We start from the raw sequence: 118161 nt of genomic DNA, 5'->3' as shown, positions 1-118161 counted from the left end.
TATGTGTTTGGTGGTATGTTGTTCCAGGCATGCTACCAAGTACATTACAATAAATATGTGAGTATGCAAATACATACAAAATTGGTTTGATTTAAAATGCATCCTCACCATGCCATGACCTTCCACCTACAAGTACATTAAGTATATGAAGTACATTTATCAAATTTAATGTTTTCAAAAAGGCAATCAATAGTTCAGTAATATGTATATCAACAAAATAACTAACAACTGTGTACAAATTCCTCTAGACAAATTTGTCTTTGAACTTGTTGAATTTTAACTAGTAGATTTAAATGTCTGGGAATGGCGAATATTATGGTACTCACATGGATGTGAAAACACACCTGGGAAGTTTTGATGCAGATGTGGTTGTGTGTAATTGAGCTTTGGACTCATACATAAAATGGTGGTCACAAACATCTGTACTTCTGTTTTTACCAGCTGCTATGCAAGTATGCAGTTTGGAAAACAGCCGCTTGCATCATACCACAGTATTTCATTGATTATCTTTCAGCCTCACACTTATGCCTCTGGGCAAGGACAGGGAACACCAGGAAATGTGGCCACTGTTATTGGACTGTGCCTTAGGTCATCCTATCACAAGTAAGCAATACCCTGAGGATGAACCACCATGAAGCAGTATCTCAGGCTATATCCAGGCTAAATGATAAGCATCTTACACATACAGCATTTGTCTGCTGGGAAGGCTGTTGGTCTTACACAGGGGCTGAGATATGACTTATCTCCAAGTTACTGGGTTGCTATATGCTTATGCAACAGGTCTTGTTGAACAACTAAACCGATGTTGGCTAGCAAAGAAACAAGGGTGTTGGGACTTCCTTTAGCTAGAGGGGGTTGACCTAGTCATGTGTGGTGCCTAGCTCACCAACTCCATTTCAATCTGCTTGAGTTGACTTGATGTTTTGATTAATATATTTATCAGTTAAGTTTATCATTTCCCAATTCTAAGAGAAAGCATTAAGATATCTCTTTTGCAATTTTTTTTTAAATGGGGGAAATATAAGTTGGAACTTCCCAAAAAAGATAAATGTCATGGCCAGAGGCCCCTGGCTAAAGGATCATTCCGGTTTCAGGGTATTGTTCACAGTGTTGCATCAATGAGTGTATGGATGTCTAAATAGATTTCCAGACTCGTATGAGGCAATGTTTACTCAGACGACACCCCACACTGGTTTTTCTAGGATTGTAAAATTGTCATTTGCCCATGTGCTTTTGCAATGCCAGTTGGATATATGAATTCAGGGAGGTGGAGACAATTCCATAGCTGTGGTCTGTCATTTCCTCAAAGGCTTATGATGACAATGAAAATATTCAGTGCTTCAGAATGTGTTTCACACAATGTACTTTCTGCCTGTTTGTGCATGCATGATGATGGCTTGTATATGCTTGACCTATGTTCAAGAACGTCTCACCAATCCAGCAGCATCTCAAACAGCAACTGAGAGGTGCTTGTATTTCAGTCATAGCAGGATTAACTGTACAGGCAAGTGCCAAAGGCATACAGGTTAATTAGTCCTGCAGCATTAAGACCAACCTTCCTCCAGTATTCCCACAACAGGCCACTCAGAGGAGATGTCAAGAATGCGTTCCCTGTCAACAACACAAACCTGCCAATTGGTTACTCTCCAATGATGGAACCCTGTAGAATGCTAAGCATCAACTTAATGGACATAAAAGTAAGGGAGGCAATCCTTACCTGTTGGTTATACTGGATCCTGACTCCAAGTTGGTTAATATGCTCCCCTTGAGATCCAGTAAAACCCCTAAGATCACATCTCTCTTGACCGATGACATTGTCCTCAGATGGGGAACACCACACTATTGGCTGCCAGGGAGATAATCGGTTCACAAGGTGTTTGTTGCATCTGTGACACCTGGGGGGGGGGGGTTGCCACCACCAGACAAATCTCACAGTACACATTGAGTGGTGCATGAAGACGAGTAACTTCTTTATGTCAACCACACCACCCTTGGATGATTACCAGATTTTCTGTTAGTGCAGCCAGACGGATATGAAAGGCATGCTTCCCAGCAGAACTGGCCATGAGCAATAAACTGACCCCTTTGGCATCTGCTAGCTCCTGCCCCATCAACACCAGAATATAATATTGTTGAGCAACACTAAAGGCTGGCTCATACAGTGAGACAGAACATAGAGAAAGCTGAGGGTAAGTAACTTTGTAAGTTCTACAATGCTTGTCATTGTGATGTTTAGATAAAGGCAGGAGAAACAGTGGGGGCCATGGCTCATCCTCAGTCTGATTTTTTTTGGCCCTGAAATGGGTGGGGCCAGCCAAAAACTGTGCCCACCTAATTACAAAGTACAGGGTTGATGTTTCTATCATAGCTAACCTAAAACCATATTATGGTGTTTAATGCCATATTCTGGGCTAGGGGACTGTGCAGCTTTGCCACATATATTGAATTTTTGTGTCTGTACCTTTAAGCCTTACAACCACATAACTGTTTATTTTGTCTATATAAATGCTACAGTGATGTACACAGTGTTGAAATAATCCCGGTGCAGATTCTGGTTGATGGTTTATGGAGCTGTGGGGTATAGTGATGAACACCACAGTGCAGTGTTTCTGGACTTTTTGAGTGCTTGGTTATGTTGGAGTTGGTATCTGGCATATGAGTGCGTGTCAATCTGTTTGGTGCAAATACTCCACCTGTCTAAAGCAGACAGAACAGTCTGATCTTAGCCCTGCTGCCAGCACAGACACTCACTATCATAACATCTTGGTAGAAATAATCTGGCTCACATTGTGAGATAAGCATCACTAAGTAATTTTGCAAGAATCAGGGCATGCCTGAAGCCTTATCCGTCAATCATTTGTTAAGGTTGTGTTTTGATTCAAATAAACTTAAGTTATACCTCCTTACCAATGTCAATTGAGTGTGGCTAATACTGTACTGTGAGGCAGGGGAGTAACACTGCTAACCTTCACTTCAGGCCAACAAGCTTACACTGGACTTGGTTTGTACAGTTGCTCTGGGAAGTAATAATGATCTACTGTTAGTTATGTTGTAATGTCTTGTATGTATGTATGAGTGTATGTATGTCTTACAGCAACTGGTTTTCTCATGGAAGACTCCTGGTAGGATTTTCAGTACCACTTTAAAGTGAAGTGACCATCATTGCAAAACCAGAGCAAAAACAATGGCTACAATGGTACTGAGCCAACACCTCAACGGAGGTCCCTGCCTACAAACCTCGACTCTGCAGACCTAAAGCAAGGATTAACCTTAGTCCTGGGCAGTGACTTCATTGTTACCTGACATCTATCAGTATCATTCCAACAGAATTACCTTTACATGCATATCTTCCAGTTACATATAATTATAGTGAGTAAAGACTCACTATAACCCCCTTAAATTCAGTAATGTTGCGAGTATAATTGTGCTCCGACTTCATGGGAAAAATTCAGGACAGAATTATCCTTAGTCCATGAAACCTCACCACGCTCATGGGTGCCTAAGTACATTTAACGCTTTGGCCCTCACTTACTGCACCCAATGCCTCCCCAGCCACAGAGACTGCTGGGAGCAGACTGTAGGAAGACGCCTGTCCTCATGCACCCTCTCCCACTCGGACACAGTGACCTCTGCTGACCCCTCAGTGGAACTGTGCGTCAGACATATTCTTCATCGCTCCTACAGTGTGGCCTGACCCCCTTACTGTGTATTAGAAATCTGGACAGGATGAGTCTATGTTGTGATTTACAAGTCACAGAGCACAATGCAGAGAAGCCTGGATGTACTACAGACCACTGGACTGATCTCAGAATGGACAGCACCAAAGAAGGGAAAAAAAATGGTGGGGTCTTCTTGAGGCTATTTCCAGCTACGGCTGACCTGACCCAAGAGAGTCCAGAGGGCGGGTTGAGAACGGCGCCTCCCGTGTCTGTCAGCGCGTGAGCGAGTGGGGGCACGAGCGAAGAATGCGCATACCTCTGACGTTCTCTTCCGTGAAGTCACAGTCTGCTGGAGCTCCAGCGGGTAACCGCCGACGAAAGAATCAGTGACAAGTACTGGGCTCTCCCATCAGGAGAAATCGCAGATGGACCCGCGAGCTGTGGTCCTGCTGGAAAAGGAAGAGGGGACTTCCGACGCGCTGTAGGCCCTGCGTGGGTGGGCGGAGTGCGGCCAGGATGGGAGTGCAGGGTCGCTGTTTTGTTTGACTTACTGGGTAGCGACTGATGAGCTCGTGGTTCACTGGCTGGAGGATACGACAGAATGTAGGAATAATGTCTCTTTTAGATAGAACTCAGGATTTAGGGATGTGGATTTTGGCCGACGTAGAAGGTGCTTCGTAAATCTGATAAATCTGAGCACAGAACACACAGGGAGACTGCTATTCTGGACCTCTTTGTCGGACTGATTCCAGCCAGAAAACACAAAAGGTCACACTACATTGTAGTTACTTCATAATTTCACCTAATGTTATGCATTTGCCGATTAAATGAATCACAAGTATGGGTCCAGCTTTACAGAACAACAGTGGAAATCTCCATATACTCATATGAATCACTGACATACATGGTAAGAGCTCCCTCAGATCACATAAAGCTATGCAAGAACGGTATTGTCACACTGCTTAATCTCCTTACTTCCGGTATTTGCATACAATGTTTGGTTATGAATTACCAGCCACCTACACAGCCAAGTCAGTCTGAAAAATCAAAGACTACTATTCCAACTTATTATAATTTAAAAAGGTAAAGCAGAAAACACTCCAGGCTGTGTAAATGTCTGCTCTCACAAGGGTATTTTAACGTGTGTACAAGTTCTTACTTCTAACCTGAACAGCTAACAGTACAAGCAGACATCAGCAGCCACTGCAGATGCCATGCTGTTAGAAGGCAGTGTTGCAGCCCTCTGTTTAGTTCATCGATTACTGGCAAACATGTAACCATTTCCAAGTGAGATGTTGGCAGGTCAGATTTTTAGATTCAAGCGTTTGGAAAGGAGCTTGCTTTCTCCCCCTGAAGTAAAAGCAGGGTGAGAGGGCGTCTGGGGTAACTAGAGCTGGACTGTGAAATTGTGATGGGTTTGAGGGGGTGGCAGAGGATACTGGAACAGGAGGTTTGTTTTTCCCTCTCCGAAGACGCCTGGCTGCACAGAGAGTTCCCAGCCATTGTGTTTACCCCGGCTTGGGGAAGAGGCGTTAATGGACTCGCGGTTCATCCGGTTTTGATGAGACGATAGTTGTTTTCTCTCTCGGGCAGGGAAATGGGCAGATTGCCGAGGAAGAGTCTCGGTTACTCAATTTGTACGGCATCCATTACAAGGTCATGAACGGTGAGATGTAGGGTACTGTAATTTTTTTCTCTAAATGATGGAATGACCATTCCGTGACTATTTGGAAACAGGAAGATGTCAGCTTGGTCCACTCAATGGAAAACAATATCAACAAACCCAATTCCTCCTGAATGGATGAAATTCAAACTGTACCATATGTGCATTTGAGTTGCACAAACTAAGCTTAGCATCACACGTAGCACACCCTTTACTCCCCTTTAAACCTGGAAGGAACTGGCAGCAGACAGGAAGATGTTTTGAAGGCAGTCTAATCCAAAGTGATCCTGTCCAACTCTAACCCTAACCCAAAATTAATTCATCATCCCCCTAGACACGATTACTTGGACAGGTTCTGTTATCTCCAGTCAACACTTGCTGTGTAAATCACTGTAGGTATTTAGTACTGGCAGGTGTGCCCAAAAGAGATGGTAAAATTCTGAAAACTGGGAGTGTGACCCACTGGCACTCTCTCATCCTTGTGATGTCCAGTCCTGCAATACAGCTGGAGGCCAGACTGGGGTCCTGGGCGCCATGCTTTTTCCAGCCAGGGCGTCCTGCTGGAAACCCTGCCGCTGGCTGCTCACCAGAGGATGGAAGCTGGCCTCTGGGGGGGGTTCTCTATTGAAGTGTCTTCTCTATTGGCAGAGTCCACTTGGTCAGAGCCGGCCCATTCTGGGAACAGGAGCTACAGAAATAAACAGCAGGACTGGAAGAGAGAGCAGAGCAGAGGAGGAACAGAGGGGGGACAGCATTCAACACGGATTTTTCTCTTCGGTCTGCACTGGGCAGAATGGGAGGTGGAAGCACACATTTATTAACACTGGAGCCATTCATCCCTCTGTCCATCCATCATCATCATTTACAAAATACTTCGAGACTGTTTAAATTCTCCTTTTACATAAATGCAAAATGTGGAGAAAATATGAAACGCTAACCATTCTTTCAAACCTGCTGTACAAGAAAATCCCCATTCAAAGTTGTCAGGCCCTGGGTGAAAAGAAACCACTGGGTAGGTAGGGCTGTTGCAAAAGTCTACATTGATGTCTACATTGGACAGCTGATGTCTGATGTCACTGAATGTCAGTGGTAAAGCAATTGTCTTGTTCAAAAGGGATCTTGGCACTTTAGCCTCGCCCTTTACCTTTTTCATGTGAAATCTGCCCAATTCCCTGTTTATATCAGTTTTCAAAAACAAGCTTTGTCTGAATAGAAACTGATAAGCACCTTTGACTACTGCGAGATGTTATACAAGCTTTGGTTGATTGGAGATGAATACATTGGAAACCACTTATAAATCACACATCAAGACAAACTGAAAAGAATACTATTGTTCAACTGTTTTTTGTCCTACAGTATTATGGAAAACAAATATGTAAACCATTACATTCAAATACCGTTAAACACATTAAAGCAAGTAACATTGAGACCACATCCTGATGTTCAATAGTCATGGAAAAAATTCTGCTACCCTACAAATTTCCACAGTTAGAGAACCTGTGCTTTAAATAAGTACCACGCAGTGCCCTACTCCACAGAGTTGATAAGCTGTAGCTCCATGTAGTGTGTGGCAGTAACAGCTGATGAGCTACGAAAAGGCAATAATCTTGTCTTTATGCATAATTGTCGAACATTCTCGATTTCTCATGAAATCATTGTTAAAAAAATGACCTCTTTTCTACTAGTAATATTATTTAATTTAACTTGATCTTTGCCATTTAAAAATTACAATATGCTAGAGTAACAGGATCAATTAATCACTCAAGTGTTCCACACAAAAGCTGACGATCACCAACGCTCAGGTTCAGGACCATTATCAGTTGAAAAGTATATTCTGTACCCCTGTATGATCAACAGAGTAAAATATGAATTACCGGATGGCCAAGAATACGGCGGGTAGAATATAAATGGCAAAATGGCTGTTGGAGGTGATGTTTTGACAGCATCACAGAGGATATGATTGGTGAAAAGCAGCCAAACCTTTATTCGTCATAAAACCGTACATTTCAAAGGAGTGCCTTTGAGGTTTCCCATGTCTGCTGCTTGTTTGGGTGAAGGGTGATTCACATTTCTCAGAAGAGTGGAAACACAGAAGGCACTGGACATGTTTAACTTCTGTCTCAACCTACCAAAAAATTTGAGACAAAGTATTTCAGTCAGACAGGGAAATACCTATGGTGATTATCATCAAAAATGTGTCTTTTCACTCCCTTGGGCAGTGACTTGAATACAATTGTATTACTTTCTGATCCAGGAAGACTTACATACCTTAAACTCAACACACAAAGAGTCATTTATACAGCTGGATTTTCACTGAACCATCTCAGATTCTGTGGTCAAGGATAGAACACAAGAGCCCTACCAGCAATCTGAACCTGTAATCTGCTTATCACAGGTATGGTTCCCTAGCCACCCCTGAATTATTTTATAGAAAACTGAGTTACTATGAAAGGGAGATAAAACAACGGGCTTAACCAGTGTTTGCCTGCAGGATCCTGAGAGCAGCACAGTGTTACATTAGCACAGAGGATGCTCTTATCTGGTGCAACTTGCATGGATTCATTTTCTTCTAAATGTCCATTCATACAGATTATTTAGTATGGTGATTTGACAAACCAGCACTTTGTCCAAGGGTGCCCTAACTGTGAATCGAGTCAGCAGCCTTCTGGGTCAGGAGCTATGCCCCTTACCTCTGCGCCGCAACACTGCCCCTCACTCACTGTCAGGCTGCCATGATGCGTAAGGCTGTCAGCATCTGCTCTACAGAGACAGAAAAAACAGACTGCTGAAGCCAGCACTGCCGCTGCACCGTGACCTTGGACAGAATGCTGGACAAATGTTTTTAATGGGGCTTGGCCTCCCCTTGCATTTGTGCACATCTCCCTTTATATGGAGGGGAAAATCCTCGGCGGGTGGCTCTTCGCGTCTCAGCGGGGCGCTGACCGCGGGCTTCCTCAGCTCCAGCCGCAGCCCTGCCAGGCAGGCTGGGCACCCTGCTGTCACCCGGTGCAGCCTGGCCCACAGAGCTGCTGCGGCTCAAGGGATGCTCCGTGTCCTCTGTCACGGCAGCGGCCTACTTTGCAGCCAAGAGCTACCATCGAGCCACTTGATCTGGGGCTTTTCAAAGACGAAGGGGGGAAAAAAAGAATAATAAGCAATACCAAAATAATGAGGTGCTCTGCTTGTTACTGCTTAAGCCCTGGCGCTGGAACTCGCTCGGCGTTTAATGAGGCATTGAGCCGAATCGGCTTTGGCATGTAAACGGCGGTGAAGTGAACACATGGCGCTGGCTGCTCTTGTGATTTCGTGGGGGAGAGAAGTAATGGTGCAGTTTTTTTTTCCCCCAAGGAGGCGACACATCAATAATGCTGAAGGTCAAGCCAGACTAACCTCTCCATGATGTCACTGCTGTTCTGACTGCCTGAACAGCCAGGGGGATGATCCAAAAACTGAAAGGGATACCATATTGAATCGAGTAGAGCAGACAAATAGTCACAGACAGTCAAACTGTTTATGTAACACAGTCTTGCTGTGAGCTGAAGGTGTTCTGATGCTGGTCAAAACAATACGACACCCTAATAGTAAAAAGAACATTAATATTAATCAGTTGGTGTGATGAAATTCAAATAATAAACTGTCAGCCTGCTTTTCCAGGCATAACACAAATGCCTCCCTGGGTTTGACAGTTATTATGATAAAAAGGCATGTTTTCAATCTGGCTATAAAATTTGGATAATTTAAATTTTCTGAAGGTTGTATATGCTCGTAATATAGCGCTCCAACTGTTGAATCACAGCGACAGAAGCATGCATCACAAAATTATATTGCAAATAAAAACTGTCAATTCAAATTTACACACCATAATTTATTGTAATTGCAGTCATTTGTCTTACCAATTACATGGATTACTGGAAATATGATGCTGATTATACGGAGTAAATTCAACAGTGTGATAAAAGGAGGCTGTTTTTCTAAAACAGTAACAATAAAAATCACCAGCATTTACTTTCAAAGGCTTATTTTAATGATTCCAGTACCACTATCATTCATTTAAACAAGGCTCTCTGAGGCATGTACAGCATTCATAGATTATGTACAGTATATATACAATTCACATCCCATTTTAAGGTCGAGTGTGTTCTTTTCCATAAGATGTATTTGGAAGACATTACAGAACCACCCTATAGAGAGAGATGAATAAATCAGGAATCTGGAACCACTACATTCTGATGGTGAGCATGTCTCACAGATATGACTTTGTGCTCGTCTTCATTAGAGAGATTGTTCGTGGTCTGGTCCAGTGTGTATCGCGTGGTTGTGTTACCTGTGAGCCCACAGTGTTCCGATGACACACAGACCCCACTGCGGAAAAGTGCTAGCTTGAAGTAGGTGGGGCTGTGATGGGCAGACTGCCACTCCATCACGTGGGTGGTGTGGTACCCTCTACTGAACAGGAGGGCTCTGTTCTCCTCTCTGTCTCTTCCCTGCGCCAAAACCATGACCCAGCAAACCGTGTTCCCTACTTTCACAGCTCACAAATTGGATGGATTTGCTAACGCAGCAAACTAAGTGAACACGTGACCAAGGGACCACAGGCTGTCACTGAAGCCTTGGATATTTAAAGAGAATTACATGCTTTCTAAAAAGACATGCTTTCAATTTCTGGTCGTTAAAGTCTGTGACCCCCTTGCAAAAAAGACAAAAAACCCACTACATGAAAAACGGATACATTTTTGATTCCCTACATAAACATACATCATAAATATAAAATGGTCTAATGACTATAACCTTTTGGATTGTTAATAATAATTACAACAAAGCCAACCTGGGAGGTAAGTCACTGTGAAAAATTACTGCTTATGTGTTGAACACAACAGGATTTAGGCATTGAATTACATTGTACAGATTTACAACATTTCTTGTGCACATCTTAATGTAAATGACTTATGGACTCTTTACAACTGACTAAACACTGTCAGACAGTGATTGGTAATCTGCAAAACCTTCAGAAGAAGAGGATTTGAGTGTTCCGGAATGTCTCAATGTGAGTCCGCTTTATGGTAGCTTGAATGTCCACCTACAAATGAATTGGACCACACTGTAAATGCCTGTCAGACAAACAGACTGAGGAATATTGTAATGTAAATAACTGGACCACTGGTAAGGATATGGTAACCTTTTCACCTAAGATACCCTAATTATAGTACCTTCGTTTCTAGTCTCGGAGAATGAATTCTGTGCCATTAACAAGAAAGGACACTTCACTGAATATTTACAATATAGCTACAGTATATACGTACAAATACACACACACACATACAAACACACAGTCATGATGAAAAAGACAAGGACATAATCACTTACAGGTGTTGTGATAGTGTGGAAAATAAAATAAATACTGCATCACCTGGTTTCCCATACACAGATGTCAGTGTCAAGTGAAAACATTTTGAATTGTAGCACTCAAGGAAACGGTGATTGGAACACAAGTCCGTGAACATTTTAAAAGAAAAAAGTTCTGGGTATGTTCTCCTTTTGTTGTTGTGTCTAAGGAAACATGATTAATAGTTAACTACATGGGTCCAGTCAACACAGCAAACAGCCAAACCAATGTAAACTTAATGGTGAGTGGGCAGAAGAAAATAAAGGGTCCTTCATCTTTCAGTGTGATACGTGTGTCACATTTGCAACGTTTCACAGACCTGAAATTACCCTTCAAACTGTGACAAGCACTGTGACTTCAAACCTTTTCAAACTTCTGTCTTGAATTGAAATTTCATTTGTAATTGAATTTAATTCCTATTTTCCTTTGTCATGGAGACATACACGTTAAAAAGCTAGTAATGCAGTAGACTATTAAAATCGATCAAAAATAATTTATTAAAAGCACATTATGACTAGTCTTGTCCTCTCAGAGGAGCATAGTCAAAGGTACTGGGGCCAGTGCTGTGATGATGCTCACTCCACGGCAGCCTTTGCCTGGACAGGTAGACAGCACAGCATCTGCTTGGCGCCCGCCAGACCTCTCTCGGTCCGCTGCCAAGTCCAGGGCCGGTGCCCTTTCTCACAGCTTCTGAGCATCATACGGCTGGAACCGGTTCAGCTTGTCTGGGTCGTTTGACGCCATCTGGGAGAAATCTCGGAAAATATCTTGATAGGTCTCGTCTCCTGCAACGGGGGAAGAACAAAAGCAATGGTATAACAACCGGACTGGGGAGTTTCACAATGTGACAGAACAAACCAGACTCATGCCTGCATGCAATGTGGGCATTTCGACCGCTGAAAGGCTCACTGCATTTTTCACTTCCGTATGTACTCTACATGTACATGCACACAGACAGAGTCACTCACGACGGGCTGAGGGTCCACAGACAAGAACACGAGGACAGATAGAGAAAGTGGTCCATACCTGAGAGTGCAGCAGTGGCTTGGCAGAAGGAAGCAGCGTTAAGCACGTTAGAGGAGGACACCCCGCAAGGGAGAAGAGCTGAACCCTGCGGTCAGCTTTACGGAGCCAGAGGTTACACCAACACTCACACCGTCAGCTCGCCACCTTGACAGAGTATGCATGAAGCATTTTGCTTTTGCGGAATGATTCTGGTGACACATCACTCTACGTGTGGTTAATGCTGACATGCTCATTGGGGTGGAGTGAATTCATGCAGTATGTCTCTGGCTGAGTAACAGTAATTCACCCACAGGGGTTTGCGCAGGATGTGAGAGGTGCAGAAAAGAAAGCCCAGGGAGATGTGCTTGATTAACAATCACGTTTGTATTTAAAGTGCAGGATTTATGTACAAAAATACAGTTGCATTGGCCTCGGCATCCTAAAGAAACCAGAGAACAGAAAAGGCACTAAAAATCCAGAGACCAGGGTGACATTTCAGGAAAAAAGAAAGAACTGAACAGGCAGGACAAGTGAGAACACAGGATGAGAGAAGAAGGGCAGACAAGAGAACATGAGGCTGGAAAACGTCAGATAAGAACATGGAAAAGGCCCTCGCTCACACCACCAGGCTTCATTTACACAGTCACGAACGCTCACAGCAAAACCCTTTGGTCTCATTCTGGTACACAAAAGCCTGTGATATTCTGCTTATTTAGAGATGCTCAAAACAAATTTAATAACTCACTCTTTCATTTCCCCACAGGGTTCTTTCAGTTTTTCACAAATTAAACTTCGTTCAACATGGATTATGGGCTGTCAAAATTTGATCCATTTTTGGTCAACCATCACATAAATTCAGAACAATCATCATAAGTTTTACTCCCACCCACTTTAGAAGCTAGTTGTGAGCTGCTGGTTTACACTTTTAAACAGTTGTAATACATTGTCTTATTCAGCACAATATTCAAAAAATAATACTGACTGCATTGTAGAGTAAATTTTCAATATGGTTTTAATGTAATGGGGTATGCTCTATAAACATCAATTTATGTTGCACTCGTAAGAACACCATTTGCCTCTATGCTATTATGTATATTGCATAACTCATCTATTGTATGCTCCTTACAGAAAGAGCGAATGGTTGAGAGAGAAGGGTTTATTATGTAAAATCTGCACGCGGTGCTGCGGCTGAGAGAGGATTAACACCGGGAAGACGGCCAGCACAGAAGAGGAGTGTGGCTGCGGCTCTTAGTGACTGAGCACATGCAGCATTGGTACTGTGACCAGGTTGACAAAGGCCTTCTCTCTGCTGATGTGGAATGAAACGGCTGCCAGTCATGACTGCCACACAGTCACAGAGACTGAGGGAACATCTTTCTGAGGCAGCCTTGCATAGAATACTACGCCCGACACTGTCAATGTATGAAGCGCTGCGTGCTATACTCCCTCCTGTGGTGGCCCTTGGTACTACATCCGGCTTCCCATTTGCTCTGGGATCTATGGTGTCTCTCTGCCCAAGTCCACAGCCCTTTTCAGCGATGACCACTCTGGATTTTCCAGCTTCTGCCACTTTAGGACAGAAGAAGCTGGTCTCAACATTACGGTACCTAAAACCAGAGGTGGAAAACTCCGGCTTCAGAAAGTAAAAGTCCTGCCACGTTTTTGTTCCACCCATGCACTACACCAGCTGAATTTAATTAGCACAACTCTTCGGCCAGGTAGAGGAGCTAATTAGTGAAATCACCTTGTTTAGTAAATGGCTAGAACAAATGCATGGTAGGACTTTTACTCTCTGAAGCCGGGGTTTTCCACCTCTGCCTAAAACGGACAGACATATTATCTGCCTGTAAGTGCCAGGACATTATATATATACAAGCGGCATGTGCTTGTAACACAGGTTTGTGGCTGACACACACTGATCTCTCCACTCCAGCAGGACCATGACTTGCATGATGTGAAGACCGGGTTACAGTCACACCAAAAGGCCCACCCTCTAATGCAATGTGTGGGAAGAGACAGCTTCCTTCTTTCAGCTACAATCTGTTAATGGATTGCGTGTTAAAAAGTGTATCTGCACCCTTGAATTTTCCCTTTGTGCCGTGCAGAATGCACAACCTTGTCCTAGATTCTCTGTTCCTGAGAAGCAAGAGAGTGACTGAGTCTGTGGGCAACCTCACCCAACGCACAAAGCCCTGCTTACCCAGTTCAATCAGGCACCTGGGTCTGTGCTGACAGCACAAAACCAAGAAAAAGTAACCAGTCAGACTGACCAGTCATTTTTCAAGTAGATGATGCCCACTATCCTGGGATAAACCAAGCCAACCCTAACCTATTCACACAAAAAACCTGTCTGGCTTTTTCTAGCTGTCCTGGCAAAACTTAAGCTTAAGACACAAGAGAGAAACATCCATGTTGAAAGATCTCAAAAAACATGAAGAAACCACAGAGTCTCAGTGAGTATAGGGAAGCATACTTATCAGGGATTAATACTGTTAGGGTGTTAAAGACACAATAACCCCTAAAACAAAACACCCACCCACACACATCCACACCCACACACACAAAATACATGTGGAAAAATCTCAATCTTTAACATTTCTGGAGAACTCCCTCTTGTGCAAAGTGCATCTAGACCACAGAGTGATTTAAAATACTGCATCAAAGCCTTTCCTTCTGTACTTTTCCCTGGACTCTGATATGAAAGACTTCTGCATATCAACACTGTTTAACACTTCATACAGAAATGCACACACACAAACTACCTGTACAACCATTACACCTGTATGGTTCCAGTTACAAATAAAATATGAATAGTTTTAAAATCATTTTCTAAAAAATGTAGTAATCTTTTAATATAAACGCCTCAAACTAAATTTACAAAGACCAGCAGTTCAACAATAAAAAGTTAAAATGAGTCTAACTTGCCAACAAAGTATTCAATTAGGACTCCGTATGTTAGAACCATACAAGTATGTAATGTGTGCAAATCTATGACAGTATGTGTATATTTCCACAATGCACTGCAACTGCAGTGTCTTCCCCATGCAGCAGGACAGAGCAACACTAACCACCCCACTGCAGCTCAATAATGCTTTATGGCTTTGGCCAGCACTTTCAGTTCTGCACTGATTTAAGGTGCAACTTCCTGTACAACCTGGCTGACATGGTCTATAAAAAAGTACATATATACATGGACATCACAAGAGCAGGTCTATACTTTAGTCTTTAGCCAGGCTACTGGTTCCTATGCTGTATTTTGCGGTTAAGACTCTTCCAGCTGCAGGCTTATGAACTCCTGTATGCACTTCCTGTACTGCATGTCAGTGTGGCTGTTGGTGTTGTATTGACCTGTCTGGCCATAGGGTCCCTCTGCTTCCCGCATCTCCTCGTTCATCTTGGCCAAGCGCAATCTGTTGTGGGGGCAGAGTGAAGAGAACAGCACGTTACTGGCTGATCCAGGTACAAACCTCCTTCACCTCGTTTGATCCTGTCTCCTCTACAGGGTCCCTTCTGGAACACCGCTTGCGGCAGGGACTAAGCTACCATAGCATTAAATCCTTTCATTTCCAAAAACTCCAGGACCGCGTTCAATCTGCCTGCGAAACACTTCCTTCTCTGAAGCGCTCTGCTACCATCCAGACAGCACTCTGTCATGACTCCAGGGGATGTCTCAGAATTCTCTCTGGCTTAAAGTGCTCTATCAGTCATTACATAAAGAAATAATATAACATCACAACCTTCCGTGCCTTGCAAGTAAAGTATTACAGAAATGACTTACTACGATGTGCTGGAGAGCGTCTGAAATTTCACATAAGAACAGTTTTTTATAATGTCAAAATTTTAATGTTACAGTTTGGGAAAAATAAACAGGCAATCAAAATATTATTTTAAAGGTATTTAGTACTGGATATTCAATTATTAACTTGTTGACATTATTGTGACGTTCTGAGGAAACAGTGACACCTGCTGGAAGCAGAAAATGCCTTTCCGTTTTCCTTCAGAATGAAATCCTATTGTCACTGATGTGGATGGAAATACTCATGGTAGAAATACTAGTACTACTAGTAAACCTCAACTGAACATTTTCATTATGCACATAGGGACACAGACAACTTACAGAGTGACAATGTCTGCATTGGCAGCCTCAACGGCGATTGATAGAGGGCTTTTCTCATCGACATCAACCGCATTCTGACTGGCCCCCCTCTTCAGGAATAAACACACTTGTCTGGTTCAGAGATGAAAGAGACAGAAGTCAGTACCTGACACATACCATCTCCACTGCAGTTAAAGAGACTGCCATGGCAAGTCTCTCCCCATTCATGACAATTAAGCCTCCTGATTCAATGAACGGATTTCCACTGTCAGATGCCAGGAAATGTTGGAGCTCATGAAGATTTCCATGTGCAAAACACATGGAACTCTTCATCAGGTCAGAATTAGTGCCAACACAGACACATGCGCAATGTACAGTAATGGTAGATTTGATATGAGTCACTTGCATTATTTGGCTGAGAGCACATAAGCGTGCATTTTCCATGGCGCTTGATAAAGGAAGCAGAGGAAAGGGAGGAAATGGCCTGTGTCTGAGCCAATCTCTGAGCCGACTCACCCGGTGTGGCCCAGGATGGTGGCGTGGTGCAGGGGGCCTCTGCCGTGGATGTCCTGCTGGTTCACATTGGCCGAGTTTTGGAGCAGAAACTCACATGTGACCAGGGAGCCCTGGAGCAGGCGAGAGGTCACACACAAACAGAACACTGTGAGCTGGGGCCTGGATGCTGCTTGAGAGAAACAGAGGCCACAGAGACAGCTCTGGATCTAAGAGACTCCCCCTGGTATGTAGTGACGACAATTCACTGACAACTGACAGGCAGATTTGGGGGGTGGCTTAGGGTTAGGGGTTAGGCGAGGGTCAAAAAAGGAACCTCCACACTGCCAAAAAAGATATCTTATTGGTTTAATTACTGCAGTGGTGGTGGAATTCTAGGCATTTAAATATAAAATTCAATGGTAAGAATACATCTACAAAAGCTCAGTTGAAAAGGCTCATATTCCTACTCCTATAACTCTCCATGTTCTGATACATTTTCCCTGGTAATACAGAGCCTTAGGCCTCCAGGCCCTTTTCCTGAGGCCCATGGGACACCCACCCCCTGCACGGCCATGATTAAGGGCGTCTTATTGTCGTCCTCTGTGTTGACCCAGTTGACCTCCGCACCGTGGGCCAGTGCCTCGGCCATATCGGGCAGGCTGCGGGCGTAGGATGCCCAGAACAGCTGCAGGCCAGGGGAGTACTCTTTGGGCTCAGAGAACACTGTGGAGTCACTCTTGGGATGGAACACTGGCAAAGTCGACTCTGAGGGCTCTGAGGGCTCTGAGGGGGAGAGAGAAATGTCAACCACAAAGCAGCACCTCTTTAGTGACAGAGTAACAATTATGGTTATGAAACAACCTTCTTACTATCAGAACAGTATTATGGAAACAACAAACTTTTACCGTTAGAGAAACATTATCGAAACTACACACCATTACTGTCAGTACATTACAGAAGCTCGACAGCTTTAGTGATTGAGAAACATTATGGCAAGCACCCGCTTTACAGACTAACAATCCAGAAATCACAAAGGTGCATTTAGTTTTCTAAGAAATTGTTTCCTTGTGCATCTGCTGAATAAGCTTAGAATTTCATATGCAATTTGATACTGAATGTAATATGATGCACAGATCACGTCACGCCGAGCAGCTCAATTCACAAGTGCATGCTTGTGTTTACTGCGGTGTTTCCTTCACTGGGATGTCTCACCTGCTTCACACAAGCTGTTGGTGGAGGGCGTGGTGGCCAGCATCTCCCTGCTCCCATCTGCGCTGTTCTGGATGCCGCTGTCTGCACTCTTTTCTGCAAAACAGGAGTGCTGTGGTCACTGACTGTGGCCACCCGCCCAGAGCATTCACTCTGAAAACGATGTGCCAGTCCTTTTTGTCAAGTGGACATAGGATGGGGGGTGGGGTGGGGGGTGTGCAGTACCAATCAACAAAGCCACAGCCGCAATGAAGGGGGACACACATCCACTACAGAAACAGAGAGAGTCCTCTCATGGGTGTTGGTGAGGAAAGACACTGAATGCAGTCAAGTGTGAGACACCCCTCGGGAATGTTTGGTACCACCCACTCCGAACCAAGCACGGATGAATCCACACAGCTGGATGGGGGGGTTGCTGAGTGAGAAGCAGCAGCTCCCGCACATAGATGACGGACAGATGAGAGCCCCAATGGGAAGGACTGTTACAGAGCAGTACTTACTACTCCGCAGCTTTGAAGAGTTGTCAAAGTAGGAGAAGAGTGAGTCAAGCTCATCGGGACAGAAGAGAGACTCTCGACGAGCCTCCTCCCGGCCGGCTGCCGCTACTCAGGGGTCAGTGGTTGGAGTACATGGGGCAGGGGGCAGGGGGCGGGGAGGAGTTAGTGAGGATGCATACAGCAGGTCAGAAACAGGGAGGGAAAGAGCAAAGGGTTTGAGCCACAGAAAAAGAAAGGACAGGATATAAGCAATGGGTGTTAGTTCTCTAGTTGCGCTTTGGAGAGCAAAGAGCTGAGAGAAACTGCTAGAACAAAGGGAAGCGATTACTTGTCAGCAATTACAAGTGTGGCCTGACAATATCAGCTGACTCTGTCTGGAGGAGGAGCTAACTGGAGGCAGGGGATCTTACCAGAAATGTTGGAAACGGGCCGCAGTTTGGGCGTGGGAGGGGGTGGTCTTGGGGGTAGGTGCTCCGAACTGCTGCTCAGCCTCTTCTCTTGCTTGCTCAAGGCTATGACCTTTGTCCTTTGCTCTGCGACTGTTGGCACCCGGACAAACTTCTTGTCAACATACTTAGCTCTGATGTAGGCCTCAATCTCTTGTCTGACAGGCAGAAAAAGACAGAGAGGGAGTCAGTCTATGATGGTCCATGTGGAAAGAACATTCAGAATGTACGCACATCATTACAAGCCTTTTACCCAGAAGACCTTGCTGTACCTTGGGTCTCCAGGCTGTGGCTTCCTGACTCCTAGTTCCTCTTGACGGGCTTCGTATATTTGGTTTATGACTCCGTTCCCCAGCTCACACATCAGCTGTACGGTGGACACAAATCCCACAATCATTAGGCTGTGCATTAGGCACAGACGCATTACATGATGTACAACAAAACAAAAAGAGACTTCACAGTGGAATACATCTGTATTTTTGTTGCAGGACTCCAGACAAGAGACTGCGATGAGTCTTCGCTGCCTGTCAGGGCTAGAGAGTCTGCTGAGCAAGGCCCGGCTCACACGCGGCAGGAGTGGAAGGACCAGATGAATATCGAGTGCTCTAATGAGCCATCTGTCATCTCTGGCACCGTCCCCGGCGTGAAGCTTCTCTGCGGCATTCGTCTTGCCGCACTCACCTTCAGCAGCTCCGGCTCCCACGTGTCCAGCGTCAGGGATCTGACCTTGGAGAAGTGCACGCCCAGACTCCTGCCAGCGAGACGGAGGGATGGAGCGTTAACACAACGGCAAAGACGTCAGACGCGGATCAAGCCAAAGAGGGGGCGCGATGACGGTGCGCTGCAGTCGAGCTGGGTTTTTCCAGGGATGTTAATGTTAAACTGGGAGTGACGCCGTAGGCCCGCCTCCTAAAGGAAATTGCGCATTAACGGGGCGGTGCCGAGTCTCTGACGGTACCTGTGGATGCCGGAGCACTCGATGCACAGCGTGATCCCCAGGTTGATGCTGGCCCAGCGGGGGTCGGCCAGGCCGCAGTCACAGCAGCTGCCGTTCCCTGCGATGGCCTGCACCTGCTGCAGCGCGCTGTCCCCCTTCAGCGACTTCTCCTTTGCCTCGCTGCCGGAGTCCAGGCTGCCCGTCGACGTGGACGACTTCCTGTCCAGCTTCTGCCAAAGCGGGCAGCCGGCAGAGAGGGAAGGTCGGAATCGTTACATTAGCTCGGCAGACCCTCTATTTCAGACTGACTCACATAACTTATAATGTTCTTCCTTTTCATTTCTTTAACTGGATACTGACCCAGGCAAGTACCTTCTCCAAGAGTACAACAGCAGGTGTCCACCCAGGAATCAAACTGGCAACCTTTGAGCCCTGAGCCTAGCTACTTTTAACTGAACGCCACAGTCTGCAAGGACGGAAAGACCGGCTTTTCCCCCCTTGCAGCACTGACCGCACTGACCTCCGCGTCCTCCCCTTTCTCCCGGAAGGCTGTGGCGATGCTGTTCTGGACAGCTTTGATCCAGGCCTGCCTGAGCTTCTCTGAGTCCGCCTGCATCATGCAGCTCCTGCGGAGAGGGGAATGAGCTCCGTCAGCGTGCTCCGCGGGACCCAGGTGGGCGGCGGCGTAGGTAGCGGTGGAGGTGGAGAGGTAACTCACTTGGTGGGGGACACAACCTCGAAGCAGAAACGCCGCTCGATGTCCTCGCAGTGCTTGACCGTGCACAGCCGCAGGTCGTCCACCACCACCGTGGGTTGGTCCTGGGGGGAAAAGGATGAAGATTCGGACACGGCTGTGAGGCCAACGCGCTCACACAGAGGACACAGAGCCCTGCAAGCTCCAAACATCACCGCAACTCAACAGAGCATGGAGCGTGCTGCCGATGGCACTTCAGCTCTCACACAGAAGGAAGCAAGACATTTTATAACATTTTTACTACTTATTACAGGCAAGGCCTACCAACTATGAGAGAGTGCTCAATGGTATCTTAAATGTAATATGTGTTGTAAGACTACACAAGTTGATTTTATAGATAAACATTATCTGAACTGCGGCAAAGGTTTATTAATTTGCTAGCCTGGTCTACAAAGTTTTCTACTGGCAGAAGCCCATTAAACAGGGCTATTTATTGTGGAAGATTTAGTGAGTCATTGCATTAAGTATGCAAGAGACATGTTTCAGCTGAATACACAATGCATGCATATTTCATTGTAGGGTCCAAAATACATTTGCTTACCTTGAATTTTTTCTGATAAACTAGCTGATTGTTTTGAATGGAGAACCACCGCCTAAGAAGACATGAACCACACATGAATACTGTGTTGCATGAACACTAAAATCACAGTGAGACAGTATTCAACATTTACAAATAAAGAAGTGGTTTAAAGTCAATACTACTATATATAGACATGCATGAAACTAACCAAAAGTGAAAGAAAAGGATGATTTTAGTTCGGTCTTAATGCTCCATAGGGCCAGCCCAGTGACAAGTAGTAGTCAGAGGGATACATGAGATCCTGCACAGACTGTTGGCCAATAGCAGTGTTACTGGACTTCACTGTTTCCAGGCTACCAGTGCCATGTCATCACTTCCTCTCTGCTTGCACAGACAGGACTGGTCATAGCCGTAACAGCTTGCCACCTCCATCTCCGTCTTCACTTCTATCTGTTTTATCTGTCTGTGTCTGTGTCCCTGAATGATCTTTCATCAACTGCTCCTGGTAACAGTGCATTTGCAGAAGAGACTGGAGGGTGGAGTGCCGACAGGACTGGTCTGATGATGTCCAATCAAGAAATCTAAAAACCACAGCCTGGGTAATGTTGCGGTTGCACTGCTAAAACACACTGCCAGCTGTGCGGTGATCACAGTGTGAGGGCGAGGGACATCGGGGAAGGGCAAAGCCTAGAGGCTGTGATGTACCTGCTGTGAACTGCCTTTTTTCTGTCATGAGACAAAGTGCAGGAAGGGCCAAAGCGTGAGGAAGGTTTAAACACACAAACGCACAAACACAAGACAGACAGAAAACAAACGTAAATGTGTGCACTAGCCAGCAGTGAGTGAGGAGCTGCAGAAATAAAGATATAAACACAGAGGCGAAATGAAAAATGCAGCTTGACCAAATAACCAAACGGCCAAATAAAACACATGCAGCCTTTGGTGCTCTCACAGTAACGACATAAAGGACACATTCAGCTTTCCCCGAACCTGCATCATTAACAAGAGCACAAATTCAAACAGGGGCAACCTGCCACTCATTCCATTTTTATGTGTACTGACTGGTAACCTGTGCCTGCTTTGGTACCTCAGGCACTCTTTTCTGGAATATTTTCAGGAAAAAAATTATATTTTCACATGCAGGGAGCCTTTTGTTTATGCAGTACATGCACATACATTAGTGCGGATACATTAAATCCTCCACTTGTACTGCAAGTAACTCAGAGCTACATCAAGTGCATAAGTAATTACTCACCTTCATTACAACTGGATTACAACCAATTTAGTGCATGTTAATTGTTTACTTATCGTGTGTTTCAAACAGCACGATAAAGTCTCAAGATTAGCTACATGCTACTAAAGCTTCTCCTAAGGTGCCTGTTAGCAGAACCTGCTGTTGTGTGGTAGTATTATCTTTGTGTACTTCACATAAAAGGATCTGACATTGACAAATCATATACAGAGATTTCTGTATGTTCATTCATTTTGGTTATAAAAAGGAAGTACTGCAGGTATAGTATATATGAGGTACAAACTTAAGACTGAGAAAGAGACCCAATCTCTTTCTTAGAGATGAGTTTAAATTTTCATGTGAAGCAGTTATGTGAGGGTAATGCAGCCACCACAACAGAGGCTGATACGTGATCCTTACGTACTTGGCATGTGTTAATCACGTAAACCAACAAAAAAAAACATTAAGTTAAAAAAATTCAGGTTCAGGAAATATAGTGGTTTAAAGCAATGCCTTCAGCCTCCCCGATTTTAAGATCACTGTCCCCACTGCAGTACACCGATGCTTGTTGTCTAATTCAGCAAGAGCATTTTACCAGCATGATGGTCAAAGGTCCAAGCACTAAAAGCGCTGCTAGTTCAGTGTGGCCCAGACCTATGGGAGATAAATGACTGTTCTTCCAAGCAGATGCCATCTTGGCACTATGTCTCAGAGCTCTGCTGACTCAGGACACATGTGACTGCCGGTCACTCTGTGAAGCCCTACTCAGCATTCTGCTCGGCCCTCCCACAGCCGCCAGTCGGCCTGCAGGAGCACGCCATTACAGGGTAGGATCAGCTTCCCGTGTTCAGTCTCAGGCCTCTCCTTAACAGCGGGACTGGGAGTCTTAGCGAGGCCCATTAGCATGCCTCAGTTTACAGCAGGTTGTTGCAACCGGGGGCTCTGTGAAATCTGGAGCAGACCGCATGGTGGTGGTCAGGGAGAACACACAGAGGTTTCAGTAGGGACAGAGCCTAGAAAGATGGGGGACAGCTGGACTCCTACCTGTTCCATGTTTTGAAGGCATTGCTGGCCCTCTTGAACAAGTACCCCTCCATGGCAATTCCATTGTCTGCATCCACATTGTACTCCAGCTTGGTGTCGTCATTCGAGAAGTCCTGGCAAGGTGGGAGGGAAAGAGAGAGAAAGAAAGAGATGAAGAGACGGAGAGGGAGAGAGAAAGAAAAAGAAAACGACAAGAAGACTTCACATGAAAACCCAAACGAAGGCCAGTGCTGGGTGTGCCACAAATGCAGAAATGGTGACATTAAATGAGCCTCACTGAGACTGCGGTCTCAGCGGCATTTACCGTTCTGCATTATGCAGGTTTTTGAGAACAATCCCTACTTCACTGTGTCTGTGCCTTCTCATCTTAAGCATTAAAGAAGGGGTGATACCATATAACAGGACTTTAAACTGGGCCAAGACAAAGTGGCATTAAGGGTCTGAGACAACTTAGCTTGACATTTGAAGAGCCACTGAATTTAATGTTCAGGTCACAATGTGGGATTTGGCATGGCTTAACATTCAGAGAACAGCAGCGATGCTCCACACAAGAGACAAGCACAGCCAGCGGGTGTGCCCTCTGCATGACTCAACAGAAAGAGTGCGCATTATACATTAGGATGCAGGCAGCGCAGAGCCGTCTGTCCGTACCCCACAGGCCACAGCCAACCATTAAGACACTTCCTTTCATAATGTTTATGTTGTGGTTACGTTCCTCTCGATGTAACATGACCCCGATTCTAGCGGGCACACAGAGGGCCAGTGACACCAGTGACACAGTGGGTGTCATGGGATCCAACCGTGTGCTACAGTTACCGCTGGGTTCTCGTGCGATGCCCGCGACATGGGACACCACTGACGGCTCACCTTACTGCAACCAACCAACTCCCCTGCGGGGAATCTGCAGCCCAGCGCATCATGTGACATCTGGTCCGTTAGTAACCGTAATGCAAAGTTGTCTCAACGTTTAGGGTAAACAGCAGCCCTGGAAATGCACAGCTGTGTCAGGCAGGCATCTGACAATGCTTCCAGTGCCAGTACATCGCTGCCATGTTTGCAGAATGCCTTCCCACAGGAACCCTGTCCAAACACTTCACTGTGCCTTTCCGCCTGGAATGAGGCTGCTACTTAACAGGATTACCCGACTGGAGGAACCTTACTGTGTTATCTATGTGGCTGTCGGGCACTCACTAACCTTCTGCATGTTCTGAAAGGCCCCGCAAGTCAAAATGACAGCGACTTTCAGAAAGCGTGAAAATATTTTCAAATGACCAGGTGCCACAAACAGAAAATCAAGATACAACATAGCCAGAAGAGCCAAAATAATCATACAGGACACCACTACAAATGTAAACATTAGGCTAATGCAAGCAAGGTTACTCTGGAGGTGTTATGTGACAGATACAATGGAGAAGGGGATGCTAGTGCACTGACTGCAACATGAGAGGCTCCTCTGCTGGCCTCAGTTACCAATCCAGGCCTTTGTTTACAGCTGGGGAAAGAACTGCCTCTCGGGTTCTGCTCTTACCCGGCCATGTCAATGTGCCAGTGTGGTGATCCCTTAGTTTTTTCCAGCGGGACACAGAGTGAGGGTAAAGTTCATTTTGGGGTGATGGGGTAAAGGTTCTGAATAACACTGCCAGGTCTGTTGTTGTGGTTGTGGAGATAATGAACAGATAGATGGTTGAGGGAAAGTTTCCCCTTGCATCCCCACATTAGAGGCACTTACGCTGTGCACCCACCATGCAGAGCTGACTCCAGGTCAGCTGCAGGGCAAAACAGCACTTCCCTTTGTGTAAGATTATTTTGCGCCATCTGAATTACTTCAGAGGGAACATCCCTTTCGGAGCGAGAGTTGGGGTTCCATTTCAATTCAGTAATTTCAGGAAATAAACTGCAATTCAATTCACTAATTGAAAAATCATCGTAGAACATGACAGGTGATTTTCAGTTCACAAACTGAATTTAAATTCACCCATGAGCTGACTGAACTGGGATGGAATTTACCCCAACTCTGGTCTCAATGTAGAGAAAGCCGGGGGAATGTATGTCTCCTGTCCAGGTCATTCTTCAATAATAAAATTAGACCGCCTCTTAAGATGGGAGTTACACACACACACACACACACACACACAGTAACTTCTGAGAGACAATACAAATATCTGTACTCAGAGAAAATTTCATGTCTGTCTTATCCAAAAAATATTAATAGTCTAACATTCATCTTCATAGAACACACTAAAAATGGACAGCCGTGATTCACAATAAAAACGAGACTTCAAACACAAATGAGTATGCCTGCATCATGAAAAAAGTGCATCTGTTAGTAACCCTACATGGATGCAAGCAGAGGCAGGAACAGTGGAATTATTCTGTTTTAGAGAGCCGGAGAATGGAGGTGAATTAGACGGGAGATGTTAAGACACAGATAAAAGCTACAGTACGTACAGAAGTGGACCTCCACGCACAAAAGCAGCGGACATCGGGCAACGTGTCACACTCTGTCACCTCCTGAAAGTCACACCGGAACAAGGAGAGTCTCACTGGGGGGCAAGCCACAGTCGCGCCTGACACAGCACTGCAGACGAGGCAGCTCGCAGGGCTGGACCGAGAGCCGGGCCGCTGGGCCGAGCCCCGCTACAAACGCACACCCACACATACTCTGCAGACACACCGCCTGTACTCCGCAGGTCCCCGCCGCACTTACCAGATACCACACGTAGTGGAACCTACTGAAGATCTTCATGGCTGCTGGTGTGCGGAGGCAGCTCTGTGCGTGCGCGCAGCGTCACCCCTGTCTGTCGTTACTTTGGAGCATCTCAGTGGCAGCTGCGTCTTTGCCAATTTCACCCCCCCCCCCTCCCCCGAGTGTGTGAACATGCGCACACGTGCAACACAAGATCAGGTTAGCGGCAGAAAACTCCAGAGGTCTGGCTGAGCAAAGGTCACCACTGTGCAGTCGCGCAGGTCCGTGCATGTTTAATGACAGCGCTGCCGTGCTGACAGCCGGCTGATACCCACCCACTCGGGCTCCGCCTAACACTGGGGGGTTTGAATATCACTCCCTGCGGAACATGACCGCTAATAAACACTTACACTTCCTCGCGCGTTTAAGGCAGTCCGCCCCTCACGGAACACATATCTGCACAGACTGTAATGTGATCGAATGCAACCTTTCCCTGCTCCTGCTGCTTCTGTGTAATGCAATGTCAAATCTGAATCCCTTTCAAGAAGCAGTACCTACAAAGAGACTAGAGACTTAATGCTGACCATCTGGCAGAATATTTGATCTTTACGTGCACAAATATGATGCGCAGAAAACATTTAGGAGGTGCCTGATCTGGCAATGAATGTGGAAGTTCATGCGAGGTGAACAGAAATCCATTTTGCAGCTGCTGACACGCGTATGATCCAGACTGTTGTTAGGCATTTTATCAAAGACCATACTCATTCTCACAAAAAATGGGATTCAGTCTGTCTGTACCCTGGGAGGAAAAATTCCAGGTATAGAACGGGCATACGATTTCTGGAACGCATCCCAGTCACTGCCCGCGCGCACATACACATACACACACACACACACACACACACACACACACACACACACACACTCCAATCCTTCTTAAAGCATGTATGGCATCTAACATGATTGTTCATCTCAGTGTAGGTCACCCTCAGCATACATAATTAAAAACCTACACCCCTTGACTCTGTGGAACTCAGTGTATGGAGAAGCCTCTGCAGGCACACTCAGAACAGCACACAGGCACAGGAGACACGAGAGTAAGGAAGTGGAAGAGGCTTACCTGCAGTGCTGCCTGACAGGAGTGGAGAGAGAGGAGAGAGGAGACCAGATTAGAAACTGCACATACAGACAGAGGAAGCGAGAGGGCGGTGGACAGAAAGGGAACACAAAAATAGCATCCTGCTCGAAGAGAGAGAGTCAGAGGGAGAGAGGAAAAGGGAGGGAGAGCGTGACAGAGAGCGAGAGAGAGAGAGAGAGAGCGCGAGAGAGGGGGACAGTGCTTGGTACACAAGGATGAGCGGATGCTGGCACGACCAGCCAGGAGCGCTGTGGGATGCTCTGTGGGGATACACACTGCTGTAATCTGCCCAGGCCTTGCACTCGCACATAAGAGCCAAGGGCAACACACCCCCTCCTCACTTTAACCCTATACACACAGTTGGCCAGAGCCAGTGACCCAGAGCACTCATGCATGAGCCACCACTTTATTAAGGCCTCTTCGGAGGACAGGGGCAAGCATCATGACGTTACACATCAGAGGCTCGTCTTTAAATGTTGGGGGTCGGTGCTGGTACCTGACACCCTGGTGTCTGAAAGACATCGCTGCTTCAGGGCTGAAATGGATCTGAGCTGCTCTGCAAGTGAGCTTCTTCTGCACTTTAATAATGCATGCAGATGACTACAACGTGCCGCTCTCAGATACAGTTACAATGCTCCCGTCTGTCTTTACAATGGGTGGTGAGTTTATTGCTCTGACCTTTGCTAATAAATGAACAAATGGATGAACACATGAATATGAGAGAGCCATCACAGACAGACACTCCTGCAACCAATGGCTTCAGGCATAGGCACAGTACTTAATAAAAAGTGAATTGTCATGATTATGGTTTATAAACGAATGAATACCGTGAGGGTCATCACAGATCTCCTCTGCTACAATGACTCTCTGCTACTGTAATCCAAGAGCTTCTGTAAAATGGAAGGAAAAATGCTATTCAACAAACAGGAGGAGCACTTTGATACAGAAATGTCTGAGTGAGTTACAAACACCCCGGGAGCTTGTAGATGATCATCCTGTGCAAGAACGCAGGAAAACAACAGTGGCTTTACTGCTAGAGGTGAGCTGGATACCCCACATAACCAGCGCTCAAGGGCAAACCTGCAGCTTAAGATGCTGGGCACAGAGAGAGACGGGAGGATGAAGGATGCAGAGAGCGGGTGAGCTTCAGACAGCAGCCGAGAGGGAAGCGGAGGGAGGGAGCTAATGAAAGGCAGATGCCGGAGAGGCAGTTTGAGGAGGACGTGCGGAGAAAGAAAAAGAGCAGCTTTACTCCACCGCCCCGGCCCCGGCCCAAGGGGACGCGTGCATGGCGGGGGGGTGGTTGGGAAGCTCTGGCTGAGCGCTGAGCAAAGACGGGCCAAATGCCTCTGTGCGGTGCGCTGCTGATGTGATTAACGGGCCGTTGGGCACAGGGAAAGTCACTGAATCACAGGCTATTCTTAGAGACCGGGCCCGCTGGCACGGCAGCATCAGCCTGCGCTAATGCGCTGTAAACGCGGCGGAGCGGCCTGGTGGCACCTCGGAGCTGTCTGCACGGGCCACCGCGTGTCCCCCGGCGGGGTGGAAGCCCGGGGAGGGGGAGGGGGGGACGGGAGGTGCCTCTGTACCTTCTGCTGGATGGTGGAGTGCTTCATTTCCATGTCTCGCTTCTCCTTGGCGGCATCAACCACCAGCTGGTCCAGCTGAAAGAGAACAGCATCGCAGCAGTCAAGTGGCTGGTCTAAATGAACCAGGCAGCCAGAGGGTGGGGGACCAGGTGTGCGACTCACCGCCTTCTGTTGCCTCTTCAGCTCGACACTGGCCTATAAAACTGTCCTGAAACGGTGCGGTGCAGGGGGACTGAAACTGCACTGCCGCGCTCGAGGCAGCACTCTTCTGTGCACTGACCCCTCTCCCAAACGGACTGCAGGCTGTTGCGTCTCATCAGGAGGTTTGCTACATGAATGTTTACCCCTTCAGCTTCATATTTACATGTATCTGTCCAAGTGATGGTGGACATAACTCACTACTCTTCCTGTTATGAATAAACAGAACTAGAAGCAGTGTAGAATAAGGGCACCTGCAATACATTTTGGAATGTGAAAATATGTAATATATATTATTTATAAAATTCTTTTATTCTTAATATAAAGGATAAAAACAATGGACCAAGAATAAATACATGTAGCTATAGAACAAAATGTGAAATGGAAGAACTTATCATTTAAGACATGCAGATTTAAAGACAGGTAACTTGATTTGGTAACTGTTACAACTGGCTGTAATGATACATTGCCTTTTATGCTTGTGATTTTAAATGTGGTCTGCACTACAAACAAACAATGCCTTGTAGGTTGCCCTGGACAAGGGGGCTGTGATAGACAATTCAATACCCTCTACTGTGCATAAATAAAGACCGGAAGATAGGTAAACAAACAGGTCTATCATCATAAATCTGGAGAATAAAGAATTCCATTGAAGCCACTGAGGCTTGAAGGCCTTTGTGCCCATAAACTGGGCCTTCCAAGCCTTCCACCTCCGCTTTATTGTGTGGGAAATGGGATTCTGTGCAGTTGGTATTGTGCTGTTAAGAGAAAGTTCACAGAACAAACAGAACAAAAGGGCTTTCCAGGCCAAAATTTCAGGAAATTCTGTGGAGGAACTTTACTCCTTTGGCTACATGTTTGGATGGACTGGAAACCACAGCTTTCAGGAGTGACAGATTCACTTAGCTCATGGCCATTTCAGTATTTCTGTGGGTTATTTTTGGGAACTAAAATCAGTCAATGTGATATTTACAAACCTTTCAGATAATCTGGCCAGTCTCCTAGACATTTCCAATGTAAATGTTTATGCCGAAAGCTGCATACTCGAATGCAGTTGTCAAACTAAGGATGTGACTTACGTCACTTCCCAAAACAACAGAAAACTACAATTAGCCTACCACAATTACAAAGTATATTTTATCCTAAAATGTTTATTTCCCAAAAATTTATACAGTAAACTGATGTCCAGACTAGTACATACACTGCATATGAACTGAGATTTCAGACTCTTTCTTATTAATTCAGAACCCATATTTAGTTGGTATTTTTTCAACAGCCAGGAAGCAGGCACTCAGCCAGGCAGGTGATAACATCAGAGTAAACTTGCACCACCTGCTGCACCACATGTGAAAGCAACAGCTCACACCAGGACAGCTGCTTTCATTAATAACCATGCGTGAAAATTCCCTCCGTCACTGCTTTTGAAAAGTTTTCATTGTAGTTACAGTCATCGGACATGTGACCCAGAAAGCTTCTGAAGTCACATGCAGGTGGCGCTTTCAGGATAAAAGGGGAGTTCCTTCAATGAGTAGCAGCTTCCAAAACCTTACAATGACTGTAATCCAACATAACTACATACTGTAGTTAAATGCAAGAACGAGCTACACAGCTTTTTATCACTGAAGTAGAACAACATGCGGAGTAGTCTACACCACATGTAAGAGACACCTACGGTTGGCTGATACTATGAGGAAATGAATCCTAGAAACAGGTACGATTGCATGTAGCAAGAATTTACGTTTACACATCTGCCCTGTCGAGCCCCCTGACTTAATGTGTAAGGTACGTACGCTCTTCCCCTGGCATTGACTTTCAGACACAACTACTTCATACTCGATGATAAAGAAATGATACACATCTCATTGGCACAACACTTACATATGTATACATGATGTACATGTATTACTATACACACTGACTCTATTGTAAAATAAACTGCGACAGTCTGAGATTGTCAACTAAGACAACAGCCATGGGAAGCATTCATCACCAAGCATGATCCAGAAATGCTGCTATATTTTTAAAATATGAAAGTATTTGTGGCTCTAAATGCCTTCCTCCACGTGATTATGAATAAGCATTATTCACAGACTCCTGCAAGGAAATGGACATGACGCACATTAAACTGAAGTCTATTTTCGAGGTCTGGACCATTAGTTATGAAAAAAGAAAAAATAAACCCACAAATAAGAAATAAACAACATACTCCCGGGCAGGGTTTTTTTTTTTTTATTTCAGACTACTGTGTATAATATTTCAAAATGAATGGTGTAATCCTTCAAAAACTATAAAGCATTTCAAATCAGGTACTTTCACACAGCAATGAGTGCTCATTATGTTAACCACACTTGGACTTCCGTTTGATCATACCTGCAGTCTAATCATGAATTTGTCTCCAATGTTGACCGCTTACAGAACCACAGCTCAGTCCTGAACCTGCCTTTCTGGCATGTTCGCCTCCAGAACATCCACATCAGTGACAGCTACAGTCTAGCGCTGACCCTCTCACCCTGTTTTCATTAAAGACAGCTACCTTCCAGGCCCCGATCCAGTCCCCCCGCCATGCTCTCCTCTGCTGTTTGCACATCACATCCCTGACCCACTCCCCTATTAGCAGGACGCTTTGGCCCTAGCCCTCCACTGTCCCCCTGTCCTCATCACTGGGGCAAGAGATGGACACTGACCTGTGGGCAGCTCCTCCACACCTGCCTGCACACCCGCCCCACTTTCTTCAGCCTCATGCTCAGTCTCTGTGTTGTAGATAAGTCGCCGGCTCGGTGTTCCACAGTGGCACCCGGCCTCTATTCGCCCGCCGATCTCCTTGTGGCCCCAGCCTTGGCTGGACTGCCTCTACATCCCTGCCTGGGAATTCCCTTCCGTCCCTCCCTCCCGCCCTGTGACGCTGGAACCCTGCTTCCTCTTTCCACTCCAGGCCAGTCACCAACACAGGCACATGAGCACTGGCCCTTAAAGACAGTCCCAGTGCCTGAGTGGAAGCCACAGCCTATCTCGTGGTGACAAATGCAGCTTGGAAAATGAAAGCACCTGGTGACTCCTGCCAGCTTTGTCAACCCCACCTATATTCAGAATGTAAACTAGGAGTGGCTTGTGTACTCCGAGAGAGGATGGGAGCCAATCTGTTTGTGCATAGGGGAGGTTCAATCTTTGCTGTTGAGGCTGTTGCTGTCAGAGAGTGGAAAGGAGGAAGCCCCTGTTATGAGTGCAGCAGGTTATCTTAGGCCTTTACCTAACACCAACCACTGAATGGCCAGCCCAAATTGTTCCTCTGTCGCTGAGGAGACACGTTGGAACTGACTGAGCTTGCCATGTTTGCCATCTCCTGTGTCCTACCCCTTTAAATCTGCTGACTGGAGCACCGCCACATGCCTTGACTGCATGCTGCCTGATAAATATGTCACCGCTTGCCTTGGGGCTTTCAGGACATGGGTTTTCAAGATTAACTGTGAAAATCCCTGGCAAGATGTCCACTTCCGCAGAAACACTGAAATAATTCTCATGTAATTCTCGTGTCTTGTAAATAAGTGAGGGGAAATTCATCAAGAAGGTGCTTTCCTAAGAGACACAGACTATTTTACAGGAAGAGTGAAAAAGAGTGGGCTGTATAAAAAATATTCTTTGCGAGCATAAGATATGGGAGCTATGCATTGTATGTATCAGATCCCACAGAGTCCCACAGAGTTACATGTCCTGAGAGCTTGACGGTAATTTCAAGTAAACAATGCATGCCATCCTCAATCTCGGAGACATGACAATAAGTCCAGACAAGGATTATCATTAGAGAGCAAACCACAGCATGGGGCAGATGATGGTCAGCTGTTTTGAGCCATTTCTGCTGCCTCAAGAAATGAGACAGAAATCAAAGCATTATGATTTGCAACAGATGTTACTTTTTTGTGTGAGCCATTATTTATGCCACAGAGTTCAGACTGCTCATCTGAGAACCCCAACAAAACACTTCAACCATTCTATATTTCTGTCACAATCATCACTGTGTCATGAACCACACCATGTATTATTTATTTGCCCAGCAAATGCTCTTATCCAAGAAAACTTCTGCAGCTGACAGTATATTTTAGCTACTGGCAAGGCTGGGTATGTACTGAGGCGATTCACACAAAGACCTTTCCCTGAGTGTACCACAGCAGAGGCAGACTTGGATTTACAATATGCAAACTTCAGGTTAAACAAACCCCCACCATCAGCGCACTACACTGCCAGTCCATTAGAATTATTACATTATTAATAGCTATGCTTGTGACAAATGGTGCCCAGGATAAATGGGGGTGAAGCTGAGAAAGCTTAATGAATTGCTCCCTAGGTCTGCCTGTGTGCAGCTTGATTGAGGGACCCAGCAGCTTACCTGGCCGCCGAGCTGCTTCATAAGCGGCTGCAGCTCGCTGAACAGGTCATATCCTTGGTGGAAGAAGGTCAGGTGGGCGTACATGAAGGACAGCATCTGAAAAGAGAGCGGCGCATTTCAGAGTCAGGTGACACATGCCTCTGCAGAACCGCCCAAGCCCGAACACCAGGCAACCCAAACCCCAAAATGCATCTTGCAATGCATTTTCTCTCTCACCTACCGATTTGAGGATTTCAGATCTTCTCTTGGATTGCAGGACATTGATCTGAGGGAAGACATCAAGTGTTCGGGTGAATGACTGTGAGATAGTGCCTGTCCATCTCATTATGGTTTCACGGATCACAGCTCCTACTTTTCTCCACCTGTGATACTGGAATTAGTTGTGATGTTTTGTGCTGCTCCGTTGAACAACATTTTGATAGTCCCCACAAGCCCAATGACAAAAAAAAAAAAACAAAAAATCCCAATGAGCTCTAGTTTTCATTCTCTACTGTATGATTAAAGCAAATTAAGGAGTTGTTTATTTCCTAATATTGACATCAATTGGTAGCTGAAAAGGAACAATATCTTGTTTTTGAAATTTTGGTAACATCCATCGTTAGTAAGACATGTTACAACAATATTAAAATGTGTTTACACAGGACTTCTGTGGCTCCCTCAAACAACAAAAGCATGTTATTAGGGTCATGAAAAGAGTATGTCCTTTTTTGCTAGCTTGTGTTGTGTTAGGCTAAACTAAAAACATTCCTGAAAATAAGTTTATACTGTCAAAACCCAACATTTACTAGAGACTTTCTACATTAAACTCAGAAGCACAAATTATAACAATGAATTCTGCTTTCATAAATCTCCTGCATTATGTACACAAACTGCAATTGTACAAAGCATTGTACATAATAGGTACACATTAGGCTCCACCACTCAGGAAATGCAAGTCCCTTCTCTGTCCACCAGAGGGCAAAAATATCCTACTCTTCTACAAAACCATAAACATGCTAAGTTCATGTTGTGATTATTGAGTAACTCTGCTGTATAACAGAGGACAACAAATTTGTTAAACTTTATGCAACGTGAGTTAATGATCACGCCTCCACTTTTATATGGTCATGGTACCACTATACAGCACGCAGCCTTATTTGCCAATCAGTGTGAATCAGATTCTTCACTGAGTACATTAATTGTGTTTAGCCTCACTGTATAATTTTAGTTATTTCTGAAACACAGCCCATGGCTACACTGGAAAAGGGCAGATAAAACAATTTTCTGAAACCACTTATGACACTCAGAGGTCAAGTGAGTTCGAAGAAAAACCCATTGCCATGACTGACTCTCTCCACCAGCTGCATTCTCTTTACCATGCTGTAACCATAGGCGGAGTTTGACATTTGCGCTGGGGGGGGGGGCATTTTTTAAGTGACGTCAGTACACAGTCTAACTATTGCGTGGCGTGTTACGCATATACATACAGTAACAGAAGACAGTAGTGCCAAGCTTGCCATAAAGCCAAACAACACCAACCACTTTGTACTATATCACACATAGACTTATATAGTGTATTTGTCTTTCACAGAGCGCACAACTGAAGTGCACTGGCAACCATAAAGTTAAAGTCTGTTAAAACTGAAATATCAATTTAGTGTACACATGAACTAATTTTGAAACTAAATTTCAAAACTAAACTTTCTGAACTAAATGGAAAACTACGAAATATGCATACTCACTCATATCCAACTTACAGTGCGCACATATGCACACAATTAGAAAATGCTCAGCAACAGTGTCGCCTGCTGTTACAGTAGGCTTGTAAAATATATATGAAATAACCAGTGTCCTCGCCGAATCACTGAATGCACAAAAGAGAGGGAACTCGCATCTAACGTCGCACGTCACAACCAGGGTCGGGGGAAGACAGGAATATGCCGCCCCCTACGTTAAAATTTCTAAGAGAAAGAAATGCCAATTTATCACATATTGACCCTTCTTTTTGACTTAAGACAGGTGTAATGAATTAATACCGTTGACTCACCATTTAAAAAAGGACCTTTCTTGCTTTGGCTGCTGCGAACTCTTCAATTATCTTGGAGTAATCCAATTTGCAACAGGTTTGGTGCTCAATTGAAATTTCGGCCAATCCATTCAAATGATCTTGTGACAGATAGCTGTCGATTGCAGATAGCTCTTTAGCTTGTGAAAAACTCCTCTCTCCTGATGCCACGGTTAACGACACAGTTAACAATAAGCGCAGGGCAATGCTAAGATTTGGATACAAATCCAAAACATTTTCCCAGTAGATGTACCTAAGCATGTCAATGGGTGAATTGCACACATCGCTGGGATAGCTCTTGACAGCTGTTTTTATCTCGAAGCTCAGAGCCATCTCGATGCATCTGCATCAATGTCCCCAATTTCCCGTTGCAGATCAACACCTTCCTCGTCACCGGCCTTCATCTTTCCATCCCTCTGCTCTTTATAATCTGAAGCTAGGCTAGTCACTGCTGCCCTAGAACTAGCTAGACTAAGGTTAGCTTCTTGAGCAGCATCGGAACCTTTCGAGGAAAAGTCTGTTAATTTTGGACAGCTTTCCAAGCTTTTCCACTTTGCCTGTGCACGCCTTCTATATTCAGCACCACTAGGCTTGGAACCTCTCATTGTGATGAACGTTACCACTGCTCAGAGTATGAAAATATTCATAAAATTCCCCGCTCTTGGCAAAGCCATCAATGATCGTGCTCTTAATTTTTGCAAAGCTCATCATGGTACGGCGCCCCCTATTGGTCTGGAGCCCTGGGCAATTGCCCAGTTTGCCCTGCGCTTCCGCCGGCCCTGGTCACAACGTGCCATGTCACATGACATGAGTGCTCAAAAATGAATTTATTACAAACCCAAACATAATAGAATTCAGATTTATTTCTCACAATCATTTTATTTTTCAGCATTACTTAAAATAAATATATAAGAAATATTTTTATTGGACCTATTTTAGACTCAATGTAGAGACATATTTCAGACGCTAGGGGGGGGCAATGTCCCCCCGCCTCCCCACAAACTCCACGTATGTCTGTAACGCTTATCAGCAATGCTTTCCAAAACAGGTTCAACCCTTAAAGGAAAAGCAACAAAGGTCTTGTGTCAAACTAACTTCATTTCACAAAATAATTAGTTACTGAATAACCCTCTTCATCTCTGGGATTAACTCAATTTGGTTATATTCGGTCTCCTTGTTTCATTTTAAAAAAGAACAGCTGTAACCTAAGCAACAAGGAAACGTAACACATCTCACACAACTAAGGAGCTAGTAGGCTGTGAGTGGAGGTTAAACAGAAACATTCAGGTGGTCTTGCAAATGTCAGACGAGGTTCCAGTATGAGTCTACCACTTCCCGACAATGAATGACACGTTTTTACCCTCCACACTCTCCATGGATGCATGAAAGGTAGGTAGGTGTGTGTGTGTGTGTGTGTGTGGCTTGGTGTGGCCAGGCAACGCTCTCAGACCTGCAGCACGTAGTCCAGGACAATGTGACGGAAGCACTTGCGCGTGGCCGTCAGGATGTTGGTGGCCTCCTCCACCTCGTGCTGCTTGTTGCGTGGTGCCTGGGCGTTCTTTGCCAGCGCCGCCTCCTTCTCCTCGCTCACCTTGTCAAACTGCTTCTTTGACTCCTTGAACTTGCGCAGGTCCCTGGAGGAGGACAGAAGCATCAATGTGGTTAGAGTGTCACTCTCCTCGTGCCCGCCAGAAGCAGTAGAGTGTGGACACACTACTGTAATGCAGGAGCTGCTACAACCTTTGTGCACATATTGGGCACATTTTTTATGTCCCAGGCAGTGTGCTCAAGCAGACAAAAAATTCTTTGAACTAGTGAAGATAGCAGGTATAACTGATCTGTACCACAGCACCAGTCTGTACCAGAGCATGTGCTGTTAAACACTTTGACGACCACCACCACAGTGTACACTCTGACACACAGCCAGTCTGTACCACAGTGTATGCTCTGACATACAGCCAGTCTGGTCCACAGTGTATGCTCTGACATACAGCCAGTCTGTACCACAGTGTATGCTCTGACACACAGCCAGTCTGTACCACAGTGTACACTCTGTGACACACAGCCAGTCTGTACCACAGTGTATGCTCTGACACACAGCCAGTCTGTACCACAGTGTACACTCTGTGACACACAGCCAGTCTGTACCACAGTGTATGCTCTGACATACAGCCAGTCTGTACCACAGTGTACACTCTGTGACACACAGCCAGTCTGTACCACAGTGTATGCTCTGACATACAGCCAGTCTGTACCACAGTGTACACTCTGTGACACACAGCCAGTCTGTACCACAGTGTATGCTCTGACACACAGCCAGTCTGTACCACAGTGTATGCTCTGACACACAGCCAGTCTGTACCACAGTGTACGCTCTGTGACACACAGCCAGTCTGTACCACAGTGTACGCTCTGTGACACACAGCCAGTCTGTACCACAGTGTAAGCTTTGACACACAGTCTGTGCAGCTTCATGATAAACCACACTGAGAATTTGCCAAGATCTGTCTTTTCTGGGTCAGTGTGCTAAGGGTTGCATTTAGCAACTTGTTTTGAACAATCTACTGGGCTGACTGTAGAGCACGACAGCAGGAGGGAAAACATGGGCTTCATGTAAAACATTTTGGAACTGTGCATTCATCGAAATACTTACTCCTTCATAAATGTTTGAAGTTGTGACTTGATCGATCTCTGGGCTTGATCAAATAAGATCTGAGAAAGAGGAACAAGTCTTGTGAGCAACTTGCATCATAATACCAGTTAAGGTCTTAACACAAGTAACTCCAAAAGTAAGTACAGACAACCATGAAACTACAAAAAATGAGACATACAAAAATATAACTCAGAGAAAACTATAACTAAAACTATAACTGGTTCATGTAACAGATTACACAATAACAATAAAGCCTATACAATTTCAAATAAATACAACTAAAAAAAAAAGAGGTCAGTTTTGTTGGATGATGCGATCTGAACAACAGATGCTTGGCTTTAAAATGCATGCCTTTACGCTTGACAAAGGAAAAACAGTCTCCAAAATTCAGCTTTTAATAGCAAAACCAATGCTGAGCAGACTACAGGCAAGGCAGTTTGTATGCCCCATAAGCATAATGAACAGCATCTGCCCTATGACTAAGGAGCATGTGCTCCACCACACTCAAAGCACTTTTACCGTAAATCAGGGGATGGAAGCGTGTCCAAGTGAAGCCACTGACTGTTAGTCACAGTTCTCTTCTATAGAGCCCGCATTTTCCTAACTTTGAAGTTGACTTCGGGACAGAGCAACAATGCCTTGTAAGTCCTCAAGCATGCTAATACCAGCGTACTCCACTAACCACTTACAAGTCTGGTAAGTGGAGTACGCTGCAATAGAGTACTGCAGCAGAGAATTACGATCATCTTTCTAGATATTCAGTTAAGTGTCTTCCATTTTGAAAGCTTGGCAAGATTTAACCTAAATTACTGAAAAAATACCTCTGCATTTGCTTCATCTTTTCTAATATCTTTGGCTTTCAGCCCCTTGGTACCTTCCATTATAACAAGCTTAAAGAAACAATTGTCCACAGGGCTACCCTTGGCTCCCTGATGCTCTATTCAGATCTACAGAGGCTCACTCAGACCACATCAGATGAGCACAGATCAGCCTCCTGCGGACCTGACAGCAGATACTGTTCCTGTTAAGAGGATTTGTGTTGGCCAGTGTCTTGGGAACTGACAAAGGCAAGCTTAGGAGGACACCAAGAATCATCAGTGGTGCCTGTGTCAATCCCTCCAAAAGCCTCATGGCAACGCTGAGAATACACTCTGACTGCCTGCCTCCCTCCGTGCAATCCTTTAAGATCCCTTCTGCCGAATGGATGAAGATGAAAATTCAGCCGGGCCACTTACTGAGTGATAGTTTATCATCTCCTGGAGGCTCTCTGCAAACTTCGTCAAACTGGACTGCAGAGAAGAGAAAACAACACTTACAGAGTGAGAAACCCAAAACCATGCAGTGCTCCCACCGGCTGCCTTCTGTAAACATTTGGTTGGGGAAAGAAACATCTCAGCAACACACTCAGTCACATGCAACAAGCGTTTTTCAGTCAGCACTGGTGTGCGTTTGGTACACCTTACTACACTGAGGTGTGGCTCCAGTATGTGAATGATGTGCAAAAGCCTGACATTAAATGACTGAAATTCAGTAACTGAACCCAACTGTTTTTACAACTAAAAGCCATATGTACTGTTACATGCTGGAAGAGGCAAAAATGCAGACACAGAAATGCAACCATCTAGCATTGAAGTAACAAAAATAATTTGAAAGGACTACATTTATAGCACACGGGAGCGCTATATCTTTCCTAATTTTACTCAACTTGCATCAGCTTTTTTCAGCAATTTATAGCTTTTTTGAAATGATTTGTTACTTGTTTTTTGAGATTGCAAAGTTAAGCCTGTCAGTGAACCTTACTCTGATGAATATTGCCATTGTTACTGCACAGACGTTTAGCATCACAATGGTGCTTTCTGGGAAAATTCCTTTGCTGTTGCATACTTTCTAAATATGGACAGAGTGCGTGCCCATGGGAGGGCTCGCAAAGGAAACGCACTAAGAAGGACAGGGACACAGGCTTTGTTTTGGCCAATACGTGTGAGAAAACACATCAGTGCTACACCACTGGGAGAGACTGGACAGCGTCTGTGACCGTGTTGCATTCAAACACCACGGTAATGGCTTTCTCCCACTCGGTAAACCCTCACAGCCGTGTTTACCTCGATGACCTCGTCTTTGGGGGACTGCTGAGCCAACTCGCGGATTCCGTTTACGAACTGCTTGTTGGCCGCGTTGTACGCCTTCCCAGCGTCTATCATGCCGATACACAGCTTCACCAGCTGGAGAGGAGAAAGAAAGAAGTGAGAGAGGTGAAACATAGTCTGGGCTGGTGTTTCTATTTACAGCACTAGCATGCAGACACGACTGAGGACAGACAACATTATGTTGTTTTCCACCGCTCCCATTCTACCATTCACGTTAGTCAGAACACATCAATAACCAGAAAACAGCACATCAAAAACTGACTTACACACACACACACACACACACACACACACACACACACACACAGATTTACCTTTAACCTCTCTTATTCTCTTGCCAACACATGTTGAGAACTACATATGTTTACTTGTGTGTTTGTGAAATGTACAAAAGCTAAGGGATAAGTAATGGGGATTTGCTGGTCAAAGGGGACCAGGACAAAGGCTGCTTCAAAAATATGCTCCTCAGAAGAAAAGCCCAATACTGCAGAGCATTTACGGCTACCTATGTCTGGTTTAAAAATGTTTAATACTTTTCAGATCCAAGGGAAAAGGAACAAAAATGCTGCATTCCTTCATACTTTTAACCACAGGTATAGAAGATTTCTTTCAGTCATGTGGCAGTTTGGGGTTAAGTCTGGACTGTGGAGAGAACTGTTACTTCATGATTGCTCTCCTCTTCAGCTCCGCCCCCATCCTCACAATGACCTCAAATAGTTGAGGATTAAATGATTAAATTAAAATGAACTGGATGAATGATGGTTGCTTTGGGATATGCGTGCTTAGTGTACCTTAATTTACCAGCTATTGCACTGTTTCCCTTTCATTAGGAAATTAGACCATCAATAATTTTAAAGGCAAAGGCAAAGGCAAAACCACTGACGATCAGGAACATCTGACTATAATGCCAGTCCGTATTTTCATCCGCTGTTTATTTACCTTATTTTGGTGTAGAACTTGCTTTGCAAGACTCAGTACTGGTGTAATAAAACCTATATTTTCTTTGAATTTTGCCTGTAATCCTGATCTGTACCTCTGCATTTTCTCAGTGTAAGATCAACCAAATCCTCAATTCCAATCTACTCAGAGAGCAAGAAAGGATATACATATATATCCATCTGCCACACAACTAGGAAGTGACAACATCATTCACTCGTGACAGCCGTGAGTCACCCAGCCACAGGACGCAGGGTGTAACCTCTTAAACAATGAGTTGCCGTTCCAATCAGAGCGCAACAGGAACCAGAGGTTGAACTCCACTCTGATCCCCCTCTTGCTACTCCTGTCAGCACAAATGATCTTTGTACAGTGGAGTGAGGAGATTAGTGGTGTCTTTGCTCTCTGATTAAAGATTAAAGATCAGTGTTGCTGAACAGAGTGGGGAATAAGGGCTTAATGCATTACAGCTTCACCATTGCAGTTATAGTCCTCTCCCCCAAACCCTGCCCCCTCCCAGGCACTTACCTTGTCCAGCTTGGACTCTAGCTCGCAAACATCACCCTCCACTTCCTCTATCGTGGCCCTGCAGCGAGAAAGACCACAAGCACCATTACTGTTAGAGAACAGAATGGCCTCATTTCCAAGCAGTTCACGAAGCACTTCAGACAGGGTGGCTGTGTTTTTATCATTGCCACCTTTCACAATAACAAATTAAATTGCTCCAGATCTGAGGCTCAACTGAATGCCTCCATTACCTTCATGGCCAGGAATGGAAAAACGGGCGGGAAAGGGACACATGTGCGTGTACACACCCGTAACCCCAGGTGCACATCTTAGATCCCCGACTGAGAAAGGCCAGATAGAGAAATGCCAATTTCAAGAGTCTAATTGCTGGCATTTTCTTAACAAAAGTGCCCAAGGTCAGTTTAGGTGTTTTTTTCTTTTCAGGAACCACACCCTAAGCAACACTTTGCTACAACAAAGGAACCAGCACATGGGAGTCAGTGTCCATAAATCTCCTTCACACAAACAATACAGAGGAGACATGACAACTGACAACCAGCATCCAGCTGTGTATGTACCACCTCTCCCACCATCAGGGACAGAAGGGTTCAGAACCAGCAGGACAAAGCTGATAAGACTGCACGTAATGTCAACATTAAGACAAAAATGACCCAATATGGAGGCTCTCCCATTTTATTGAAAACCACTTGCCTTAGATTTTTAGGTTCAATGAACAGCTCTTGTTCTCACAACCTACACAATGTCCACATATGTCACTTTTATGACAGTGAAATGAGTGTGGACCAACGTTAGCTGAAGAAGAGCACACTCTAAATCTGATCGCAAACTGCACTTCAATTTCCATGACTTCCATTTCCTTTAATTATATTTACATACAATATGGACACCAGATAACACAGGTACAGTTAAAGACAAGGACTTAAGGGATTGATTTTTCTTTTAATCACCTCTGTGGAACACATGGATTTTTTCTTTATCACCTCTTTGAAAAGAAATAAAAATAAACTGATATTTAGCTTTGAAGTCCAAGGTCAGTCAGGATATAATTAGGGAGGTCGCTGGAAGAACATATCTGCTGATAACACCTATTTGCATTCTTTTCTGCACAAATGCAAAAAATAGCAATGATAAAATGGGGGGAAAAAAATGTTTAAAATGTATTGAAGCTGAGCTGATATGGGCTTCACAGAGTCTTGCAAGTCATGCCAACCTTGTTATTGAGTTCTTAAAAATAAAAGAAATCTCTAACAGCAGCAGTAGCAGATACAATACAGCATAATGCTCAGTGCTGTACTGAAATGGCCTTCTAGTGGGTAAGGCAGATATGTCCTGATCAGCACAGAGGGGTGAGTGGAAAAGTGAGAGGCATTAAGTTTCCGTCGAAGTGTAGATTCCTGACATTGCCATCCTATAAATGCCCCATGTTTACTGACACTGTGATGACAGGTCCTCTTGTTCACCTCTACATTTACATTTATTCATTTGGCAGATGCTTTTATCCAAAGCGACTTACAAGTGAGTACAACACAAGCAAACGACCATATAAGGAGTCAACAATATTAGAAGCTGTTCCAAGTTGCAATAGTTGGCCAGACAAGGTACAAGCTAGCTAGTAGAGATACATGTGCATGAAATCATAGATTTGAAATTTTTTAAGGAAAACAAAAATTAAGACATAAGAAAGTGCTTTAGGTGGTAGTGTTTCTCTGACCTATTGTCTCCTTATTCACATTTCCAAGTGCTATACACACGGAAAGCAACTGCACTTGTCAAGGACCGAAATTGCTGAACAGGGTTAAAAGTAGAAGTGGGAAGACGTTGTATGATTCAGATCCTTGACAGTTCATCCCGCTTATTCTGTAAGAGTGTCAACTGTGAGTCAAAGATTCCTCTGACCACAAGCAGTTACTCTCACAGCCAACTGTCTGCTTTAGTAGATGAAAATGTCAGCAGCTAGACATGTGCATCAGAGTACAGTCTCACTCCCCTGGCCCAAATGCACTGCCTTGAAAGCAATTATATGCTTTGACAATTTAAGAGTAAATACCACTCTGAAAGAGATAACCACTAGCTAAGCAGTTACAGAGATGTGAGAGTCTGACTGAAATGTAAGAGGAAGCTGCACAGATAGAAAAGATAACTTTATTGTCCCCCTGGGGAAAATGTGTTCTGTGGCACAACCAGGAGTACAACAGTGCAAAACAGACATCAACAATCAATAACCATGATAAGGAAATCAATACTTAAAAATGGAATCCTGTCAACCAGCAGCACACAGGTCAAAGCAAAGTAATAAAATACTTAATTCTTTTGACAGAGCAGCAGAAAGAACACCACAGACCTACAACTGAATAGTTAATAGTAAGTAGGTAATGATGCATGCTGAATCACTGCATTACAGAGAATGCGTGTTTGGGGATGGCTAGTAAGGGAGAAGGGTAGGGGGCAAAGGGTGGATCCATGCGTGAAATAATAAGGGCTATACTTGGAAAAGGGATGTGAGTGTTCAGCTATCAGAGAAGTCACTGCAGCATGCTACCCTTCCCGCACGAATAGCACATTAACCCAACCCACAGCACTGTGAAATCACCACAATACAATACTGGAGACCCAATCAGCAGCCATAACCATCAGAGAGCTCCCCTCCCTTCCTACAGGAACCTGATCCCTGCAGAGCTGTGTGTGAAATCACTGAACGAAAATACCGGAGCTCGCTCACAACCTCTGAACACGTGTTTCCCTTCCTTCCTGAAGAAATATTGAAACAGAATTTTGGTATGGCAGCTGTGAGGTTCCAGCAGTGACAGTGGTCTGCATCTCCACACCCCCTCTACCGAACAAGGCAGCCTCTTCCTTGGCAGGGCACAAGCCTTCTGGTCCCAGCTGCTAATGGTTCCACACAGAGCTGTGCTTATGCCATAGTGCATCTCCTCCCTCCCAGGAGCTGCCACCATTATCTTGGATTCAGGTAAACTGCACTGAGTATAGGCTGTAGAAGGAAAGGAGCACCATCAGCCATCCACAAAACAGAGACAAGAAAAACATGAAAGGTCAAATTTCACCTCAACACTGCCCTGGTGCCAGAGGTACTGTAAAATACTTAAAATACTTGTTGAACTTGGTTCACACTTAAATTTCCTCAAGTGTGTGACCTTGGCTGATTCGTAGGGTGGTGGACAGAGCCTACATTTTCACCACACTTTCAACCAATGACCAACCGCTGGCAAAGAAGGGCCACACCCACCCTCATGAAATATGACTTCAGGCCAGAAGAATATATGAAAATCTATTAACCACAGTCTCTTTCAATTTCAAAAAGTATGGATTTCCAGAATCCATGACAAATTACAGTAAGAAATCAGCACGGAATCTTGCCACAGAACATCTGCTGTATGTCTACGGCACTGTTTAATTTCTCTAAACTGTATGCCAGTCTGCAAACATTAAGATATTCTGGATGGGTTTTTACAGGTCAATGTGCAATAAACCAAGGGCACACATTTGACATTCAGCGGTGCTTTCTGCTGCAGCAAAAGGCAAGCATTTTTTTGCACACTGTCGTGTTGCTTCTCTCTAGACCAATGACAGAAGATCAATGCAGTTTTAAATAAATGTGAAGTGAATGCGTTTCGGACAGTCAGAGTTGTAAAATGCTGCCGTGCGGCTGAGACGATGCCCCGGCCTAACGGGATGTCGTGGCTCAGTGATGAGATGCAGAGGGACTGGAGGGACACTGTGAGCGCAGGTCGGGGGGTGCTCCGCGGCTGCCGCAAACACATCGCAAAGCGTCACCCGGCTCCTGCTGGCAGGACTGAGACGCGAGCACGCCGCTGTCGTCTCCCTCCTCCCCGCTCTGCATCCGCCCTCCTGCTTCCACTGGGCACAGCTTCTGGTGCACCAAACGTCCCTCGTTTGTCATAAATAACCATAACGAGATCAATTCCAAAGGTCACTGCACTCATGGCTGCATGCTGGCACAGTACATCAACAAAGGCATTCATATACCCTCTGCAAAGGAAAAAAATCCTGCAACATGTCTGACTGAATGGCAATTTAGAAGCACATCAAACATCCACACCCTTGTATAGCAACACTCTCGATACATCCAGAGCTATAGTCTGAATTAAGGTAAAGAGTAACTCATACAACTGCTAGGGTTGATAACTTGTATACAGATTTTCCCTTCATGAATTGATATAGGCTATGTTCTGGATTGCAATTATTCTGAATTTCAGCTTGTGGCCTGCCATGGGTTCCTAAACCAAAGTTTGCCTCTAACAAATTGACAGAAAAGCCGTTGTTACACTGTATATTCATACCAAATTTATTATCATTATAATACCTTGTTTGATTATGGGTCATGCTCATATATTGGTTTGCGACTACTAAGGGTTTCCACATATATTTAAAAATTAAACCAAGGTAGTAGACATAAAGCTGCAAAGCAATAGTTGGGTGATGTATTCAATTATAGTCAGTGATGTTTTCCACATCTTTTTTAATCTAACAAAAATCATCCACTGGCATGCAAGTCCTGCAGCAGTGATATCTGCAGCACTACAACTCAGGAGACCAATTGTGTGCTGAATGTGCACAACCAATCAAACTGAGAACCCAAGGAGGATGGAAAGTAAGGTTGTTTCCTTACTTGTTGCTTCCTTTCCTTGTATCTCTTCCTTGTGTGAGTTAGTCTGACAGTTTTCCTACCCCGAGTCTCTGTCAGGAGAGGGCCGGACTGGAGAGAAGTCATTACTGAACTGTCACGAAATCCAGCAGAGCACAGGAACCTGCCTGAGCCTGCTGAACCATCACACGGTTTGCTTCACTTCCTCTTTCCAGTTTCACAGTACCAGGGAGCAGTAAGACTGTGTACATCCCAGCTGAGTGCTGCATGGGGTACAGCAAAGACTCGGATCTCTGAAATCCCATTACAAAAGGTAGAAATAAACTGAGGGGTTGAATACAGTAACCCTGGGAAACCGAGGTCCTATTTCCTCCTAAACCCGCTTGGGGGGGGGGGGTGGACTGAGCCACTCCCCTTTACTTATTATCCACAACGCCATTGTCAATCACCGCTGGGCTGGGGAATACCCGCTGTTCTTTACAAAATCAGACAAGGGGCAAAACAATGGAATCAGAACATGGTGGCAATATTACTGGCAAGAGCCTAAATGCAGAAAGGAAGGCAGTTTGGTGCGTAAATGAGGTATCCTGAGAAAATAGTCAACAGGAAGGATAATGTCTTCTCAGAAAGGAGGCAGAGAGCTGCAGAATCACAACTGCATTTTGGCTGGATGATGTAATTAACAGAACTAAAGCTGCTGAGTTTGCCCTCTGATTTCTTCAGTGTATTTTGTACAATTTATATTTATTTACTATGCATTTTAACAGCAAATACACAGGGTACAGACCATTGAATGCTTCCAATTCTATTTTACTGAGAATACATAACTTTTCATTAAAAAAAACAGTTTGTTGACATGTAGAGGTGCCATACCCAAGATGCCATCCCATACAAAAAGGCATGCAAGTTTCCTCACCCATAAAATCCAAAGCTTGAACTTCCCAAATATTTTCCATACGTCCCTTGCTAGTGAATTTCAGGTTCTATAAAAGACTACACAAATCCTCCATTTGGCCAGAATGCACCCAATCAATGGGTTAATGACCCGCACATTCACATTATGGTGTCAATGGAATGATGGAGGTGTCTGTTACCATTCGGCAACCCTGAGGCTCATTCATTTTTCACAGCAGCAGCTGTGCAGACAGGTGGACCCACTTGAGTATGCTGTACAGGCACTTTAGCTGCGAGGTAGCAGCACAGTGATCCCATGTGACTGAGCTGTGCAGCTGTAGCTTACATTACATTTACATGCATTTAGCAGACACTCTTATCCATAGCGACTTCCATCATAGCGTAACCATTCAATTTAAACAGTGTCAGAACAGGCTTATGTCTACCCATCCTTGGTCAGGGACACACAACGATACCATACAGGTCCTGGGCTACACATTAATGCCAGTCAGAGAGCAGGGAAATAAACTACTGGACTGGTGTGACATTAATTAGTCATGGAGACACACATAACACACTGTGCAACAGGCTAAAAAAAACTTCTTCAAAACTGCAAGAGATTAACATCTCGTCATTATGCAGAAGAGCTGTGGAAGAAGTGTTTATCAAATAGTTGGTTAACTAAATAAAAAAGGCATACATGAGACACATAGGCCATGTTTCCAGCAGCCTAATTTCAGATGACTCACGAGTATGCAATGAGAAAAACTTGTTTGCTTACTACTGTAGCCTAAACTAAATTACATCCAATTTTTGCTAGTTAGCTACCATCAGCTATATAAAACTGCACTGAGTACATGGCCAAAAGGCATATCCATTCACTGCACACTTCATTGTTCAATGTAAAGAAAGAAATTCTAGCAATAAAATGTAAAGATTATTAATAGTAATGGACTACAAGGTAACTCTAGGGAGGTAACTATCATGTTAGCATCTTAGAATAACCTGATTATTGACTGTTCCTCTGAACTCAGCTCCTGCTTGCCATTCTCTGTTGCTTTTAGGCAATCGCTCTTCAGCCATGCCACTAATGTCGGGCACTCTGCTGCCAAGTTCTCTGAAATCTGTGTTATAAAATTTGTTGGGAGAGGCGTTCAAGTAAACCTTTCTCACTATGCATTGAACTTGTTTGAAGAACCCTTATCTAAGGGTCAAAGCCAATGGAGCTTTTCATTTGACCTGTCTCATAAATCCAGATGAAACATTCTACTTAGGAGAACTGGCAGCACCGCCTTTAAACCACATCAGACTGCAAATAGACTTGAGCTTTCTAACAAGACGAATACGATGCAATCTGGGGATTGTTAGGTTCTAATGGTTCCTACCCTTAAATTCCCTCCAGTGAACTCTCCACTTTCTGCTGAATGCTTATATTTAACATGACACTAATAAAATATGATCCATTGCACCTCTTTCAATATTTTCCAAGGGTCTGCTTAAGACTCCCCCGTTTCTCGTCTCATCATAAGGTGTGCTTTGGGTCAAAGGAACTGCACTGGGTTTTGTTAGTTCCTCATATGATGAAATCATGAAAACATGCACAGCTGGATGGCATGCTGTGGATTTATCTGCATGGAATTGCCTAGGGTAGCTAGAACAAGTGAGACTGCTATCTTTATTCACGAGGAGAAACAAGAAGGGACTTGGAATTCTAGGTCTACCACTGCCAAGCAGCTTGTACCAAGCAAATTAGGAGGTGTTTTTTATTGTTACAGGCCGCTGATTCTCCCAAAACCGCTCTATTATCAGACTCCTTAAATCAAGGCCACGGCACTCTGGGGAAACAGGCCATTCACATGGACAGTGAACAGAACAGAGAGCTCAGGATTGAGGAGGCAGTTAAATTATGCTGTTCTCAAAGGACAGGCAGTGATGAAAGGCAGCAGCAGCCACAGCTCTGAATACTACCAGGACTGAATGAGGATGTAAGACAATACTTTCAAAAGCACTCCATTTATCAGTAGAGAAGTCCACCAGAAATCTTGGAACACTCTTCAGTGTACAAAGAGGTGACCTGACAGAACTGACCTGTTCACTCTGGAGCTTCCCTGTGACAGTTTCTTTTTTGTTCCTTTTATTAAATGGAAGTTCACACGGATCGTTGCAGCTGGAAGTTTGCCATTTAAGATGCTGATGAATCCTCCAAGCTGAGGTTTGTGGTCAAGTGCAGCACAGCCCTAAATAAATGGACAGGCAGGATACCAGAAACCTACACCGTGCCGAGTCCAGGTGTCTGGGAAGGCCAGGGAGTGTCTGTGTTTTTGAACCTGTTGCCAGCTCTGCCTTCGCCTCCTTCGTTAGTGTGACTCCCTCCCCCTCCACTTACTGCTTAGAAACACTGGACACCCTCCAAGGTCATGACTGTGAGACAACATCCCAGTTTTCACTGGCCAGAAAGCCTGCTTTCTTATCCTGAACTGGCACTTTCATAAGTTTTCTCTCCTGACCAAAGTTACTGATGACAGGAATTTCAATGTTTTATGCCAAAACAAAGCAGAAATGTAACACTTAAGATTTTCAAGAGGTAGTGGCACAGATTTATTTATTAGCTTAATGGTGTAAACCCTGTGGATTATCAGTCACAACAACAGGAGAAATGTAAGTTTAAAAAGCAGGTATTAACAACCGAAGTGGTCTCTGTTCTATCTGCACTCAATTGCTCTGAAAACACTTCAGTCAAATTCTGCACCCTGGCACAAATTAAAACCAAAAATAATTTCAGAAACTGAATTTCAAACCAGACATACCCAACAGCACAGCATAATATCTTACCCTCAACTATTTTCTGAAGGTACAGTGGTGAAAAGGGTGAGACAGCATGCATACAATTTGTGATACCATGGCAACTGCTGTTGCTTGTGTGAGGTGCATGGAATAGGCTGTGGTATAGCATGGGACTGTGAACAGTAAGAGAGGTGGGGCACTGTTCTGAAGGGGTGATGCAGCACGGTGTCATCACACCGCCTAGCATTAACGAAATCCCTATACACTTCAAAACATCAACACCGCATGTGTAGAGAGTAGTCCGGGAAGCCGGAGCAGCAGGACTAAAGACTGAATGCTGGAACCAAACATTATTCAGACTTTCATAATCATGTAGGCTTACCCGTTCTTTTATGCAGTCAGCCAATGGAAGGCATTATAGCAGAGTGAGAGCAGTGCATGTTACAATGCCATTACCTGTACTTGATTAATGGTTATCTAGCTTCCATGTCCACTGTCAACCTCCCTGCCTGTCAAACTGGGAGTGTGTTTTTGATCCAGAGACTTGGAATGTGGAAATCTTTGGTTTGCTTCTTCTGTCATGCAATTCTAAATCTCAATCCAATTTGGTGTAAAAACACCTCTGAGACCACACACACATATGAGTACACATTATGTTGTCCCTTACCAAATGAGTGACGGTGCATTCCAAAACGGAGTGATCATTAATATGTAGACGTAAGGTATGGTGTCCTTACCACTCTCCTAATTTCTGTCATTATGGCTTTCCTTGTTGAAGTTCATGAGAAAATCCTAAAGTCATGTCTAAATCTCGAAATGACCTTCTCTGCCAGGCACGCAAAACTTGCCTTATATCTGAATAACCACATTATGAGAAGGGTGTACATTTCTTTCCTGGGGATTTAAAGTTGGCTGTGCATTGACTTAAACACTGTGTACGTTGCAAAAATCCATCCCCGCCTCTATTGTGCAACAAAGCACACTGGGGAGAGCAATTTCCTAACTTGCCGGGAAAATAACTAAATATGTTGTAAAGAGTCACAGGGAAAGAGCCTGAGGAATTTGATGAATTGTTCACTGAGAAAACATCAGCATAATAAGAACTGCAACTCTGCACTTTCTGAGCACAGTATCACAACGTTATATTACACACATTTGAAGTGAGTGCGTGAACAGGGTCACTGTGACATATTAACTTCTAGGTGAAGCAGAGGAGTTTTAAAGCTGAGCATTATCTATTCTGTATCTGTTCCTGAACAGTATCAGTGTATTCAAGCAGGAAACATATACTTTTATAAATGAACAGTGGGTACGGAGAAATCTACACCAAACTACTGTTATTAACCTTATATCACCATAACACCACTTGACACCCAGGATTAATCTATCCGGTGACATTTACTAGACCATACTGTAAGGCATGGGTGACCAAAAGACAAGTGAAAATGGATTACAGAGAAGCTGCTAAGAAAACGTTGATGGTCAACTTCCCATTTAGTTATTAAACAAGATTTCCAGACACGTGTTGTGCCTTTTTAGGATGTAACCTGAACACTTCCTCTGTTGTGACAATACAAATATAAACTACTTCTGCTCTCGCACAGATGGTCAAAAATACAAATGTAGCTGGTAAATGAACCACGTTAAACGGTGGGTGATTAGGCTAACTGAAAGTAATCCAATTTTTTTGAATACAATTTTCTCTTACATTATGATATGAATCTGAAGTTACGCTGAAGGCACTGATAAATTATTACTGAATAATTAAAGCTGTCTGTAAAGGTGCTATGAGGGACAGCCCCAAAACTGGCTCAAAGACAAAATGTACAGAATACCACACTACAAAACAATACAATGGATGAGATACCTCTTTTAAATGATGCATCGCACGACCCAGACAATATCACTGGAAAGCAGCATTACATGAAACAGGCCTACGCTGTGCAAAACATTCCACATCTTGACTCATCATTACATGTTACCTGATGAATCACTACATTAATAAACCAATAGCACAATATGAATCAGTTGAAAAATGTAGCCCACATATCAACTGACAACCAGTGATCACTTTCCTTCTGCAGCAGTGAAACCAAAACAGCCCCTACAAGGAGTGCAGCATAATTAGCTTTCTCCGCCCTAAAGGTGGTGGCAGTGACCTGCCGGTCACCTCCATTAGCTGCGCTTTATGCGCATTATGCACTTTTCACAGCTCAGGAATGTTTTCTTGGAACTCAAGCTTTATAAAGAGGTGCCAACGGTGTGCCAGCTGGCAGTAGCAGAGCTTGCTTTACCAGCTGAATCACCACCAGCCCACACAGCTGAGCGAAACAAGTGCTGCAAGTAGAGGGAGTTGGGGGAAAGTGCTCAATGAGGAGATGCTCAGAAGATGCGGGTATGTTCCCCCCCACCTACTGAGGCATCATGGCCTGAATTCAGGAACCCACGTTCAGCGATCTGAAAATGAGGAACAGATCTGATGAAAGACAGACACCGAGCGTGTGGACTGGTGGTTATCTGGCTCAGATCTATGCTGAGGCTCCTCAAGGAATGCTGGATTTATTCAGTCACCCCCCCCCCCTTCCTCCCCTCTCCTCTGATAGGGGCCTCTCTCTTGCTGTACACCATGCTTCTCAGTCCAAATGGGAAAGGCAGAATGCGCAACCGCCTCAGAGTATACTGCAAATTGCCTGTCAAAAATGAGACCAGGTTACGTAGCTTTAGGGCGGGAAAACGTGAGCTAGGAATCGTTTTCATTTTAGCAAAGGAGAGGGGTACATGTGCAGAAACCAAATGAAATGCAAATGAAGACACTGCTTCCCTCAGCAATTGATTCGTCTGTAACATGACGCTGGCCCCCATGAACAGCACTGACACTTCAGGAGGGAAGGAAATCAAACATTACTTTACTGGCATGTTTCACTTCTGAAGATCCCTGACCATGCTGTCCATTCTATGATTATATGGAAGTGAGATTCAGCCAGAAAGGATCAGTAAAAAATGATGACCATTCTCCCTCTAACAATAACATGCACATCACAAGACCTTAGCTTCATCCTCAGCCAATCAAACCTGACCAAACAGTTAAAGTACTAGGAGGGCATGATTGGTAATAGGTTTGGGTGGAGACACACAGGACTCAAGTTAACTGTCCTGGGTGGAGGAGTCAGAATGTAGAGGAAACAGAAGGCCGTGATCATTCATTTCTTTATTAGCTCATTATTGGGAGAGTATTATCCAGAAACATACCATCCAAACTTTTAGATCTAGCTGCCACGATCTGCATTCTGTTACAGTGAGGAAATCTACCAGCTACCTCTACATAAAGAGGTAGCTGGTACATACCTCTTCTAGCTAAAGATGCACTTTTCCATTTAGAATCAAGTAGACAACTCCTCAGCAATATCTCATCTGAAAACCCACTAGTACTACCCCCTCTGCAGGGATAGCTTCACAGGGTTGACAAAAAATGACAAAATGATGAAGTACACAAACAGAAAACAGCAGCAGTGGAACCCGGTCATGGACCAGCACATGGCACCGGACCCAAGAAGACACATGCTGGTGAAAAGGAAAACGTGCTCATGTCCCTCTCCTCAAATTTAGCAAACTGTACCCCTGTAGAAATCAACAGAAACCAAAGACAGTCATAACAAAACACCACGCAGGGGATGAAAATGTAAAAACTAATCTAAAACTGAACACAGAAAATGAAAGATGAGGCCTACACAAGATTACAGGGGAAAATCTAATAAGGTGTATCTGGTGCCAGGTGTACTACAACACCACATATATTAAACAATTCAAAAGCATAGTTCATAAAGCAACCATGTATTTAAAGGCAATTGGCAGAGTGGTACTACCATTGGTGCTAAACAAGAGGGAGAAATGGAGGAGAAATGTATTGCCCTAATATTTGGCAGTCCGTTAAAAGTATTACATAAGACATGGTATGATCAAAAAGCGGGGCACAGATGAGCAGCAATCTAGGACAGAGGCCCTGTTGTTGAATTCTGATTTCCACAACACTGAACACTGAAAACCCTGTTTGAGAAATGAAGGAAGGGAAGATTCAGTGGTCTGGATTAAGGCCTGGGGGGCACATTAATAATACAAGGGTGTTTACTGAGTGTCCTGGGGGGGGAACGTAGGGCAGCCTGCTGGGAAAACCCTGTAACATCCTGGATAGGGCCACCCTCCTAAGGAGAATGCCCCCCACAACGCAACCAGCCTACTTCCTGATCCCACTGCAGATTCACACCATACTAAGCCCTGTCACTCTCACTGCCAAGCCCTAAATGGTGGGTGTAGCCATGTTTAGCAAGCAGCAAGGCACTCTGCAATTGCACTCTGACCCTGATTCTCCACACCCTGATCACAAAAACATGCCCTGATCTGCAGACGGCAAAAGGAGATTGCGTTAGACCAGAGCATGCCACTCAAACTGACGAAACAAATTCTCGAGATGGGCTCACCAGGACTGAGCTCTTAGTGTGAGAAGTTTTGGAAAAGAAGTCATTTTCATTTCTGTTAGGCCAGTCCCCCTTCCCCTCTCATTGGCCGTGGCTGGCAGCCTAGACGAGGCCTGCATCGAGACAGGAGCGATGCAGCCAAACAGGTTCATCCCACACACAATGGCCTCTTGTGTATCTCTCTCCCTCTCACTGTTATCACCATCTCTGGCTCCAATCTCAGAGGGCCGCTTCAAACATGCTGGGGAAACCTTGGCTAGTAGACTTCCATTCGTGCTGGCCTGCGGAGAGGACGGCGAAATTCTCCTAGATGGTGTTAAAAAAACCAGGGCATGTGAAAATAAAAGACACGTGTCCTGCAACATTTGGGACTTTTTCTGGGAGGACTTTCAAAGACCAACGTGAGTGCAAGAGCAAGCCCCTCCGTGGCGCATATCCTGTCATTGTCTGGGGAAACTCAGAGTGTTTTGATGAGGTGGGAGTTCCCCGCTGAAGAAAAAGCTGACCACTGAGCTCATAGTCCAAGTTAAAATGGTTGAGAAATGTGTGGTGACATCACCTTGGAGGTGTTTTCCAACACAAGGGGTTCCACGCTTCACACACTTTTTCAAGGCTGTATGATTTCAGGCTGCCTGGTTTCCCCCAGTGAGAAGCAGCAGAGGGGCAGGTTGTGCTACTCTGCGCCACACAGCATGGCGATCACCCTGAGTCCCATGTTGCCGCCTGCCCAACAACACAAAGCACCTAAAGAGCCTTTCAAGGTCTCCCCATCAGAGTGCCACCCACCAGTTCTGCACCTCCACAACGACTGTTCCAGGCACTAAACTACCATCCTCTCCATTTCAGGTCTGCAGCTTTCTCCCCTGGCGTCATTGCTTCTGTTGATGAAGCCTGCACTGATATCACACTGAATGCGTAACGGCAGTAAATGTACATTCATGGAAAAATCTAGCCTAATCATGATACCAATGGCAAAAACTATGTTGGCTTTGTCTTGCCCTGTCTAAATGCAGCACCATGGGTACCAGGGAAATGTCATTTCAACCCTACTGTATACTTGTATACAGATGGGCTGACCATAAAGCTCTCTTGACTGAAAACTAGCAATATTCATGTGCCTTTTGACAGAAAGGTGATATCACAATGCCACCCACATGTCAACCAAAACATTGAGGAGTTGTACCTCCTGTAAACTGCCTGTTGCTGGTCTGTTTTGTGCAATATCAGGGTTAGTGGTGTCGTCAGTTGTGTAAAGCAGAGTAAATTGCTGACCGCATCTGTGACATCTAAACAGCATTATCATGTAGCACTGTCACAAGCAAAGCCCCAGCTTCAGCAGGGGGGTCAAAATTACACTGATCACTTAATGTGGCCATGAAAACATGGGACAGAGAACATGAAAGTCTCTCCTTCCTAAGCTCTTTAAAATGATAAGACACACTCAACCCTTTACAAATGTGTGTTTCAGAGAGTACAAGAAATGCTTATTTGAATACTTTATTACATTCCTAAGGGAAGCTAAATTCAGCACAAACTTAAAAACAATTTCTGCCTTTCTAAATCTATCATACAGACACACTTAAAAAGCTCAAGTTAAAATATAAAAAGGCCACTGCGCTGTCTACTGACAGAAATGGCATTCATTTTTGTGTCCAAGCTACTAAGGCTGGTAGGACATCAGTGACACTGTATTCTGTGTTATAACTTACCGCACTGAGACACTCTTTTGGAACGCACTTTAAAAACTTAAAAATGCTTTCAAAATGTTTGAAAAACTTTCCTAGCAACATATTCGGCAGCACACCCTTCTTCTGCATGCATCCCAGCCTTCACACTAACTTTAAACAGAGTTGAGCCTGCTTTACATGTCAAAAGAGCCCAAAGCCACAAAAGCAGCAGGGAATGCAAAGTGAACTCTATGCATCTCCACTCTCCTCCCAAGACACAGCTGGGAGCAGTATACTCATTTAGCACGAAGCAAAAAGCTGATGCAAAAAATGGAAACAGATGTTATTCCATGTCTTTCTGAGGCCTTGTTTGCCTGCCATTTCTTTCAATTTTTCCATCACACCCTGCCAAACGGAACACAGAGCATGAAAAATGGGAGAGGCCGTGCTTGCCAGCAGAAAAGCCTCTGATGCCAGGTCACCCCCAGCAAAGCCAGTTACACCACAGTCCTAGGAAGAGTTTCTATAGTAACTGGCGTTAGATGACTGAGTGTCCACAGCTCACAAATGAGGCAAGAGAGACCTAGTCCTGACCAATAACCCCCAGCTGCAACCCTCTCAACAAGTCAGTTCCATGCTCTTCCTAAAAGCTACTGCATGCAATAACAGCTGAATCAATGTGATTCGCTCTCTGCAAAAGAAAGGCAACACAAACACAGCTGACAGACCACCTACAATCTTGGGTTAATAAGAAAAAGCACAGTCGTCGTTTACAATGAGTCATCACACAATGAAACACTTGCACCATGACAATCCAGACAATTTCTTGAGAATGACTGGAGGAAAGCCTCTTTCTACGATCCATGTTCTTAGCTTTCAAACATCTGTTCCCGATTTTGGGAAAGAGGATGTTGCTCAGTAACCGGGGGATGGGGGATGGGGGATGGGGTGCGCGTGCGTGCTGTTTACCTTTCGGGTCTAGCAATGTCAGATCTTAGATGTAAAAGAAAAACGTCCGTCTGTAGTTGTGAAAAAGTACAGGCCGCAAATCGTACCCTTTAGAACATGGTTGACAGTATTATAAACACAACGCCCATGCTCGCCTTTTCAGACAGAATCACTGGAAGTCCCTCTGCATCCTTAAGCAACAATTCGGCTTGCTAACTATCATTCCCGTTGAAACGGTTCAGCTTAGTTGGTCTACCTTGTTGCTTCTCGCATTTCCTCAAAAGCGCATGTTGCTGACTGGGCTGTAACTAACCTAGACAGAATAACGTTAAGCTAAGTAAATGGCATTTCCTAAACAAGTTTCGGATACGGTTCCCCTACAACTACAACGTTAACTAAAGTTAGCTAGGCAGCTAAGTTACATTACTTGCGCACACACAGAGCATCGTACCTAAGTTTGTCAAGTTTTCGTTTATAGCATTAAGCCAGCGTATTTTATCAAGCATTATCCACAAATTGGGGCCATATGTTTGATACAGTATTGAACTGACTAGCCAAAAGGGAACTATATGTTACAAGATTGAAACTGCAAGAGCACTTCTTATATCAATAATTTGGTTGTTTCATGTCTGCGTTGAAAGAAGTCGCTAACGTTACCTATCGATTGCGAACTAATTATTTAGCTAAATACTATACTATACTAGGTGCAGTAAAGCCAAATCACCTGCTTAGCTAGTTAGAAACAACTATATAACAATATCACTCCTTAAAAGACCCCCGGACACTTAGCTAGTTGCATAATTTAACGACAGCTAATATTTGCCAAAGTCAGCCCTGCGGAATTGACAAAAATGACCACCGAGACAGCTTCAAGCTATATACGCACAGCTGATTACTCACATATTTTCATCCGCAGCATGCTATTAGCCTTTTAACATACAACATTCTGCTGTGGTCTGCTAAGGATAAAAGGGCAAAGGTGTCCACTGCTACTGACTGTTACAAGCAGCTTGACAAGCTAACTTAGCTAGCTCGTTTTTTAATTAAGAACGGGAAATAAAAAACATCTTACCTGAACCGAGGAGAATCTTTCAGACATTCTTCGAAATCCACCGTCACCTTCATCTTTAGATTTAAAACACAAAATGGATCACACAGCTGTTTCTTCTTATGTCTTGTTCACGTTCGCGGTCCGCAATGAAAATTTAGCTAGCCTAGATGGCAGGCAAGCTAACGTTAGCTTGCAACACCTCGACCATAAATACTATACACCTAGCTAATTAAGTAAGTTGGCGAGCCTAGGAATAAAACTGAGGTTTAACTGGGGGAAAAGAATTAAACTAAAGAATCAAACTGAATTCACCCCCAAAAAAATGACGTCGGGTCATCGCAATCAGTTGAGAAGTGGCAAATGTTTTCCACAGGCTATTACTACAGGCTAAACTGGCGAACCGATGAAACGGTGTCTTCCCGATCCATGGAAACACAGATGACTGACAAGAATTCAAGCCAATGAAAACTGTGTCTTCCAACAGAGAGGCTGGGCTTCTCGAGTTCCTGAAAAGTAACTGACACCGCTATCGTCCGAACGCAAACGTCGCATTTGGAGCTGCTGTTTTTCCAGCTGGTACGTACTGTTAAACACTAGAAAAGTTTGTAACAAAGTGCAAAGGCAAGAATGTAAACGAGCAAATGCAACGCGAATAATAGCAATTGTCAAACATGCTGACAAGGAAGCATTTAGTAAGCCCTGGATATCGTACCGGGAGAGATCTGACTGAAAGAGTATTATCCACAGATTATAGATTTATAGATAGTTGTAGCCCATGCCATATCTTTACAACGATAATCTCGTTGTCCAAACTGCTGACCTAGATATAGCTGCTCATAACACATTCTGCGACTGTTTAATCATAACATTCACATACAGTACTGTACCACAGCGCGTTCTTACGTTAAAGTTGTTACTGTAAGACATCGCCATCTAGTGGATACTCATTATAACAAATACTGTAACCACTGTTCGTGATTATTGTAGTTGGTCTGTCCTATGAAAAGATTTTATCTTAAGTCAGCTAATGACAAATATTGTGAGAGCAATCTTCTAGGGTATCCACATCACATGTTTGTACATGGCGCGACAAATTAAAAAAAAACAAAACAAACAAAACAAAACCAAACAGCTTTGCAAGGTTTCATTGTACCATCCTCAATTTATTAATGGAGACAAAAATACACACATCCTTAAGTTTAAGAACATGCTAATTTAACATAAAAAGGCAAATATCCCAGTCTTTTTGGGATAAATAAAGATGACCAGAAGGCGGAGTACTTCTGTAAAAAATAAAATAAAATAAAAAACAAAATAAAAAATGCAAAATACCATGCACAATGCATTGTAAGACAAGAGGGCATGTTTAGATTATACTCTTTATATACATGACATAAAAGCAAAGGGTGAGACAACTTAATGCATCACCCACCCAGTGTTGACTAAATACTCTTTCCCAATCCTTTGTGTATCCAGTGAAAATTCAAACTTATTCCCATGCCACAAGCAGTAACAGATAACCTGTTCAATGGAGACATACTGAAATGACTAGTTAAACTGAATTATTATTTGGATTGGTTCACTGAATGTCCTACTGCCTGGAATTCCTGTGGGCTGCACTGTTTAAAACATACCCAGCACTCCTATCAGCAGTTTTTATGGCTGTAATGAGATAGGTATAACTTTGAGGGCAAACATGCAATTCCATATTGCCTGACTCAGAAACATAAGGACGATGCAATTTATACTGTATACATAAATGTTTCATTAATATACAAATACACAATGTATATGTCATATCCTGACAGGCACATGGAACAGGATAATTGTAATCACTTGCTCGATGTGCTTTAGATAATAATTTACCTATGAAAAAAGAACAGAATTAACCCCCTTGTGCCAGTAATACAAACAAACAGGGTTTGCTTCAAATTATGTTCCATATGAGCATACCCAACCCAGCACCTTACAAGAACTCTCTCATGGCAAACTGCTAGCATTCCCAGTCATGGGAACCTGCAATCAGTGTCACAAAATGTTCCTTTTTAAAAAAAAAAAAAAAACAAAAAAAAAAGACGAGCTGCTAGTGACAGGGCTGGGGGTCTCAGAGGAGATTTGGGTTAATGTAATCTCCTGCATTTGTAGGCATTCTGCATTTATATATTTTATGTGGAAATATAACTTGGTAAACACAGAATATTTAGCATCCAACAGGTATTGCAGATGGTGCACAGTGTTTCCAAATGTCACTAGATGCAGAAAAATGGCTAACTTTGTAACACTGGCTACAACAGTCCAGGAACATGGCAAAAAAAAAAAAAACTGTGTGCAAAGCAGGAAAACACATTAAAGCAAAGCCTCTCAAAGAACAAGAGGAAAGGCAAAATCATCAGATTAATATGCATAAAAATCCCTAACAACTTTCAATGGAAAAGATTTAATCCCACTACTATACCATTCTCAGAAAGACGATGTCAGTAGCAATTCAACACCCTACAGGATGCAATCCATTTGTCAGTAGTTCAAAGTTCAAGGTTACTTTTCTAGGATGTATTTTAAATGGCCCGTAAAACTCAGGGGACTGACAAAGCAGAACCAGAGGCTAATACAGGGGAGTGTTGTCACATTTTACCCATCATGCTCCTATAATGAGGTTTCCATACAACATTTTGAACTGGCTCAAGCCATGCAAGACTGGAAAAGATTATTATAATTAAATAAAAATAAGGCCTGTCCTTACCTCCATACAGTAAAAAGGAGTTCACTTAACCAAAAATAAATACTTACCAAAGGAAAGACACAATATTAGCCTGAGCCAAAAGCCACAATGGGAACACAAATGTTTTCTTTTTCTGGACTACAGTGCACTTTGCTTATAACAATCACTGAAGGAATTAACACCCATGAGACAGACCAATACAAACCTATACAAAGTGCCTCACTTTCACAAAAATCACACACAGGAATCAAATTACTACCAAAGAAATTAGTTTCAAAGGATTTGAAAGGGCATCCAACATTGTACTCAAATTTTCAAGTCAGATGACCAAAAAAAAAAAAATTGATAGATCACCTTGTATCGGTCCGCCCAAAGGCTGTGTACAGCGAGTAAGATGTTTGATAAGGGTCTTTTTGCAACAGTAAAATGATTTAAAGACAAAAAAAATAATCAGTAATCATAAAAGAGACAAGGATGAGGGAAAAAAGGAAACTTCTGGACATGCCGCAGCTACTTATCGGTCAAATAGTTCAGATTGTTGGTTCAGAGAGAGGAAATTCAGAGCGGAAAAAGAAACAAAGCATACATCCACCCCACCCCCATGCAGTTCCAGCCCCTCTCTGCAGCATGGGTCAGGTGTGCCTGCCCCGAATACACTGGGACTGGTTCTACAGCTGGCAGGGAGGAGTGCTTGAGGGTAACAGTCTGTAAGAACAGTTTTCAGGTCTTGCTCCTTTTAGCAACAACAATAAGACTCTTGGCAACAGAGGAGACAACCGTTGGGTTGATATGCTTTGCATTACAGTGTTTGGAAATATGGATGTGAATGGCAGGGTCCTGTGGCGGTGTCCATTTTGACCAGCTCTGAAGAGACTACCTGTGTCTTTTGTTAACATTAATGTTGAGTCGAGTCAAAAGTGGATGGAGTGTGCCATCTTCTAGGAGTCCAAGGAGTCCGCTGCAATAAAAAGTGTATGAGTGAGCCATGTACACAAATAAAGGGAAATCTCTGAATAACAGCACTCCTCCTGCCCCCAGACTATCTGTGTCATTTAAGTCTTGGTCTTGGGGGATGTTCTGTGATAAAAACACTAAATTTCAACAGAACTGCCACATCTGAGCTTCCAACCTTTTGCAAGCATACAGGGTCAGATAGGTGACTGTGCATCTGACTTTTGACATTACCACAGCATACTAAATAATCTGCTATGTGGACGAATACGGATCTCCTCTTCATCCCAGCCGGCCCTTCCCCCCTGCATGACCTTTCCATCACCTTCGATGGCACCACAATACCATCCTCTCGGACAGCAAAGAGCCTGGGCATCACCCTCGACAGTAACCTGGACTTCAAGGAGTACATTGCTTGCACGTCACGGGCCTGCCGATTCCTCCTCCACAACATCAGGAGGATTCGCCCGTTCCTAACCACATACGCGACGCAGCTCCTTATCCAGGCCACAGTTCTCCCTCGACTGGACTACTGCAACGCTCTCCTTGCAGGCCTCCCAGCATGCACCACCCACCCTCTCCAGCTCATCCAGAATGCAGCTGCCCGACTGATCTTCAACCTCCCCAAATTCTCCCATGTTACTCCCCTGCTGAAATCCCTCCACTGGCTTCCTGTCGCTGCCAGGATCAGATTCAAGACCCTGACCCTCGCCTTCTCTGCAGTCAACAGGACAGCCCCTGCCTACCTCCAAGAACTCATCCAGCCCTACACACCAGCCCGACCCCTACGCTCAGCAGCAACTGGACGCCTTGCTCCCTGCATGGTCAAGGCAGGAGGTGCTCGTTCTGCCAGACATCGGCGTTTCGCCTACATCGCTCCCCAGTGGTGGAACGAACTCCCGGTCTCGCTACGGACAGCTTCTTCACCCCAGTCCTTCAGACGGGGCCTGAAGACGCACCTCTTCAGACTCTACCTGGACTGACCCTGCACACAATTGCTGCCCCCCCCCGCCCATCAATGCTGTCGTAAATTGCTGTGCTTTTTAAATTGTGTTTTTAAATTTTGTCTCTTGTTGCCGCCTTTACCCTGACGCTCATTGTGCCGTTTGAAGTTGTTGAAGTTAGCCGTTCGAAAGTGTATCGTACTAGTTGCCCTTTAGGCTGTAATTGTAAAAATCTGATAGTACTGCGTCCTCAAACAGACCTTGCTCTCAGCTGAGAACTGTCTCATTGTGGAACTGTACACACCCTGTCCCCGTACTGTCGCTGTACCTACTGTATGCACTTTTGTAAGTCGCTTTGGATAAAAGCGTCTGCTAAATAAATAAATGTAAATGTAAATGTACTTCCTGTACTAAACTGAGATCTGAATCTTGTGACATAAGTACAAGTTCAACTTAAGATGCTGCCTTGCTTCAGCCTAAGTTACACATCCAATTAGAAAATGTACTATAGTATAGAATGACCCTGGCTTCTCTTACTAGAATTTCCACAGTAAAGTAGTGTTGAGCACAAACGCCCCCCTGTGGCCTCTCCATTAGGCAGTGCCTTACCATCTTGAGGGGGATCGACACTGATGTCTTCCGTCTCCGTGTCATCTTTCATCTCTGTATCTTCGTCATCCTCCTCTTCTTCAAGCTCACTAGCTATAAGCTGTCTGGCCAATTTGATGTTGAGGCCTTCGTTGTAGTGCATCTTCCTCATCATTTGGAACTGCTTCTTTTTTGCTGAAAGAGGAAAATCAGAGGATTTAGAGGACTCGCTGTGCTGAACACCAACCAGGTAAAGTGTGGAGAATAAACTGTGCTACAGCTGGAGTGCAGGTGCCCTATTCACATGGTAGATTGTTATGTACTGCATGCAATACTGCCTATTGATTCCCAAGTTAAACACTGCTGTTACACCCCTGGCCAGCGTACTTAACACAGATTGCCTCAGTAAATATTTAGCTGTAAATGTATGATTTGTAAACTGTGAAAGATGCCCTGGACAAGAGAATCTACTAAGAAAATGCATACAGATTTATCAGTTATACACATTTGTCTAAAGAGAACATTTTGTGCACAGTTTTATGGAAGGCATATATGAGATAAGAGATTGAAATATGAAACATGGAGGGTGCTATGACATACTTCACTCAATCCCAACCTGCAGGCTCAAGGAAAAACATGTACACACACATATCTGCGTTCATTCTCAACCTCAGCTGACTTCCTGGTCACAACCGTGCTCAGCTGCATACACGTAACACAAATCTGTTTCATCATTTTCCAGTATCTTGAAAGACATGCATAATGCAACTGGCTTGATCAAGATGACCATTTCCTTTAAGAAGCTTATTAGCAAACAACTGTTCCTGAAGTAATGTCTTTTCCTGAGTGACATAATTCAATTCAAATGAACTGGAAAAGGACAATGTGAATTTGCAGGTCTGGAGGCTTGGTGACATTACACTAAGTCCAAAGACCCATTACAGCATGCTGATCAGGGCCCCAGTGTCACAGTTTGTATTTACACAGGAATAGGTTTATTCTTCCTAACTGCTGCTGTCACATTTCACAGTGGATTTACAGTGCATACAGTATGCACTCTCTGAAATAGGTGTGTGTGTGTACTCAGCTTATCCGACTTGTGTCCTGTCCTGACCTCCAGAATGTTCCGCCATCTAAGGCAGCCCATTTATGGGGGTCGGTCAGCCAGAAAACTGATCACCCGGAGTGTTCTGCCCATTAGTCGAGACACGCTGCATTGTGCTGTAAAAATCCAGCAAATCAGAGAGCTGGTACACTGAAGGGAGAGGAAATGCATCTTTGAAACCAGGGCACTCAAAACTGCAGCTGTGCCTTGGCTCATCCTGTTCCTCACTTAAGAGGAGAAAAGCTAGGTCTGGCAGAGTCTGTGAACATGAATATGTGTAGATTGGCTACTATAGCCTGCAATTAGCTTTGAAAATCAAAGCTTTGTTAATTGAAAAAAGATTAAGACTGCATCAAAAGTGGCTTGTACAGACATTAGCAAACAGCAGTAATATTTTTGCCATCCAGATGTTTTAGCTGGTAAAATGAACCTAATTAGAACCTGTGCATTTTGTATAATTGTAAAAGCAGCTTATAAGGGTTAAAAAGATGAAAAACGTTCACTAAAACGCAGAAGAATGGACTATTAAACATCTTACATGTGTCCTCTACATTAAAAATTGTAGTTGCTACATGAAATTCATACAGTTTAACATCTCAGTTATGTTACATATGCATTTCTTGTTTTTAATCCTTCTTGAAAAGCAAAATGAACCGTTGACCTTATAGTTCCATTTATCATTTATCTGTCTTCTGAGGTTCTCAAGGGATAAGAACACGTCACTACAACACAGGAAAAACACACCAGGAGCAACATTAGTGAAGAGGGAGCTTTTGGAGGGTGAGATAGGGGGTAAACAGTGGAAGGTGCCAGGGCAGGGGAGAGCCCACCTTGCTCCTCGGGGGTGAGTTCTTCCTCCTCCTCACTGCTCTCCTCCTCTTCTTCCCTCATGAAACGGGGCTCTGCCCCCTCCGCAGCCGCCAATCTAGGGAAGAGAAAGAGAGGGAGAAAGAGAGAGAGAGAGAGAGAGAGAGAGAGAGAGAGAGAGAGAGAGAGAGAGAGAGAGAGAGAGAGAGGGGCAGCAGATGTGGTGAGCAGCACGCGCCAGCTGACTGAATAAAGCACGCTCCGCCCTGAAAGCAGGTCAGGTATTTCTGGATGGGCCTCACTCGCCCTGCTCGCTCACTCCCTGGTCTTGGCAAACTCTGCTGTGGACGTTTAAAATGCGATATAAAAAGGGGTCAACTCAAGACAACGACTAAAAACAGCACAGATAGGCTAAGTCGATGCAAACTGTTCCAACAGACCAAAAAAAAACACTTCAATAATGGGTGGGGAGGGGGGGGCGGGGGGGGAGAGAGACAATCCTGTCAGCAACAAAAGGATCTCAAAACCACATGGAGCAGGAATAATCTTGCAATACTTAAACAAGAGAATACAGAATCATTGTAGCTCACTGGCCTACACTCTCTTAAGAGGCAGATGAGTAGAGTGGAATAAAATGCATTAGGCCCTGCAGAAAACCACCTTCACTTGAGAAGCAGAGAGCTGGCAGAGGGAAGAGAGAGAGCTGCTATTTCACCTTGGAGGCTTTGGCAGGAACAATGAAGCATGTTCTGTGAGGAAGTCCACAATCAGTGAGACCTCCCAATACACGCCTGGAGCTGACGAGTCACTTAACTGTGTCTATGTTTGTCACAGTCCTTTGATCCAGGACACTGGCAGTTTCACAAGACAAAGGCATGGTCTAGCAAGTTTAACCACATGATTTTCTTTTTATTAACCCAAGAGCTTTTAAAGCACATTCAATCACATAAGTGATCCTGCATATGCACCATCAATTCTGGTGCTGAGGTCTTTGAAGATTGGGGATGGAATAAATGAAATAACCAATTGGCAATGTCAACTTGCACCTGACCTGTAACGTGTGTGTCTCCTCAAGCACAGAAAAAGAGACAGAATGTCCGACTGAAAGGCATGCAAGAGCTTGCTCTGTCTTCGGGTTTGTTCATGCAACAGGCTGTTTGCGGGGTTAGGTGTGCGGTACCGCCTTTAAAGGAAATGGTGCAGAAGACAAGAGTGATGGTCTGAGCTGGCAAAGCAGTTACTTCAGATTTATTCTCCCTGCCTCTACTCAATCAGGGTGACATAAATTCAGTGCGGTATCATGATCGATTAGGACACAGATAAATTATAGGGTGCAGATCTATCTGCGGACAATTAACGGATGCTTAGCCAATAAACTTCCCTGCATCTGAAGGGAGGAGGGACAGGATGTAATTTCAGCCACATCATTCAAAAGAGATATGAGAAATGGCAGCGCATATCAGAGTCAGCACCAAGGCCAAAATTCAGTCTCACTGCCTTGCACTTTGACCTTGTCTGTGCAATGAATTTAACAAAGTGCCACTTTTCTCAGTACTTGAACGTCATTCATTTTGCAGCAGTTGAAGCCAACGGAAAATGCTGTAGAGGTACCAAAAAAGCTTGTCACTCAATGTCAAGGGCAGGCTGCACTGCAGTGATATTGAACCTGGGCCCGCGTCACAGCCACCACAAGAAACGCTAAAAATAGAGGGAGAAACATCCGAACTGGGGGATGATGCCGTTTTCGGTTGCCTGTTTGAAAGGGCGGATCGTTACAGCTGACCTGTCTCCGTCTGTGGGGCTGTGCAGACGTGCAGCTGAGCGTGCCTGCCCTGGGGCTGCGGGGCTGCATCTGTTCCACACGGTTACAGCACCAGCGATGCTCCGACACATGCCATTTGTGCCGAGGCCGAACTCAGCCCTTCCGTGCATTAGCAGTTAGTGCTGCCGTTGTGGGATGGGCAAATGAAGATCAAGTCAATCACTGTGTGTGCACACAGTGTGCTGTTTGGTTCGAGGAGCTCCTAATCACTGCTGTAATTTAGGGCTACCAGTTCTCTAAATGCACTGGGAATATGGAATTCCCTTCAGGCTGATGAAACAACTGACAGCAACAGGAGGACATTATTAATAAAATGTTAACATGATCTCAATTTGAACCTGTTTGTGTTTTTTTTTTCCCCAACTGAACCAGAAACTACTTCAATGAATTTCAATGGAAAAATAAACTGTCATTTTAAATGTTCATGATTTTCACCCTGAAGTTATACTAAAAGCTGGGGCAAAAAAAACAATAAAAATAAAAACTAAAACAATAAATGTTAGGTTTTATAACAGACCCCACTGTCAACATTAACCTTGAGCCCAACAGTGTTGAAGGCCAGCTGCTTCACCCCCCTGCCTGTGACAGCTCTTACTTCTTAGCGAGGTCATCCGCTGTGAGGACCGTGTTTGCCTCCGAGTCGCTCAGAGCTTCGTCATCTTCGTCCCCCACCATGCTGGAAGAGAGGGAGTATGGGAGTATAAATTATTCACAGGCACCTTGTCCTGGCCCTACGGTGTCAGCAGGGGTGACCTTTTCTGTGGTGCTCACCCACGGATTCAGTTACATATTCGCAGGGGCACCCTTGGTCTGAGCAGACAAGGTAGGGGCCTACTAACTAAACGTCTACTGATATGATATAATTTCTAGTAATAAACCAAGCTCTGGTATAAAGTGCACTTGCGGCTGTGCTCTGAAAAGTGATCATTGTAAAGACTGGATTTAACATGTACATGTACATGTTTGGCATCAGCTTGAAATGTGCTTAAGTAATTTAAAGTATTTCAAAACAGACACAGAAACATACAAAGCATAATAGCCCCTACAAGGCGGATTTAAAAGTGCTTAGCGATTCACTTCCTGAGTTTTCTTTTTTCATAGAACAATGCCAGTTGCCTAATAAAGCTGTACTCCCTACAGGATCCTTCTATTTTACACAGAAGTCTGACACTTCTTTTTTTGCATTTCATGCTGTTTATTTCCATGTGAACTACTGGATATCCCTTGTACGCAAGTCACACTTGACTGTTACATACCTCCCTTCCTTGATAACATAAAAAACAGGAAAACAGGACTATAAACCTGTTGACCGTTTGAATATTCCCTTTCTGAAAATGCTTGGATAGACCTCTTCACCAATTCACCTCATTTTACAAGACTTCACAATAAAGCCATTCAGAAGCCACTCAAATGTTAGCCATACCTGAAGACAGGGTGATGAGTGCCTGCCTTACCGGTTGTATGGTGTACTGGGTTCATCGATCTTCATTAACCCGTAGTCCTTATCGGCTGGGTGGTACGTGGCCAGGATGTTCATTTCATCCCACTTCTGGGACTTCTTTCTAAAAGAGAGGGCCCAAAAAGAACCATCAGGGTGCTTATTCGGGTACATCACACATTTTTAACATTTGGACTGACGCAGGAATCACCCAGTGGGACCTACTACACTTATTCTGACTTTGCCCCAGTTTTAACTCCATACAATACAACCCAGCACAATTATCAGAACTGTGACGCTCACTGCAGGAAAAATTTTCAAAGACAATGAATGCCGATTTGTTGCATTTCAGACTAACATAAGATTAATTTCTGAAGCAGTCATTTTGTGGGCAGTTTCCCTTTTAAAAATTGATGAGTTATTTCTTTGCCATGTTTCAGGAAAAACAGTATCGCAGTGGGTGTTAAGGATCACACCATCAATGAATGCGAATGGGTAAATGGTACACATCTCTGCTGGAAACTGTGAGCGTGCCACGCCTAATTTGTCCTGTTGTCCTCTGGTAGGGATCTTGGGCTTGGGACAGGCCTGTGACCCTCTGCACAGGTCTGTGGATGGATGCACACTGGCCTGCCATTAGGGCGTGCCTGTGACTCCTTCTGAGAGAGCCACACAAACGAGCCTCCCTGACCTTTGCCTCTTGACCCACTTCCCCTCTGCTCGCCAGAGCTAGGAGTGGACGCAGATGCGTGTGTGTGTGGGGGGGGGGGGGGTTTGAGAGGAGATTCCATGCCTGCAGCAGTAATCCTCCGGAGCTGGACTCCTCACATCCCTCCTCAGCAGCCACTGAGCTCCGTGCGCTTGAATACATTCGTGGGATGCGCCAAATCAATTGGACGCGCCCTGCCTCGCCACAACCGGCATCAAAAGCATACACATTTCATAAACGCTCCACTTATTTGAGGGAAAAGACACTTCTAGCCACCATGTGCAATCAGTTTATGGGCACAATTTTTTATTTTGAACTTCTGGAGGCACTTGTGTTGTTATCTGCACAGAGAAGTGCCACATAACAGCAAATATATCACCTACCCTGCGAGGCTCAGTAAACCTACGTCAGTGCAACTTTGAGGCTCCCTGGCCTCTGCTGCTGAGGTCATTAAAGTCATTACGCGCGTGGCTCTTTGCCGCTCTCGGCAGCTGTGACGAGCACGGATGTGTCGGAGGCTGGGAGTCAGTCTGGGTGCCGCGCACACAGTGATGTGACCATGGGGAGCAGAGCCAGTGGCGGAGTGCCGTCTGTCTGCATCGAAGAGGGACAGTTACACAACCTGTCACAGGCGCAGCCGCTGTGGCCCAATTTATGCAATGGCGGAAATCCACTCTAACCTGCCGCATTCTAGTCAGAGCATGACAATGGCAAAAAAAAAAAAAAAAATGTAAAAAGCACAGCACTATAAAAAAAATAAAGATAACATCCGTGCTGAGGACAAACTGATCTCTAACAGTCCGAGTGAAACGTCATTGCTTTCTTTGCATGATGAGAATCAGGCCTCTCACCTTTCACGCTTATTCGTTTTTCATAATACAGTGACATACGATGACATAATGCTTAATCCTACTGCAAGACCCAATTCATTGATGTACAGCAGTGTTCTGTTAAAAAAAAAAAAAAAGAAAATATATCAAACCCAACTGGAACTGTAATGAAACCAGGAAAGAAGAACAAAAAAAATATTCTTAAGGGATCATGTACAGTCTGAATAAAGGATCTAAAATTAACAACCTCGTTATCTGACTTGATCCCACCTGAATAATAATGAATTGTACAGGCTATTTATTCAGTACAAGGCGCAGAGGACACTCCCAGAGGAAAATTCCCATTCAATATTTTCTGTGTGACAAGCAGTGTAAATTAAATGCATATAGCTCATCCCCTCCTCAGCTGGACAAAGCAGAGCATACTGAACAATGAAAAGGTATCAGGTTTCAATTCATGCATGTGCGCCACAGTTAAAAGTCGTTTGATACAATGAATAATAAATGACAAAGCTGAATGGATGGTTTTCAGGTATGACGAAAATTGGCAATGTTTTGGATTGCTCCTTGAACAATTTGAACAGAAGCACTGGATACACCAAGCTTGCTTTCTGTGCAGAAGGTACCACCCTCTTCCTCCTACTGTAATAGAACTTTGTATCATTCACCTCCAGTTTTTTTTTCCTGTGAGGGTGGGTGGCAAACAGAGTCCAGGAGTGGCGGCTCTGGGAACTCTCCAGTAGGAAGTAGCAATTGTTTAAGTTCAGGTGCGGACAAATGGTAGCCTATGCACCCACACATCTGAAGTACTTGCTCAGGATATCCTCCGTACACAGTACACTGGAAGTGATGGAGAAACCGCAATGCAAAAAAGTACTTGAAGAAATTTGTTCCCTCCCCACCGAGCAAAATAGAAAGAAGAAAATAACATTTTTCAGACTAAAATAAAATCCAGTCCCTGAACAGTATTCTCAGGAGATAAAAACATACAGCTCCTCTGGGAGTTTGTCTTAAAATGCAACATTGAGAAGAATGTTTAAAGAATGTAAAAAACAGCAGCTATGACAAGACTAAAAAAAAAAAAACGTGGTTGCTTATTTCCACATTTATGGTACTACCTTTATATACCAGATGACCAAGCTGTTTTCTGGCCAGGACTGCAGTTTGCAAGACCCCCTAGATTACTCTGGCAACCGTGCACAGCTCTGTGGTTATGTCTCCAGAACACAAACCAGTGTCCTCTTAAGGGTTAATGCACGTCACAGCCTTGTTACAAGACCCTGGGATAAAGCGATCGTTAAAGGGAGGCAGCACAACTCCAGGAAGATCTACTGTCGCTGTCTCCATGCCCTAACAGCTGTAAATCGCACTCCTCTGAGGAGACACGCTCACGGGTAGATTTAAGACAGAGGAAGATACCTCCACTTCTGCTGCACCTTGCTTCAACACAACAACTTAACTCATTTCGACCACTGCAACACTTACCGCCTAACATTCAGGATCAGTCAGCTGTCCTGTGCACAGCCAGAGGATGCCACCCCCTAATAGAGGGACTGTCAGGAGACACCATGGTGCTGAGTCATACTGCAAATCGAGAGGCCCAAGTCCTAAAGAGTGTACAAGTTGCCAGAAAGGTGAAAGAAATGGGGTGCCACTTTTCTGCTTTACAACAAGGTGAAAAAAAGGTGTTTTTTTTTTCCACGAAAAGGGTTTTCACGAAAAATTACACAAACATTGTAAATCAAACTTGGTCTAACAAACATGGGAGGAAAATGGTGACCTACAGTACCTACGGCTGTAGCGACCCTGCATGCACCATGTTGTGATGATTATTAATTCATTTGACTGTCGCGCAAATCCAGGGTGCTCTCACCACGTGTGAGGATTTGTTAATGGAGAGGAGGGAACAAAAGCACTGTTTTCTTAATGGCAGAGGGGCTTTACACTCCTCTCCAATCTCCCTCGACTGTCCAAATGGCCTAAAAGGAAGCAGTGCTACAGGGATATCAGCCATGTTTACCGTCTCTGTAGACTTGGACCTTGGCAGCAGAGAATCCTCCTGGAAGCCTTTTCTTCTTTCAGAGAGACTATTTTGGTATCAGTGGAGAGGACTGGAATTCTATATGAATCCACATCCTTCTAAGGCCTACTTGTACAAGATCGGGGGGGCACTACCTAGCCACAATTTTCCACAGTGTACACAGTGGTTTTCCTTAACTTTATAGTAGTATGCGTCTATACTGTTATTTATTTCAGCAGCTAAGAAGACAAGCTAATTTGAAATCTCTCTGAGGTGTAAATGTCACACTGTATCTGTTGCGCAGCTGCAAAACAAAGAGTGATTAGTGCATTATGAATGCACAATACATGAGATGGATATGTAAATTAACAGAATGTACACTTTTTTTCATGCCCGCCAAATTCAGACCTGAAGGCCCATTTGGGTGGAGTCTGTTTTCAGCAAAAGTCTGAAGTACCCTGCTTCATTCATTGCTAGTTCATTTGCATTTACACATTAATAACCGGATGACTTAAACACACTAGTACAGGCTTAAAATGCTTGGTAAATCTTTAGCTATAGGTTGCTTTTTGTACATTAATCTGGTTTGTGCCCATGGAAGTTGAACATACATTCACTTCAACAGACAACTTATCGTATGATAACAGACAAACTGAAGGAGAACTTCATAATGCTTAGTGTGGATTGGAGGAAGGCAGGACTCCATTTTTTGTTTTAAAGATATATCAATAAGTGTTTATTAAGTGATACTTCAAATAAGTGTAACTGTCATACATATTTCAGGACAGCCACTTGAATGAGTTGCATATGTTGATTTTCATCAGTACACGTCGAATACTGTGAAAGGTAAGACAAAACACATTCAATTTCAGATTTGGATTGAAAATTACTGGATTAAAATTACATATTGCTGAACATTATTGTGCAAGCGCAAGGCTTGCTTCCACTACACAAAACATGCATAACCAATTCCTTAAGCCCTGTGATTCCATTAATTATTTCAGCCATTAGACCTCAGAAGGGTCCCTAACTATGCCAGGAGAAGAAAAGAAACAGCTGATTGGCAACAGCTATATTCAGAATCGTTTCCTCAGAAAAGGAGTTCCCCTACACAACAAAAAGCAAAAATTCCATGATGCCCCGTGTTATTAGAGCGTTCCAAGTGCCAACATGGATGAGATCAATGCATCCGACAATAATTTCCTTCAGGCTTTAACCTCACAAATTGCCACAGCTCTGACAGGTATATAGCGATGGTACAAATCAACTGTGACAGCTCGATGCAGGGAAGTCCGCGGCAACAACGTTAGCGAAGACATACCATCTCCTATTTTACTGATACCACTTCTGGGCAAATGTTGCACGCAGCTGTCATCTCCCCAACTTGCACCACCGCAGACAGATAACGGAACGTTTACACTTTCCATGGCAATGGGTTATAACAGTAGTCGCAGGTAAACTTCTCCTTATTTCCATATATCCATATCCTTTTCCTTATATCCATATTTGGATATTCATGCTCCAACTTGTAATGGGGATAACGTGCCCTGTTTCTCCCACAATATTATTGCTTGTTAGCTACCTTACGTTATTAACTGGAGACCAAGCATCCATAAAAGCATCAGCCTCTGTCTATAAACAAATAGCGACCTCCCTCGCCCGCAAACGACTGTTAATTGCGTGGCAGTAAACTTAGGTGCATGCCAGGCCATCCCCATGAGTCAGTACATAGCTATACACAGCTAACATTAGCTAGCTAACAACTTTTTTAAAAAAATTATTAGCTTGTTAAACATAATTGACTAGCTATTCAAGCCAGCAAGCACCTGGTTAGCCCAGGACCCCATAACGACCTCAGCAAGTGGTTACTTCAATAAACAGGATGGAAAGTATTTTAGTTCGCTAACTACCTTAATGTAGCTAACTATTCGGGTAAAATCGCCCTTATCCCAAAATCAAGAGACAGCCACCGTTAGCTACCTACACCGCTGGATAGCAAAAGACTATTAGCTACGTTAGCAATATTAGCTAGCAAACAAGAGTACGGAGATTACTGAAAAGCTGAACATTAATTAACGAGTATGTAACTCTAGAGCTATGTACGTTAATTAGCTAGCTATCAATCTTCAGAAAAGTAACTATTTAGCTGGCTAACTACTTACCTAACGTTACCTAGCTAGCTAGCTAGACAGCTGTTTATGTAGCTTTATTAGACTAGCTTTGCTGGCTAAATTCATGCTAGCTAATGTTACTGTATAGCTAGTGTGTAATAAAGCTCACAGAAAGCAGGACAGCCTGCCAAAATGTGTTGTTTTTGTAACGTTACAAAACGGGGGATAATAACGTGAGTCAATGAGTGTTCCAGTTTCACGACTGTCGCCCAAGTTACAGTAACAGTTAGCTAATTGCACCGGCACAGAAGCTAGCTAGCTGGGTAGCTACTCACTGCTGGTCATCTTCCAGAAGTCCAAGAGCCGCTTGCTCCTGGTTCTCCACCGGCAGCACCTCGGGGCCTTTTTTGGAGCTTGTCCCGCTGTTTTTGTTCTTCAGAATACCTTTAATGGGCCGGGGAGCTGCCATTCCACTCGCTAGGGTCTACAAATGACACCACTCAGACTGCCTTCGGTTGGCGTGAATCTGTCGTGCCCTGTTCAACACTTATATTGGCCACCTAGCTTGCTAGCTACTGCTCCTTTACTCCTCTCTGCAATCGTTCACGCTTGAAGAGTCACACTTGCACAGTGGACACTGTAGCTAACGTTCACTATGTGACATTCTGACTCAGTCAGCTAGCTTGTCACTTACTGGCCGGCGGTAAAATCAGCAGTGGGCTGAGCCGACACCCCTTGTTTTTTTCCCCTATCGCGAGAATTAATACGGGTGTTGCTATAACGACACACAAACGTTTGCTGAGGCGGCGAGGATGCGCAGCCATTTGTGTGGCGTAAATGCAGCCGATAGTTGTTTTTGAAATTATTTTATTGTGTTACGTGCACCACCCATATTTAAATCTACCAACCTCTGTATTCATGCGTCGTCTTTGTGCAGCCATCAGCATTCATTAGCATAAAATCAGCTGCTTCATCTAATTAACTTCAACACACACACACACACACACACACACACACACACACACATGAATACTAGACTGTATGACTGGGTCTAGTTGTGTAGCCCGTTGGAAATAAGATGAAACATTATACAATGAAAATGTAACTTCTGTTGTTAATGTCAGACAACAGACAAACAATAATTACTACACAGCATTTCTGTCAGAAGGAAGATAGCAGAGGAAGTAAGGAAATCATCCACATTTTAAAATTTTGTTTTAGCCATACATGACACATCCTGTCATATAACCTTTATTAGGAATTCAAGATAAATAGCTTTGAATGTCTCTTCATTTTTTCTGTTTCAATGCATGTATCATCACCTTAGGGATTTCAGCAGGGTTTCCTGACAACAGCATGCAAGCAAAACACATTCTAGTAAAAACCAAAACAGCCCATCAAATCATCAGCATTCATTCTTAGTCAAAGACATATTTTACTGTACATCATCAACTCCATAGATGCCATGAAGGCCTCCATTACACAATAACCTTAATCGCAGGAGCTGATGGCAGATGATTTTAGGAGCAAGTACTATTCTCACAGTCGATGTACAAACAGCATTAGGAAAAATCCTGTTTCTTCACAGAATAACTTAATTTTGCTATCATTCTGAATAACTTACATTTTTGTACATATCTCCACTTTGAGGCTCAGTTCAACTTAATATAAATTTGTAAATAAATAAGCACATTTGGAATCATGGGGAAGCTGGACAACATCCCACCTAACACATGACATCCTCACAATGTCTCTGTACCACTGCAGCAGCATAATCATGCTCACTGTCACTACTTCTAGCGATGGCACCAGCCTGATGCCTAAAACAAACAGAACACACCTGTTCAGGCATAATACCTGGATTATTTAATCAATTTAGCTGTAATCCTTTCACATGGCCCTATAACAGAAGTTAGAGTTAATCCTGAAGATGATGGAGTGGGGGGAATAGTCCATTTTTTTTTACTGTGGTATGTTCCATTTTGTGATTGCATTTTGTACTGTATAATCATGCAACTGTTCTTTTGATTTCACCAATAATTATTGTTTGATACATTGATATTGGCCTATGTTTGTATTCAGTGCATGAATACATATAATTCATTATTAAGATCAAGGTGTATAAGGAAAGCTGGTAACTAACCTGACAATAAGGATGATGATAGCAATAAGCACAATAATAATAGTAGTTACAACAAAATTATGAGGACATGTGAGTAGGGACGCAGCTCTATAAGAATGGAGTTACAGTAAACCCTTGGAATAGAGAGTATCTCCTACTGCTGGGATGAGGGGTCGAGGGGGATTGATGATGTCAGGCAGACAGCAGCGAGAACAGAGGTGGCAGGAGACCCAGAAGCAGCACCAGCAGGCTGGACTGCAGGGATACGGCATGATCCGGCTCCACCTCCAGGAGGCAGTCAGTGTAGGGCTCCAGGCAGGCAGCATAGGCCATGGCGTGTGCAATGTAGCTCTGCTCCTGCACCCCATGGAACAGGTGGGCCATGGGGCCCTTGGCAAATATGGCCACATCTTCTGAGCCATGGGTCTCTGAGTCGAGCGGCACGGCCGACTGCTGTATGTAATCATTAAACCCTGAGAGGGAGAAATGAAAAGTGAGCAGCAGGACAGAGGAGGCCATGCCCAAAGAAATGGTGACAGTATTCTGATACTGTGAACTATTGTAAGCCACAAGCTCTTCTCTACTGTATGGTCTCCTAATTAGCATCCCAAGAGCTGCTAGCGAGCAGCGCTGTCATGAATAGAGGAGTACTATGTTGGAAAGAATATATGGACTATTACAAGTATATTTACATTGTTTTGCATTGATGCGCCTCTAGTGGAGTGTATGACCATAAGCAGATGAGTGCCAGAAAAGAACTCTTTTAGTGAACAAAATGAGTGTAGGAATTGTGGTTTAGCATTTGGTAACACATACTTGTGAACATATTTGTGCTATTATCATTGTGTGTCATACTCACTTATTTCCCTAATATTTATATATCACTTTCAGGTTTTAAATGTACTTTTTACAATGTGCTTCTGATCACATAATATGTATGCATTAATACAGTAGTTACTTGTTAAGAGAAAATGCATTCATATTTTTTAACAGTCCTTAATGTTTTGTGCTGACATTCCAATGCAGCGTAGGAATCCACTACTATTTCTGAGATGTGCATGATGGACAGGTTTTATAATCTCTTTTATCTTCTTAATTTTACAAACAAGGCCATCATTTTAAAAACACTAAGCACAGATTCTCATGGGTATAATGTGAGAAAAGCTGTACGTTTGAATTTATAAATTATTTTCATTCAGTTTAATATTATGTTCATTTTAATTTGAATTTAATTCTATTTTCAAGTTTTATTTTTATTTCATTTTTTTAATCTCCCCTGAATGTTTTACCATTGGATGTTTGATTATCATGTATATAGTAAATATGAAGGAAATACTGTTACCTAATCTCTATGACAAGATATGTTTACTATGATTTTGGTTTGGCTTGATTTTAAGCCTTTCACTCATGCCTTATATGGGAAGATACTGTGACATGCAGTACAAGTAATGCATACTGTACATAAAAGATGAATTTGCATACTGTAAATTTACATTGTAGTTCATAAATATTCTGTATAGTATATAAGGAATTTGACAAGGCATGACAATGTGTGTATGTATAAACAATGTATGTGTATATACACCCACAGACACACTCACACACATACATATATGATGTAAGATGCTTTCACAGTTGCATTTTTCTCAATCATCATTGAAAGAGTTCATGCACTGTAAGAAATTGCAGTGAATTAAATACAGGGCTCTTACCTGTAATAGTACTGTTCACATCTGGACGGCTTCCGTTAATGACTTGGTATCCTGGTCCATTTCCATACAGAGCAGTGGTAAAGGCCTTTGAATCATCAGCTAAACTACGTGACAATCCTTTGAGACACACAGAATAAAAAAGCAAACATTATTACATATAAATATGACAGGCATTGCTTAACTTTAATATCAGTTTTCCATAAGGACATATGGGTTAAAATATTGTTTTGAAAAAAAAAATGCAGTGCATTATCAGAGGATCAGAGGACAGCAGCTACAATGTCAGATTTGCTGTACCTAAAACAGGGTTCCCTCTGTATGAATATCCTCCAAAGGAGAAGACGTGAGAGTGATCAGCAGTAACCACAGTCAGAGTGTCCAGTTCGCTGGTCATCTCCGCAGCCCTCTCAATTGCCTGGTCAAACTCTACAGCCTCCGTCAGTGCATATTTGGTCCGGCTGTCGTGGTGACCATGGTCTATTCTCCCCCTTGTTATTCAAAGCCAGCAGTATATCAAATTGTTATCCACATAAATTTCATGGGCGTACTCTTTTTAGTCACAAGAACAACATGAAATTGTTTGACAGCTGACACAAGAACTATGACCTATACAAATATTCTACTTCTGATTGGTGTTTCTGATATGCATTTGTTCATGTTGGGGCAGCTGGGGCCCAGGGGTCAGAGGTGTAAAGGGTGAATTGTACTCATCTTCCACAAAGAGGTAGAATCCATTGGGGTTCTTCCGCAAGATTTTGATTGCCTTCTCCATCATCTCAGTGAGGGAGGGGTCAGTGTTAGGGTTGCGTTCCAGCTCATATCTGGTATCCTTCGGCTCAAACAGCCCTGGACAGACACACGAATGCATATACGCTTAGATATGTATACTGATAATCATGAATAGAAGGATAGAAGCATAGAATAGAATAGAATAGAAGAATAGAAGCAGCCAGTGCACTTGCAGTATGAACTGTAGCAGTAGTGATGAGCAAGTGTGACCTCCTCTGGACATATGCAGTAATGCAACATAAATTGGAAATCTAGCAGTTATTTTCCTAGGCAAAGAAAAAGTCAAAAACAGCTAACAGGGGAGACCATTTGCCAGCTGTCAGCATACGTTGGAGTATGGGGCTATTGAATTCTTACCCATCAAGTAGTCTGTGTCATCCTCATCTACAGCATCAAAGTCAGTCTTGTTCCACACATAGTGTGCATTCTGTAAGGGTTGCAAGGCAGACAAAAATCAAATGAATCCTGCAGATAATATAATATCCTACATTAATATAAGTAAAATACAGTTGTTCCACTCTGTTTCTAATTAAGGTTTCAGTGAAATACAAGGCTATAATCAAACAAGTGTACCTTTTTGTTTTTGAGCCATTCTGTGATAAGGTCAGTCTTGTCTAATCGGGTCCCAAAGTGGGTAGTGTATTCAGGATCTCTGGTCTCCTTGGGTAGCATGTATGCGCGTCCCCCTCCAAGAATGACCTGTAACAAAAATGTGGCAGTGGCAGAAAACATTAAGCATTACAGTAATCAGCCAAAGAAAACAAACATATGACAGTAGCAATTGATTACTTGCTTATAAGACATGGCATGTCACTTTTTTTGCATCTTTACAGCTCATGTGAAAGGAAACAAGCATTTAATAATTCTTTATCTGATCCCATTTCATTCTTGGACTGCAACATTTTCAAAATTTCACAGGTGTCTCTTTGTAGAAAAGGGCCACATGTTTCTGTTTCTGTCTTTTTCTTTGTCTTTGTTTGCGCACCACCCCCACCTCTCACAGGCACTTGTTTACAACTCAGTTGAAACCTGGCCAAACCGGTCCTGCTACTCCCCTTATCAGCAGGACCCCCACAGGTAACTCGAGGCACAGGCGCACCCCCAAGGACGGCCCCCAGGTCACCATTTGCCCTCGGACCTGCCCGTATCCTTTGGCCACCAATCAGGGCCTCAATAGGGCCAGGGATAGGGACAATATAAAGGTGGTGGTGACCTCCCCCACCTCAGTACCGCAACAATACCTGGGAGGTGAAGAACTGGGGAGACCAAGCCTTTGGGGACCAAGCATTGTGCTGTTGTTGTGTGCGTCTGTGCCAAAGTAAGTAGTATGCCTAAGTTCAACTGGTTGTAATACAATTGCCTGTAGAGAGAGAGGGGTGTGCATGTTAATTAAGATAGTATGTCCTTGACGTATAAATGTTTCCATAGCCATTCATGCAGTCAAAGCTTGTATGTCCCATACATGTTATCCTGGTGCAATGTACTGATTCATTCTCCCTGTTTACTCCTTGCAGGAAACCACACACATACAACACAAACCCTCACATCCACCCATTCCAAATCCCCAATAAACAACTGAATCCGGAACCTGACTCCTGTGTCCTGACCGACACCCCACTGTGACAGCAAATTAGCCTGAACCTAGTTACGGGTGAAACTGCCCCCTCAGTTACACTCTTAATTTCATGGCATCTGTGTCCTCGCTGACAAAAACTGCAACATGCAACACAGATGATGTGGTGATTGCCTTCCCCCCTCTAGCCTCACATTGATGTCGGTGTTGTGGACGAGCTGGTAGGCGATGTCCCGGCAGCCATCCTGCACTGCATCGAGGGGCAGGTCTGAGTCACTGTACCAGCCCCTGTTGGGAGTGTGTGCGTAGCTGGCTCCCGGGGATGCATGCTGTACCCGTGCCGTGGAGATGATGCCCACTGACTTGCCTGGAAATGCACAAAGTTGAGCTGATGTCATTGGCACCAGGATAAGGAGACTCCTCCCCCCTTCTTACTTTCATTCCAGAGGTGCTGTGATCAATTCCTTGAGAGAACAGTCACTCATTTTCCCTCAAAGACACAGGTAGCAGTTTGTGTGGTGTGAAACTCTCAGTGGCTTTGTGCAGAACATTTCGAAGAGCTTTACAACGATAGGATGCCTTCAATATATGACCATTCAGCTGAGTGATGTCAGCAGAAATTGCTGCAATCTTTTCAGGGCCAATGTACTTCACCATTAAGGTTGCCCATGCTAGAACTGATCAGGCCCAGCCATGCTTAACTTCTCCAGTTTTACAGTAGATGGGTACAAGGTGGCCTTGCATACTGTTGTAGTTTATGGACTTTTGATTAATGTCTGCAGATGCCATAAGGCTAGGTGCTGCTGAGCATTTGTGGTCCTACCTGCCATCCTGGCTCGATGCAGGACAGACTTGACCTCATTTCCGTAGGCAGATTTGCACTGGTAGCGGCGGGCTGCTGCGCTCAGCCCCAGAGTGCCATAGTTTGCCTTGACGCCACACAGATAGGCAGTCGCTGTGCCTGCGCTGTCAGGCATCTGCTGGTCAACATTGTAGGTCTGCAGGGATATGCATAGAAACAGTCTGACTACCCATCCACACAAGAATATGAAAATACATCCGCAGACCACACACTTGCTGCTTTCCCATGTGAGTGAGATGAATTGATTCATCATGCATATTACTGTGAATTAAGGTGCTGAAGTACTCTGTTCCTGCATAGACCCTTAGTTTCACTACATGTAATGGAACAGTCCAATGTGTATAATGGTTGCGCAACCAGGGAAGGCAGAGCGCATACAGTATAATAGACATTACAGAGGCAGGGCTGTGTCTGACCTTGGACAGGGCGAGGTAGGGGAACGTGTCCATGGCCAGGACAGTCTCCTCACCCGTCTTCCCTGCCATCTGTCCCTTGAGAATCCGTGCTGCAGTCACTGTGGAGACGCCCATGCCTGGAAAGAGACCAAATAACCTGCTGAGATAACTTTAGGAGAGAAGGGGGGAGCACTTAGTGTCAAAGTCCTTGAAACAAAGCCATCTTGTCATTACTAGCCTTGAACATGCAATAGTAGAACAGGGATCAAATAATTGACATTTCCATGCAAACACACAGTACTCTGGTCAGCAGAATTTATGCAACATTTTGTGCTTTTCACCACCACATACATGAAAAGCCACAGTTTGACAGATGCATATAACGTAAAACGTAAAAGCAGATGCAGTATGACAGATTGAAACATGAGCTAGCTTGTTAGCTTTCTGTTGCTTTGTAAACTAATCTAGCTCGTTCCATCAATTTAACTCATTCCACTATGAAACAGAAAACATTGGGACTCATATACACTATCTTAGACTTTATTTAACACTAAACATTTACTGCGTTCATGTTTTGATTTGTTTTTGGTTCATGATTGAATTAACAAAAAAGGAAACCCCTAAAACAAATTATACAAGGATTAGAAACAGACCCTCCAGCTTCCAGTCTGAAATGCTTGGAGGAAAAGGGGTTTGTTTTACAGCAGGCAAAAGGACAGTGACATTTGGCTGGCCTGAGCATGACATGGGCAGGATGTGGACACTCATCTCCATTTGCACAACACATAGAAAATCCTACACAGAATCCACCCACAGATCCATCCACATTTCCCATGAAAGTAAATTTCTTGTTGGATATTCAAGTAATACAACCATTTTGGGTCCATGGCGTCAGTTTTGGTAGGACGTTCAAGCACAATTGTTTAGGGGCAAAACACAGTTCATGTCCAAAAACGTATGTCTCATCATGGTACAGTGCATCGAGCTGAGATCATCTAGGGTGATGACAGTTTACATTACATTTAAATACATTACATTACAATACATTTAAATATGTGGACGGTGATACAACTGAAAACATTTAAAGTATTATAAACATTTTTTGTAGTTTATAGTTTGCGTACAAATACAAAGTCATAACTTGTAAATGAATTCAAAGGAATGGCCTGTTTTTAACATTGTGGGAGAAGAAAGCAATGTCTTCCACTCCTACGTCCAGGTGACTGAATGACTCATAATCTGATTGCACAAGATTTAAATCATCTTGGTGACCTACCATCAGATTACAACAACTAAATGTTTTACTAGTGCAGTAAATATGTAATTTATTGAACAACATAGGCTTTGAGCATCCTTACAAGGTATGTTATTAGCCTTGTTCACTAGGTATCAGTATTATTAGTTTATTGTTTGCTGTAATGACAGCAAACAATAAAATAACATTAAACATTTCTGAAAATATCACGTTGCTACATTTTTAGAGAGCTAACCACAGACAGAGGAAAGTGATAATTTGATAGAGGGTAGCTGCTTTCCGTGACTAATATTAATTTGTTGATGTTGAAGATGATTTAGTGATGTCTGTGCTTATTATGTATTATTTGCTTTTGTCATTACCGTCAGAGCAAGCTTCTGAATAATCAAAAGGGACTGGTGTGGTGACCAGGTCATTTGATCAACCAGTCTCTCTCTTGTCCAAAAACCTGCGATTCTGCTGGCAGGTTTCAGTTAGGAGTGGTGTCAGAAAGGTGAACTCACTGGAACGGAATCTAAATGCAAGACTGAACATTTGAATGTTAAAAAGTGAGAATGTGGCTTGAACTGAATCATTCTGCATGCTCTCAGTTGAACAGGGTGACATAAACCAGGCTGCACCACTACGCAGCCTCAGGCTAGATTTGATCCTTTTGGCTATAGTGACATGGCACAGCTCATGTCCCCAGTCTCAGTGCTAAACCACCATTTTCTTGAGGTCAAATTTCATTAACACTGGAAATCTTTTTTTCCCTCAAGGACTATTTTTTGTATTTAGCTGCAACAACACTCATAAGATCAATACACATGTTTTGCCACCATTTTCCAGTGAGACAATATTTTACAAATCATATATTTAATGTTTATGCTGAAAATTTAGGGAAATAATGCAAGGAAAAAACGCAAGCATACTTTTCCTCAAAAATAAACCTGAAGCATAAAAAGTGCATCTTGTCAATGAAAGTTAACTCTTGCTCTTGGTAGTGCTCCAAGTCCAGAGCTAATTTCAAAGCCACGAGCTACACAGCGGCTCCTATTCAAGTACGCTACATGAGGTCAGTAAAACTGTCAGCAATTATCAAATGGACTATTAGACTGGTTTTAACTTTATGGGCTCAAATTAATGACAGCACATGATATCACAGCATTATGCCCCTACTCCCTTCATAATACTGTCGAAATTTATGGCATGATTACAGGTCACACAAAGGCTTTCCTGTATCTTGCCATGTATCTGCATGTTGCTTCCTCCTGCCCATAAGCATGATGCAGTACTGCAGAGTACTTTGATAACATTTGATTTACAAAAAGTCTTACCTGAATCTACCTTGCTTGAATGTTGCGATATACAAGAACAAGCAGATTTTAATCTGTTCACTCAACTGAATTTACTGTCAGTTATAAGGCCAAAATTGCATCAAAAGCTTATCAACCTATTTTATCACATAGTGATTCAATAAAATTAAATTGTCGTTCAGCAGTAACTTTGAGGTAATGCAATTTTTAGACTTGTACCTTGTTTCCATTTGAAATAAAATGTATTCTGAAGATAGTTCTTAAAACAGCTACACCCATACTTCAATGTCACATAAGCTTTAGGTTTATATGATTATTTAATGACTATTTTGCAGAAATGGGAATCTGTGTTGCTGTCATTTATGAACAGGGTTAGGGAATTTCTCTATTCCAGGTCTCTCTCAATGTCACTTCCCCCAGCCTTCAATAATAAAACACTTTCTATAATTACTTTATTATGAGATTCAGTTTTTCCAGTATCATTTGATTGAAATCGGTAAATAAATTGATAACCCTGAGAAATCCAGTAAAAAGCCAAATTCCAGTCATTAAAAATAAAATTAAATGTACAGTATAAAAGTAAATTTGATTGTAAAGGCAACTTGGAATCAGAATTTCCCTCCATGTCCCACTTACAAGTGAGTCATGATATAACTGTAATGATTTTTCTGTTCACTTCAAGATGTCAGAGTAATGCTGAATTTCAAAGCTCTGAATATGGCCTCCATGTCCCAGATCTATGCAACAGGAGAAAACCTTCTTCCACCCACCATCTCCCAGGAAGAGGATGAGGTTCTTGGCTCGGTGCAGATTTGGCTTCAGGTCCAGAGCTTTTTTCAGAGCCTGCTGACCTTTGACATTCCAGAAACGGGGGTCTTCCTCTTCCACTGAGAAACCACACAGAACAGTTGAGACACTGGGTATCACTGACTCAGACCCATTACAAGCACTGTCCCAGATAAGGTGCACATATCTATATACGACCCCCATTTTGGCAACACAATAAGATACATTTGCCTTCATTAGAAAGCTGTAGATATGGTACTGTTCATCAAAGCATTCTACATCAACTGATTGATGAGCAGAATGCTTTGTAAGGATTATGTTGTACTTAATAAAAAATATCCCCCACTAATTTGGAATTTTCCAAAAACATACCAGTGGGAAAAAAATGACAAAATTATCTGTCACTTACCAGGGATCACAGAGGAGGACCAGTCAATCACAAGACAGAAGAGTAATCCAGTAATTAGGGGGACACGAGGAGCCATGATGTGTAAACGCGTGTGTGTGAACGACTCTTCAGTGGAGAAGACTTAGGAGGGATTGCAGAATTCATATTTATAGCTGCACAGTGGATCAAAGTGCAATGTCTGAGTAAACTTTTAACACACAGACACAAGGGCTCTACCATTAGCCAATCATGGACATACAAAGTCAGAGGGTAAAGAGATTTGAAAATCTCATGTGTAATACCACAATTTGTATGCTTTGGTTCTAGATTTAGTCCAGATTTGTGGATTCTCTCACTTGGGTCTGTCAGTGCATATTATTAACACTGCAATGTCTGAGGCACATATGCAGTACATGAAATGTAATCTGGTCCATCATTTCACAGCATTGTAGGCTACAATGCTTTATCATTACTTTTGCACGTGACAGCAACCCCTTAGAGTGCCAGCTAATTAGAAATTCTTGTGGGGCTGGCTGAGTTTGCCACTTTCTTAATGTTGAATGGCTGAAAACAGGCATCCATAGCTAGTGATAAATCATTTTAAATTTACTGGAAGAATGGTGTTTGAAGAATGATCCTCCAACAATATTCATCATCGGATGTACCAAGTGCATGTTGAATCAACTTCCCTTTCAGAGCTGATTTAATGAATGTTTAATACTCTACATTCAACCAAAATGTTCCCATAAGTTTTATATTCTCACTCAACAGTTATTGGTGCCATTCAAGGAGAGGAGAGAGGTATCCTTGTTGCCAGTTGAGTAACTAATTTGTGTAACATTTGTGTAACCGCACGAAGCTCCAGAGTGATAACGGTTCTTATCGCATTTCACCAGAGAGTGTTTTGCCTACAACCACACTTCCATAAGTGTTTATGGTACCTGTTGATGGCCACTGCAGGACTTCTGTGTGAGTGAAATCAGATGGGGTTGACTGCACACACAGGCCACAGAAGTAACATCTGAGTGAAGAACATACTGAGGAACCTTGTAGACAATGTGGGCCCCTTGGAGAGTTTTCTTCGTCAAGACAAAATCTGCTCAATGGGAATTCCAAAAACAACAGTTCACAGCAAGCAGCCTTAGTAAATAACACCTTTATTGTTTTCAGGAGAGTGAGTGTTTCATTAAATGGCATTCTCTACTCACTCTAGGCCACATCGAGCGGAGATATTACGGCTGGCTCATGAACAAAGTGGTGACCTGCTGCACTACTTGGAGAATGTTTTGGGCCAGGTGCTATACTGAGCAGGAGCACTGAACAAACACATTTTGAATAATGACATGCTGATATTGACATGGGGATCTGCATGGACCAGGTCCCTGTTATCACCACACAGGGGATACATCTACCAAACTGTCCCCTTTTCCAAACTGCAGAATGGGCAATTTCATTATTATCAGATTATTGTCTGCTGCATTTTCAGCATGTATGTCAAAAGTAGTGCAAATTTCCATTCACAAGTCACATTAAAATAGTTTTTATTATTCAAAGAATGTGATACATATAGATAAATTGTTCTCTGACGTTAATGTGCATGTTGGTGACTGAAGTTGAGTTAGTAGGATTGCAGTGGGGGAGAGATGACACATGGGGAGGTGGACAGAGAGGGGAGCACACATGTATCCCTTCATGTACACATGTATGAATACATTTTCTATATATTTCCATACAATTATAAAATATCTGTGTTTACAAAATACATTAATTCAAAGACCTCTGTATACAAAATACATTCATTTTGAGTATTAGAAACTAAACCTAGAAAATATGTAAACTAAGTTTTGGGATTGAGAAGTCAAGACAGAAAATGAAAAATGTCTTATTCCACATGAAATTTAGGTTGAAAAGTCCATATTGCTACCAGATTTCATACAACTCTTCCATATGTGTCAGGTCTATACGTAACCCTAACTTAAACGTTGAGGACAAAGTTACTTGTGCACTATAGAGTTGCAAAACGAAAATCATATGTGAAACAGTTTTCCTTGAACAGACTTTCCTCTTGATTGAGTGGCTTGAAGACAGAGTCCTGTGAAATGTGAAGACAGTGAAGTTGCACAGCAAAGATAGACTATACACTGTACATGGCCATTCACACATATGTTTGCTATCACTGCTGCTTTTGAACAGACCAGAACATTTGAGTAAACAAGACATAAAAGCATAAATTACGTAGCTGGAAATGGTTACCATAGTCAGACATTTCACACTGGGTTTGCCTGAGGTTTGCCTGAATTCTTTGGCAAGTTAGTCTGCCCAGTGGAATTCTGGGAGTTGTGAGAAGATGAGGCTCTGGGGAGAGCTGCACTTTGACAGAGTACTGTCATGTCAATAGAACCCACAGCAGAGCAGCCACAGAGAGGAGGAGCCCTGAGATAGTATGAGTGGGGCTTCCAGACTCTGGTGGGTGTGGGGGGCAGTTGGTGTAAGGCTCCAGGCAGGCAGCATAGGCCAGCACATGGGCGATGTAGTTTTGCTCCTTCACGCCGTGAAAGAGGTGGGCCATGGGACCCTTGGCATAGATGGCCACATCCTCCCCACCATGTGTTTCCGAGTCTAGGGGGACGGCGGCCTGCTGCATGTACTCCTCATCCACTGAGTGTCCCGAGAAGAAAACAGATGGTCAAGTGTGGATGCATTCATAAATGCACCAATAAGAACATGCAAAAAGGCAGAGGATGGACATGTTCCCTGACCACACTGGAACATTTAATGTTGCAGTACAGTAATATGTATGCGTATATGTTGAAACTTACAGTAATCCACTGTTGTGATATTCCCTCTTGTCCCATTCACATGCATATATCCTGGTCCGTTAGCATACAAAATGCTGGTAAAGGGCATTTTATCATCCGCCTTCTTGGGAGCTAGACCTGTGTGAAATAGCATACATAACACAAGTTGACATACAGTAACCTGGGACAGGATTTGGCAGAAAGGACAGCATTTACAGTGTTAAGTGAAAAAACTACCACTCAGTTCAGAGGCACATGGTGCCCTGTGCCATACCGAAGATAGGGTTTCCACGGGGCGTGTTTCCCCCGAAGGTGAAGACATGGGAATGGTCAGCAGTGACAACAGTGAGGGTTTCCGACTCCCTGGTCATCAAGGAGGCCAGCTGCACCGCTTGGTCAAACATCACAGTCTCAGTCAATGCCAGCTTGGCAATGCCATCGTGGTGTCCATGGTCGATTTTCCCTCGTAAGCCACAGTGACACAGCACAGTTTGAGCATGTCCAGACACTTTGGGTATCACCATCTAACTTTCACAGAGTTTGGCCTCTGCCACTAATTCTGTCTGCATTCTGTCTCTGTGGCATGTTATCCAGCTCTCTCTAATAATCTCATTTACAGAAATTCCTGAAATTCTACAACTTGTTATTTTATGGGTGCAGTTGCATTTTTTATTGTCCTATTGTTGGGGACCTCGGTTCCCCACTTGCTTGACTGTTGGAAAAACAATTTCCTTTTTTGGATTAATAAAGTTCTAACTATCTATCTATCTATCTATCTATCTACTTACCTACCTACCTACCTAAATTCTCATTACTTCTAGCTAATGATAAATTCTGATTTGGGACTTCAGTTTTGTTTGATGGGGTTTATCATATCTTATTCTGAACAAGAATGACAGATGGTATGAGTTGTAGCCTTGTGTTGTACTCTGTCTCACTTGTAAGTATCTTTGAATAAAAGCACCTGCCAAATGAATACATGTAAATGTAATGTAAATGTAACCAGAAATGGTCTAACAATTAGCAAACATAATTGGAAGTCACCCTGCAAACATAAAGTGCCTGCAGTTTTTCTGAGCCTCTGAAGACTGAAGACAACAACCTATGTCACAATTTGATGGCAATCCTTAATGCAAGTGCAGAAAGTATACACCATCTTCAGCCCACATTCTTACTTCAGAACCTCTCTCACCTCTCATGTCACAAGTTTTGCAATTTGCTAAAAACTATTAACTTGTAGTTTTATCAATCAGGGAGAACATAACCGTATCTCCATTCTGCGTGCTCACAGTGCAATAGCTGTACAACAACTGAAGTTGTAGAACATACTTGTACAACTATAGCTGTGCATATCCATAGCCTGCACTGTGGTACACTTTATCTCATCCACATTATGCAATAGCTGTATATAACACAGTACAATAGTTGTCTATAAATAATAGCTGCATAGACCCACAGCCTGCACTCATATATATTTTAACTTATTGTGCAGTAGCTCATATTTATTTTTATATAGCTCATTCATTCCATCCTTATTCCATTCCATGTATGTGTCCTGCACTATTGTTGTTGTTCACTGTATCACTACTGTTGTTTGGTATTTGTTGTTGTCACCTTGACATTGTATGAAAGCACTACAAGAGACACTGAGTCAAATTCCTTGTCTGTGTAAAAGCATACTTGGCCAATAAAGTCTGATTCTGATTCTGATCCATCTAAAAGCAAGTAACTGCCACGACGCTGAACAAAGTGAACATGCTTGCTTTGAGATCCATTGCATACTTATCTTCCACAAAGAGAAAAAATCCCTTGGGATTCTTGCTGAGGATCTGAATAGCCTTCTCCGTCATGTCAACGATGGATGGGTCTCGTGTGCTATTGCGGAACAACTCAAATCTCATGTCCTTGGGTTCAAACAGACCTGGAGATCAGAAATATAACTGCACATTTTCAACTGGAAGGAAGCATACCCTCTAGTGGTGATAGTGTGTCATCATCATTTCTTCACCTTCTGCCTGCAGCATTCCAGCATGCCCATATGTTACATAACGTTGCAGAAAATTTTCCTATGAAACTGAGTCAAAGGATTGAAATCTTAGACATGGACTGATACTTTGTAATCTGCCCTGGGGCACACTTTGTGCATGAAAAAAAACATGCCCCTGATTCAAATGATAACTTACACTACTGGAATGAGCACCTGCAATGGAATTATTCCTTCTTATTTACATTTATTCATTTGGCAGACGCTTTTATCCAAAGCAATTTACATAGGTTACAGTTCTTTACAATGTTATCCATTTATACAGCTGGATATTTACTGAGGCAACTGTGGGTTAAGTACCTTGCCCAAGGGTACAGCAGCAGTGTCCCAGTGGGGATTGAACCAGCAACCTTTCGGTTACAAGTCCTGCTCCTTAACCACTATGCTACACTGCCGCCCTTATCTTATCTTTATATTGGATACCATATCTTTTCAACTGATAAGATTCTGACAACACAATGTTTCTGTAGAAGAAAAAAATGGCAGTACCCATAAGATAGTCAGTTGATTTCACATCCACAGCGTCAAACTGCTCCTTGTGCCACACATACTGGGCTTTCTAAGACAGAATTGAGGAAACAAGTCAAACTGGGCCTGACTGAACAATCCTGAGGAAGTTATAGATAGTTATTATTTATAAGGGTGAAATTAATGACACACTCTATCATTAATCGAGCACCGTCTTCTCTCAACTTTGCCTACAGTGTAGTCTTTAACATAATGGGGACACAGAAGACCAGTTAAACAAGTTTTGAGTTACCTGGCGACCTTTTAGCCAGAGGTCAATGAGGTTCTTCTTGTCCTTGCGGTCCCCACGGCGGGAAGAGGAAGAGGGGTACTCGGGGTCGGGGGTGCCCTTTGGGGTCATATACATACGGCCTCCTCCCAGGATCACCTGCCGGGGGAGGGGGGCATTGACAGCAGACAGTGGTTGCCTCCACGCTGTAAGCCAATATTACAATCATGCACTAGGTCAGCGCAGAGCATCCTTCTCTCTCTCAGCCCGAGCTGCACTGGGTGGGGGGGTGGGGTGTTGGGGGGGGGGGGGGGGGGGGGGGGCATTGGGGAGCAGGGGAAAAGGTGGTGTGCCTTACGTCAATGTCGGTGTTGGTGACGAGCTGCGTGGCGATGTCAGTGCAGCCCTGCCGGCGGGCGCTGGAGGGCATGTCGGCATCGCTGTACCAGCTGCGGCTGACCGAGTGCGCGTAGGCGGCGGCAGGGGAGGCATGCTGGACACGGGTGGTGGTCACAATGCCCACAGACTTGCCTGTAGCAGAAATGACATGCATACAGGCTAAGAGACTGCTCGGCACAGTCTACAGCGGATCCAGGTCCTATATGCTCAAGCCAGCATTCCGGTCTCTGGCATTTAAAAGTATGCTTTATCATACAACTTAACAGCTACATGACCTTCAGGAATACATATGCTCAAATAAAAGGAGGATTCATGGCTCCAACACCCCATTTGACTGGTAATTTGTGTGTTGGCGATTATTTGCTCAACTAGTAGACTGCCGAACACTGTGGACATCATTAACGCCTTTACTTCCATCTTAATGGAATTCAAATCAATGCAGAGGATTAACGTTATATATACACGACAGTGTAAAAAATAAAGCACCACACTTATTATTATTTTTTGGCATTTAGGGGGTGTCCTGGAAAAAACTAGATAACTAAAGTAGGTGTCTAGGACATGTTTTGATGGTGAAAAACAAAGATCAGAGTTTTTCCAGGGCACCCTCAATAGAAAACTACAAGAAACCATTGTTAGGAAATAATCTGAAGAAAAATGAATACAGGACAATGAAACTAGGTGTAGAACTCCCCAGTTAGTTAACAAAATGTGACTCTCCTGGCCATATTGTTAGTTCAGAGTCTATACAGTGTTGGAGATGGCTTTACAGTTAGTATGCTAAGCCCTGACAGGACATAACAAATCAGCTCTCCAATTACTCATCAACTTAAGGTCATCTTAAGGGTGCTGGTACACAGTATGTGTGTGCTCTGAATGGCATATGTAACTTGTGTGTTGGTATAGTTAGGCAACTCTGTGTATGTGCATGTATGTGTGTGTGTGTGTGTGTGTGTGTGTGTATTGGATTTGCACGCATTCATGCATACCCTGGGCTTTTGCCCGATGCAGCACAGAGTACACCTCATTGCCGAAGGTGGAGTTGCACTCATAGGGCACTGCAGCAGCGCTCAGGCCCACGGTCTTGCCGTTGGCCTTCACCCCACAGTGGTAGGCTGTGGCCGTGCTGGCGCTGTCCGCCACCTGCTTGTCCACGCTGTACGTCTGCCCCGGAACACAGTTAACACAGCACATTAACTGAAACACATCAATCAGGCTGAGCAGAGCTGTGAGAACCTTCATCCTATTACATCCCATCTGCCGTGCAGGAAGAAAATGAAGGGATGTTGAAGTCACTCTAGTGACAAAACCTCTGAATCACTCAATAACTAGGGTCCTTTGAGCAATGAGAAGGGAAATGTGGAAAATCCTGAGTGGGACTCAGAGAGTTTAACAACTTGCTTATTGTAATGTCAGAACTGAAGTGGAAATGCACAGATGCGCAGTATGCTGAAATATTTTGTTTGGCTTGAAGCAGTGTGATTCCAGACCTCTCGTGGGTTTTGTGGTTGGTTATTTGATATTGTACATGCAGATGTTATATTTACAATATGATTCACCTCCCCTTAGAAGTATATACTAAGGTTGGGTGGTAAAAGACGGTATGGCTTTAGCCCTGACAAACACACACACTCACTCCTGCACGCACACACACACACACACACTATTCTATGTCAGTGTTTAGGTGGTACAGAGACATGGGGACATTCTGTTCTGCTCTCTGTTGGCCTGGTGCCTCTCCTTGCTGAGCCGACGGTGTTAGAGTCTGACCTTGGACAGGGCAAGGTAGGGGAAGGAGTCCATGGCGAGCATCGCCTCCTCTCCTGAGGAACCCTTCAGCTGTCCCCTCAAGATCCGTGCTGCCGACACCGTGGACACCCCCATTCCTGCCAGACAGGAGATAAGACATGAGGGCATCACAGCACTGTCCTTCAACACAGAAGTTGGCAAGGCCCCCCGGTAACACCGCTGACAGTCTGTTCACTGTCTTCCTGCGCAAATACATCTCTCTGAAAAACAAAGGAGTTTGGAATTGCTATGTGTTACCACTAACCTACATTACAGGCAATCTTGTTACATTGCTGTGAAAAGGCAGACCCTGTTACTGCTGACATTAGACTAAATTAACTGGCACTAAATTAATCAAGAATAATCCAGTAACGATCAGAGGCTTTGCTGTTACTGTAGGAGCTTGTGATAATGGGATAAGAAATATGTATTGCCTCTGGGTGAAAAGTTGCCCTAACTGTAATTGAAAAGATACTCCATGATTGTGTTGAGTATGGTTGCCAGAGAAATACAGTTACCATAATGGCTTTACTCAGAATCTTCACACAGATTCAAGAGTGATTTTTAATCTGTGATAGAAGCTGCTGTGATTACACAGCTTCAGGCAGCTAACTGCCCTAGGTGTCCATCTGTTCAGGATGGTACATTGTGTAGGGCAGTATTCCGCAAATCATGTTACTGTGTCTCTGATTGCTATGATGGTTGCAGTGTGTGGTTACCGTCCCCCAGGAAGAGGATGATGTTCTTGGCACGGTGGGTCTGGGGGCGGAGCCTCAGTGCAGCCTGCAGGGTCTCTTTGGCCCAGGAGTTCCAGAAGGCAGGCTCCTTCTCCTGGTCAGCTACTCCAAAGGACACGTGAACACAGGGGTGACAGCAGTCAGTCTCAATCGCTTGCTCCCTCCCCAAACACAGCCACATCAACAGACCGCGCCATCTGTAGAGCCGATGCTTCAAAGTATGAGAGCAGCATGAAGCATGCAAGCACGAGCCAGGGAAAGCTGAACCCTGAGGGGGGGGGGGGTGAGGTGCTCTGTTTAGGAAAGGAAGAGGAAGCTTGAAAATAGTGCCACGGTAGAAAGCCATAAAACACAGCCTATCCCCCCACCCCCCCCGGATCACAACCACTTTTTGCAAGCATGACCTGATACAGACACAAGCAGAGCTTCGAGGTCCTGAGAGCCGTTAATCTGCCTGTGTGCCGCCAGAGGCATGAATGAGCACAATAGCGACGCTGTGTCCTCACCTGCAGATGCTGCTGCCTCTGCTGCTCGCTGGGCGGCCAGCAGGAGAGGGGCCAGGAAGAGCAGTGCGAGAGCCCAGCCCAGTGCCGCGCGCATTGCTCCAGAGACTCGTCCCTTGGCGTTCGCGAGGAGAGTGGCTCTGCAGACCTCCAGCACCGGCCTTTTAAAGCCCGGGTGTGTTGTAAGCGAGGGCCCCAGCCAGCTCATAGGCTCAGGGCCGAAAAAAGGGGAAGCAAGGACCACACAGGGCTGGAGCGCTTCATGTTCAGAGGAGCCCCTGTCTCTCTGATTTCCAAAAATGGCCTTTTGTTTTTTAAGACAGCTTCCCCCCCGCACCCTGTTCCTGTATGTACATTATTGGAAATGGAAAAAGGCTTTGATGTGGCGAATGCTTAAATGCGCATTTTTATGCTTCAGTTAATTTAATAGAAAAAAGTAGGGTAGGGCAATTTGAGTTGGCATAAAACATGACGCAAAGCACAATGTCTCTTTTTATTCTCTCCTCAGCAAAACAGCACAACCTGTCAAGGAACAGCAATGGCCTTATTCTCAAGATGATGCAGACAGACTCAAGTGATATGTTTAAAACAATAGCTACTGATGTGCTCTTCCTTCCCCTCCAGGCATATGTGAAGGATTCCGTGCCTCCTTCCCCTGCTAACTTGGATGTCTGGTTGGAAGTCAGGCTTGTTGCATTTTTCTCTTGTGAGGTATTGGAGACCGCGCACACTGTAAAAAAGTTCCTTTTTTTTTTTTTTGCAAACAAGACATTTTATGTGTGAAAGGAGCAGGCAGGAGCCAGCAGGATTGGGGCAGCAGCTAGGCAGCTCACTGACAACAGGCAGCCACCTCTTTTCACATGATCTCAGCCCTCGCGCCAGTGAGTCACGGAGCTGCACTGGAGCTCCGCGCCGCGGCCAGTCATGTGTGGTCAATCAGGTCTCTAATAAAAGGGAAACCAGAGCTGCTTTGTGGCCAAGGCCTCACATGATGTGGCCACACCACACGTACCAAAACACAGGGAGGGAAACCTGACACGGGCCCGAAAGAGACACGTCAGCTCATTGTTTTGGAAGGGTTTGTTTAGCCGTCCCGGCTTAGGGTGAGAGCCGCGGCTTGCTCCTGCTGACTGGTTTGGGTACGCAAAGGGCACGCAAACCCAAAGCTGTTTGGATAGCCCTGACTTTGCTCACTTCTTTTATTTCAGATGGAAAATGACACAGGCCGTTTGTGCACTATGAGACCATGAGCGGCTCTCCAGCCGAGCTGATTGAGCTGGGGGATATGTATAATTAGCACACATCAAAGCACAGCAGGAGCTGTCTGTTACCATTGGCTGGACGGGGAAATGAGTGACATTTTACACTGATAATCTCACCTGTCAACAAGGATGTAATCCAAAGCTCAATTACTGTGGAGACTGAGAGAGCAGACTCCCTTAGGAAGATGCTTAGGGACATGCTAATGCAACATTTTCTGCCCCTGAGTATGAACAGTAGTCAATTTCCATTATCAAGGTAAAGTGAATGGGAAGAAGGACACCATTTCAAAATGGGTGAACTGGCTGCGTTTGCTTCATTTCGCTATTTTGTAACCCATGCATGTCACCTTAGTCACTCATACATGAACCCTCATGCTCTTTCCTGCTGTTTGTGGCTCTGAGGCAGCTTAGGTGTTGTGATGAAAATGCTAGGAGGACAGATCCTATGCAGGCATTATTCATAGCTTGTGTCTCCCTTCCTCCTACTTACTCACACTTGCTGAATCATCATTGTTTGTGGTGAGTGAATGAGTGTGTGTGTATGTGTGCGTGAGAGAGAGAGAGAGAGAGAAAGAGAGAGGAGTGGAGAGGACAGACAGAGAAAAAGAGACAGTGAGGCTGAGCTCCAGGGCCCGGCCAGATTAGGAGTGCCTTTGGGAGAGGGGATGGGTAGCAGGGACTGTTGTGTCATATTTGGAAGACATTTCAGAAGAAATTGTCACAGATCTTGGGCAAATCTTGGGCAGATCTTGCATTCTCTGGCTGTGTCACACACCACAGAGGGCTCAGTTCAGCCTTGTCTTTCATATGTATATAAACAAAAAAAAGATGAATAATGCAACAAACTAAAATCAATCATTTGAAAATAAGGGGCTATGAATGACATAATCCCCCCTCTAAATGTCTGAGATCTCATAACAGCTATGCAGTTGGTTACTTATGAGAGTAAGCGGAGCTGCACAGCTGGCAGTACACTTAATGGGGCACAATTACACAACAGCCCTGAAAACTGCAGTTCCTCATGCAAACTGCAGACACAGTGTCATCGAGCTTCCTCTGTTTAACTCAATCAAGCATATTTTATATTATCTGAGTAAAGACTAGACCAGGCACTTAATTTAACAAGCTCTACCCCTTAGCTTTACTGTGCAATAACCCAGGATATACGGGACTAAAATTAAGTACAATCTTTGGAAGGAATGGTGCAGACTGGAGCAAAATTGCATATGTCCTTGTAACCATGTAAACATGCTGAACACATGCATACAACACACTCACCATTTTATACAATGCAGCATCCCAAACACTTGTTTCTATGTCAATGTCTAAGAGCTCTTACCTGGCAGTCCCACAGCAAAGCCGTGCCCACAGACCAAAAGCAGAGCGAGTCTTATCCTAAGGCTCATGGTCTCCTAATGTCAGACTTTTCCAAGGGTCTCACTGTGTTCTCCTATGCCCCTCTCTCTGCTCACGGCTGGTGTTTGTCTCTGCCTCTCATCCCTCAACACAATGGCTGGAGAAGTTTCTCACCCCTGGGGAATACAAAAGTGATGAATGACTGGTTTCCTTTCCCCATCATCCTTTGTGCTTGTAAGAAGGGAAAGAGGATGAGAAAGACAAACACTAACCATCTACATTTCCCAAAAATTAAATAATCCCTGGCGTTTGACAGAGCAGTTTCCCCCTAAGATTTCTTGATGGAGTGCCCAGAGTTTTAAATTGTTTTTTAGATTGAGGCTTCCTCTAGGAATGCTCTGGATGGCACCAGAACTTGGGCTTGCCTTTTTAGATTTCTCTCGTCAATGAAGCTGGAGAGGAACTGCGATGCCAGGTTTCTAGGTGTGTTTAAGAGGAGTTTTGGATGGATGGTGGATTAATGCCACCATGAGACAAAGTTACCATCTGAGATAATGTGATAAGTTTGACAATTGGAGTGAGAAGTTTGATCTTTGTGGCGGAGAGCAAACTTAACCTCCCACACATTCTCACACAATCTGCATATCTACTCACAAAATTCATTCCATAAATTAGCAAATCGCCAAATATAACAGTTTGTAAAAGTGTTCCTTGCTAAATACAGTAACATTACAGTAAAACTAATAGTGACAAAAGACATTTTACCATTTATTGAGAGTCAGGAAAAATAATATGTTCTTGTCCTTCTTGCCAGAGAGCAGTTACATCTTCTTTATACTACTGTCAGAGTATTTGACATTTATGGCTCATTTTTGGCATATATCCTATGACTAAAGGGGTATTAGCAAAAAAAAAAAAAAAAAAACAATACTGTCCTTAGGTCAACCAGTGCTTCCTGATAACATGGGAAATTCAAATTGGTATTTTTGACTGGGGTGGGTTTTTGAGAGGTTCTGAAGCTTATGTTCCTCCTTTCCAGGAAGAGGACACCCACCTGGGCTGGGTGGATAGTCTTTCCTCTGGTGCAATTTGAGCATGACGCTCCTCTGCTGTGTTTTGTGGAGGTCAGCTCTCCCATCAGCAGGAGGGTGAGGTCAGGCGGGGATTTATTTACCCAGGGAAAAGCGCTGGAGCCAGACCAGGCCGCTCCAGACCTACCCTGTTTCCAAAAACATCCTCATTTTCAGATTTTAGCCTTATGTCCTGCAGGTGTTTCAGTACAGAAGAGGGGCCAAACTGTCATACATTTACATCTTTGGGTATTTTCGTTTACAATGTCCACACATTCGTTTAACAAGGTATATAATCCGACACACACGATGAAGGTCCTTACAACATGCATAAGACAGGAAAAGACAGTGCCACTTCCTTTTGCAGAGTTTGCATAGTGGTTGCCAGGCACAAGACAAAAAACAATAAACTGCTTGAAAACATTATGCTGACATGTGTAAACAGCGCTTTAAAATATGAATGGCCACGCCCAGTTTCCACAGTGTCTCCACATTTGCCCTCAGCATGGATAATGTGAGGCATAAGGACTGTTTACACTCAAGCTGTAGCGAAAGGGAACAGAAACTAGTCTTACAAAGCACCCTTTTTTCAGCAGCGGTTAGCTGGGAAGAAAGCTGACAGAATGCTTCAAACAAGAAAAAAAAAAATGCCCCAATATTCAAAGCCTTGAAGCTGTACTAGGGCAGTCTTCCTCTGCCTAGTGAATGGTGTGTCCTGTCAAATCCACACTTCAGTTAAATAGGACACAGTTGGCGTCTTCACAGATCCCAATTATTCATGCATTTTATGATATTTTCAACTTAGGATGCAATATTATTCCAATGACATGTTCACAGGCTAGTCACACAATAAATAAATCTATGGACTCACAACTAGGACACAACAATTTAGAGGTTTTTTTTTAATTATCACGGTAGTAATGGATCCAAAAAAAAGAAAAGTGTTCAGGAATATTCATATTTCAAATGCATTTTTAAATATTTACCCAGCCACAATCCACAATTTTCATTTTGTCGCCACACACTTTCACAGAATGTTTTGTAAGATGGCAAAGTTTTAATGTTATTAATTCAGTAGCTATACTTCAAGATGTGTTATGCTGCCAGGTGTGCAGAATGTAACACTTTCTATACTTTGGAATTCATTTTGGATTTCAGAGATTTTAGTTGGACAGAAATAACTCAGCTGAAACAAAATACAACTTGGTATCATTTATACATCTAAAATATACTTATGTAACCTTATTCATTCATTCATTCATTCATTTATGCAACTGAGTTAGTTAAGCATTCAATCAAGAGACTGGTGCTGGGAATTTGGGTGGCTTTCAGTACCACTCATCTGGCACTGGTATTTTTACAATGTGTCAGTGTTTAAATTGTATATGTCTGTGTTAAATAAACATTAAATGATTGAATGCTTGCAGTGGCACATACTAGTGGTTCACATCCAACTTCACTCTGGCCTCCTCTTTAAGGGTGCGGAGGAGAGTCGATATTATAATTGTTTGAAAATTAAAGGCTTAGACAATACTTTTAATTGCGTCCATTCAAACCATATTAGTGTCTGGGTTTTAAAATAATTTTATTAACCTTAATTATATTTGCTTTTAAGTTAACATTTGGATTTTAAGGGGACTGCAGTTATAATGCAGAAAGTGAGACATGACGTTGTACATGCCAGACAAAAGCTTCATTGAAAAATGAAGCAATACCTTATCAGCAGAGTGGTGGGGGAGCAGAGGAGCTGACCTGAGGTTGATTTCCACTCCACAAACAGAAATGGCTTACCAGTGAGACAACATTTCTGCACCTTCCAATAAGACAAGCAAAAATCCTACCAGAAGAAATGAAATGGCTGTGTTTGTGAGTGGTCCTAATTACATCTGACAGCGGAGTCCTTGGGAAGTGACTCTGCTCAGAGACAAAAGCTCACTTATTCTCAGGACAGCTGGATTAACTGGCCAACGTCAGGTGAGTGTACCTGGGTGAAGCCAGCAGGTCTATAGAGTTTGGTTAGCATTTTCAAAGGGCTGCAACATGTGGTTGGACCCACTTTAAGCAATCAGGTACCACCACAACTAGGGAACATGTATACTCTCATTTCAAAAAAGAAAGTCATATCCCTTTTTTGTCCACTTTGTGACAGCAAATAGTGTACATTAGGGATAGTATGCAGTATGAGGTAGAGAAAATAATTTGCTTCAGCCAAAATCCTTGACAGTGTTATATGCTGAGCCTGCTACAGGTCTAAGTAATTTGTGTTGTAGCAGCACACAGACATGTAAGTTGTATTTTATGGACCATTTAGCAACGGGTGCTGCTCTGATTAAAACCAATAAAAACACCTTTTCTGTGCAAAATCAGCGCCTCACCCATTAAGTTTTTCATGAGGGCTTCATCAGTTAACTGAACAAAACAGATTGCAACCAAACTGGAATTAAATTAGAATTTTACAAAAATTTGTCTTGAATTGGGAAATGAAACAGAATGTTGCTTCACGTAAACTGGTATAATGATGTAAATCCACATAGCACTAAAATCAAGCAAGGTCTCTGAATGGTGTGTTTACACTTCCTATAGTTGTGGTTCTTCAATTCAAAAAGACAGTGTACTGGAACTGTACACACTGTGAGTACACTGAACCAGCACTGGAAGCAAAAGATGAAAAGCATTTTGCATGGCAGATGGGAGAGTCTCCAGGCGGCACCAAAAAAGAGTGAATGCTGGAGGTGAGCCTCATCAAAGTCACGTGAGAATGTGAAGACCAGGTTGCCACCTACTGTAGTGAGAGTGCAGTAGAGTCAACTAAGCAGTTTATGGACTCAGTGTATATGACCAGTTCTAGTTGTATTAGATAAAACAAATGCCAAACAAACCCTAGTATGGTTATGATTAGATTACAATTAGGCTTGCCAGGACATTTTATTGGTAATTGTTCAAACTGAGTACAAGCCAACAGACAAATGGGGGAAAAAAATCCAGTCATATAAATCCAAAGGAGAGTTTAGATAAATGGTAAAACAACAGATCCCAATTCCCTGCTGGGCAGTGCCCATAAACATTGGGGTCAGGTGCATATGAGACACCTGCAAGCAATTGGTAGCACACAAAGAACAAAGAGGTAGGCCTGGATTCAAATAAATGCTGTTAATTTTGGACACACAAATAAATGTCAGCACTATGCTAACCTTTTCAATAATGTCACAATATACTTCATTCATTTCAGTGATCGCTGAAATCACTGATCCGTGTTTAGAAAGAGTACTTTCTGTGATTCAGCGTGAATTAAATTTGTTTGTGTGTGTGTGCATGTGGGTACACATCTGTGCTGTATTTGCGTCCTGTCTTCTTTGTGTGCCCCCTGTGTGTGTTCCTCTCTCTGTATGGTGAATGTTACCAAATCTAATTTAGGAAATGTTGAGTGTCTCAGATGGGCGTGTCAAAATGGTGATGTATTTCATCTGGGACCTAACTGACTTTCAACACCACCTTGAGTGGAGTGAAGATGGAGATCTCCTGTAACTAGAAGCATCAGTTATAGCATGGAGTGTGGACAACCAGCCCCTCATCTCTGTCATCCTGTGACACAGTTTAGCATCATTGACATGCTGCTTCAGTGCTATTGACAGGGTGAAAAGCCTTGTGTGAACCCTTGCTTACACATTTGAAGGCTGCAGTGATGAGTACTTCACATGTAAGATAGTAGAACTCAGAGGAGATAACTACCTCGCTGTAGTACTAGACCATAAGGACTTTGATTCCTCTCAGAAAAAAATATATTGGAGGAGATTCTATAAGCCTTATAAGAACAGTAAACTCTCTGACCCTTCAAAGCACCTGATATAAGCCAGAGGTGTGGCTTATTGCATTCTTGCCTACATAATTCAGTGTAGGATACATCATCCCAATAGATGTTCAACCACAAAATTCTCAAAATCTAAAACTATTGTTCATTGATGGGCACACTAAAAATAAAATGTAAATGAAATGGAGAGAGGAGAAAAAAGGCACATGAATAGAAATGGAAATATTCAGTGGGCTGTCACTACAATGTGTATTGACCTTTAAAAAAGTCAGTGCCTTCATGACCTTGTGGGAAACTAACATGCAAGATGATGTGATAAAAACTCCAGAAGAACCCCATTAGCCACCCACAAAGCATTATTACTCCGCTTTCACATAGCCCGTGCAACAGCCATATATACTTTGTCAATCAATGTCCCGTAGTTCCGGTCTGCAGTGCTCCACGCTGAGGGGAACATCTTTCTTAAATGTTAGAGGAAGCCCTGGTCTGGCTCTTATACCATCCAGATGTGAGTCATATCTGGCTCCTAACCCACCGCACATTAATTGACCTTCTCAAGTCCTTGGAAAGCAGACCAGACACAATGAGTACACTAAGTACATTTTTATTTTGTGGAATCTGTTGAACTCACAAGTTCATCTGAGGCCTTGACTTCCCAGAAACCCCTGTGAGTACCCTCAGCAATTGCTCTTCACTTTTTCAGCAATGGTTTGTTTAGCAGTCACTGTCACGTCCTGAGTTCTTTGCCTGTGTAGAATGTGACATTGGTTTCCTGTTTGATGAGAGATGCTGTAAGACATTTTCTTCTTCAGTATATGGCACAACAAGCAATCACATTTGTATTTTCCCAGCATAGTGTGGCTCCATACAGTGTGACTAAACCACTCAGAGTCACTGTGTAAGACCAGGCTCAGAGCTGTTCTTTGTTGTGTAAATGTTCAGCAGCAGATCTGACTCTCTGAGCTCGGCACGTGTCTTCAAAGATAGCGCAGCGAGAGCAGAGGTAAAATGAGTTGACACGCTAAAGCGTGGCCTGATCTTTGACAAGGAAGGGACGTTTCACATACCCTTCCAATGGGACCATTATGAGAACAACAGTGTGCTCAGTACAGAGGACTGGGCGGCAGCAGCTCTGTTTTTATTGATCGGAATAAAAACTTATGGCCTCTATGATAGCTGGTCAGAGTGCAAAGAAAAACATGCCAGTCCAAAGTCTTCGGGCTGTGGAGGCGCAGCAGGCCAGGGTGTCACAGAACATGGAGAGATCCCTGCCACAGAAACAACACAGTACAGGCACTGTATCAATGCCTTCAGCAGAAATATGTCAAGACTGGAAGAGGACATTGTCAGTGGATCTAAAATTTTATTATCAGAATATTACATATAATATATAATATTCCAGTTACAGCCATGCATTCTCTTGCTGTTCTGTGCAAGCACTGAAAGACAGTTACACCTCCAGTGCAAAAAAAGTGGTTACACACTCTTCTGTAACTCCTTTTCACAGCACCATCACAGCTTATTGCCAGGTCCAGACCAGCTGTCAGCATGACAGAAGAAATGTATTGTAAGGGCTATTGGTTGTCCTCTTTACTTAATGGCCTATTGTAAACATTGGGAGGAGTTCTCAATTCTTGATCAACTAGCAACAGTAGTGAAGTTCATTGCACCACCTGATTGCACCTCTTTTTGCAGAGGGTTGCAAGTTTGGTTGCTAGGTGGTTTGCTGCAATTGGTATCCCTTACCCCTTATCCCTTAGTGAGACACTTCACCTAACATGTGTCGGTAAAGATCCAGTTGTCTAAGTGGGCAAAAGCTGTAAAGCATGAACAGCCATACATGATTCACCCTGGATAAGGGTATCTGCTTAGGAAACAAGAATTACATTACATTTCTTTATTACTGGCATTTAGCAGACACTTATCCCGAGAAACCTACATCAGTTACAGTTTTTTATTTATTTATTTATTTATTTTTACAATATTATCCATATATATAGCTGGATATTTACTGAGGCAATTGTGGGTTAAGTACCTTGCCGAAGGGTACAGCAGCAGTGCCCCAGTGGGGAAACAAACTGGCAACTAGGGATGTCATGATGTCAAATTTTAGTGTCATGATTATTGTGAGAGGAAATATCACGATTTTACGATTTTCACGATTAGCGACACCATGGAACCAAACACTGAGCATTTTTTTTTTTATTAAATGCTTTATTCACACTTTTTCACTTGAGAAGCATTCTCTTGGTCCTGCAAATAAGACTTCAAGCCTACTTTATACTGAAAAAAATAAATTAAATTATTAATAATAAAAAATAATAAATAAGGTGGGGAATAGTAGGCACTTTTTAGAATTCACTGTAGCTGCCATTTGAAACCAAAATAATATGGTATACATTTTGAAAATAAAATGAAATACTTTTAAAAGTATAAAAATTCCTTCTAAATAAAATAAGTCACAGCTTACAGGTTGCGGGACAACATTGTGGAACTATATAACAAAGTTCAAAGTTCAAAGTTCAAAGTCAACTTTATTGTCAATTCTCCAATATGCACAGGACATACGAAGGATTGAAATTGCGTTTCTCTCAGGCCCACGGTGACAATACAACAGTTCGACATAACACAATGAAGACACTGAGAGACAAGAACAAGAATTTCTACAAATTACACATATTACACATATTTACAGCAAGGGCATTCAGGCACATTGTGGGTTTATAAATATGGAGAATAAATATAAAAAAATCTAAATATAACTATAACTACGTATTCCACAGGAATATGATGTAGACTGTTTATATAAGTAAAGTGACTGTGCAAATCTGTGTGTGATGATTAATGTTGGGAGTAAGGATGGGTGGAGAATAGTCCAGGCTTCAGTATGGGGGGGGGGGGGGGGGGGGGGTTCAAAGCTCAGTCCTGTGTTGGAGCAGATGGCTGAGGGAGGGAAGAGAGTTCAACTTCCTAACAGCCTGGTGGATGAAGCTGTCCCTCAACCTTGACCGTCCCTCAAACAGAGGTATTTCCAGAAGATATCCTTTCAGTCCAGGTTATGGTGCAGAAATGTGAGCATGTTCACATTCTCAGTGCTGAGTCTTGACCTCTGAGGGGATAAGATGTGGCCACTTTTGCTGGAGACCCTTTCAGATAGCACGCTTGTAGCTGGAATACACATGAACTTTCTGGCCACTTTGGAAAGGAGAGGCATTTCTTCCACATGTGTCTTCCACCAAGATAGCAGGTCAGCATCAGCACTGACTGCAGGCAGTGACAAGTGCAGTTTCACCTCTGAATTAACTTTTTCTCGTGATGGTAATGGATTAGCTGTTGGTGCTCTTGCATTGGTGATTTGCTGCAACAATGCAGATGGACTTGTGCCTCCCCCCTCCCCATTCCCCCGCTGGCCTGCGCTCACATTGCGCTTAACGTTCCAGGCCCGAGCACGCTTACGTCATCATGATGCAAACTTCTTGTGTCGAAGAAAAGCACTCTGTACAATGGAGTTCATGATTGTACTTTGTGGTTTATTTGGAGTCGTTTTGGGCGCGGTGACACACGGTCCTCTCACATGCCTTATAGATTTATCGATTATGCAACGCAGCGATTTTCAGTTAATCGTGCTGCACGTATAAGAAGATTTTTGTGGAGGCAGCTGACGTTTCAGTCATTATGCTAAGGGACAGACCGATATTTTGTGTCAGATTACAACAGCCTAATCACAATAATGTTAGCTAATGTTAACCAGTTAGGGCTACTACTTGTGTGTGTGCTACTGTCATCATTACAACAACAAGCATCTTCTATTACTGCTTGGATAGTACACTTTTCAATTCATTTGAGAACATTTGGGTTAATAACGGGTCTGGTTCTCACTTTATTGATGAATGTTAATTGTAGTCTGCGAGTAAAGCAGCTACAAATTCCTCCCTCAACGTCAGCTGCCTCCGTAAAAATCTTCTTATATGTGCAGCATGATTAACTGAAAATCGCTGCGTTGCATAATCGATGCTAACTGGCTGGGGAGCTAACGTTAGCTATGTAGCGATAGATTTGACAAATATAGCTAGTTAGCTAACAGGCTATCTATCTGAACGATTGTTGAAGACTAGCTACTTAAACAGGTTGGCTGCTTCCTTTGTGAAACTGACTAAACCCCTGACAACAGCAATGTTTACATCGCCACGTAAAGTATGGTGAGTTTTATTTCACTTGCTAGTAATCAAGCTAATATGGGGATCCACAGAGTTATTTTAGGTATAGATCTACAGAACGAACCAATCGAATTTTGGAGGTAGCCAGCTTGTTATATTTAAAGACGTCAGCTTGCTAATCATATGATGGTTTAAAGGAATTATTATGACTGGGCGTGTAACTAACAGATATCCAGCTAACTGTTGCTATAACGGATGTATATGTTAAATGGGACAGTCGCATCATTGACGTCTTGTTCGAGTTCCCGGTTAGCGATCACACTGATGCATACCGTGCCCGAGCCCATCTCTTGAAGTGGGCCCGGGTACGGTATGGAGTGATCACACTAGTCAAACGAACCGGACTTTGTGGGTCAAACGTGCTCGGGCACGGTACGGATTGCCTAGTGTGAGTACACCCTTTAATTGCTCCGTAGGAGTTACGCAGTTTAGGGCCTGTTTCATACATTTCGCTTTAGCTTTTTACCTTGACTTCGGCATACAGGGATGGATGATTATCCCGAAGATGTGGGGACATACAGTATTAGACGTGTTGGAGCCTTTGGTTGCAACTTTCTGGTGACAGGCTCTACAGATCGGATATCCGTCATTGACCACAACACCCTGGTCATTTTTTTAGATACCCGAAATGGTCCCACACTGCCGACTTGATGCATTTCTTTGGTGGATATAACTCTGGAATACCAGTTCCCTCTGCCATTTCAAGGTTTTGAATTTACCGGGTAAGCTGAAAGCATGTGACACGCTGCGCACAGTAGGACCACACACATCCACACACACACAGGCTGTGACTCCCGTCGCGACTCGCGAGAGATTTCCCCGTGTCGCGAGATACCGTAGCTTCTAAAATTCTTACGGTTAGCCTACCGTGACATTTATAATCGCGGTTAATAGTAAAATCGGTTAATGTTGATATCCCTACTGGCAACCCTTCGTTTATGAATCCTGCTTCTCAACCATGCTACACTGACACCCAGGAACCAGGAACACTACTACAGCCTCATGGCATTGCACTGGTGCACTGCTAAAGGGATTTTTCAAGCAAACTTGTCTGACAATTTAGACACCAAATGGAATATCCGGATGGCATCCAGCACAAGACATAAAAGATGAAAGAAAACTCATGTGACATCATACTGTGCCAAAATGATTTGCCAGTCCTCATCTTGTTCCAAAAATGATCACTTTACCATATATTCCAAGCTTTCTGTGCAAGTTCATCAAAACAAGAGGGAAATGTAATACCTCTCCAAATGCAGGCAATCATGCTGACAATACAGTATGGAGACTTTTACGAAAGTCTGATAGAAGGGGATTGGATTTTTATTCTCCACACACAAGACCACCTCCTCCGGCACCCCAGCAGGGAAAGGTCATTAAATATGATAACCAACTCAGAGAATAGCTAATGAGTAACATGAGCAAAGACTGTGGCTGCCCTCCAAACTGTTCTCTCTTCTCCCAGATGATAAGCGCTCCACTGTTAAAGCATTTATTAGAAATGAGAGTAGCTTAGGATTGAAGGAGCTGTTTTGAATCCAACCATTTAATGCCACATCTTTGTGTTGTCTCCATCTCATGGCTCAAATGTGTTTCTTGCCTGCTCCTAACCTCCATGCCTTTTGAACCTCTTTGAATACTCATCATCAACAGCAATCTGTCCGCATGCCATCAACACATAGTAATATTTTTTGCAATGCTGCCATCTGCTGGTTGACTAGTTCATGACATTTTTGAACTACAGCAAGTAGAATTGACATGCTAATTTCAGTGTGTTTCCACTCACAGCACCCGACAGTGTAAAGGACTGCTAAGAAAGAATAACAAATAAAACCTTTGTTGAGATGGAATATTCATTTACAGTAATGAAAAAACATCTTTAAATTAAATTAACACTTGTGCTTTTTGGTGGTAAGACACACCCCTTTAAAGAAAGGGGTGTGTTCACAAAGGCCTGATTCAAAATCATTACACAAAAAAGAAGAAAAATTCCAAAGTGATAAAAACTAACACGCACTTGAAAAGTCTTGAAAGAGGATATGGAAACAGTAAGTTATTATAATAATTATTATAATAATTATGATTATAATAATTATCATAATCTATTATAATCTATTACAGCCTGATCTTAGGTTACTATGCTTTTTCAAAGCTTAAAAATGTAGATTGACTTTGCCATTAAGACCAGTTAGCCTCAAATTCTCATTCATCATTGTCATGTTCATAATGTCACCATTATCATCAGCTTACTGTACTAATCTAGGAACATGAACACCCTCATAAGTAATGGATGAGAATGGTGTGATATTGTGGTGACCATCCTTAGTGTGTGATGGCTGTACCGCAGTGAAGCATTGCTTTGGAAAAGTTAATTCTGTGCCACTCTGGACAAAGGTCTGGGAAGTTCTTAGACATAGTTCTCTTGTCATTGAAGTGCGAGGCTTTCTGATGTGGATCCTCTGCTGCAAAACCGCATTGGGGGACATACTCTTCAGTGCTCTGACACTCACAGGATAAGCCCATGTCTGAGGAGCACACAGCTGCAAATTTGCTATACTGATGCTGGATTTAATTAGAGCTGTTCCTCACAAAAGTCTCAAAAACTGGTTGCTCTGACAGCACTCACACTCATAATTGCTCTCCATGGGGAGGCTAATTTCTTTCAGTCTTGGTGAAGCTACATTTTGTTTGTGCAAATCTGTCTAAACTGCACTTATGCCGCCCAGTGGCCAAATGGTGTATCTGCAGCTTTTTCCCCTTGCCATGAGTTATGCATTGGATTGGATGTGCTGTGGGTGCATTTGTTGTCTTTGAAAAAAGTCACAGAAAAACACAGACACTCAGAAGTTTTTTCATTGGATGTTCTTGGAATGTGTTTTAAAAGGGTTGAAAGTGATTTTTTTTATGAATGAGGAGTTCTTACTGTGTGGTAAAACATTCAATCACACATTAAATGCAATGTGCTAGATATAACAAATGGAGAAAACCCAAAAGCATACAGACATGTAGAGACTGATGCACCTCCAAAAGGGGTGGGGCTTTACTGTAGGTCCTGTGATCCTCCCTGTCACACTCTGAGATGCAGCCAGCAGCTACTGTATGATTACATCATCGTAGGGTTTGTGGGGGACAACAAGCATTTGTGGAGGGACACATTCAGAGCATAGTGATGGGACAGAGTTTCCTCCCTTTGGATTCATGTGGCACCTGAAGATATCAGCAAAAACCCAGCACTATTACTAAAAAGCTTGGAAACAGCAAATAGGGGGAACATCTGACAATAAGGCATGGCAAAAAGCACTCCCTGTTCCTCCAGCAGCCGGGGGTATGTGACAGCATAAAGGCAGGCCCATGTTTCCAACACGTCAAAGTGCCATCCAGAAAACTATCAGAGGTGAGGCAGGGCTTCAATTGCTGACAGAGAGCAGACTTTTACTGGGCTTCCTCCAAATCCGCCCCTGTGGGGACTCAACTGATGCATTGCTCCTCTGGGGCGATCGGGAGTCTGTGGCCCAGGCAGGCGGCAACAAGCCGGCGTGCAGGGTGGGGTCCGCGATCCCACTAAGAAAGCCCTGCAAGAGACTTCAACTTAATTACTCCGCATGTCTCAGGAGTGCTGCAGTGATACCATCGTTGTAGAACCTGCCATCCAGCTCCCATGCCAGCTGTGTTGACTGATAGCCAGCGAAACCAAGCTTTCAGGAACAGGAACTACCTTGGAGATCTTTTGGAAAAGCCACCTGCTTCATTACACCTCGGCTGAGAAACAGATGTTTACAATAGGTCATTAATTTAATGCCGCCAGAGGGAGGGAGGATAAACCACCGCACATCTTGACAGGTACACCCATCACAGATGATTAAGGCTCCGAAACATAAGGGGCAGGATCTTGCTTGAAAAACAAGGGGCTAATTGCCCACAATCAGACCTGCCAAGCAGCCAACTACACTGACTGGCTGAAGACACTCCAAGCCTGAAAATGGCACTACAAGACCTGTCAGGAATGTCAGAAGCACTCTGGGTCAGGTAAGGTGACAAAAATATTCAAATGCCAGCTCTCTGTCTTCAGAACAAAATGGTTTACTTTTTAAAACAGGTGACTGCAACTGTCCATATGGTGAAGAAACACCTCTGTATAATTCTGAAAAATGATAATAAAATAGGAAACTTGCTCTATTCTGTTTGTGCCTTTTAGTGCACCAGTGGAGAAGGGCAAGGTTAAGGATGCGTATGCAGTTAGCTGGTATGCACCCACAACTTTTGTTGTTTACTCAGCTCATTGGTTTTATTTGCCAATTTTGTCCGCAGGCAAATGCTGAGTGAATGAGCTGCTTTTAAAAGAAAACGGGACCATCACGGGGCAATTAATTGCAGCGGAATGCTGATTCGACTCTCGCATTTGCATTGTGAAGTTGCAAATGATGTCTCATCATCAACCAGGATAGAGCCTCCGTTACTCATCCCAGACACCCCGGTGCTTTGTGTTCTGTGACAAAGCCACTCAAGTGTTATGCATTCCGTTCACGCCTTTTTTCGCTAATCTCAGGAACCAAACATGGCAAAGTGAGATGATGCTGCTGTTGCTATGGCTACTTTGCGTTTTGTGTGGGATAATAAACACATCATGTCGTCCCGGGGTAGCACACAAATCTCTGCGGTGTTTCCTACCCTTTAACCACGGGGCACGCCATCTTCCAAGAAGCGAAAAAACCAAACACCGCTCTGCATTTTCTAGGAAAATGGAGGGAGATGAGAAAAAGGATCACTCATGTCCATGACCACTATTAAAATATTATTTCAGAAGATGCCTGGGCATCTCAGAGTACTCTGCCTGCTTCAGGCGCACAGGGTCGATGGGCTGGCCGAAGGCAATACATTTGCTACCAATTTAGGTGCAACAGCTGGAATTTCAGCCCTCCCCAAAATGAGTTCACGCAACGCGGACCCATGTCCAGGATAAACACTCAATGAGCCATTTGACCCTGACAATCAAAGTGATGGAGGCAGCAAATAAATAAAAAGAGCAGAGGATGGTGAAACATGCAGAAATCTGCAGGGAATGGGAGGGGGAGGGGGTTGGGTGGGTAGGCAGGGGGGCACCTCTCCAGCACTTCTTTGAACTCCCCATCACTCTGGTGGACTTTTAACAGAGGCCTGTTATTATGGTGCTGTTTTCTGGCTTCCCATTAAAATAGAGCTTGTTCATATAAACTTTGAGGTCTGAAGGCTCGCTTGCCTGACTGGGTGGCTCTCATGAGGGCCGTGTTTGGAGAGGGAGCAGTAGCCACTCTCTAACCTGCTTTGGCCTGGAGCAAACTCTGCTGAGAACTTCTTTCCTGGCACCAGGATACTGGTCAGTGCAATAGGGCTTCGCTGTAAAGACAACAAAAGGAGGAAACCAAGCCCATCATATACTTTTAAAGATTTCATAAAGTGCTCCTAAGAGCTTTGACAATGAACGTTTCTAGGATGCAGATTTTCTGTAAGGAACCTGTGACTTTCCTGTGCCTAAATCGAATAAATGTCTTGTGAATGAAATGTGTAGTATAACTATATAGTCCTCCTGACATTCAGTACTGTATTGAATATTCATTTCTGCAAATCAAATTCTAGAGTTCCATTTTAGAGGAACTCTATTTTTGCAGGGGAGACCTTGTGGGAAAGGAGGTGGGAGGTGGGGAGCACTGTTTACTATGGGCAGACCAAACCCAATAGAAACCACTAGCAAATGCCCAAAAGAATGATGGAGACATTGTATTGCAAAAGATACCATGTAATCGTACCTCTTGCAGTAATCATGCCCCTACCAACAGCTGACTGGAGAAGGAATTCCATGCATTCCCTATCCTACATGTTTCTGCATATTGTCATTATAATGCAGTTCTCAGCTGACCCTCATGGCTAATGATGGGTCCATACATAAATAAAATCCCAGGTTCGGCTCAGCTGGTCATGGAACTTTAGGAGGCTGTCCACCATCTTGGTCTGGGGCAGGTGGAACAAGGCATGCTGGGAGGGAGCTGTGGTGCAATCTGGTGGGTGGTGGTCATGTTGAACAGCAGTATAAACTCCTCCTCCAGTCTGTGGGAGACAGCACACAGACTGTCATATTACCACTCCAGCAGTACATATCCCAAAACAGAAACTGTCACTTGTGTATTTATGCTTGCCAGTTAATGTAATGAATTATATTAATTAATAAACAATTGTATGACGATTCAGGCATGGACTCACACTAGATTACATGTGATTACATCCCAAGTGCTGTATTTGCATTGCATCAGTTTTTTTACCTTTGTTAGCTGCATCACGTCAATTGTAAATGCAGATATTTAATATTTTATGTGTCACATCAGACATTCAATTCCTGTTTAACACCCCCAGCATAGTGATGGTGGCCACGGCCTCTTCTTTGCCTCAGATGAGACGCGACTGACTTCTGAGCTCTCTGAAGCCAATCTCATATTTTCCAACCCACAAACTCCCCATCAGAATGACCAACTAACACACAGTGTGTGCACAACATTACTGAAATGCTTGTAGCGGCGCCATAAGGTTTCTAAAAGGTTAGAGACATTGTGAAATTACTACAGGCATTTTCCCCCAGTTGCCTTTCACACTGATTTCAGGCCTGTTAGGTGTGCTGCTCTGAAGCCAAGCGGCCTTTCACCAGAGCTCCAGAAGATGGCAGGAGCAGCATTGCCTGAGAGTGCTGTGGAAAACTACTTAACCCCCCGAGCCGGATACAAGCAGGATCATACAGCCGCATAACAACTGCTTCATGTCAGACTGCATTAAAAAGGCAATAAAGCTCTGCAGATGCACCACTCAGGGCAGGCTGTGATGAGATGCACTGTATGGTTACACAAGGCAGAAATGATCAGCGTAATGTCATCTCATAGTAACAGTTAAGTTACATACAGTCATCTTAATGAGTGTACTTTCCCCACTCTAGGTCATACACTAAGGTCTGGAATGAAATGGAAACTTTATTCTGGTGGAAATTTTCTGAACATTTTGGTCATCCTTCATTTAGATATACTGGACAGAGCTGTCGAGGAGCATCTGTGATGGGTCCTTGCTTCCTTCTTGCTGCACAGATTACAGAGTTTTTGCTTTTGGAAATACATGCTGTAGCTATGTACCATCTTAATTACTTCTTGAGTGAATTTAAACCAACCAAGTCTTGAACTGCAAGTATCAATATTCATTCTAATACAAAACGTTTTTCACAAAAAAACAGTAGTCTGTTAGGGAAAGCTCAGAAAAAAAATGCTGTTAGCCAATTACATCATTTCTTTAAGGTACATCTCAAATCCATTTAAGAGGAACACATCTCTGCTTGCAGCTGTGCTATTTAGTCAAGCAAGCAGTGTGCATGCTAACAAACTAAATGGGGCCCTCCAGACCCATTTGCCTTGATGAACAAACTAAGGATACAATCCTCGATGAGCTGCATTAATGAACGCTCCAAAATGCATGATGAAGCTCCCATTTTTACGATCACGCGGCTGGAGACGGAACTCTGAGCTGCCTCTTAATCCGATCCAATTTCAATTTGCTTCTTCCTGGCTGGGGCTAATGACCAGAGAATTATCTCCAACATGGCTAATGTCTGATGGCTGAAAGGCTGCCTTAGTGGTATGATGCTTGGCAAGGGATTGCAGTTCTTATCCATTTTCTCGCAGAACTTTTATTTTACGCTTCCCTGGTTTTTATGGGGCTTGGAAACACTCTCCATTATCACGCTATAAATCCAGGTGGAGCAACATTCTAATGCCTCCGATTGTTATAACAGTCAGCCGGCAAACAAATGAGAAAGATAAAGATATGATATAGAAAGAATCTGACTCACGCACATCGTATATGCATTTATATGTATATTAAAAGAGAAATGTATGAAACTGCCTCTGAAGTTCAAGGTAATGGCCTTGAGAACTTTTTTGCTCCGCTTTATTGTTGATGATTCCATGCTTTCACAATTGTGCCAAATCGTTCCTCTTCAAGCGCAATATCTAGGTAATAAAATGGATTCCATTGCTATGGCATAGTGTGTGTGTACGGTCAATGACATCTCCTAATGAAGTGTGGGAAAAAGTGACTTTTACCGTCAGACTACAAAGGACATCACTTAAGAGAATTAACAGTGTTCTGCTTTAATTTTTGAAGAACATAATCATTTTTAAGACTAAAATAATGCACAGTCAATAGAAAACACAAGCAGTAATTTGTCAATATGTATGTTGTTGATATATTTTCTGCTGTGAGCAAGATTTGCAATTATATTTACCTATTTCCTAATCACTAGCAAAGGGGATTTAAATGAGTCAGTCAGTGAGCTAGTTAGTGTTATCACCGGCAGGCAGAAGGTTTACCTTTACCTGCTCTTAAGCATTTTAGGTGTGTTTTAAGAATTAATCCAGACAAAGCACATTAAAAACCAAACTAATACCTGGCTGCATCTTTCAACATAGCTACATCATTAGGAATGCTTATTCTGAGAACAAAAAATATAATTCATTTTAATAACCTGAAAAAAATGTTTTACCCATGCTGAACTGAACCACAGAAACACTGAAAATAGTGAATTATTTTCTCAATTATAGTCCCATTGGGGAGTGTGCTCATTTTTTCCTGTTTTCATATCCTCTTGCGGTTTGTAATTGCGAGTAAATGCTTTTACTACCCTTTTGGGTCATGCATAGTGTATTGTCATTTTTCATTCACAACTTCAAACGTCTGAATCGTAAAATCTGTAAGAAACATAGCCGCAAAGACATTGGTAACCAAAGATGTTTTCTTAGCGGTTCCCCCAGGTTTGCCTTACCGAACACGGCTCCCGCAGAGCTGCATGGGAAATGGAACACTGGGAAATCCAAGGCGCTGAACCTACTTCAGACGAAAGGCACACAAACACAGCCCGAGGTTCGGCGGGGCCATGAAGAATGGGCACTGGCACAGACGTCAGGGCCTATTTCACGAGTCTGATGCATCGGGTCTGCACACAGACGCGAGGTGCATGAGAGAAATGGCAGATCTGAGGGTGACTGGTGCACCCCGCTAAAGTTATGGGGCATGGGGCAGGATCTGCAAAATGTACACTAATCAAGGGGCAGCAATGCTGCAATGCCAGCTGCATTGAGATTGCCTGGGACACTCTTTGAGGTATTAAATGTTGGCAGCATGGCCTGTGAGGTGTTTTATCTGATCCCTGATGTGATAGGAGAAATCAGAATGGTTGCACAACAGTAACTGTCCTTCCAAATCTGCACCGTCATAATGGTCTTGTCCTGGAGGGCAAGGTTACGGGGTCCCATGATGGCGTATCACCGAAGGCCACATTCTGCCCTTGAAAGCTCATCCCTGAAGGAACAAGTTAAACATTACATGATCCTACTTAGCATTTACTGAAATACCTCTTTTTATATGAGAGAAAATACATAAGGGCAAGCTGTTCTTTCTGCATACCAAAGTGGCTTTTTTCCTCTTTTAATTGTGCAAGAAATGTTTAAAGGCTTATTAAATGACCTAATGGTTCTCAAATAATGGAACTAGAAATCCACAGCACTGCTAGAGAAGACTGGAAGTCAAGAGCATGTACAGTGCAATTAATAGAGGACAGGATATAATTTAGGGCTACGGATGGCTTTCATATACTCCGTGCTCTGACTCACGCTTAAATGGCACATTTCATGAATCTGCAGATAAAAGGGCAGAAGAAAACATATTTCAAACTCTAACACTGATGTACAGTTGTTGAGAATGCACGGTTAAGATGCTCCCAGTTGTATCCAATCTAGGAAAAAAAAAACAATACAAAACATAAAAACAATATCCTGATAATAAACTGTAGCTTGTATCCCTTGACCAGGGAAATATTTAATTGCATAGTGATTCCTGTATGTCTCCTTTCTGAGTGCTTAGCCAACAGAGAACCCCTCCCATGTGCGTGCGTCATTGCCAGGAGCAGAGACACGGAAGCTGAATAGCACCTCATGTGCAGGTGTTCCAATGCAAATCAAGCCACAAGCTACCTGCACCACAGCTCATTTCAAACGTCTAATACATATTCAGCTCAATAAGCTGACTAATGTATGATGCAAATGAAGCCGCTCAGCTAAAAAGCTGACATAAATAAATCAAAAGCGTTTAACAGCTTTGACCTTTTGGAATGGATGGCCTCCTTGTCCTGGTGACCGTATTCCGCGAGTTGACCTGTCTATAATGGGTGAGATGAAAGGGGTGATCTGTGATGCAGATATATGGTGTGCACCTGTAAATCCTATAATTCATGCTAGTTCCACTGCAGCAAGCACCAGAGCTCAAGAATCTCACACTTTCCTCTCTGTTTAATGTTTCACAGTTTATTGTGGAAAAAAAGTTTTGTTTTGAATCTGTTCTAGTTGTTTGAGACTTACAATGATTATTCCAAGTAGGCCAGGACAGAATCCACCTTTATCACAACCACTGTGTTTTTTGAAGATAGACTTCTATTCCTGGACACCTGTTTGTTCAAACAGAGGCCAGTGCAGTAGAATTAACTACCAAGATTAAGTCCACACACATTGAGACATTTTAAAAAATTGACTAGGAAATGTATTTTAAAAGAACTGCTCTGTAAATTCTGACTTAGCTTACCTGCATGGGATCTGTTGAACCAACAGCAAAACAAATGAATTTGCTAACTTAACTATTAATATCCAATTATGTTTTTAACAAACATAACTATAGTAACAATCTCTAAAATTGACTGAGAACCAAGTTCTTCCATGTCCATGTGCCTCAAATATTTAAGCAGTCAAGACTAGCACACACATTCCAAAACAACAACCACCAATGTTCTGACCAACTTATCATAGCACTTCTTCCATAAAACTTTGTTACACCCTAAACAATTTTAAACATTAATTGTGCCCTTATACCTTGAATCAGGTACTTTTTTTCACAAACGGTCTCCTCACTGCCTCTTTCACCCATTAATTATGCTTCAAGATTTCATACTTCATGAAATGTACCACCTATAGATGAGGGCGTTGTTTCACAATGTTTGAAGAGGGACATCATGTACACAGGCCCTCCTCCCTTGCTTGTATATTGCATGTCCATGCATTATGAGATGTCTAAAAAACTCATCTAATGTCATTTACTTCACCTGCTCATAATTTACTGGAAAATCCAAAATATACTTCTACATCCAGCAAGACACAATCACTTTTGGCATAAGCTATCATAGTTTGTTGCCTCTTACTTTTTTTTAACCGTTGAGAAGCAACCCTAACCCTTAAAATCCACTCTGTTATGAGACTGAAAATCAGGCAAGTGGTGGTAATTGACTTTAAAATCATATTTGCTATCATTGTAAGCTACTTCTGCAAATTATGTGTACGAAAGCATCAGCTTTGTTGTCATGTTTTCTGCTTGTGTTCTGTATCTTGTTTTTATGTTACAAGGAATAAAACTTACACATATTCTATTATGCTCTAAAACAAAACTGATGTATCTAAGATTGATTATTTGATCAGGTTAACATTTCAATTCCTCCAAGGGCTTTGAACAAAATTAAGACCAATTAAGACCATATATCTTACTACAACAATGTTAGTTGTAGCTAGTTAGCTAGTTAAGGGATGGAGCAAAAATTGGGCAGCACACCTACACTACAACACATTTGATCTCTTAAATGTAAATGAAATGCTGAATCCATTGCAATATCTTGATATTTCCATTTGATTGTTTAGCAGATGCTCTCATCCAGAGCAGCTTACATACATTACAATCTTTGCATGTTATTCATTTACACAGATGGACATTCACTAAGGCAATTGTACCTTACCCAAGGATACACCAACAGTGCCACAGTGGGTTATGAGCCCTGCTCCTTAACACAACAAAATGTCTATGGTCTATGTGTCTATATCTATGTATCTGTGTATCTATATATCTATGCGTATGTATGTGTATGCATGAGGCAAAACAGACTGTGTGTGACATCTCAAACTCTTTGCTTGAGGAAACTAGCTTTTAAATGACTTGTCAACAGAGTGGATGAAGCTGAACATTTATGTGCGGCCATTTGTCGAGCAGAGGCACTTATGAGGGGTGTGTCTGACTGGCTTCCTGCATGTGTGCGGTTTCAGCGGGCCAGATTCAGATCTGGAGCTGATGGGAAAAGCTGTGTCAGGTGCAGTGGGGGGTGGGGTGTTCAGCGGGGGCCTGCCCATAGCCACTGAGCCACTGTTTTGTGCTCAGGTGATTGATCTGTGTGGGAGATTGGTCACAGCTAGGGTGTGGGACGTACGGGGCCCTGCGAGTTCTCTGGCCAGGCCATACCAATTACACTGCTCTGGTGGGAGAGGGAGGTGGGGGTGGGTGGGGGTGGAGCCAAAAAAACACTGGCTGCTTTCTTTTCCAGGGAAAGTTAGGGTAGGATCAACAAAGCCAGGCAGGTTTGATACTGACCAGTTGTTTTATTGGTTTAATGCGGTTCGTACAGAGCACTGCATGGCAAAGACCCTGAGATGAGGCCTTGAGTGGTTGCCAACT

At 43.5% G+C, this 118161-nt stretch overlaps 4 protein-coding genes across 8 annotated transcripts; all 4 read right to left on the bottom strand.

The window, feature by feature from the left end:
• Positions 1-11174: 11174 nt before the first annotated feature.
• Positions 11175-58084, bottom strand: LOC118769189 (arf-GAP with coiled-coil, ANK repeat and PH domain-containing protein 2-like). Of its 5 annotated transcripts, XM_036516220.1 has the most exons (26): positions 57701-58084; positions 41240-41297; positions 39731-39850; positions 38864-38917; positions 37629-37687; positions 36426-36609; positions 33152-33196; positions 32932-33027; positions 28353-28427; positions 26746-26757; positions 25388-25450; positions 22940-23052; positions 20686-20737; positions 20109-20209; positions 19911-20016; positions 19412-19620; positions 19135-19204; positions 18726-18820; positions 18418-18611; positions 18011-18112; positions 17514-17606; positions 16861-17075; positions 16323-16432; positions 15828-15938; positions 15059-15120; positions 11175-11490 (listed from the first exon to the last, which is right to left on the bottom strand). In XM_036516220.1, the coding sequence occupies exons 1-26, from the start codon at positions 57751-57753 to the stop codon at positions 11387-11389; spliced, it is 2556 nt and encodes an 851-aa protein (XP_036372113.1). In that variant the 5' UTR covers positions 57754-58084; the 3' UTR covers positions 11175-11386. The 5 variants fall into 5 exon arrangements, with proteins under 5 accessions (XP_036372113.1, XP_036372138.1, XP_036372120.1 ...); XM_036516245.1 differs by lacking the exon at positions 18011-18112; XM_036516227.1 differs by lacking the exon at positions 25388-25450.
• A 1663-nt stretch (positions 58085-59747) lies between these two features.
• On the bottom strand, positions 59748-74415 carry ppp1r2 (protein phosphatase 1, regulatory (inhibitor) subunit 2). Its single transcript, XM_036553674.1, has 6 exons — positions 74059-74415; positions 68070-68177; positions 67211-67291; positions 64817-64911; positions 62903-63076; positions 59748-61356 (listed from the first exon to the last, which is right to left on the bottom strand). The coding sequence occupies exons 1-6, from the start codon at positions 74190-74192 to the stop codon at positions 61337-61339; spliced, it is 612 nt and encodes a 203-aa protein (XP_036409567.1). The 5' UTR covers positions 74193-74415; the 3' UTR covers positions 59748-61336.
• Positions 74416-76037: 1622 nt separating this feature from the next.
• alpi.2 (alkaline phosphatase, intestinal, tandem duplicate 2) lies at positions 76038-84997 on the bottom strand. Its single transcript, XM_036518873.1, has 11 exons — positions 84922-84997; positions 84497-84613; positions 81198-81313; positions 80743-80917; positions 80114-80286; positions 78920-79045; positions 78704-78773; positions 78265-78403; positions 77855-78045; positions 77558-77674; positions 76038-76318 (listed from the first exon to the last, which is right to left on the bottom strand). The coding sequence occupies exons 1-11, from the start codon at positions 84995-84997 to the stop codon at positions 76038-76040; spliced, it is 1581 nt and encodes a 526-aa protein (XP_036374766.1).
• A 2226-nt stretch (positions 84998-87223) lies between these two features.
• On the bottom strand, positions 87224-94002 carry alpi.1 (alkaline phosphatase, intestinal, tandem duplicate 1). The gene is made up of 11 exons (XM_036518861.1): positions 93909-94002; positions 93385-93504; positions 92648-92763; positions 91867-92041; positions 90837-91009; positions 90503-90637; positions 90232-90301; positions 89485-89619; positions 87973-88164; positions 87720-87836; positions 87224-87558 (listed from the first exon to the last, which is right to left on the bottom strand). Exons 1-11 carry the CDS (start codon positions 94000-94002, stop codon positions 87287-87289), a joined length of 1599 nt encoding a protein of 532 aa, XP_036374754.1. The 3' UTR covers positions 87224-87286.
• Positions 94003-118161: the final 24159 nt, after the last annotated feature.

This window comes from Megalops cyprinoides, chromosome 2, assembly GCF_013368585.1.
Source record: "Megalops cyprinoides isolate fMegCyp1 chromosome 2, fMegCyp1.pri, whole genome shotgun sequence".
NCBI classification, from domain to species: Eukaryota; Metazoa; Chordata; class Actinopteri; order Elopiformes; family Megalopidae; genus Megalops; species Megalops cyprinoides.
Note: the sequence above shows the minus strand (reverse complement) of the source record. Positions and strands in the feature narration are given on the sequence as shown.

Coding starts and splice junctions, on each gene's coding strand:
- LOC118769189 (XM_036516220.1), bottom strand. CDS start 57,753: ATGAAGGTGACGGTGGATTTCGAAGAATGTCTGAAAGATTCTCCTCGG. Junction 41,298..57,700: donor AAAGATTCTCCTCGGTTCAG/GTAAGATGTTTT, acceptor TTCTCGCTGCAG/GGCCACGATAGAGGAAGTGG. Junction 18,821..19,134: donor GGGAGCCGGAGCTGCTGAAG/GTGAGTGCGGCA, acceptor TCCACCGTACAG/CTGATGTGTGAGCTGGGGAA.
- ppp1r2 (XM_036553674.1), bottom strand. CDS start 74,192: ATGGCAGCTCCCCGGCCCATTAAAGGTATTCTGAAGAACAAAAACAGC. Junction 64,912..67,210: donor GCGGATGACCTCGCTAAGAA/GTAAGAGCTGTC, acceptor TCTCTTCCCTAG/ATTGGCGGCTGCGGAGGGGG. Junction 61,357..62,902: donor TGTCGATCCCCCTCAAGATG/GTAAGGCACTGC, acceptor TTTTTATTGCAG/CGGACTCCTTGGACTCCTAG.
- alpi.2 (XM_036518873.1), bottom strand. CDS start 84,997: ATGGCTCCTCGTGTCCCCCTAATTACTGGATTACTCTTCTGTCTTGTG. Junction 80,918..81,197: donor CCTACCTCGCCCTGTCCAAG/GTCAGACACAGC, acceptor ATATCCCTGCAG/ACCTACAATGTTGACCAGCA. Junction 78,774..78,919: donor AATGGCTCAAAAACAAAAAG/GTACACTTGTTT, acceptor CAACCCTTACAG/AATGCACACTATGTGTGGAA.
- alpi.1 (XM_036518861.1), bottom strand. CDS start 94,002: ATGCGCGCGGCACTGGGCTGGGCTCTCGCACTGCTCTTCCTGGCCCCT. Junction 93,505..93,908: donor AGAGGCAGCAGCATCTGCAG/GTGAGGACACAG, acceptor CCTTTGGAGTAG/CTGACCAGGAGAAGGAGCCT. Junction 87,837..87,972: donor CCGTGGAAACCCTATCTTCG/GTATGGCACAGG, acceptor TATTTCACACAG/GTCTAGCTCCCAAGAAGGCG.